This window comes from Scophthalmus maximus, chromosome 21, assembly GCF_022379125.1.
Source record: "Scophthalmus maximus strain ysfricsl-2021 chromosome 21, ASM2237912v1, whole genome shotgun sequence".
Classification (NCBI taxonomy): Eukaryota; Metazoa; Chordata; class Actinopteri; order Pleuronectiformes; family Scophthalmidae; genus Scophthalmus; species Scophthalmus maximus.
The window spans coordinates 1299468-1443646 of record NC_061535.1 but is presented as its reverse complement, the minus strand read 5'-3'; the positions used below and the strand labels follow the sequence as shown (position 1 = coordinate 1443646).

General features: G+C 42.9%; 4 protein-coding genes across 10 annotated transcripts in view; 2 read left to right on the top strand and 2 right to left on the bottom strand.

Annotated features, from left to right (window-relative positions):
* Nucleotides 1–29545: 29545 nt before the first annotated feature.
* On the bottom strand, nucleotides 29546–61712 carry dipk2ab (divergent protein kinase domain 2Ab). Of its 4 annotated transcripts, none has more exons than XM_035619327.2 (6): nucleotides 61223–61712; nucleotides 56565–56643; nucleotides 53554–54449; nucleotides 37155–37458; nucleotides 31662–32007; nucleotides 29546–31035 (listed from the first exon to the last, which is right to left on the bottom strand). In XM_035619327.2, exons 3-6 carry the CDS (start codon nucleotides 54205–54207, stop codon nucleotides 31005–31007), a joined length of 1335 nt encoding a protein of 444 aa, XP_035475220.2. In that variant the 5' UTR covers nucleotides 54208–54449; nucleotides 56565–56643; nucleotides 61223–61712; the 3' UTR covers nucleotides 29546–31004. The 4 variants fall into 4 exon arrangements, with proteins under 4 accessions (XP_035475220.2, XP_047185830.1, XP_047185829.1 ...); XM_047329874.1 differs by having other exon boundaries at nucleotides 61490–61712; XM_047329873.1 differs by lacking the exon at nucleotides 56565–56643.
* Nucleotides 61713–62634: 922 nt separating this feature from the next.
* LOC118291065 (sodium/hydrogen exchanger 9) lies at nucleotides 62635–125072 on the top strand. Of its 4 annotated transcripts, none has more exons than XM_035618958.2 (16): nucleotides 62637–62898; nucleotides 63672–63871; nucleotides 67875–67952; nucleotides 68138–68214; nucleotides 70878–70993; nucleotides 79497–79602; nucleotides 81991–82129; nucleotides 83084–83189; nucleotides 87750–87838; nucleotides 90041–90154; nucleotides 93364–93475; nucleotides 94819–94972; nucleotides 113632–113674; nucleotides 118501–118556; nucleotides 123701–123791; nucleotides 123878–125072. In XM_035618958.2, the coding sequence occupies exons 1-16, from the start codon at nucleotides 62748–62750 to the stop codon at nucleotides 124046–124048; spliced, it is 1803 nt and encodes a 600-aa protein (XP_035474851.2). In that variant the 5' UTR covers nucleotides 62637–62747; the 3' UTR covers nucleotides 124049–125072. The 4 variants fall into 4 exon arrangements, 3 of the variants coding, with proteins under 3 accessions (XP_035474850.2, XP_035474851.2, XP_035474852.2); XR_004786534.2 differs by having other exon boundaries at nucleotides 62638–62898; nucleotides 123711–123791; nucleotides 123878–123913; XM_035618957.2 differs by lacking the exons at nucleotides 123701–123791; nucleotides 123878–125072 and having other exon boundaries at nucleotides 62635–62898; nucleotides 118501–122371.
* Nucleotides 125073–126148: 1076 nt separating this feature from the next.
* On the bottom strand, nucleotides 126149–128673 carry chst2b (carbohydrate (N-acetylglucosamine-6-O) sulfotransferase 2b). The gene has a single exon (XM_035618961.2). It carries the CDS (start codon nucleotides 128024–128026, stop codon nucleotides 126629–126631), a length of 1398 nt encoding a protein of 465 aa, XP_035474854.1. The 5' UTR covers nucleotides 128027–128673; the 3' UTR covers nucleotides 126149–126628.
* A 4161-nt stretch (nucleotides 128674–132834) lies between these two features.
* trpc1 (transient receptor potential cation channel, subfamily C, member 1) overlaps nucleotides 132835–144179 on the top strand; it is a 14355-nt gene continuing 3010 nt past the window's right edge. The window contains exons 1-9 of the mRNA XM_035618607.2: nucleotides 132835–133442; nucleotides 134258–134412; nucleotides 134549–134650; nucleotides 134774–134976; nucleotides 135717–135848; nucleotides 136013–136208; nucleotides 137384–137720; nucleotides 139682–139821; nucleotides 140745–140894. Coding sequence (XP_035474500.1) covers nucleotides 133277–133442; nucleotides 134258–134412; nucleotides 134549–134650; nucleotides 134774–134976; nucleotides 135717–135848; nucleotides 136013–136208; nucleotides 137384–137720; nucleotides 139682–139821; nucleotides 140745–140894 — 1581 coding nt within the window. The 5' untranslated portion in view covers nucleotides 132835–133276. The remainder of the gene's footprint in view (nucleotides 133443–134257; nucleotides 134413–134548; nucleotides 134651–134773; nucleotides 134977–135716; nucleotides 135849–136012; nucleotides 136209–137383; nucleotides 137721–139681; nucleotides 139822–140744; nucleotides 140895–144179) is intronic.

The window sequence follows — 144179 nt, the reverse complement described above, 5'->3', positions numbered from 1 at the left end:
GTACAGCAACAAAAGGAATCAATGTCCACCCCCTTCCCCCTTTAGAAAGAGGCCCTTTAATACTCTACCGGACCAACACCCAGTATGACACAACCATTTTTCACATGGGGAACATGCAATCACTTAATCCTATGAGCACCATTCTGTAACCATGGTGACAGTCGAGATAAGGTACACATTTGATCAAGACGTCCTGCATTTGCAAGGGAAGTGCACAGATGTTTGCTCTCATAAAGCGCTGTGAGTAAAAAAAAAATTCCCCTCCAAGCTACAGCACATTATGTAAATTGTCGCTGTTTTGCATATTTGAGTGAATTTGTAATAAACATCATCAGAACCAGTTGTTGCCACTGAAGGTAGTGGTCAAACCGTCAAAAGGAAATGGAATTGTCTTAATCAATTGATCCATCTGTATTTATCTTTTAAGTGAAGAGCATTAGAGTTTTATCCACACAGACTTTCTCCTCTTCATCCTTCTGACTGCACATTAATCCCACTATCCAGACAGATATGACACACAACCGCTGTGTCCAGAGAAAATTAAGGTCTGAGACTGACAATCAAGCTTGTCAGAGTTTTGGGGCCTTTTTTTTTTTTTTTCTTAAATGGGAGAAAAGGATAAAAAAGGATTGTTTGGCAGCAATTCTCCAGGCAGGTGCAGCAGGCATCTCTTTTTAATTTTCTACATGCTCAGTATTCCGCTGCATGGATCAAAGGGACACTTCATTTTCCCCCCGTCTCCCCACGATGCGCAGTGAGGAATGAGGCAGACGCTCGCGGGAGCAGATTGGATTACGGTTTATCATTTCTGTCACTCTCCACGGTGACACACGGGGGCTGGTCCCGGGCCGCCAAAAACGCGACCATACTGATTAGTAAGAGGAGCCTTATTTTCTGCTCTAATTCCATGCATCACTTGCGCACTGAAGTCTTGTTCGATTGTAATTGTTAAGTGATTGTAAGGCCTATATCCCAGCAGCTACATTTTACAACATTGCTGCTTAAGCCGTGGAGGGGTGGGAAGAAAAATGCTTTAATAAACATTAGCCTGAAACTTAAAATAAATTAAAATCATAAAAATGTATAACCAGCTGTAAATCGCCCTTGCATGCTCGCTAACCACAGCATTCCGGCCAACTGCAAATGTCGTGTGCTGTTCAATGTAGGGGCAAACTGTGGGTCTAATTATCTCCAATCAAAGTTCGCCGCTGTCTGTGTTTCCTATCCTTCTCCCCCTCGTCCTCTCAAGTGCATCCTCAACTGTCACTTCACGCGCAGCCCCTACTCCCGCACAATTGTGACTCTTTCCTAACTACACACTACAACAGCCTTCATTTCATCCCTCAAGTGAAACTGGTAATTGTTTTATCCGATTTGCTTCCCTCTGCAACTTTTTTCTCCTTTTTTTTTCTTCCTGTGTGATATTTTCCCTGTGTCTACATTAGCATAAGTGCAGCAGTGATCTGCTTCAGGTTGACAGTTTTTAATGGGGCAGCATTTCCATTTCACAGAGGACACATGTGGCGGTGGGATGTCGGGGAGGGCCGGGGGGGCGGGGGGGGGGTAGCAGGTTAAGGGGAAGCAGTACAAAGAGAATGGTAGAGACGCTCCGCAACGAGTCCTGTCACCTTTAATAATGCAGCAAGGATGGGGAAGGCGCAGTCATCTTCATCCATAAACGGCACAGATGTCACAGAGCCCCAATTATAAGAAAAAAAGGGCTCCTCTCCTGTCCACAAATCTGAAACCAGAAGATGATCTACAAGGCTCCTTAGGTCCTCTCGTAGGCCTTCAGGAAGCACAGGTGAGAAAAACTGCAGGTATGTCACGGAGCCGCATAGGGCAGTGACATCCCTTGTGGCAGAGACTTGTCATTGATGTCAGAAAGACTTGACCCAGTTTTTGGATTGAGTGCTGGCAGCTGTCTCGTCAACGCTGCATCTGTCAGTAATGGGTTGCTAACTCACTAAGCGACCGAATGCACAGGAAAGAGTGTACATTCCAAAACCCTCACTTTAACCTCAACTGCTCATTCAATGTTTAAAGTGTCTGTGTGTGTGTGTGTGTGTGTGTTGATGTGTGTGTGTTGATGTGTGTGTGTGTGTGTGTACGCACTCACAAACTGGGAAGCAGTGAGTGACAATGAGCCAGAGAAATAAGTAGTGCTCAAAATGGACTTATAAATGCAGTCCGGCATCGCGTATCTCGCCAGTGAACTGTCCGTGTCAAAGCTCTGTTTCCAATTAATTGTGTCCAGCGGAGAAAACATTCTCCGTGTCACAGACGCGGCGCTCACACTTTTTACAATCGCAAGCTTTTCACACTTGTTTGTTCGAAAATAGTTCCGAAACAAATGGAGTTATGGCCACATTCCCACCGCCTCCGAGTGTAAAACAAAGGTCAGCTTGTCAAGAGGAGACACTTCACACGGCTGATATTGAATAGCAAAATCTGATAAACTAATCAGGTCGACTCTACGTAGGATTATGCAATTAATAAAAAAAGAAGGAAAGGTCAGATTATCATAGAAAGTGTACTTGAACTTTAAAATCCCCACAATTTATCTTATTTTAGCTGCAATTTTTTCCCCCCATTAATACCATAATCCCCAGGGTTTCCTTGAAGAATGGGACAATAATACTGCATTGTCACACTCTACTGTGGTGGATTGAATACAATTTTAGCGCATGATACACAAAATATATTTGATATGCTTTCCATGAAATTGATAGCACCTTTACAAGGACGAATTCTGCTGTAAGTCCTGCTGTAAGTATATGAATGAACTTCAAGTCAATTAATAGAATGAAGAATCTACATCTGCAGTTTCCCTCTAATATTTAGCCCTGATTTCTGCTATAGAGATTTATCAAATACACAGTAGAGAGACCTGCTGTTTTACGGCTTATATTGTCTTAAAGGTGCCCAAACAACACATATTCTAGTTTTTTTTTTTTAATACGACAGATACATGCTCTTTGTTCTTCTCCGAACTGAATGCTTGTCGCTGCAAAGCGCACGGCGAAAAAGCTGAATCTACTGATGTTTATGCGGCATTCTGCCCGCCTCCAGACGACGGTGAAAACTTTATGGATGTTTTGATGGATCACCGGGCCACCGACGTGATGAGAGAGAGAAAAGAGGGACACGGAGTACTTCACACACCTCTACCATGACGCCATGAAGCAAAACAGAGTGCCTTTTTATGTCATCAAGAAAAGTGTTAAAGCGTTTTTGGATCATTATGAAATCGTGTCAGTGTAGGGTAATTAATGGGAAACACTGCATTAATGAGAGAAACAAGCCCTTTGACTTCACTATCCTATAAATGAAAAAAAAAAAATGCAGGAACAGCTGACCCAAATGATGAGCTGTCATGCCAAAATAATCTGCATGGAAAAACTTTGATCATTATATGTTCACTGTAAAAAAAAAAAATACAGTCACTTTACCCAAACGTGTTGCTGCAAAGCTCTTGTTTGTTACGCTATAGCAAACACACAGTTTCTTAAAATATTTGAGCTGTGAAGAGTTGCTTTTTTTTTCAGCAGCCAGTAATTTAAAGTTTCCAACTTTGAAGTTTAGTATTTCATCATGAAACAGAAAATGTAAAAATCTAAGTATGACTGATTAAATAGCACTGGAGAGTAACTGGCTGAGTCAATACGGCATGGGGAACATCCGTGATGGCTTCAAAGTGCATCCCCATATATGATCAATATTTTTAGAATACACTTCTTGTTTGAAATGCATCCTCTATTTATTTTTGTTGTGGGCTCATGAATTTACAGTATGTGATGTGATATTTAGCTTACAGATGTTAGTTTTGTAAAACCGTAATGTAAGTTACTGAAGGCTGATTATTATTATTATTTTGCCGGTGCCTCCTTCGTGGATATTTCATAAACTACATTCTTTGACACAAAAGGCCATGGTTAATGTACCTACGGTACCTCCACCTAATGTCTTAATTAATGTACATGAATCCAAGGCCTGACTCTGATTCCACTTAGGACTATTCAGGGCTGCTCCCTCAGCCCTGAATAGTCCTAATGCTTTGTGCAGTTGTTTATTTGTACAATGCGTTCTTATTAAAAACAACCTTAACCTTGACTTTCCTTGAAATTCCCCATTAAGTGGCTTGAAAGTAAAAAAAAGGGTTATTTCACACTGTATGAGTTTGAATACATAGTATTTTTCCCACATCTTTACTGAAGCTACATGATGTTTACACTGAGTGACATTTTAACTCGAGATGCCTTTTGCACATCACTGTATGCCCATCTCTCTGTAATTCAGCCTGACATGTTTGGTGTCTTTGGAAATGTTTGTGTCATGACTAGAATTTAAAATAAAGTTCTGCGGGTTTGAACCGTGCCTGTCCTGCCACCATGCATTTTAATGCATTTTTTAAAGCCAAGGAAACACAAAGTGGACCCGCAACAAAATTCTCGTGCAAGCGTTAAAGCCCCATTCATTTGGACAAGGACACGTGTACTTCACATTTCAAAGGCTCCTGGGAAGGTGAGCTGAACATTTGCAAGCAAAGCGGGGAGAGGGACAACATTGAAGGGAGAGCTATCTATGCAAATGTAGGCAGTGAGAGAGCTGTTGTCTAATGAACTGCCAGGTGTCTTGTGGATTGACGTCTGCTCGTAAAACCTCCCGGTCCAACTTCCACCTGCTTCACCCATAGTCTAGGATTTCACCATGGGAAAAAAAAATCATCACAAAAGACTGAAAAATTCTCGCCGCCGTCAGTTTCCCCAAGTACAGGGGTAAATTAGGGCTGTCACCTTTTCCAGAAATCAAGTTCAAACGAATTTGACGTGTCACGTAAATCATTTGAATTTGTTCCTTTGCCCATTTTATTAACTTGAAGCAATCAAATGTTACCTCTTTTGAACAGCAGTATGAACATCTTGCAGTCACTTGTACCTTGCCCTCAAAGAAAATGACTTCTTTCTTTTTTGTACGACGCTTTAGTAGACAGTCAGACGAGGATGAAAAGGTAAAAAAAATAGCAATAATAATAATAATAATAAATTTCATTTATAGAGCACTTTTCATTGCTAAAAGCAATCTCAAAGTGCTAAAATAAAAATTGAAAATTAATAGTTAAAAATTAAAGTGAGGTCCACGCAGCAGGTGGGTACTATGAAGATTGACATTAATAAAATTTATTAGAATCATTTTAGAAAATAGTTTTATATATTCACCCCCAAAGTCTAAACAATACAGTCTAAATACATGACACAACAATGGGAAAGTGGGCAGATTACAGCGCAACAGTCAAAAGAGAGGTCACAAATATAAACCCATCGATGGCACGGCAGCCAATACTGTACGGTATATCAGAAGCATAATGCAAACAATAACTGCAGGCTGTCATGAGCTCGTGTTTTCATTTCCTGTTTTATTTTGAATTAGTTTTGCACTTCCTGTTTCCCTGTCTTGTCTGTTTTCTTTACTTTGCCTGTGTCTCCTGCCCCTGTGATTGTCTGCACCTGTTCCTAATGTCTCACCTGTGTTCTATTGGCCCCGCCCACCTCGTGTGTATTTAGTCTCTGTGCTTCCCTTTGTCTGTCGGGTCGTCTGTTGTGTTCCCCAGTCTGTCTTGAGACGTCTGTTCCTGTCGTTTTCCTGGTCGTCTTCCCTGGTCTGTTCCTGCATTTTTCCCCATTCTGTTTGTGTGCTTTTCCCCCTGGCTCCAGTATAGTAGTAGTAGTAAAAAAAAATGTAACACATGGCTGTCCTGTGACCCTGATCAACATTACCCGTCCAATGAGACAAATTCAAAAGCATTTGAACTCGCAGACATGTGCAGATGAAAAAAACAAGAACATGTACCAGGAAATCTCATTCATCCAACCACACAATGAACACACAATGCATCAGTGTGAGAGTGACCCCACTGGGTCCAGTAAGAGGGTTCTGCGGGTTACAGCTCAAGCAAGGTCACGGCATCAGCACTCCAACGGCACGGCGGCCAGTTCAACACAAACTGTGCAACATAACAGCAACGGCAACACAGCGCAAAACAATGACTTGCATTAAGTGTTTGAGGATTTTATTGAGAGAACCATGGAGAATGCACAAATCTTTCCTTGCAGAAATGTCCAGTATGTGATACGGCTGAATTACGAAAACGTTTTCATCTGTTTAAAAGCAAACTTTGGCACAACTCTACGGCCCCACTTTGGCCCCCATCGTGCTCAAAATAACCTTCTTTCCTGTCTTTCATTAAGAATCGACTACTTCCTTGAAAATGGGTGCTTCAGAGAAGCCATATTTTTCATCCCGCGTCGATGAGGTTGCTTTTCCACCACCAAATCTTGAAAATGACAAACCCACTGAAGGACAAGCAAACTCCACGGCCCTCTGCTGAGGAGAATTCACGCGGATGTCACGTCCCCGTTGACTCCACTGAAGTATAGGTTAATTCCACTAAAGCCAACGCAACCCGTGCCACATGTAAGACGGCAATGGAGTCAAACGAAACTAGAAAATATAACACAGCGCACCAGGCTTTCCTTTGCAATGTTCCAACTCACTTTTAAACCCAAGTGCATAAAGCAGGGTTTGATCCTGAAGTCACAAGCATTTGGTCCTACTGACCAAACTGCAAAACATAATCCAAATGTCAATCTAGAACTTGTGCTTTCTATCCAAGTCCAAGGCAACATGATCCAGCATCTCCACAGGCACAGGTGAGGTCACAGACGCTGCAGCCAACCCACCACACTCAGATATAGAAAACACTACTACTACTACAATCTGCCCCAGTGCAAGACAGGGTCTAGTTTACAGCTCTATAAATACATATATACATTAAAAGGCACGGCAGCCTACACAAAACAAACATCGTTGGCAAAAGTCAAACAATGATTTCCACTTACTATGTCCAGGTCTTTTCTTGAAGCTCCACATGAAGTCTTTACTGTGCCAGTTCTCCTTCACAATAAAGTCCTTGAGGTTTGAATGCTGTGTGTTCCTTGGTGGTGGTGCAGACCTTTCTCATCCTTTAAATATCTACTGTAGAAAAGTATAGGTTTGTCTTTGCTGCTTAGCATGGACTGAAGCAGCAGTCATTGGCATTATCTGCTTTTAAAGTTGTGTCTTGGCAACAATTCACATCGTCCTTTAAGTGACAAAAACATGACAAACAAAATGCCACCCAGCACAATGCTGGAGGAAAGGTATATGGCGCTGAATTACTTGTTCTCTTATAGACCGTGGAGCCGCTGTATTGCTCTGAGTGCTGCCCCCTGCTGACAGGAAATCTAATTCACAGGTGCTCATTGCTAAGGAAACTAAGAGACTATTGTTCCACTGTGAATTTTACGAAGCCAGATCAGAGCTTGTTTGGAAAAATAATAACCACGAGATCATTTCGTAAATAGAATTCAACATTTTTATAATTGAGTTATTGTTATTTCAGCATTTCAATTCATGGTTATAGTGTACATGAAAATGGTGCTAAATCATATAAAATGCATTCTCCAAAACTTAAATGTCAAAATTAAAATTTTACCCCATACATTGTAACCTGAGAGCTAAATAAGATTCAGCACCACATTATCAGTGAAGAGCAACTGTGGCTCATTGATCCTTTCACCGAAATGCTGGTCCTCTTCCTCTTTGTATTTTCACAATACATTATGCTTGATCCCTGCCCTGCCGCTACCTCACAATCAAATTCATTATTCATGAGAGAGAAACGGTTATTAAGCGCAAAGAGAGTCCTACTGTGTATTTACAATACATTTCCCATACTTTGATAAGGATGTTAACAATGCGGCTGGCAGCGTTTGTCCACGTCTTAATATATATAAGTATCCACAAGAAGGAACTCTCACTTATTTTCTGTCTGGAGCCGGAGGCTGTAATTCCCAAGGTAGAGTTGATATAAATCACTGTATTTCGCAGCAGCCTATAAATTCATATGACGATAACTCAGAACTAAGTAGGTAGTTGGCAAATTTTGCTCCATCTCAGCTGCCACTCGTAGCCCGGCAGTGTCGAGCAGATGGCGCTTTATGTATTTATAATTGTCCAAACATTGTAAGAACCTCTCGGTATTTGGATCCTGTGCACACTAATTAGCTTGATGGATTCAAATTAAATTGCTTGAAATGTAGCACATCGCAAGAACTGTGTGTCAGTGTGCATGCATGCATCAGTGTGCTCCGGACATGATGTATGGACTCTTGCTCGTCGACGGGTGTTTCTATCAGTGCGAGCGAAGCCCCCTCTCTATTGCCCACGGCCAACAACCGGTGTCCATTATCCAACCGTTCAACATGGTGTCACGAGGTGCTCTCTGCCGCAGAGCCAGACAGTCATCAAAATATTTACGATCCTTCCCGTCAGAGTTGTAAAACTATGCAAAACTAATACGCTTGATGAAATAAAACTGCTGAACATGTCGGCGCTATACGTTTGTTGCTCCTTTAAACAGTTAGAGAGAGGCACAAGTGCTACATTGTCTGAGATGAATTTGATTTACTATGTTTGTTTAAATGGCAGGTGCTATGAAGAAAGACCATTCAGAGCAACCTTATAGAGACGTGCATTTTTTACATGTATTTTGAGTCTGGGGCATGTTCATAGCAGACATGCCATCCTTTGTTTCACATCCAGCGCTTAACAATGTGCTGTGGCTGATTAGTTTTTTCAAGAGGCATAAAAATAGGAAAAAATATTTCATATATTTGCAGCTAATGACGCATGCCGGCATTTTTTGGATCCCTCCTTGTATACAGGTAATTATACAAAAATCTGTCATGTTTTTCTTCATTGCTTATACAGTGTCTGGTATTCAGAATGCTGGTGTGAGAGCGAGCGAGAGAGAGAGAGAGAGAGAGAGAGAGAGAGAGAGAGACCTATCAGGTCCCCCGTAAAGCCTGAGGATTGACATTGCCTGGTGAGACGCAACACTGAATGAATTAGTCTCTGTAAATGAGTTACATATAATACCAGCTGCCATGAGGTGAGAAACAAAAACAGCCTAATTCTCAATGAATGAAATATCTGCAGTGAACTCATTTCTACAGACAATTTCAAATCTGCAATAATTATTTCACCTTGGTGGGTATTACTTTAATAGGAATTGCCAGGCCGTGACTGACTGCTGGTGTGCCTACACAAAAAAACCTACAACACTAGTAAGTGTCTTCGAGGATGACTTAATCTCCCAAAAGCTCCAGCTGTGGTCTGACATTGACATTGTGCTGCTTTAGACTCTTACATTTGAATATGATACAGACTACAGACGTACAGATGGGACTTGCATAAATACAGTATGTTCTCCATCACATGCTGGATGCCATATTGTACTATCTATATTGGTTAACATTACATTAATTTTGCTGCTTTGTCCAAAGCGACTTACTAACATCGAGGCAGGTAGCATTAAGGGCCTTGCCTAAGGGCCCACACTGGGATGACCTGGAATCGAACCCCTGACCTTCCCTACCAAAGCTAGTGCTGTAACCCACTAGCTATTTTTCAGTCTTGAAGGGAAGTTTAAATCATCTGCTTCTAGCTCAATACTTTGCGCACTCACACGAGATTGGCATCAATTTACTCATCTAACTCTCGGCAAGAAAGCAAATATGCTTGTATGCCAAGATGTCAAACTATTCCTCCCCAAATTAAGGAACGAAACTTAGTTTTGGGGTTATGCTAGTTAACTCCAGGGAAAGGATTTGAATGTACAGGTTGAATATGAATAACTGCTTGTAGTTATACTTCCTACATTCTGCATGTTAATTTGGGCACTTTCTGCCACCTGGGGACAGGGGAAAGGTTGAGAAAAACAACACTGAAATATTATAACCTTTAAAGCTGATATGATCAATCTTTGAGCAAATTGTTGCCTATATCCATTTATCCATCAGGTTTAAAGAAACCAAAGCACTGATTTGTGTCTGTCAGGTGAATGTAAGTCCAATATTCACCCTCCTCTAACTCTGTTTTTGGTCTCCACCAATTCATGGGGGAGACAGTTGTCTCCTTAGCTGCTTAATGCCCCCGTCTGTGTTCACCAGCTAGTTGCTCACTGTGTCTGTCTCTTGTTGCCGAGAAGGGACCAGGGCCCGGTCTGGTTTTCAGAGCTGTTGAAAACGATGCTGATGAGGGCAGCGAGGGTGAACCCAAGCGGTAAAGTTAACAGTGCTGACATGCTCCTCGGAGCTGAGAGACACTGCAGAGTTGAGTCCAGTTCTCTGTGGTTGAATTGCTACAAGGACCACTTTCGCATAGACAAATAGTCACTTGATCCATTGATAATATATTTTTTTAAATGATTAAAACCCATTAATGGTTGTGTTCATTCCACAAAAGTCTTAATTGTAAGTGTATTAAGCGCATGGCGATAGCCTGGCCGTTGAAGAGACCCTTAAAGTACAACGTACTGTCAGATCAGACAGCAGACGATCCTAACTCATCAGCATCACCCACTTGTTTATGTAACACGGGGGCAAACCGTAATTATGCAAAGGCGCCATCGTAATTTATGGGAAACGTGTCCTATTTTAATGTAGGAGGATTAAGAAGCCTCTGAGGCTTTTTGACACCAATACACGCGGGAGAACGAAAGCAAAACATTCTCCGCATGTCACTGACAACCAGTTCTGCATCAACAACATTGTGCTGGGGAGAAGATTACACCGATGATGTGTGTGTTCATTGAGTGTAGTCATCCAAACAGTGTGTTACTTTGTTTTTCTTCTTGATGAAAAGCAGCGAGTTGTCTGGCCTCATTTCCTCGAAACGGTCCCCGTTCCATCTGTCTGATTTGTCGAACAAGATCATGAAAGTAAGTATTGTTAAAAAAAAAAAAGCATTCATCTTAAAGCCCCCCTCCACTCAAAAAAAAGTATTTTTCTTCTGTTTCTGTCCTCTAAAATGTCTGACATTGACTATAGGGACTTGTATCTGAGCACATTCTGTCACGATAGAGGTGTTTCACATCCTCTCCTGGAGGAGGAGCTTTCTGTGCACTTCGCAGCAATTTGAAATTCAAGTTGAGCGAGCTAGATTTGGTACATCACAAATACAGAAAACCAATCACTGATGGTTTGCAGCCCCATTTCAGAGGGGGGGGTTTAAACTCTTTTGGGGGAAAACAATGTTAAGCAAAATATAAGGCAGAGCATATTACTTTTATATACTTTAAAACATGACTGGAGGGGATCTTTAGTAATCTTTAGGTGAGACAGCCCATCGAAATAAATTTTCCCACAACAGTACCTGTTGTTTGAAGTCTAGCCTCGGACGGTGAAGTTGTCCTAGGATGTAATTTGTAATTGAAAGAGTAGAATGAGGTACAGTAGAATTCAAGACTGTGCTCAATAGCTTCACTATACCGTAATGAAACAGCTGTGTTTCAAAAGAAAGTCTTCATATCAAATAATTGCATAATTCATTGGAATGGCCAACATAAGAGTGACATTCAGTATTCGGCAATTTAATTTGATCAGTTCTTTTTTCTGATACAAAAATCCGCCACTTCAAATTAAATGTGAAATGATGCCGCAGGGTGGGCAAGATTTATCTGAAACAAACAGACACTGCTCTTTGGGCTATGAGACTCTACTGTCATCTTTTCACAGGGACTAAATAAATCCATCCGCTCCCATTTAAAACATCAGCAACTCCAAAATGTGGGCAGAGTAAATAAAATGGTTCGACAGAAGCTTTTCCAGCCTGACCTTCAACCTCACCGCACTTGTTTTCCTTCCCTGCAAACTCTTGCGTAGGTTTAGTTGGTGTGAGTGTGTGTCTGTGTGTGTGTGTTAATTAACATAGAACCAAAGCAAACAAATTCTTGTGATTTCCTGCCCAGCGGTGCACAGGGTCCCATTTGAGAGACACACACAAAAAAAACTGCTAATAGTTGCATTGACACAATAATTACATCAGGGCTGTGGTTCAATTCATTATAAGAAAGTTATTCTATCCACTGTTGCCAAATTAACTCCACTGTAAACACCAGAGTAGATGTTGAGGTTTGAAGATACAATTAATAAACTATACTATAAATATGTTCCACTTACATGCAGAATTAAAGGAAACTGATGAATTTTCTAGCCAAAGAATCGGACCGTGTAGGGCCGCTTCCTACTGCTGGATTTTTCCCTGTGGTTGTTCAGTGTTGTTTAAAAGACACATAGATCCAGTTCAGACCATCATTGCTTCATTCGTATGTGCATTTTCATTGCCGCTTGTTGGCCTGCCTTCCGAGGAGAAATCATATCAATAAAAAAGATTGATGTGAGGTTAAAGAAATAACAACAAAAACAGTGGAAACTATTTATCTTGCAAGCGTGACACAAAGCACGCTACCGAGAAGGAGAGAAATTGTTCGGTATTTTGGGAAAACATGCCATTTTGTTTTTTTGCCTGGACTAAGGAGGGAAGACGGGCTAATGTCTCACACTGTAAATTTTTTTTTACAGTTTTTGTCAATAGATTTTACGAATTTTTCCTTGTATTTCACATTGACAGAAAAAGTATTAAAATTACAAGAATAAACTGTTTATTGAAATGTGTTTTGTGATTCAACAAAGGAATTCTGTAAAGATGGAGTACATTAAATATCTGTTTTTTAACAGCTTCTAATCGTCGTTTCACCAAAACTAACTGTGAATATAAAGTATTATTTACTGACAAAAGTAGTTGCATTTACTGTAATTTTACAAAAAAATACTTTTTTATTGCGATATGCCACTGTCAAATAAATAAAAAATACTTTTAATAATACTTTTAAATTTTACAATTGAAAGTAAATGTATGACTAAAGAAAGAAATATTTTTGTCATTTTGCATTACTTAACCACTACTTTACATACATACATAAACTGAAAAAACACAGGTATTGACTCCTATGAGAAAGTTCAAAAACAACGTGTGAGTAAATTAATTATTACACTTCTTTTACACTTCGATACATTTATTTGACCCATCACTACATTCCCCAAACACAGAAAAAGATATTAGAGTCTATCTAATCTAATCTGGGTTTGAGATATAAAATGATGCTCCAACCCACCAGCTACAGCAGACCTTTGGGTATGCCATCTTAAATCTACGAACGAGCTCAGAGGTGTCATTCACTCGTCCCTATCCCAGGCAAACCTCATGACCATTCACTTATAATTTCAAATTAAAAAGACAAAGTAATTACTAATCAGTCATAGATTTGCGATGTAAATTGTATGCCAAAATAAGGGTCAAGGATTATTTAGGTGGATTTTGATCATTTTTGAAGCAAAATTTAAAAAACACTAGCTGTTGTTAGTTTAGCGTATACGCATTGTACACCACTGTCGTCTACAGTCGCATTCACAACCCAAGTAACATGACCCTGCTGACCTCTTTCAACATTTACTGTAACAGCTGTGATGTTTCTAGCCTTAACCATTCTTAAGATATGACTAAAAAGCCAAAGTACTCTAGAGCAGGCTTCATTTGAGGCCTACCTGTAGACCTGACGTTTTAGGTAGATTAAAAAAAAATTAGAGGATTGACGTAGACACACCAATATCGGACTTTGTCATCACCAACTTGTTTAATTCAAGCCTGTAAAATTTCAGAGCTGTAGGTGTTATATTTTTCGGGCGACAACAGCAAATGTCACCTGGGACCCTCTGCGACCCTCTGACCTGTGCAATTGCAATTTCATTCTGCTTTATTATTCTAAATATATTTTTATTATTTATCTATACACACATACATACATACATGAATGAACAGGTTCATTCTGCTTATATTTGGCCGAAAACAAAAGGTGTTTCCACCGTAAAAACATTTGAGTTTGTCAGCTTTTGAGTTTAATTGAAATGAGTTTAATTATTTTTTTATTTTAAAACCATTGCAAATGTGCCATTGCAGATTAATTCTGCATTGTTATTTAAACATATATATTTTTTTCTTTTATGTATATATATTTTCACAGCCATGTTTTTATATGTATGTATATGTGAATACTTTTAATATTTTTGTATACATAACTTTTGTTCCAACAGAAAAAATATGTCAATAATGTCAACTATCTTGTATTGCTGCTCAACATTTTTGTTTGCGTGCGGGTCTGTGTGAGTGTTGTTCACGAGTGAATGTTGTCCTGAAGAGATCTTCTTCTCCATAGGTCCTACTCTCATCTGGACAAGGAGAGCGGCGCTGTGAGAATCGCGTTTTTTGACTTCTCCAGGGCCTTCAACACAATCCGGCCGCCCCTACTGAGAGACAAGCTGACAGAGATGAGGGTGGACCCACTCCTGGTGACATGGATTACGGACTACCTCACGGAGAGACCACAGTACGTCAGACTAAAGGACTGCACGTCAGACACTGTGGTCGGCAGCACCGTGCTCTCTCCTGTCCTCTTCACCTTGTATACATCTGACTTCCAGTATAACTCAGGGCTCCGCCACATGCAGAAATACTCGGATGACACTGCGATAGTTGACTGTATCAAGGATGGACAGGAGGGGGAGTACAGGAGCCTGGTCGAGGACTTCATGAGGTGGTGCAGGTCCAACCATCTGCAGCTGAACACCTCCGAGACCAAGGAGATTGTGGTGGACTTCAGAAGGAAGAAACCACATGTCCAACCCGTGTCCATCGAGGGGGTCGATGTGGAGGTGGTCAGGGCTGCAGATGGACGACAAGCTGGACTGGACAGCAAATATGGACGCTCTACATAGGAAAGGGCAGAGCCATCTGTACTTCCTGAGAAGGCTGGGGTCCTTCAACATCTGCAAAGAATTGTTGCAGATGTTTTACCAGTCTGTGGTGGCCAGCGTCCTCTTTCATGCCGTGGTCTGCTGGGGAGGAAGCAGCAAGAAGAGAGACGCTGGTCGACTGGACAGACTGGTGAGGAGAGCTGGCTCAGTGGTGGGCACAGAGCTGGACTCTCTGGTGACAGTGGCAGAAAGAAGGACCCTGGACAAACTGCTGTCCATACTGGACAACACCTTCACCAGGCAGAGGAGTGTGTTCAGTGGCCGACTGCTGTCCCAGTCCAGCTCCACCAACAGACTGAAAAACTGTACAAAAGACTGTACAACAGCTCCTAGTAAAGGCAGGGAGGACGATAGAAAAGGACAATTTATTTCAACCTTCATTTGCACATCCATTTTCCCGTTTTGCACCGTCATAAGCTAGTCTTTATAGTTATAGTTTAATATTTAATTTAATTTTGTATTTTTATTTTATGTTGGATGGATGTATGTCTAATGTATGTATCTTTGTAAATGCTGCTGGATGCCTGAATTTCCCTCGGGATAAATAAAGTATCTACTAAACTAAACTAAACTATGTTGTGTTAATATTATGCTGAAGCATATTGAAGCCGTTGCAAATTAGTATGTTGTGGGGAAGTTTATATTTATAGAAAAATAGATGAATGTGTACGCAAGAAGTTTTTTGTGTTTGTGTGTGGGGGCCGCTGACAATGTAAAAGTACAGTTAACCGACGTTAAGACGAATTCAGTTAATATATTTTGACAGTTTATCCATGTATCTGAATTTTTTTTTAAAAAGTGTTTTTAATGGGTTTTATATATATACATTACCTTAGATTTACATTAACATTTTGTTATAAAACTAGAAGTTGTCTGTACTTAAACTTATCTTAATCATTTTTAAAGATAATCATTCAGTTTTTTAAAGGTGTATAACTCTATTCAAACAATTAATATATGTGAAAAGTAAAAGATTTCATGGAATTCTATTGAGATTTTGTGTAAAAATACAATGAAAACAGTAATACATCGCCTTAGATTTAGATTAACATTACGTAATAATACTAGAAGTTATCTTTACTTAAACTTATCTAATCCCTTTTTAAAGAAGTGTATGACTCTTCAAACAATTAATATATGTTAAAAGTAAAAGATTTCATGGAATTCTTGTGGGATTTTGTGTAGAAATAGAGTAATATATGCAAATGATGGTAAAGATAATAACTGGGTTTTTTTTTTACAATTTATCTATGTTTTTCGTTTTACACTACATTTCTGTATTTAGCAGTTATTTTCTGGCGCCCCTGCTGCCAGAAAATAACTGTTTGTTTACAGTTTTTTTTTTTTCAGTGCATGCTAAATATGAAACTAAAGCTAAGCTAAAATAAGATAACCAGCTGTTGGCTGCAGGATTTAACACTTCAGGCTTGAGAACAACATCAATCGTCTCGTATAATATTTGGCAAGAAAGTGATTTTATATATTTCCCAAAATGAGGAACTGTTCCTTTAAAGAAGCGCAACATAATTTACTGTCATTATGGTATCAAAGTCTATTGTTAACATTGTTTTTTTTTTTTTACCTTTATCCATTGCTATAAAGATACAATTTGAATATTGATTTGTTGTATATGAGGACTGCAAAGATATTTTTAAATCAAGGGACACCAAAGCAATATGTGGTGTAGACCCACAAATGGATTTGTGCTGTATTGGAGAAACATAACACCTCCTTTTAAGGTTCACAGCACAGAGGGAGACTCAATAAAAGTGTGTCACAAGCATAATCCCAGTGACTGTGTGTTCCGCCCAGGATGGTGCCATTGTTTCATGGATCTGGTGATGGCTTGTTTCCAGCGCAATCTCTTTTGTCACATCTCCAGCTCATCATCCCATCTCTCTCTTTCTTTCCTGGAAGCAGCCCTCTTATCTGGCTTTGCCTCTTCCCTTTCTTCCACTGCTTTATTTCATCTTGTCATATTGAGTGTCTCTGAGTCACAACTCTCTCATTTTTGGATTATAGAGCCCTCGAGGGTTTGTTGTTGTTTTTTTCCCCCAGCATCCCCGCCTCTGCTCTTTTTCCTCTTCAACTTCCTTTTCTTCATCCCCCGTGTTTTTCTTCTTCTCCTAATATAGCAGGCCCGTATTCCCAATAAGCCTCTTATCCCAAACCCTCACCTCCATCTTTTCTCTGTGTCCTTAGGATTAGAGCAAGACATTCACGATATCCAAGAGGAGTTCATACATTATGCTTAACCTGTCTCTGTCTTTATGCACCTTTGGATCATGCAGGAAAGGGTGGGCAGGGGTCTCCATCTGCTCGGGGATTCATGCAAAGTAATCAGTGGTCTCACTTGGCATACAGCTTTTAGCCGCGCCAAATGAAAGCAAATCTAAATCACAATCTCTCCTTCTCCGAAACCAACAGCTTCGCCAGTATGTGTGATGCCAGAGCAAAAAATATAATTTAAAAAAAGCAACAGCTCAGCAGGAGTGGCCTACTTAGGCCCGCAGTTTCATGTGCTTCCGTTTGACTGGTTTCACAACTGCAAGTTCCAGGAAGATTGGCTTTTAAACCCAGCTGAATGGTCTTGAGGGTCCAGACCTCACAAAAAGATCAACTTGATGCCTTTTTATCCTTAATGTCTTTGGTTTCACTGTAACAATGTTTTTAAAATATTCATGAAGGGACTGAGAGCTACAGAGGGCATTCAAATTTCTGCACCACTGGACCCGAGGAATTTCCTCTTCGTTTTTCATCTAGAATTATGGGATTTGTATCAGTGATGTAATTTGTTCAAACTATAATCACCATCGGCTTTATTTTTTTTCTTTCTCGTCTTCGTGGAAGATGTCAATTTCCTCGGCGAGTTCAGTCAACCGTCCTTGTATATCGGGACAAGTTTTCATCTCTGCGGGATGCTGAGTTGCTGGGATGAAGAAGGGAACCTGGTCTTGTCCCCCTGTTCTCCTCCTCTCACTTCGCTCAGAGCCCCACGGCGCAGCAAGCCTAAGCAGACGGCTGTCCAGGCTCCCCAGATCATTACGCAGGAGTCACACTGGGAGAGGTGTGCGGGAAGTGTCTGTGACTCAGTGGGCGCACTGATGTTTATTGACATTCATCTCCATATGTCACGACCTCAGCCAATCAGAAGCCATGGGCATGGATTCGGCTTTAATCTCGAGGGGGAATGAATGCATGGAAGTTGCATGTGGTAGCTGCGCGTTGTACGAATTTATTGTCTCACCATATATGACTGCAACACCATAGACATTCCCTATCAGATCGTTTTGTGTTTAATTTGAGTTGCCCACTTTGCTCTATGCACACTGATCTAGCACAAGCAGGGGCCGGGGCAAAACATACTGTTTAGACGATGCAGTTCACACTCAACTCAAACTCCAAATGAACACCCTCAAATCGCAAATGAAAACGACAGGCTCTTGTACCAACTCCAATTACATTTTGGCATATCAGTATGAGAATACATACTCCAGAGCAAATTAAACCCCCTTGCTCAACCAGCCTCCCCCCAGCAATTCGAATCTATGCAGCGCCAAAATCACTTCCCCGACTGCTCTGACAATCTCTCCGTGTGAGGGGGGAGAGATTTTCTCCAGTCTATTTCTGAAAGTCTAATAAGATGAACCCTCACACTCGCCATGCTTAGATAAGGAGTCACTTGAGAGAGTTGAAGTGTTTACCGTGGCTCAGACTTGCCTTCCATGCACACAATACCTCCTCCAAATGTCTTAACCCTTTGACTCCCTCACGAGTGATTCTCGGACACATTTTGTGCATAAACAGCTCACCGTGTGTATAATTCCCCTCTTAAAGGGTGACCTGAGGGGAGATTGGCCTTACGTGGCGAAATTAGGAGGTAGGAGATAAAGGGTCGTGTTCAATTGCTGTTCTCTGGGCTTCCATCCTGTTATTAACCTTGTTATCAGCCTCGAGGCATATAGTTCCTCTTTGTTTATGCATCCCTTCTTTTAAAGAGGGCCTCTAGGCCGCGCCGCCATTTCCTCACCGCCCTTTTAGATCGCCGAGTTGAAAGATAGCCCCTATCCTATCAGCCGGATCGCTGCAAATCGTTTCTTGTGTACGATGCAAAGCTGGAGAATGTCATCCTCCAGTGTGATCGCCGTGTCCTCGGAGAGGCCCGATCCACCTCCTGCTGGCGACGCGTCGACTGCCTCCCCCCTGCTCTACGACTCCCATGCATGCGGAGCAAAGAACTCCAGCGATCGCTCGCATTTCAGTTGTTTTGAGGAGGTCACGAGCAAAAAAGGACAAAAATAAAGGGAGCCTGATGGTTGTTCAGCGATGAAATGACTACAAACATGCCTCTACTTACGATTAAAAGGGACCCCTCTTCACAGAACGCAATAATACTACCTGTCTTCTACGCCGATTTTATGGGCGGCTGTGGCTCAGGAGGTAGAGTCGCTTGGCCACCTCCCATCTTCCTCCAGTCCACATGCCGTTGTGTCCTTGAGCAAGACACTTAACCCTAACTTGCCTCTGACGGCTCTTCCGACAGTGTTTGAATGTTTATGAATGTGGCAGAAAGTAAATAGCAGCGCTGTATGAATGTTTGTGAATGTGACTTTCCTGTAAAGTGCTTTGAGTGGTCAATTAGACTAGAAAAAGCTCTATATAATTACAGTCCATTTACCATTCTATGCATCATGAAGCCTCGCCCACTCTTTTGAACAGCTTTTCCTGGTGAAAAAAACTTCCCATCTTTTAAGACATCAGTCCCATTTTTTTTTTTTCCATGATGTTTGTGCTTATTTTTAGAAGTGTTCCAGCAATTACCAATGTCTATTTTTAAAGACCACTGATTGCAGGATCACTAGGGCACATCGTTGCAGAACTGCATTGGTTGATTGTTCTCTTTGAGCTATCCGGTCGCCTTTGATTGTGGCTGGTGATTGCCACGGAGTGGGCGCAGTCACGAACGCAGCTGCACGCAAGCGCGCGCTCACGTCCACGACTCCTTCAAAATGTGATCTCTGGTAATCAGTGCGACAGTTTTGTAATCACTGTGTGTTTTGATTTGAATCTGGATGAAGGACTGACTTTATGCACAGCACGGGAGAGTCAGACACAGTTTAATCTACTAGGCTCCTGGGTTATAATCCTTAGGCTTAGAACAAAAGAATAGACACACACCAGTCGCACTCAGATGCTACTATAGTCATCATCATCATCATCATCATCATCATCATCATCATCTCTACTCCTTCTGTCCCGGGTTCCTGCCCGCACCACATGCCACCGTGGATCTTTGTAATTGTCCCTGCACTGCAGATGGCAAAATTTGATTAAAATCCTCTCCAAAAAATTAAATGTAAGAATCACGCTTTGTGCCCAATTCAGCGGACGGCAGAATGCAATAAACTACCTGAGCATTCAAAGTTACAGAAGCTGCGAGGGGGCTCGCTGTGAAAGTGGTTCATCAAAGTAATTGGTGCCTTTTTTTTCTTCTTTTTTTTTAATAATTTTTACTTTTGCCCAGGGAAAGAAAAGGTAACAGATGTCTGTCTGGAGGAAATGTAGGTCACTGAGTTTCCCTGCGACTCCCACTGACCCCCCCCCCCCCCCCCCCGATCCTCTAATGGAAAATAAATTTTGTGTTTTAATTATGTGCTTCATCCCCGAATGTGACAGTATTTTATTTTGAAAATTTGTTTATATTTTTTTATGAATAAATCAGAAGTGATCAGGGTAATGAGGAGCATTATTGATGCGCGATGGCTTACAACTGCTTGTGAGTATGCTTATGACGATTTTCCAGACACGACCAGGGAATCCTTAACATGTATCCCTTTAGGCATCTCTCCTGATACTTAGGTCTGTTTCGTGTCACAGGGTTAACAAGGAGCTTAATGGCATAATCCACATCAGCTACTGGTCTTTCAGACTGTCCTCTTAGTGACTTATCCCCTGACTTATCCCAGGGTCAAAGTGCAAGGCCCAGGAATTGTACAACGATCCTCCGGACAACTTCATAAAAAACCTGAGTTGATCACAGTGTGTGGTCATTTCTTGAAAAGTAAGGGTGCTCGATTCTTTTTCCAGAGACAGATATTTCCCAGTAAAAGCCACAAAAATCTTGATCAACCCCAAATGTCAACCCCGCTGCTCGCCCTCTCCCACCTGTCCGCACTTGCCCGGCCCAAGGCATCTCCATCCATGTTGGATTACAGGAGGACCTCCGGGCAGGCTGACTGGCTGGTTTCACTATCAGTTGTGTGACCCACATCCCTCGCTCTGGCTAATCCTTTAGTTCCTATAATCCCTGAGTACCTAGCCACATCTAATCCTTTGTGCTGCTTTATTTCAGCATTAGATTTCATCTCTAGCGTCTTCCTGATGATACCCTTCACTCCCCTCATCAGTCGGTGCGGGATGTGCACTGAATCTCTATTCTCCCCTGGTTTAATAAAGGGAAAGTCATTTCTGGTAATTTGAAGAGTTGTGTTCTGCTTTCACCCTCTCTTATCAGCTCAATTGTAGATTGGATTAGTGGACGAGCAATTATTATACTACACATAGCACTAGACTAACACATAGTTTATATAGTGTTCATACCCTGAAACTGTCCACGAATTCAGATAGTTACAGTTTATCTTTATCATTATTGGTTTACACAACAGCTTGTTTATTTCCAAATGGTTCCTACAGTCTCCAGACAGTGTCAGAACAAATATACCACACCACAGGTCACCAGTATCAACTGATCATTCAGTTCAATACGAGAGTTAATAATACAGTGTCACACATCAGTGTTGACATTTTTTATTTCTCCTCATAAAAACGCAAGTTCTGGGGCGACATTTTTTTTGTTTGTCTTTGTTCTTGTCTGTTGTTTTTCTTGCTTTGGTGACAGTAACCTGAACTCATGAAATCGTGGTGGCTGTTTTTTAATGTTACTTTAAATGATACTACAAAGAGAGTAGGCCACAGTTATTCTCATCTTCGCCCATGCAGATACACACATTTATGTACGCACACACGCACACACACACACACACACAGACACACGAGAATTAAATTGGTCAGAGCCCCTTGAGCCATTTAATGACCCTCAAAATCTAACCCAGTATCTGCCTCAATACATAAATGAATGAATAAATAAATAAATAAAGCTCTCCTCATGTATTACACATGAATATATACCACATGGAGATATGGAGGCGGTAGAAGAGACTCAGTTGTACACTTCACGGAGATCGATCCGGCCATAAAACACTGATGCGACAGCAAGACCAGAAGGAAGTTCCATCAGACCATAGTAACGCTCTGTGCACTATCTTCACACATCCACATTATTCTTTATTTGAAATCTAAATACATGAGGCCAAAAATAATGTGTTTACTTCAGACTGCGGCACTTCGCCCGAGCCATTCCTTCATATCCCTGTGAAATGTTCAGCCTATGCAGTGTCTTTATTTGCTCTGTCATCTGTGAGTAGAAATATCCCCTCTCCTCTTCCTCAACTCCCTTTTCTCTCTTTTATGACCTTTCACAGCCAGTTGAAATGATGCTCCCTCCACAGGCTTTAACTCTATTGATTAAAGCTATATTAAACATACTGTATGGAGCAACTTTCTCACATGCCCCGTCACTTGTTGATGGTCTATTTCCCCAGACACACAATTCCTAACCTTATGAGGATTAGGTGATTCTTTTTTAGGTTTTTTTGCCTTGTTCTGGTGGGTTTGCTGTTTATACAATATAATAGACTGTACCTAATTCAATAATAGATCCTGCACAGCCAGGCAATGTCGTCAACACTGGAGTGCAACGAAAGACTAGATAATAGATCCTGGTTTGGTTGAATAAAAATATGTATTCAAACGCACATATACACATTTCCGGTTCACCATAATGCCAATATTAGTGAAACTTTTTACGGATTACAGAATGGGGCTTTGATTTGTGTCCTGCAATTTAAAGAAAACCACTGTCTGATAGATTTCATGCAAACTAATCAAGCTTATGTTATCTCTGTGAATTAGTTGAGAGCAGTGTCTCCGGCCGACTTCGGTGTGTTGGCGTGACATTTTATAACGAGAACCCTGTAAGCGTCTTGAGTATGTAGGTGCGCGCTACTAATGATATTGTTTTAACAGACTGAGGCAAAATTTGTCATGTCACGGGCAAAATGTCAGCATCCAGAACATAGGACAACTGAAAAGCATTGGCAATGCATACCATTGTGCACGCGTTGTATAAAGGCTACTATATACACTTTTCATTTGTCCCGCCACAGTTTCATAATTATCAAACTTATTTTTTCACACAGCCTAAAAGATCTCTAAGATAATGTTTTGTGGCATTGCTTCATTGAAGAGCTGTGTGCAGTGCTCTTTGCCACCGGCCGTGTTGTTGGTACGTTAAAACATCCACATGGTTTTTTACAGTCCTTGGCAGGAAGGTATGATTCAGGAGTCGGTCAAGCTCTGGGGGTAAAGTCGAATTGTCAAATTTGCTGAGGAAGTTTCCCAAATCCTGAAATCACCCAGAAGTAGTTAATTGGCTGATCGGATGACAAGAGACTTGTTCTGATTATTTAAATGTTCAGGTAAGGTACTTAAATGCTTCATTTCCTGTCTCCTTCAGCATAGGGTGCAGTGGACTTTACTACGTGAAAGGAAAGGAGAAGTAGACGCCCCACAATTCATTGCGGCATCAATATTTAATGTAAACGATTAAATGAGAAGTAAAAGAATACTATGAATATGACCCAGAAGGGACGCATGTCATCATGTAAGTTACTGTTAACTATGAGGCATTTACATCTGAAGTCACGCGGTGGTAATACACACTGAAAAATAATGGACGGAGCCCCTGCGTTTTTTGTTGTCCGTCTTCGGAAATTTGTAGTTTCACCACGGCAGACGCACGACGCAATAACATCCGCAGTCGCACAATGACGTAGAATAGTGTAAGTGGGGTTGGAGTCCTGTGAATCGTCCTACACCTTTCCTTGACCTCACGACATTTCCATTGAGGTCACGGAATAGTTGATAGGAAAAGACGAAAGGAAGGACAATCCGAATCCACCCCCAATTTATGCATTGTATCACTATCAAGGTCAGACGTGCACTTAGCTCTTCGAATCTCATTTACCCCTAAACTCTGATCGCCTCTGGTGTTTTGGACATCTTACCAAACACGTAGAACGAAACGCATCATGTTGATGGTGTGGAATATGCAGGTAAAACTATCAATTTACTGTGGAGATTAATGATACGGAATGTGATGCCCCTATAAAAGTACCAGCATCTATAATCAAATTGAAGAACTGTTTTTAGATTAAAAGAGTTCCTCGGCTTCACAGTGATGTTTTCGAAGCCAAAAGGGAGCCATAAAAATATTACTTGGGCTGTTGGCGGAGGAAGACAGAAGTCATCTTTTGCCTCCAACTTTGGATGCACTCATTCACACAAACCCTCTCCCTTTCGATCTCTCTCGCGCACCCTTACGCATAAGACATAACTTGGCAGTCAGACGCCGTAACTACTCAACAAATTGCCGTCCAGCTTGCTGCAGGCCCGCGTGCATCATGTCTCAGCATTTAGACGACAGCCTTGAATCGCTTATCGTGCAGTTTCTCCGGAGTGCTCTGCTTGCACATGCAAGCCGCAATCTCCGCGCAGCAGCAGCTGACTAGGGAAACTGTGGAAATAATTGTCTGTCGTTCCTCGTTGGCTGCTTTGACGTCTGGCGAATCCCCTTGTGGTGCACTAACAGAGTTGTTTGAGGTCCCCGGCAACGTGTTTGTGGGGGGGGGGCACGGTGCCGGCGTGCGCTACATGCTTGTTCACATCCGCGGCGCATTGGCTGGTGGGCAGCTGAGAGGGAGGGAGCACGCTGAGAATAATAGCTGCAGGTCTGACCCCGGCAGATGGACAGGACAGCCTCTGAATGGAGAAAATGTTTTTATTTTTAATTTTTATATCATCTTGCACTTTATTTCTCAGACAGGCCCGATGCCCACACTGTGGGGTCGATCCAGGCATTACAGCTTATAGAGTGAGAGCTGCTGCTTTATGCCGCGCACTGTAAGCATCATGAATCGCTCCATGTTCAGCAATTGTGCAAATGGCTCCAATTGTGTGTACATACTATAGTTATGTTTTTTATAATGCTTTGCTACTAGATGTTTACCATCTTGTTTTATCTGATTTTACTTAATGTCTCTCGTATAATAATAATATATCATATGATTAGATAAGATATTAAAGAGCAAGTGTTTTCCCATTGTATCACTCCTCTTTGCTCTTTTGGAAATAAAGACATTCGATCTACACTAACTTTGTCATGTTGCCTGCTGCGTGCTACCTGTGCGCCACTAATCCGTATCCACGCTCACATGGCAAAGTCGACAAAAGGGACTGAAACCCCGGGTGAAACTTTCCACCGCGCCGTCCGTTTTAGTCAAATGTCACTCGGTGAGGTGGATAGTCATCAGAGCAAATGTTCCATTTTGACCGCCCGAGTGTCACTAAGTGATAGATGCCTCCAGAGTGAGCCCCGCCGCTGTGGCTATGCAGCTGCCTGCGGGGGTAAATGTGAAAAGCACCATGGATTTTTAGCACTGCTTTCCACAGGCACAGAGGAGATGCCATGCGAGGTCACACAGAGGTAAATATAGCCCCACGAGAGTGTCGAGGGGACCTTGGTCGGGGTCCGGGGCTCCTGTCAGATGACTCGCCCTCGCCGGGCGTTGGAGGGCAGGGGGAACTGAGCATATTCATTAGGGTGCGCCTCCTGGGATAGGACAGGTGAAGGTCAAGCGACTGGGCCTAATGTTGTTGTGGGGTTATAGGAATTTTTTTTCCAATCGTTGCAATACAGGAATGTATGATTGGTCTTATCTAAGGTGCGGTGGCTGTGGCTGTGGCTGCGGCTGCGGCGTCCCTCTCTGCTGACGTTACAGCCTGCCTTTGTAGTGGAAACACAGTTAGCACAATCAGTTCAAATGTCACCTACTATCGTCTCCAACTTGCTAAATGCTTATTACATCTTGTCTAAGTCACGGCGCACCATATGGCGGGTGATAAGATGCTAGAGAGAGGGGGGGGGGGAAAGCAACTCTTATCTGAGTTTCACTGCAGAGGCCTTGAAAAAATACATTGAAATGAAGTCTTGATTTTGAACATCAGAATTTGATTCATCGAGCTGGGGGACGTGCGATTGGCATTGTCTGCTATCTGCATTGCTGCTCGCGCTGATCTGAGCGCGCGGCGGATAATATTTTGTCTTTAGCGGGGATGAATACAAGCCCGGATAAGTGAGTCTGCTGAATAAATGATGTTTATAATCATAGCCCTGGGTGTCAGCTAATGTGCCCGGGGAGACGCGGGGGAGGGGGAGTGTGGGGAACAGGGAGTTCCAATCATCTGTCCAAGCAAGTCCCTCCAAAGCAGATAATAATGTGGGTCTAAACTGCAGCATGGGTGGGCAATGGGATTGTGCGCACGCCCCGGTCTCCTGCTGGATAAGCTCCCCCTGATAGCGCCACTGACCTCTTCCCCCAGAAGCTGCGAGTGGGAAGGGGAGTCACAGCATGGCTCGTGTGTGTGTGTGTGTGTGTGTGTGTGTGTGTGTGTGTGTGTGTGTGTGTGTGTGTGTGTGTGTGTGTGTGTGTGTGTGTGTGTGTGTGTGTGTGTGTGTTCGGGTTGCAGTCATGGACGAGACGAAGGGGCAGGTGAAAAGATGAAAATGTAGAGTGGCGTACAAATTCCCAAAGGCAGAAAAGCAGAAAGAGGACAGTTCGGGAATGAAGGCTCGGGATCATATATGCTGTGATAAAACCTTGGGGGATGTTTCCAGGAGTTTTGTTCGGACACATACAGCACAGAGAAATTACGAAGCAGCGAGATCAGTGTTTTTAAAACACCGTTTTGACGGTGAGTCACGTAAGCTTGCATGATGCAAATCAGCAGTTGCCGTCCCTTCCCATCATACACCTGTGATCCTGCCGTCGGGAAGTTTCATCTTATGACCGCCGTTCCTCTTTCTGCATGCAGCTCGTCTCAGTTGGCCAATGACGTCCTGATTTTCCACACGGTTCTTTTTGACATATTGAGTCATTTTGCAATTTTGATTTATCTATTTCCCTTTTTTTCCTGGTCTGGGCACAGAGGCGCTTTTGTATGTTGCCCGTTGAAAACCTCGGACGAGACATCTTCAGTGGCTGATGTTTGCCGTTAATTAGCATTCAGTCGAATGTGATACCGTCACGAGTGATTAATTCAAAATTAAAGAAATTATTGTTGCACTTCAAAGGTCATAAAGTGAAGACTGCCAAAGCAGCACATGGTCTGCGTGCGACGGTTTTATTCATACCACCATCATCAATCTCTGCCCAAAGCTTTGATGACAACTGATGACTGGAAAATGCTTTTACATCCCTGTGACAAAGATGTTCCATAGCACTAAGGAGGGAAACTGTCGGCGTGGCCTGTCCTGAACCCCCCTCGGCCTTTGATGACAAGATAGTTTTTAAATGAATCCTCTCTTCTAAACTCCTGCCTGTGCATCAGAGACCTTCTGATGTCTGAAGGTGCAGAGAAAATGATGCGATGGGCCTAAGTGTGCAACAGCTTTTTTTTTAATTAAATATTTTTTAAACCTCTCACCAGCGCAGTATAAATTAGCCATAATAGATGTGAGTGACATAACCATGTTGAAAGGATGTAAGCAGCCTGACAGGAACATCGCTTGTAGCAACTCTTGTGCTGCATTAGTGATGATTTTCCAGGAGGCAGCTCACAAAGAGTCTTCACAGCTCGCTCGTGAGCCGCAGCCCAACCCGGAAAAGCCCCAAAACAAGAGGCCACGTGCACACATACGGAACCCTCCGGCCTTCACAAATTGTTATTCACAACCCACAACCCAATGGCCTAATCTATTTCCCCCCACTCCTTAAAAAAAACAAAAACTTATATATACATATATATATATATATATATATAAAGTTTTTTAAAGAAATAAATATATATATATATATATATATATATATATATATATATATATATGTCAATCCGGTTCTAAAAATGGCTGCCTCTCCCTGGGGCTTGCCAGAGCATGAAATAGACTTTACATCACGTTAGCCGAGCAACAGCAAACCAGGAAACTTAATTTTTTTTTGTCGTTGCTCATTTTTCATCCTACTTTTGTTGCCGTAATCTTAACATAAAGCATTTCTCTTAACCCCCCCTCTCTCCTCAGTTTATGACCTGAATAAGAAATCAGCAGTTTGCCAGGTTTGGAATATGACAGACAAAGCTAAAGTCATGTGTAGATTGAGATAATACGGTTGCGGAACACTTTACAATGCTTTCCACCTTTTCTGCCTTTCAGACTACCCCCACCACCCATTGCTGATAAGCAGGAATACGGATGGTGGATTGCTAAATGCCTTGGATTTGCAAAGTGCCTGCTGATACGGCAAAGGGAGTCACACGACAGACAGCACAATTACTTGCAACCTGTTTGTAATGCCACCTATCGCCTCGACCACTGGCAAATGAAGAACATCAATATCTACTCTCCCATGTGGGAAGTGGCTGCAAAGCACGATGTGCAATAATAAAAAAAAAAAAAAGCACTTCTCGCCTCCTTTGTGGATTCGACAACTTAAGTCTGAAATGTACGGAGGCAAAGTCACGCGCAGCAAATTGGATAATGCAGTGAGGAAATTTCTGGGGTTTTATTTGCTGCCATTTAGAATTCACACATTTCCAAGATGCTCTTTCTCCATGAATATAATGTCTCATTTAGTTTTTTTTTTCCTCCCCTCATCATGTCCACCCCCTCTCTCTCTGTGTCCAATGCAGAAAGTCCCTGGTGGCTGTGCCTCGAAATGGCCTCATGTTTATTTAAACTTAAAAGTGTGGCTGCAGAGCGCCCGGTGCCTCGTTCGTTTTTCTGTGGTGTTTTCTTATGGCCAAGCCCGGCAGCCCCAGAGCCATTCATCAGCCGGGCTAAGTGTAGCTACAGCGCAGAGGGCTGAACAGCACTCCACCACAATGAGTGTGACATCAGCTCTCCACACAAACCAGCGGGTGTGTCAAAGAGATGCACAATTACAGAGGAGAGACGGAGAAGGGAGGAGGTGGAGAAGTGACCGTGGAGAGAGACGGAGGCATTACAAAAAGAGAGAGTTGTGAGCGCGTCAGTCAGTGTAGCTTTTAATTTCGGTTTCGAGCACTTCTTTGTTACGGCGCAGGCTTTTATGCTTTACGAGCACGAGCTGGCTCGAGGCAGACGGAGCGAGCGACAGAAGGGCTGTTGAATTAGCAAAGACGACACTCGGCACACAAACATAATGAGCAGGAAAGAGGCAATGTAATCCGAGTGGCAATAAGTGTTTTAGCATATATGTGAGCATTCAAAAATTGTTTTTTTGTTTTCATAATTAACGCTCTGAACATTTGGCTTTTAAAATTATTTAAATAAATAAATAAATAAATAAATAAATAAAATAAATTTAAAGTGGATTTCAAGAACGGTCTCCCGAAATATGGATTAAAGAGAAGGACTCGCATCCGAGTTGAATGGGGAGCACAACAAAGGAAACCCGGACGAGGATCCAAATGAGAGGAAAGATAAGGATGTGAAAGATCAAAAGCAAGGAAGGAGAAGGTGAAAAAAAGAAATGGGTTAGCTGCGGTGAATCAAAACGTAAGAGGCAATATTTAACTTACATGGTGAATTATGAAAAGAGGACAGGAGAGACAGAACCAATAAGAGAGTCCACACAGGGTTCAATTGTATATATATCTATATATATATATATATATCTTCATTTATTTCAATATTTAAACCAACTAAAAGTTGTAAATACAACTTTTGAATGAAAGGCACAGGAAAAATCAGACAATGCTGATAGAATACGCAAAAGAAAAAAAAATACAGTACAAAAGTGAACAGTTAGTTATGCACGTACAAATCCCTCCAGGTTCCATCCAGACACGGGGGGGGGGGAAACAGAAAGATATCTCACAGAGCTCAAAACCAGAAATACATTAGCCAAACTTCTTTTTTATTGCTTTTTCCAAACTGACAGAGGGGTCACATCAGCTCTACTGCTCTCGCAGAAAAGGTTAAAAAAGGAACTGCTCTGCCTCCCTAGTTCCTAGACGATGGATCGGCTCATATTTACTTGATTATTGGCCCGCCTATTGACCGTGCTACACAACACTCCACTGGGAATTCAGAGCCGGAGTCACAACATCGAGACAGATGACGTACGAAACATATGGGGCCAGAGAGAGACGACGTTTGTTTTTTTCTCTTCTTTAAAGATCCCTCATAATCCATTACAAAAATGAGCCTGTATTTGTGATTATGCTTTAATTTGTTGGTCCGCTGAGTGCAAAATCAGCCCGACCTCCAAGTGGTGCCGAGTGTTTAAATGTTCAACATAAATTTGAATATTTCCTGTAAAATAAATTTTTAAAAAAGCAGGTCAGAAGTCAGTTCTGGAGCAAGGAAAATAAATCTGAATTTCTTTGTTCCCTTTTATACCACGTACTTAATGGAGCTTTGACAACAGGATTCATTCATCAATTTCAGACATTTAAAGAGAAGCTGGCACAGGAAGCCACTTCTCTGAGGTTTTATCGTGTCCTCTTTAAAAAACACTCCATTGGCCCTCCTTTACCTTTAGTCAAGCTTTTGCAAACCTCGTTGAAGAAAAACGTGTCAAGGCCCGACGGATCATCATTTATCAATCCTAAGGGAGATTAACAAAGCAAAGGGGCTTAGGTGGCATCAAGTATTGCCAATCTTCCGTCTTAGGTTCTTCCTGAAGAGAAAATCAGTATGCAGGCCTGCCCAGCTCAGACTAGATTGTGTACACATGAAGGTTCCTTTGGGCAGCTGTAATGGGGTAAAACTGGAGGGAAAGGTGCTGTCACTGTACTGCTCGGGGGTTTTTAATATTACATATAGCCTCTTTGGTATAGGCACATCTGCATCAAGGGACCACGGCTGTATAATTACCCCCCTTTCTTGTTCCTATGTCCCGCTGTCTCGCTCTCTCTGGTTCCTATTAAAGGGGGGGAAAACATACCCGGAAATAAAAGATGATTGCCGTACGGTTGCCGATTGCTGTGAAGGCTTTTTCCTTTTCTACCGCATGAAAGGCAAATTCCCCAACCCCCCTCTCTCCGCTCTACCTGCAGTAGCTCGGCCTTCCCTGCTGCTTGACAGCGGGAGATTCATGCTACCTCCACCTTCCCTGCAGCCATTCTACAGAGAAAAAAAAAAGACATAGCACAGCAAAAATGTAAATGTACCAATCTAATCAAATTTTTTTTCAAAGAATTTAAAAAATAGAAAATTTAATTTAAAAAAAATAGAGGGAGAGAGAGAAAAAGATCCTTGGGGCAAAAATGAAACAGGTGGTAAGATTTAGTGTTCTGGTGGATTGGGGAGGGAAAAGCAGAATGGATGTTGTCATGGCTGTGTGATGTTGCTTTACGTTAGCCTGGGTCCAGTGAAGGATGCGTTCACACCCCGGCCCTCTCTCACTCAACCCCCCACCACCCCTACACAACCCCGAACACTTGGCGGGCCCACCCCGGTAGAGGAGAAGTTGCCTCTATCCCCTCTCTATCCTGGTTCTGATCAGAATCTCCTGGCGCCTCCCTGCTCTTTCACACAGGGTAAAAGCTCGAAGCTTTAACAAAATCGGCTTTGATGTCGGATTCTTACACTTCCTGATGCAAGACCTCTAACACCTTCCTGCTCCGGAGCACAAAAGGGGAGCAAATGACATCATGTACAAGAACCAGGATCTCAAGAGTCTGGAGATTAAAGAGTACAGGAAATTCAGTCTCTCAGTGCTTCAGGCTAACGCCGACTCCGTTCATTACCTGGCTGTAGCGGAGGCGGAGGAGCTGGCAGCTAGCTGGGTGAGGTATTCGCGCAGTTCCTTGGCCGCCTGGAAGCGGCCGTAGCGCTTTTTGGGTCTGGTGCACTCATCCAAAAGAGCCTCGAGTTGTCCATCTTTGGCTATGTGGGCGGGCGGGTCGTGGAGGAGGCCCCCGGTGGTGCCCCGCCACGTAGCGTACCGAGACAGCAGGTTCTGGCAGACGGCGTAGTAGTTGTGGTCCACGGTGACCCGGGAGCACAGGGAGTCCTTCGAGAACGACAGGCAGGCCTCGCGGTCGCACTCCTCGAAGCGGCTCTCGTACCACACGTCGTAGCTCTCCGGCTTGTCTGGGGGAAGACAGGGAGAAGGTTAAATTAACGCGGGCCATAAAAGTATACTGATCATAAAATACACTCACTGATATTGATTGAGTTGTAGATGCATGATATTCATTTCATATATATAAAAAGCATTTATTGGGTCATCAACTGGTTTCTTACAGCCTTCATCAGCTGAATATGTAATAAGATCAGGATATGTATGGCTTGAAAATGTTGATGAAAATCATTTAACTGAAAACTCCTGAATTTATTAGAGGGCAACTTGCATTTATACTTTTTTTTTTAATTTTTTTTTTTTTTATAAGGCGTAGGAGTTCCCACCAGCATGCAGTACACATTTTTAATGTCTTCTCTTTTTGTGTAATTGGAGTTTTTTCCTTTAACACAATGACATTTTGAAACAAAACTGATTTGAGTGATTACAGATCAACTGTACGACTGCACCTCACCGTGAAGTATAATAGCTTTCCATTGTTTTGTGCAAATTGCCCCAAGAAATCAACCTGACCAGTTTGTCAGGACCACGGTGCTGTTTTTTGACATCCCACGGGCACCGACGGGAAATGATTTTCAAAGCACACGGCCAAACAACTCATCTGCCATTTCATTTGACAGAAATGAACCACTTTCCAGATTTATTGAGCAAATAAAAATTCTTTCTCCAGCTCATTTCAAGATGTTTTTTTAAAAAGAAAATTTCTTTGGAGGATTGTGCGGGTAAAGGAGGGAGCCAAGAAAATATCCTGGAATGGTGAGAGAGCTATTGGTTTGTCCATTAAAAAGCAGATCGATAACATTGTTGGGAGGGGAAGGGGGTAGTGGGGGCGGACCCGGAGGATGCAAACACATAATCAGTGTATCAGCGTTGTAATGCACTTCTCCTTCGGCTCATCAGAACAACTCAATCAAACATCCAACGCCGCCCTGTTAGCAAGGGCCCCTGTGGCCCCCTGAAGAGGAGGGGCATATCAACCTCAATCAGTGTAGGTGATGAAGATGGATCTGCATGAGCATGCATGCCACAAGCGTGCACACACACACACACGCCCCCCTCCACACACACACACACACACACACATATATATAGCTCCACATATGCGTGCATAGGCAGCACAAGGTGAAAGCAATTAATGTTTCAGAGCTGGCCATGCATCACACTTCAGCACTGATTGACAGATGGCATCAGGAAACTGTCCAACGTCCACACGCCCCTCACTCACACACCCACACTCACATACATCCACATGGTGAACAGAGCGCCTAAAAAGAACAGGGGTAGGAGAGGGTTCACAGTCAAGGACGAAGATGAACACAGCAAAAAAATAAAATAAAAGGCATTTTGAGATTCAAGTAAAAGCTGAAAGAAGACTGCTCAATTCTTACTGCAGGTCTGAGTGTAACTGAGCTGGAACATTTCTGAATCAAACAGAATCATCTACAATTCAAGGGAATTACACGTCAAATCAACAGACCCACCGTGTTCAATTTGCTTCATATTTTATGCAAATAATGTCATTGCACCCCAAAAAAACTAGTTTGCAAAAAATGTTCTAGCTTGTATCTTTTTAGTTTCTGAAAAATTAATGCTTTAAAAGAAAACTAAGGGGGCTCTGGTCCGAAAAAAAATGGCCCAGTCCCATATATTATTATGATGGAACTATTATTCCCACATTGGCATTAGAGCTGCATCAGTTAATTGATTAATTGATTAATACATTTATTGCCTATTTTTGAAAATAGTTTCACGTTTTTGTGGGGGAAAAAAGTCAAAATGCTCTGATTTCAGCTTCTTAAGTGTGAATACTTTATGGTTTCTTTGCTCCTCTGTGACAGTAAACTAAATATTTTTGTTGTGTGGACAAAACATACACAACAAAACATCATCTTGGGGTTTGGGGAAATCAACATTTTTCACCATTTTATGAACCAAAGAACTAATAGATTAATCGAGAAAATAATCGACAGAGTAATCGATAATGAAAATAATCGTTAATTGCAGTCCTAATTGGCATTTTAAAAATATTGTTTTAAACTATTACATATCCTTAACTTCCGAGATGGTTGGCCCTTCAATTGCATATTTGCCAAGTTAGGGCTTGCTGAAAATGTTATTCAAAAATAATTTGGTGCATTGGAGCCCACTATAACTTCACACAGAACCACTAGATCTTTTTAATTATTATATATAATACCCATGGTGTAGAGCTGTCTGAAAGAACTTTACATTTCTGATTTGTGAGGCATTAAAATGACAGACTAATTCTTGTTGCGTACAGTGACAACAACCCAACATGGTCAGTCAGGAGATGTGCGTTGATTGGACATGACATTTTTTGGGAGAATGATGGGCGAGGTAGGTCTCCTGTGTATCCAGAGTCTTCGCTATTACGGAGCCGAGAATGAACTTGTCTTCATTCCCCTCACTCCTCTGCCTTCCCGGCGCTGCACTTGAAAAGGGTCATTGGGCCTGAAATACTTGTTAGCGTGGCCTTACCAGTGGCATTCAAGAGTACGAACCGGCTTTCACTATTCATGCCTGTGTTCAGAGTGCATTATTGAATGTGAGAGAACGAGGGAGGCTGCGTGTGTGTGTAAATGTTTTAAGAGATGCCGCATGTATGTGTGTTTGTGTAAGCCAGTGAGCGATTGTGTCGTGAAGGGAATGAGAGTGAATGGAGAGTGTATGTGTGTGTGTGTGTGTGTTTGTATGTGTGTTAGTTACATTATACACCATGTGTTTTCAAAAACCACTAGGGTTGAAACCATTTTCAAATGCTATAAACTCAATGATGAGGAAAGTTTCCTTTCGCACCACTGGACTGTGCAGACACACAGCGCGTGACATAACCTCAACACGACATGAATTTCATCTCGCTGCGAACCTGCCGCATCAATATGGATGCCCCCTAATGAAAGGGTTGAACAGCGCATGGCTTTCATTTGCAAATCAATTGGCCTCAGTTTAGACTGATGAGATTTGCACCTGAACTCTCTCTCAAACTCGTGCTCTAATTGCAGGAGTTGGATTCAATGCCTGTGGAGCCGCGCGAGGTCGCCGCGCCTATTTCCTACCACCGTCTGACACGCGGCTGTGACCTCGCAATACCCATTACCGCCGTCATCCCACTTCTTCCTGCTGCACGGTGGTGCTTTGGCGTGCGTGCACGCACCATACACACACACACACAAGAAGCACATAAACATTCCTGAGGCTTAAACTCTGAATGGCCACGGTAAGCAGCTTGAGTTGTCAAGCTCTAAATGTGTCAGCCAGACAAAGAGTCTCTCAACCTGGATTGTGCTTCAGGACTTGCAAAAGGCCCGGTGTGACCAGGTGGGAAATTGCAGCAAACCAGAAAACACCTACAAAATCAGAGGCAAAAAAACTAAGGGGCATGTTTGTGTAGCAAGACATTCAACATGTTTGCAGAATCTGGTGTTCATGGCAACCCACAGTGACGTCACCCATTGGTTTGTGAACTGCTGTTTTGTAGCCTGGAGTTTATCATTTGGCCAGCGGCATCTTGGTTTTTTGAAACCAGTGTTAACGATAATTTGGAGGGAGAGCTCCAGGACACTGTACTCTCACCAACACCTGAGATGGTACTAGCTGTCAATCACACGGCTTCCATGCCCGATGCATACCTTGCTTTATTGTCTGTTTGACCCTAAATGGGACCATAATTTACAAAATTATGCTGTATTGAATAGAATTGAATTACAGATAAAATAAGAAGTAAGGTCATTTTCTCATAGACTTCTATTGAAACTGACATAATTTGCAACCGGTGGAGTCTCCCTCTGCTGGTCATTCAAGAGTAAACAGGTTTTAGGCACTCCCATAGTTGCTTTACATTCTAGACCCGGAGTCTACAGACATTTTTATGTACAATCTATAGTTAGAGCTCATAATTTGGGGATAGATTCATCGAATACCTCTCCTCCAACCGAAAAAAGTACACACAAACACAAAATGCAGACAATGGTTCATATCTGTCACAGGGCATAATGGTGGAACCTAATGCTGGGCAATATGAACAACAATATTATCATAGACATTGCTAATCATAACGATCAATGTGAATGCATTATTTCTTAAGACTTCAAGGACAAATTTTTGCTCCTGACTGTAAACTGACGAAATCAGAGAGTTGATTATGGTTTTAAACTCAAAAGTTTACAGAAGTCTGAGGTGTACCATTCAAAACAATGTGCGTTATACCTCTCACCCTGCTTGTGCAAAGCATCTTATAGATATATATTGAACTTTTGTTATATTGATATTGAATTTTTTGTGGAACCTCAACACCACTTAATTAGGATTTCCACAGGAATGGACTAATCTAAGAACCCGACTGGGCGGTTGCCCCTCTCTCTGAAGTAACCCCAGGATGGGGTACACGGGGGTGGGAAAAAGTATGTGATGTATAGCTCTCTATGTTCTTGTTATGAGGTTTATTCTGAGAGGCAAAAAAAAACTAGGGCAGTGGAGATGGCTCGTTATCCTAGCGATCTTTGCTTTGATGGGGACGAGTGTGGCGAAGGCAGACGGGGGGCTGGAGGAGGGTATTCTTAGAAGAGAGGAGGCTTCAAGGATGTGCAGATTTGCCCACAGACGTCTGTCCCCTGGGGCCTTTCCTCAAACCTCCGTCACTGCCTCATAAACTACAGTTGGCAAACATCTGACATGAAGTGTTTTCTGTAGAATTGTTGCTATTGGTCAATGGTTGAATCCCACTCAGGCTCTTGCAAAGACTGGAATACACATTTAGACGATGGAAAGGAGGAACAGACGCATCATGATGAGTCATAATATGCATAAAATTGATGGTTAATTATCACTTTTTACAGGTTTAGCGCAGCGCCATTCTAACACAACCATAAAAACACTAATGCAGCTCAAAAATTTGTGTGTGAAGTAGTTAATGTAAATACTGTACTGTAAAAGTGAGCAGCATTCCTTTTGTTATGTAGCTCCAGAGATGGTAATGTTTAAAGATGTGATACACATGCATGTTTGCGAACAAAGAAGAGTTGTGATGGTAACTTGGGGGAATATACTCTGTTAGGCATTACTCACAGACATATGGACATACACCCACACACCCACAGAGCACATATGTGTTCAGGCAATGATGGACGCTGCCACTCACTCTGCTTGATCAGCCTTTTGTCTGCCACGAGGACGTTCTCGGCGTCGACTACTATGACCTTTCCATCGCGTGGGCCGACCGCGAAGTTATCAAAGCTGACATCGAGCAGATAGAGGGCAAACTCAAAGTCGTTGTTGGTGAGCTGCTCGGCGATGTCCATCAGCTGCCGCGCCAAGTCTACCCTCTTCTCCCAGGGCGCGTTATAGAAGCTCCACAGCTCCTCGCCCACGTAGTTGACAGCTACCACGCGCCCACATGCTCCCAGGTACTTGGCGAATGGCCACCCTTCGTCTGAGGGAAAGCTCTGGGATGGAGAAACAAATGAGAACAGAAATTGGTGATTTAGAAACAGATGAAAGAAGTCAAGTTGTGTATTGCAGACTTGGCTGAGAGAAATACCCTACTGACTTTGAAAAGCAGAGGTAAAGTAACATGGATTGTAAGAACCTTGAGAGTGTCAAAAAGTATTTGTTTATCTTTCAACCAAACCAGTTTCTTAAGACAGAAGAAAGGCAAAAATCAACCAAACAAACAAACACAAAGTCACCTTGTTCAGCCGAGGGTAGGTTTAATACACAATTCTACACACAATAGACAATCTGCCAAAGGGCAGGGTATAACAGATTAAATCTGATAAAAGGAAAGGGACAGTTTGTGGTAAAGCCCTACAGCTATGAGCTGATGTACGCTGCCATACTCCGTGCTTCAAGAGAACTGAGAGGAGGTGATTTGTTGTAGCAGCAGTTAGCAGGAAAGCCTTATTCGCTGTGATGCTGCAGTGGGGTGATTTTAAACTGCAGCATGATGTAGGCTAACCCAGTTAATGCAGTTTGGGCATGCTGACAAGAAATCAGGAGAAACTGATTCATAATAACAAGGTAATGCCCACTCGCAGTGAGTGGTATCACCGCTGTGGCACAATCGCATTAATCTCTCAGATTTACTTTAAACAAAAAAAAACCAAAAAAAAAAACAGGCACTCATGCACCATCACCTGCAGTCACTCAAGGTCAAGCAGTAACATCTGCGCATGCACGCACGCACGCACGCAAACACACAGAGTTGCTAAAGCAGCCGCATTAAGCAAACTTGCTAGGCTGCTAAACTTCTGGATTCTGTTGGTCTCATCATGGCTTCTCAAACTTTCCACACATCTCTCTCTTTTCCACAGTTCTATTTCACTGCCACAATGGGTGGGAAAATTGATGGAAAATAATAGAAAGAAATTTCCCTTTTTTGGGGGCCACATGAGTTTTTGATACAAGTGATAAGCTCCCATCTTTTACAATAAAGCCCCCCTGCCATAGGCCTCTATCCTCTATCTTTTACAACACTCAGCCATATGCTAGCTTAATGATAGCCCACAATTCCTATGTAACAAATCTCTCTTAGGCTGCTGTTTCTGGCAGGCAGCCACCGTGCCGAAGACACAGAGAGGAGAATCATGAGCCCTCATGTTTCACTGCCACCTCAGGAGTCCTCCCTTTCTGAAACCCAATCGTGTCAGAGATATGGCACGGAACACACCATGTCACTGCAGGTAAGGTGTGAACTACTATGACTGTTGCGTCTCACTCTACGCTTGTGGTAATTCAATACTCCACTCGCTTTCAATTTCTGTCGAAGGGGGGGGGGGGGGCTGCCCTAAATCCCTTTAAACTTTAATGAAGATACAAATTATTTAGAAACATACATTTTAACCTCCCTTCCCCTCCGACAGCCATGCTTGCTGGACTCCAACCTCATGGAGACTGTGGCACAAAAGAAGTGCATGTGACAAAGACCCAATGGATAGGTGAACGGATGACCATGAAGCAATTTGCGGGTTCATTAGTACACCTTTTGACTAGTGACGAGACATTTTTATCATAGGCACTCCTCAAACTAAGCTGCTCTTGAGCTCCTTTATTACACCCCTTGACAAGGCTATAATTTGCTAAGTGTATTGAAGGCCAAAGCATATGGATTCCGCCTCTGCTACAGTAAATGAGGGAACAGGCTGATTGCATTTCTTAGTGAAGACTCAGAATGCCTGGCAATTGGTCCTTGACTGGACAAACATCCTTGGAATAATCTTGAGTATGAAAATGACTCACCCAACTTCCCCAACCTCTCTTGGGATAATAGCCTTCCCCTACATTTTATAATGTTACAACTTGACAGAAGGAATACTCTTAAGAAGTACACTAATAATGGTGGGCTGATTGCGCTCCCACATTATGAGCGCTGGCTGGAAAGGAGACAATCCCAGACTTCTGCGATATTGCTAGCTAACACGCATTTCTACATAGAGATTTTAGGATTAGAGACTTGATAGGCTAAATATCCAAAACAGCCCTCTAATTTTTGAAGTTGTTACAGAAAGATTAGGTTGAAGCTGGATCAGTTGGTGGTACATCCCTATTAGGCTCGCTTCCCTTTGACCCAGATTCAAACCCCAGATCGCTTTATGTTGCAGCAAATCCAAGCGGCTCTTGGTCATGTTGACAAAAGTTAGCTTGTCCAATGTTACCGCTAATCCTGCTTTGTAAAACACTATCTTCCAACTCTCACCCCTGCAGGGAGGATGGATAGATGCAGGGAAGGGGTGGTGTGCTGTGTGTGTGTGTGTGTGGGGGGGGGGGGGGGGGGGGGGGGAGAGATACGATGGAGATCCCAAACACAAGAGACAAACAGAGTGTCTTTCACTTCTCTGCTCCAGTGGGCAGGAGGAATAAACCAGCAAAGACCTGCCTGCTAAACACATCGTTCTCTTTGTTGTCAGGTTGCAGCCTGAATGGAAGCAAACGTAGAGCGGTGGCAGATGGGGGGGGGTGGCTGATGGGAGGGAGGAGAAGGATGAATGCCCCACGGCTAGGTTCAGACACTGTCAACGGCTTTAAAAAGAACGCCTTCATGTCTGTACGGCCCTCTGCCGCGGTTCTTAACATAGATGTCGCTCATTCGCGTCGCTGACAGGTCTGTTGCACTCTGTCAGTTACCGGGGTCCTGACGACTTATACCTTGTTTCCATTTACATATTGTATGCAATAAGCCTATAAAGGTGAGAACTACTGAACAGTGTAGGCTAGCACATTAAGTGGGCACCTGAGCATTTGATTCAAACTCGCCCATTACAGAGGTTGATAAATACTCCACATGTCCCACCAATCATTCTCCCTTAGAACTCTTTAAATGGTTACTCTGCAGAAGTCATTAACGTCCGCAATGAGGCGTTGAGGATTGGGGGCGAAATAAAATGGAAGGCCCAGCCTAATATTACATCCACAGCACTATCTCTACGCAGACTTAGGAGGTACTGTATGTGTGTGTGTGTGTCAGGACTGCACAGGTGGGGAGTTTTACCTGTCGTCTCCTTATGATGTAATGCTTTTGAAAAAATGCTGAAGGTGCAAAACTGCCAATGACACATCCCAGTGACTTTTACTGCGTTAAAGGTCTTATCACTTCTTGTCGCTGTCATTGGATAAAAGCCTTTTATCTCCACTTAGCAAACCCTTTCACTTACGAAACCATGTGTCAAATGCTTTGGCCAATTTTATTTTTTGGGAAAAATTATAGGTATGAAGAGTCTGGCTCCGGAGTGAGGGGGCTAAACAGACCGAAACTAATTCCGCTCATTAAAGATGATCTCAATTATGACTTTTTAGGCCCAACTCTGACAAATATAGTTTTCAGGCTTGTGCGCTACAGTAGCATTGACTGTGGGTGTTTGTGCTTTCCCCTTCCCTCCCTGTAATACAACAGATATACTGGCATCCTCTTGGGGTGATGGGGTGGGAGGTGGTGGGGGGGATTGGAGTGGGCTGAATGAAACAGGGCCACAGACAAATGGGCAGCCTCTGGAGAAGAGGATGAAACGAATGGAGCGAGAGGCACAGGAACATACACCTGCGTCCTGACATCTGCTGACAAAGGCATGCCCCTCTTACTGGGCCACTGGGGAGGGTGTGGGCGTGGGCGTGTGTGTGTGTGTGGGTGGGAGAGAGAGAGTTCGAAAGAGCTTCTTTGTGCGCGTCTCTACGTAAAACTGGATCTGAGTGTGTGTGTGAATGAAAACATGCAACGTGACCAGGGCTGATAACAACCTCCATTCAGGTGCAGAGTAAACATGAGCAGCTCCCAAGATATTGCCTTGGCTGGTATGCATACACAGACGCACGAACACACGCAAATATGGTGGACACGAAGACCAGTGTTTATAAATGAAAGATTTGAAGGAAACAGTTGCCTTCATCCTGCAACCACAACTGCTTAAGAGCTAAAAGGAAATAGGTAGTTTGCCACAAAAGTGTTTCATGTGTACAGCTTGTGAATGCCCACAGGGGGGTGTGGTGCAAATTCTCAACATGTTCTGTCCTCAACAAAACTCCACTACTTCATAGCAAACAAGCTGGGACAGGACTCGTCGAGAGTCTCAGAGTCAAACGGTAAAGTTGAGGAAGTTTGGAGGACAGGCATGTTTAGTCAGACAGCAACAGCAACAACAAAAAACCTTTTCAGCGGATGTTGCAAAATGAACATTATTCAGTATGTTTATCAAAAGTGGATTAGCGTTAAAGAGACAAATCTGCTCTGCAAGGCTGGGACTTGGAAAAGCATGTCTATGTTCTGTGCAGCTCTCTTGTTGACCTTGTGTGTCTGGAGGACGTGTGGCGAGCCCCGTCTGGCATTTTGCTGGCCATTTAAAGTTTAAAATCCAGTGGGTTAGTCCGCAGCAAGAGCCCAGGCCCCACGGGGGAGCCGGGGCTAACCCTTCATCCTGGCACACATGGTGCAACCCTTTTCTTCTCGTCATACTGCTACTTCTCCTGCCGCCCACCCCCCTCGCTTTGTTCCACCTCCAAACCCTGCAATTCAGGATAGTGATGCTGTCTGTTCCAGACATGGGAGCCAGGAAACTCCTAGTCAGAGAACCAAGCTGAGGAGAACGTGTTTCTGTGAGGGAGAGGGAAGCGTAGTCGGAGACAGAGACTGTAAAGTGTATGTATCTGAATTTAGAATAGGCCCTGCCTCTTTCTTTACCAGACATGCAGTTCAAAGAGTGCAAAGTCACAGTCTGGCAGCAGTCTTGGGAAAGAGGAAAATCATTGAATGAAGAAGACTGAAACTAGAAAACTATGACTGTTGGGCGTGTGTGCGTGCGCATGTGTGTGGAAACGTCAGAGCCAATAAGTAAGTAAGAGGTCAGATGAGAAATCAAAACCAAGAGGTCAGGTGGGGAGTCTGAGTACGACCACATGCAGTTGGCTTGTGCGGCACAGAGGGAAAGAGCACACACATGATTAGCCGAGCTCTGCCAAGCCGTGATAGAAATGGGTTAGATAGGTCTGTGAGATCTGCTGGCCTCTGCACTGTAGAGAGAGAATAAGAGCGGGACGAGGAATGAGAGCGCAGGACAGTGCAGCTCAGGGTTGCTAGTACACACTTTGCCACTAGCAGATAGCCGAAACGCGTTGCTGACCTGAACCCGAGCAACAGCGCACAGGGCCACCTCATAAATCCCCTCGACTGGAAGATGAGGAATGTATTAAGTCATAGGTAGTGGTGTTGACTGAGTTTAGGTGGTATTGCCGCCCACGCAGCTGGGGAGAAACCCAAGTGAAACTTGGCTTCAGACCTGAGGCCTGTGGGTTTGAGGCCAACATCAAGGGATGTGTATTTCAGGGCAGTTGCCAATTATCTCAGGGGCGGCCGGGTGGTGTAGAGAGCAGGGAGACTGCTGTTGCTGACCCACCACTCAAACCTCTCTGCAGCACAGGGCAAACAGAGAAACAGACTGTCCTTACAATGAGAAATCAAGTAATTCACATGCTATACAAGACTTTAAACATAAGAAGGCGCCAGCCTATGACCAGGTCCAATGGTGACAAAGACAGACACACACGTAAACATGAACTGATGAATGAAAAAAAGGAAGACAAGAATGTCGATGGCAAAGCTACACGAAGTGGTTGTGCTAACTGGGGCTAGCCGTGGGGCTAGCTAGCGTCCAACTTCCTCGTTCACTTTCTGCCAACACCTCGCCTTCTTCACCCGGTCACGATGCAAATAGCAATCCGGTCAGGTTGCACACACACACACACACACAGCGACAATAGTGATCCTCCATTCCTAATACAATGACAGGCCGTCTTACAACAGTGAAGGCGGGAGGATCTCAACACTAATTGGCTATCGTGTTACTGATGCAAATTTCGCATCGACCCACTCAATGATGCGAAATTAACTGTGCACAGGAAGCAGATTATGTACTCTCCAGTCACTTACTGCAGAACTTATTTACAGAAAATGCTACAAACAAGACAAAAACGATAATGAGAACGAAAGTAAGACGAGGGTAAGTGTTTACAGCGTTTTGCCTTTGCCGCAGGTAGTCAGGCCGTGACTGATCAGAACCAAATCAGGAAGGGAATGCGGGTGACTGCGTCATCGTATCCAAACATCTCAGTTTGACGGGGCGAGCAGCTCAGAAACTCTAGAGTAGTGTGGACGCCAGGCGTAAACGTAGCAGCAGTGATGCATTTTAAAACAAATGTGGATGTAGCCCAAAATCTACTTCTACCACTTGGAAATTTGATTATAGAAAGGGAAACTAATTGCAGTGGAACAAATGCTTAAGACTGGAAGATGCTTCAGTATTTCCCTGACCTCTCATATTTTCCGACAAGAACTTGCATGATGCTTTAATGCAGTGGACAATTTTATTACTACAGGGAAGCTGGTGTGGTAAAAAGCATATTTTGGTCTAACATTAGGCCATAGGCTCTCCGGAGGACGCAGCACAGCAAAGAGCTACTCGTTACCCATCTATAGTGGCGATCTTAAGGGGCCCAGGGAGAGTTGTGAATGTGTGTCAAGACTCTCCCGCGTTGCAGAGCTGTATCTTCAGGAGCTAGGCATAAAGAAGGGTGGGGTGCAGGCTGTAACAGTAGGACGCTGGGGGGTGGGAGGGGAAAGAAATCTAAAAAAGGAGCTGGTGGGTGGGAGAGGGATGGGGGGAGGGTGGCCACAGGCATTTACCTAACCAAACACAGCTGTCATACATGCGGGTCCGTGCGTGCGTGTGTATTTGGAGAGGAGAAAGAGAGAAAGGATTATTGTAACACAAGCAGTATGGCTCATTCAAATGGAGGGAAAACACCACAAGACTCTGGCTTGTACAACACACACTCACAACCCCTCAGCTCCTCTCCTCCCTCTCTTCTCCCGTTTCCACCAGGGCCTCCATCCAGCAAGGGCAGCCAAAAGAGGGGAGTGGGCCCAGATAACTCCCTGTCTTATCCTAACAGGATTCAGTCTGTACACAAAGGCCTGTAAGAATAATGAAAGGGGGTTTGGGAGCACTTGAAGCCGGGTTAAGCGGCATACACATCCTCCACTCTTGTGCGCTAAAGGCGTCACAATCCCCCCAGACCCTAAAACAAAAGGTACTAATCACAGACTAGCAACTTAAACACTATTTACCAGTGGACCTCAGCCACTGAGCCGTCCTTAAAGACAGACGGCTCTCGCTTAAGCCAGGATGGCATGCAGTGTCCGTGATTAAATGAAAAGAAAGAAATGAAACTAAAAACAAAAGAGGCTTTGATCCTCTTTTATAAAGAGGCATGACCCAGAAAGCCAGACCCTAAGATTGCAGTGTCCCCCCGGCACAGATCAAAAAAAGGCACAAATTCTGTGCATTCCTTGTCAGAGCATGACCATGTGGAAAAAAAGATTTTTAATGTATTTAAATGATTGTAGAAATTGAGTGGACACTGAATCCATCTTAGTGTGCAAAAATACACCGTCCTACTTGTATCTCTAACTGTTTTACCACTATAGAATGAACACATTATTTTGTTTATAAGGATGATGCAACCCAACACCACAACATACAACCTGTATAGCCTCTGAGACAGTCTGACAAAAGAACGTGTAAATTAACAATTAATCTTCATAAAGGGCTGTTTTAATGGATCGCAATGAATAGTTTTTCTTCATTTTTAAATTTATATTTCATGCACCATACTGTAAAGTAATTGCTTCTGTCTTGCAGATAAGGTGATTTGTAAAAAGAACTTGTACGTAAAAATTATTGTTTGTCCAGCCTCTTTATTGTTTAGCTTAAAATGTGCTCCGATGCCAAATCATCATTCATTTTTATTTCAGCTGTACAGCTTCACTATTACCTACCCTCACAGCTGGTGTGGGCAGGTTGCACATCCACTTTTGCCCTAATGTTTTTAAGTGTTGTTTTTTTCCCTACTAAAAATACATCGAGGTTCAGTAGGTCACGGTTGAGTTACCACCTTTGTCTCACTTTGCGCCAGGAAAAGTCTTGAATTTATCTTGTTTATTTTGGCTTAGCTTCCCAAAGTGAATGAGCGTCGTAATAGATTATGCGGAGCCTCATTAAATCAAGAGCATACCAAAGAGGCACCCCCCCCCCACACATACACAAATTTAAAGGAAAATTCAAATGAACTGCTGGTGTGTTTTCTGGAGAAAGCTGGGAATGTTTACTTTAGAATTTGTGATAAAATGCTGCTGTCAAAAATGTGCGGAGGAATAGGAGATGAGGTCATCCGTTTAATCTCCGTCTTCTGTCTCTTCTCCGATTTTGTATCGGCGTCAGACCTCTGTGTTCTGGGGCAAAAACAGACAGCGCCGCGCGAGAGGCTCATGCTTTCCAACGAGTATGTCACCGTGTCCGATGAAGCCAGGGTGTTGAACGAGGAGGTGGATCTGTGCAAGGTGGCAAGAGACGGTAATAGAAAGAGGGAGAGGGGCGTCTGGGAGAGCACAGATTTGAGTCTGGAGGGAACGAGAGCACTGCTGACTGAGTTAACCCCACAGGCCTGTCACATCCTATTCTCAGCTTCACTGAGCAAGACAGGGCTGAGGACCAAAGAGGGTGCAAGTGCAGTCACATGCTCTTGGCTAACTCACCAGGCTTAATCATTTGGAAGCGAGGCCTGGGCTAAATCGAACTAATTTAAGGTTGGGCCAGATGTACTCCATCAAACACAACCATCACCTGATGAATCAATGTGTCATCTAGCCGCAGGAGAGAAGCCAAGGATCACCCCCCTAAAAAAAAGTCTAGCCAGTGAAATGAGATGAAAAAATTACTCACTTTTCATCTAAATCAAGGTAGGTTATATAGGAGGTAAAAGGCATCATGCAATTTCTCCAGGTGGCATAGAGACAAACCCCTTGACATGAGTATATAATCACAGTAGTATCTGTGCAGCCTTAAGACAAACAGTATTGGTTCAGTGGAGAAAAAAAAAAAGAAGAAGCGAAAGATGAAGTTGCATAAACTCCCTCCCGTTGCAAAAGGATTTTCTTGTTTGGCTGTCGTCATTTTGTCTTCCAAAAATATTTATTCCCCAAAGCCAGATTGTCTTCCACGTGACAAGAGGAGTGGGAGTTTGTGTGTGTGTGTGTGTGCGTGCGTGCGTGCGTGCGTGCGTGCGTGCGTGCGTGCTTGTGTTCCGCAGAGCACACAGAAAACACATTGTTGGCCGGTCCCGAAACAACACAGCAGATTGTTTCCCACTGACAAAGAAGGTTTGGTTTCTCATAGTGAAGCGGGGACGATTTACTGCCTGTGGCTTCAAAAGACTGGAAACAGAAGCCATTCAGAGAGAGAAGTGCAGCTTACTGAGCACAGCAGATATGTTATTCACATTATTTGACTGAATTTAGAAAAAAGCGGAGAGAAAAAGGACGAAAGTGTAATACTGGCAACCAATGACAGGAGCAAATTATTTACACTAAATATGGCAAATGTAAATTATACAGGGGGTGTTTTAACTACAGCCGAGTGATATCAAGCATTTCTTTGGGCCTGACTAGAAGGCCAGGTGACAAATAGTTGGAATAACAATAATAATAATAATAATTAAAAAAATAATAGTAATAAATTTCATTTATAGAGCACTTTTCATTGCTAAAAGCAATCTCAAATACATTAGGATCTTATTCGAGAATAAGGATCAGGTTTCATTAAATGACTGGACAGAATCCAGCCAGGATCCCCCTCATCAGAAAAGACTGATGAAGGCCACTGGGACATGTGATGGTGATCTGAACTCTTGCGGTAATGTGTTGTGTCACTTCCGGTTGTTGTCGCTTCTGTGAACTGTGTTTATCCACCACTCCTCATCGTCTCTCTTTAACACTGGGACAAACTATTGGGACAACTATCCGCTCCTCTCTCCCTTGTTTAGTCTAAACACTCACAGCTCTCTTCCTCTTTTAGCGACTCGCTCGCTAACTCACAGCGGTTGACACGCTCTTATCTGCGCTCCGCTCGTAGCTTAGCTAGTTAGCTTTATCAGCTAACAATGGCTTCTTCCTCTCCTGCTGTCTCTTGCTCTGTGTGCTCCATGTTTAGTTACTCCTCTGCCTCCTTTAGCGATAGAGATACTTGTAGTAAGTGTAGTTTGTTTGCCAGGATGGAGGCGAGGCTCAGTCTGTTAGAAGCGCGGCTCTGCACCGTGGAGAGTAAGTCGTTAGCTGATTCAGTGTGTACTTATGCAAAAGCAATGTCGGACTCTGTAGATTTCTCTGGACCCCTGCCCAACTTGAACAGTGATAACATGTGTAGCCGTACATCATCACTAAACCACTGGTTGTCGAGGTGGTGTCCAGATAACAATGTGGGCTTCATAGATAACTGGAGCACCTTTTGGAGAATTCCTGGTCTTATGCGGAGAGACGGCATTCATCCAACCTTTGATGGTGCAGCTCATTAGTAGGAACTTGACTTGGTTACCTAGACGGTCAAACCCGTGACATTTCAGAGTTGGGACCAGGAAGCAGAGTTGCAGTCTTACACGCTTCTCTGCGCTTCTATTACAGCAGCCCCCCTTACAATACCCCATAGAAAATGTTTCTGCCCCACGACCACTTCAACTATCTAAACCACTATCTAAAGGTAAATAAAAGAGGTGTCATCCACACGAATCTTATAAAGATCAACACAAAACCTATAAATTAACCTAAAAAGTAGGACAATAAAATGTGGATTATTAAATATTAGGTCACTCCCATCTAAATCTTTGTTAGTGAATGATCTGATAACCGCATTGATTTATTCTGTATGACTGAAACTTGGCCAAATTTACTGAATTTGGAGAAAAGTTCTATTACAGCAGGTGTCTATCAGAAAACTCTGTTAGTAAATTCAAAGGAAAAGTTCCTTCTTTATTTACTCCACTGCCGTGTGTCGATACAGTGCAGGACAGTTATCAAAACTTTACTCCCACACAAATTGATGGTGTTGTTGATAGTGCAGCAGCCTCACTACGTTCCACACTTGACACTATCGCCCCTCTGAAAAAGAAGACAGTCAAACAGAGGAGGATAGCTCCATGGTTTAATACACAGACACGCGCTTTAAAACAGACGTCACATAGGTTAGAAAGGAAGTGGCGTTCCAATAGTCTAGATGATTCTCACCTAGACTGGAAAAATAGTTTAATTACATATAAGAAAGCCCTCCGAAATGCCAGAACCAATTATTATTCTTCACTAATAGAGGAATATAAAAACAACCCCAGGTTCCTCTTCAGCACTGTAGCCAGGCTGATGGAGTAAAAGCTCTACTGAACAGCCTATTCCTCCAACTCTAAGTAGCAATGATTTCATGAGCTTCTTTACTAATAAAACTATTACCATCAGAGAAAAAAATTACCAGTTTCTTCCCACTAATAGCACAGACACACTGTACAGTACAGTAGCCTCTGAACCAACAGTATCGCCTAATTTATATTTAGAATGCTTCTCCCCTATAGATCTGGCTAAGCGGACTTCACTTGTCACTTCATCCAACCATCAACCTGTCTTTTAGATCCTATTCCATCAAGGCTATTTAAGGATGTATTACCTTTAATTAATAGTTCCATATTAGGTCAGATCAATTTATCTATATTAACAGGCTATGTACCAAAGGCCTTTAAGGTGGCAGTAGTTAAACCTCTCCTCAAAAAACCGACTCTAGACCCAGATATCCTAGCTAACTATAGACCCATATCAAACCTCCCCTTTATCTCTAAAATCCTTGAAAAAACTGTTGCTAACCAGTTATGTGACTATTTACACAGGAATAGTCTGCTTGAAGACTTTCAGTCCAGGTTGAGAAAACATCATAGTACAGAATCAGCACTACTGAAGGTTACCAACGACCTTCTCATGGCCTCAGACAGTGGACATGTTTCTATTCTCGTCCTATTAGATCTTAGTGCTGCATTTGATACCATAGATCACAAAATTCTGTTACAGAGACTAGAACACATTGGGATTAAAGGAACAGCACTAGAATGGTTTAAGTCCTACTTATCTGATAGATTTCAGTTTGTTAACGTTAACAACAAATCTTCCATTCATTCAAAAGTGAGACATGGAGTACCACAAGGTTCTGTACTGGGACCGATAGTTTTCACTTTATATATGCTTCCTTTAGGCAATATTATAAGAAAACACCACATCAATTTACATTGCTACGCTGATGATACCCAGCTGTATTTATCTATTAAGCCAGATGAAACTAATCAGGTAGACAAACTTCAGGACTGTCTTAAAGACAAAGGCCTGGATGACTTCTAATTTTTTAATTCTAAATTCAGAAAAAACTGAGGTAATTTTACTCGGCCCTAAACACATCAGAGAAACATTATCTGATCATATAGTTACCCTTGGATGGTATAACCTTGGCCTCCAGCTCTACTGCTAGGATGCCCCAATAAGTCTGTGAAAAGCCTCCAGTTAATCCAAAATGCCGCAGCACGAGTTCTGACAGGAACTAGAAAAAGAGATCATATTTCTCCAGTGTTAGAATCTCTGCATTGGCTTCCTGTAAAATTCAGAATAGAATTCAAAATCCTGCTCCTAACCTACAAAGCCCTCAATAATCAATCTCCATCATATCTTACAGAGCTCATAGTTTCATATTATCCCAATAGATCACTTTGCTCTGTAAACGCAGGACTACTTGTGGTTCCCAGAGTCTGTAAAAGTAGAATGGGAGGCAGAGCCTTCAGCCACCAGGCTCCTCTCCTCTGGAACCAGCTCCCAGTTTGTGTCAGGGAGGCAGACACCCTCTCTACATTTAAAATTAAACTTAAAACCTTCCTCTTTGATAAAGCTTATAGTTAGAGCTGCTCAGGTGTTTAATAATCATTTATTTTTTAAGCTGCTATAGGCCTAGACTGCTGGGGGAACTTATACCATGAGCATCTCTCTCCCTCTCCAACTCTCTCCTTCTCCCTCCTTCTACCTCTCTCTCTCTCCTCCCTCTTTTTTCCTCTCTCTCTCTCTCCCCATGTATTTACATTACATGTCACTAACTCTGTTTTCTCACTCTCCTAGTAGATCTCTGACCCCAGAGCTGCAGGATCCAAACCCATCATTATTACTATTATTATTATTAATAACATAATTGCATTTATAAGTGTCAGTTTTCCCTAATTATAAGTATCAGTCTGGTGGAGATTAAAGCAACTGTTATACAATTCCCCCCCGATATGTTTACATTACATGTCACTAACCCTGTTTGTGTTTTCTATCTCTCCTAGTGTATCTTTGAGCCCAGAGCTGCAGGACCCAAACCTGTCATTATTATTATTATTATTATTATCATCATCACTAATAATAACAACACCTTCATTTTATTTTTTAATTATAAGTGTCAGTCTTGTAAAGACTAAAGCGGCGGTTGTACAACTGTCCTCTCTCTCTCTCTTCTACTGTCTCTCACCCTCTTTCTCCCCACCTCTCCTCTCTTTCCCATTTCTCTCCTCACCCCAACCGGTCGAGACAGATGACCGCCCACAGCTGAGTCCGGTTCTGTCAGAGATTTCTTTCTCTCCTCCGTCGCCAAGTGCTTTGCTCATTGTGGGATCTGTTGGGTTTTCCCTGTAATATTGTTATATTGACCTCACTATGTAAAGTGCCCTGAGACAATGTATGTTGTGATATGGCACTATACAAATAAAATTGACTTGAATTGAATTTTCCAGTGCCCATGTAGAAGCACTAACCTCTGGCAAAAAAGGAGACCAAGGTGTTTTAGTACAGCACGTCTACTGTTCACTCTCTATAGACGCCATTAATTCTTTATGGTCAACTGCTGCCCAACCTTGTGCATAGGGCCTCTCTGAAATTTTTTTTCCCCTCATCTTTTTTTTTTGTTTGTTGGCTTTTTGTTTTTGAGTTCAGTGGTGCTGACGAAACAGTCAAGGCCCTCAGGATCTGTGATGTCCAAGATGTCGGGCCCATTTCTTTGTACATTATCCATCCCCCCACACAATCCGTGTTCACAAACTGCTACCGCAGGGTGGGTGCACTCACAGACCCTACAGTACCTTACAATGCCCACCTGTCACAATTTCAGTGTAAGATCAACAATTCATGAGTGCCTGTGAACATGCAAAGGACTGGAGTGAAGAGGGCTGTGGACAATGTGTGCGCATGATGTGTTTGTGTGTGTCATGTACACAAGATAAGGACAGGGGTGGGTGACTCACCAAGCTTCTCAACTGGGGCATAATGGCATAAAAAACACTGACGGAATTATCCGGCCTGAGTTTGTGGAGCGTACACAGAAAAATGGGGAGGGATGACACAGACAGAGGAGAGATGTAATGAGAAAGAAAAGAGGAGAAAAGGGGACGAAGGGGGAGGGCAAGCGGCCACACAAGGCTAATCAGATTTTATAGATCGACCAAACTAAAAGGCTGATCTTGCCTTTTGTCCTCCGAAATGCCTGGAGGTGTCCGGGCCTATGCACGCATGTGTGTGTGTGTGTGTGTGCGTGTGTGTGGGGGGGAGGGTTAGAGGTCAGAGTAAGTTATTGAATCACTACACGGGCCCATGACCATTGTTGTTCTGTCCCCTCACACGGTCAATGGCAGATTGAAATTGAAATTGATTGGCTGCTTGTAAATCAGTGAGGGAAAAGAAGGTTGATGGTGCTTATATGATCTACAGTGTGGTTGCTTTGACATGCAGGCTGGCAGAATTGTGACGAGTTGTGATATCAGCGTTCAATCAGTCACAATCTCCTCAAAACACTAAACCCTTAAAAAAAACGTGGTCGATTTTTTTTTTTCGCCACTTATAGAGCCCTGTGAAGAGATTCATCCGCACACTGTCGCCCTGAAAATTACGTGACACCAGTGGACGTAGACCTATATTAAAATTGAAAACAACTTGGATCATTTACAGATGCATCCCTAAATAATTAAGAACTGCCCTACATATAGAGTTAAATATGCAGTATTGCTGGAAGCCAAAAATCTATCATCTTTTGGGAGGCCACAGCTCTTAAACCCTTGTCTATTCTGAGGAATATTCGTGCTCCAGAGAGCAGGAGCATGGCCTGGAGGTTAGGGGGGGTGTAATGGCTCATCTCAGATCTTTGAAAGAGGAAGGAAAGGGAGGACTCCCGCCCTGTAATTTACTGGGGGCCAACACCCTGGCTCGCTTTGTACTGATGCTCCTCTCTTCTTTGCGGCAAGGTTAATCCAGGCACCGTGACTTATCAACTACTCTGACAAACACTAAGCTTGCACGGAGTAAAATCTATGGCGCCGAGAACACTGTCAATATCGCAATGATGATATGTGCGCATGTAGAGTTCCTATGCCGTCCTCATCCGCCACGCTAGACAACCTCACAGTCACCACCAAATTGACACCAATTATTCCGTGGGCAGCTGACAGCTATCTGGGGCTTCATCTGATGGACCACATGGTGTAAGTGCACGGCCCGTGCACCCAGGGCTCCATCGCAAGTCAACTTAAGTCAAATGCTTTCATGCAGGAGTGTGTGAATGCAGGGTTTTCCCTACATTTCTGGAGGGCTTACGTTGAGGTAGTGAGGCAGTGGGGGTTCTCTCACCAGGGCATAGCCATATAATGTTCCATTTTTATGATCAGTACAACACACCTGATTGCAGTTCCTTATTTTTTTCTTTTTTTTTAAATGAATATAAATTTGAAAAAAGGTTAAAATAAATAAACTCAGTTTCTATAGCAATGACAAAAATATCTCTCTGGAGACAAATGTCAGTAAAGTAAATGATATCGTGTGACATGAAAACACTTGAAGCTCAATGAAACACAAACATTACTATCAGTCATTTCCTCCGTCCTCCTCTCCCTCTGCTGCTGGTGTGGATTTATCACCGGCAGGTAACGCTGCTCTGATAAATCTGAAGATATGTGGCAAACGAAGCTAGCCGTCAACTCACAGGAAGCTTTTGTTTCAGCTCGTTCATAACAATGCACTTTCGCTTAAGCGTGCAGGGACTGTCTAAAAAAATACTGTGGTGGATTGGAGCAGTTGAAATGGTAAAATCACATACGCTTTAAACGGCTCTGAGGAAAGTTTTAACAGACAGTACCTGTAGCACGAGTGGTTCCGGGTTGAACGCCAAAGTCATGAGCAGCTGCATTCTCTCCGTGTCCTTCAGGTTCTTGAGCAGGAAGCTGCCTGAGTCTTTGGTCTCAGCATACCTGCGGACCACGCGGTCCAGCAGCCTCTGGGAGGGGCAGTGCACCAAGTCTGACCAGCCCTCCACCACCTCTGGCGTGAGCAGACGAACATCGCCGTTGATCCGGGCAAATTCAGTCTTGTACATTGCCTGGATGAGGTCGCAGCGCGGCCTGCCTGTGGCCCTCTTGCAGATTTTCTGATCTATCTCGGCCAGCTCCTGGTTAGAGCCGAGACGTTTGAGCACCACGCGACGGGTGCCCTCTCTTGGCTCACCGTACTGTGCAAAGTAAACATTCTTGACGTTGAATACGTCGAGGAATCGCAGGCGACCCCAGGTCTCAAAGGAGACCTGGCCGTTCATGAACTTGCGGCACCAGCTGGTGCCAAAGCAGGCTGGACACTTGTTGAGGTTAATAAAGCGTCTGTCCGTGAGCTCGTTCTTCTGGAAGGAGGCGAACAGGTTGTGGGTGTTCATCAGCAAGATGACAAACAAGCCCACAACCAGCAGGAGCTTCAGACAGCGGTACAGGCGGCCAAGTTTGAGAGGAAGGAAGCGCAGCATGATGGGGACAGGGCAGGGGCAGGGGAGGGGGGGGGGTCTTGAGGGATAGGGAGGAGGAGAGGTATTGAGACGATCGTCAGGGAGCAAACCTCAATGCCTCTCCGTCATGGCTAACCTGGGTAGCTTCTAAAGCGGCGGGCAGGGGCGAGGTTGGCACAGCTGTCCCGTGCCAGTCTCTGGCAGAGGCCAGTGAGTCATGTTCTCCCTTCTCGATGTTTGTGTACAACCTCGAGCCAGAAGGTCTGAAATCAAGCAAAGAAAGATATATGAGAACTCATCAAAGCAAAGTAAAAAAAAAAACATTTCAGAAACACAAAAATTGGTAAAAAAGTTTAAAAAAAGGTTTAATTTTTCTTCTGCTGGGTGTGCAACCCTACATCCCAACATGTGATACAGCCTATAAAACACAAAAGCACTTTCTCTGGCATATGAAATTGTCTCACAAATATGAAATGCTTGGGTCATTTGAGAGATTTCATTACTTTTTGAGCTGAAATGAGATGGCCCACGGCCAATGCAATAAACCTGCCTGTGCCTGTTCGAACTCTCTCTTTCTCTCTCTCTGGGAAATTATTTTTTTGTACTCGGAAAAAACATAGGAAGATAGATAAAAGGATGTAAAAGATGGACAAAAAGTGCCAGTGATCAAATTAAGAGGACATTTACAACATCCTCTTCTGGTATCAATAAAATGTGATGTATCCCGCAGATGATTCCTCAGTCTCCTGCAGCTACAGGAGTATCCATCAATTTTCCTCCCATGCTGAGCAAATCACATGCTGTCTGCGTAACAGCTCAGAAATCTTGATTTCATTTTATTTAATTTTTTTAACGTCCTCACCTCAAATGGAGGAATCTTACATTTCATTGTGAAGGGAGTCACGCTGTGTAGTTTAACCTTTGATCAGAGCTGCCCTGCTTCGTTTTAATCGGGCTTTGAAGTTGTTTCTTTGAAAAAGGCTGGTGTCACTAAAACGGCGTTTGTGGTGGAGGGAGAGAATCTGTGAATCCTCCATTAGACATATTGACATTAGCAGAGAAGGGAATGGTTAAAAACTGAGCAGGGGGAAGAAAGACAACCATCAAGGGGCTCACAGTATAAGAACAATGATCATGGAGCCACAAGCTGCCCCCCCCCCCTAGTCTGTCCGTGATGAAGCCATGTTAGATCACCCAATCGGCTTTTTGGAAATGAATCTTATAAGTCGCTTTAAGAAAGACTGACTCAGGCCATGCAAATTAGCCATCCTCAATTAGAGCTCATTAGGACATGCCTATTAGGACAGCTGACTTGAGAGGGCATGGTTAACGAGTAGGCACACTAGTGTGAATAGTGTGCGTGTCGATGGGTTCCCTGCATTTCGCCTTCAGTTCGAAGTGACGGGAGATTTGGACGGGGTGGAGGCGGCCACGGGAGCAGCAGTTGTGAGAGACGTGCGGCGTCAAGATGAGCGCTCTTACCTCACGCCTCTTAGCACATAAGGCCAAGGGTCGTGGAATATAAAAGATAAACCATATCCAAATAGGGGAACTTCAAACAGCTGCACCAATTTATTTTTTTTTAAATTACGTTTGCGAAAAATATGATTCATGGATTTTTAAACTCTCACAGTGAGCATATGATTTTCTCTCACCATAAAAAGATGGGGATAATGTGAGTGGCAGGGTTTCTCTTTTCGCAGCTTTTTAAATGGAAACAATCTTTAAATCATCCAAAACTGTACAGCTAATGTAAATCGTACTGATAATGTCACCAATTCCCAAGACGTGGCTCAACATGATATATTTTAGTGATAAAATGAAGCACAGTGAAATTAATTTCAAGATGTACAAATTAATAATTTAGGAGAGGTTTTCAATTTGTTACTTTGTGTTCACCTTAACCGGAGATGTCTCAGACTCATAAAAAAAATCATAAGTCATGCATTTTGTTGAGCAAACCAAATAAATAAAAGTGTTAGTCCACATCAGGCTGACTTTGACAAAAATGACTCCAATGTGATAAATTAACCTCAGTCCATTCTGAATAAACTAAATAGGCCAACACAATTTTCAACAGCGTCTAGAAAAAAAAAGCCACGTTCAAATTCTAAAAGATGTTCTTATTAAATTGGAAAAGGATGATATATTGGGAGATGGGAAAATAAGAAAATCAAGACTGTGTGACGAACTACCCCCCCAAAACAACAACTTGAGTGGGAGTAAAAACGATGTGTGCCTCCTAGATGGAGCTGACTGCTTGGGGAAAAAAAATCCTGTTGCCTTACAATTTGGATTCAAGTGCCATTTAGCATCTGATACTGGCAGTCGTGTCACAGACCTTGCTGCGAGATCTTGGGAGCACATAAGAGATTTACCTAGGATCAGCAAAGGGCTCAAAGAGGATGAAATATAACCTCAGTCAGGTGCCCGAGGAGATGGTTCACCTCTTCATTCCTGAGAAAAGGCAAGAGAGAGCACAGCAGAAAATTAAAGCCCTCGAACAAGACCTGGACAGCGCGGGATAATGAGATGCATGAGTTGGCGGCTAACACCGGGAGCATACAGAGCTCCTCCCTCCTCTTCGCGAGTGTTAGGCCTCAATTACCTGTGGGGCATTACCTGCATTATGTCACTGACTTTGCCAATTGCTGGAGTGAAACGACAAGCTTGCATCTGGCACTTTCCTTTTTGTTAATGAGCGACAACCAAGGTATAAAAATGCTTGAAATGTGTGAGCGAAACGTACAAATCCGCGAACGATGGCTTACCCTTGATCCTGTACATTTGTTTGGCAGGAGGACGCAGGGTATAAGAATTGAAATGCTACAAGGTTAGCTTTTATAGCCTGCTGCTGCTGCTATTACACGCACAGTAACGGTGTGAATGAGACCAAAACATTCAGCTTTATTGGAATGATGGCATGGTTCATTTAAGAGGGGGATATTTTCCCCCTGGTAATTACCCCCTCTACACTGCTTCTTGTGAATTTTACACCTGCAAAACCATTTATTCGTCTGCCTCACTTTATTGCGGCATGCCACCCCCATGGCTGAGGGTTATTTAACATGACATGCAGAGAGGAGGGCAGAATGTATAGGGCTCTGTGGCAAGGTTGCCTACTCAGGTTTTTGACAAGGGTAAAGTTCATTTTGAGTTCTAAATTATAGCCAGACGTTTCGTATTCCGACAGATGTTACCCAGCGGAATATACGGGCAGTGAAATTGAAGGCAGTGTTTTCTTTTGAACAAACCTCATTGTGCCCATGGAAAAAAAAAGTGTTTTAAATTAGCTCCCCTCCTCCGTTCCTCCCCACGGGGCCTCTGCTCCCTCCGTGCGCTGCACAATACCAGGAGGAGAACCCCGTTTAGAATAAGCACCAAATTACCTCTCATTGGGGATGTCCCGATCCGATCTCAACGATCGGTATCAGGGCCGATCAAGGCATTTTTTTTTAATTATCAGCTTTGTTGAGTACAAACCTAGGCCCGAAACACGTGACTGCCACGTTAATCACAACACAGTTGAGTTGGTCTCAACGTCGTATTAATTCAACAGTTAGCATTTGCAATTAGCCATGGTACACATGTCTCCCGACTCTCTCGTTGTATACTCTACTGTCGCACACCTGACGCCATACCTGCAACCCACCTTGAGAGGTGCGTTCAAGTAAATCCGTACATCTCACGACAGCGACAATGGTGTCTATTTCTTTTCAAAACTCGCACATACAAACTACACGCACGCGTAAAACATATTTGGCTGACAGGAAAATAGAAACAAAATCGTTTTTTTTTTTTTACAGTCACACATTAAGGAACAGCTTGGATACATTTTTTTTCTTCTAAATGCATATGAGAGCAATATAATTTTTCAATCATATACATGGGATTGATTTTAAAAACTGTACTTCAAGTGTTCACTGTGCAACTGTATAATCTGGGAAAATACAAGAATCAGATCAGTATCGGCAGACACTCGATATTAAATGACTCGATCGGGATAGGGGACAAAAAAAATCGAACACAGCAGCTGCCAAAAGTGGGCTGAGAAAGTTTTCTGCGTTCTTGGTCTCCAAAGTATATGGTGGTGAGCACATCGAAAGAGAGGCAGAGAAAGGAGGGCAAATCAAAGGATGCCTGACTCCTCATGCATGGGGGATGAGTCTTGCATTCAAAATGTTCCAAGTTTGGCAGATGTTAAGAGCCGCAAAATGGCTCATTACTGGGACTGAAAATGCGACAGATGAAGCAATAGGCCCCATGTCGTCTTAAAACAGAATGACAAAAGGTCGAGAGAGCTGACGATGACATCGTAATATTACAACCTTTATTAAACTTTTTGACCGGATAATACAGACTCCTTTTTCTTTCCTTTTTTTAAAGAAGGAGGTTGAAAAAGAAATTTCCGCCCTGAATAATCTTTCTTACAGCTCATTGTGCAAAGCTGGTATTGGATAATGGTGCACGAGGACAAGGCTACTCTCGGGCTAACCCATTTACTTCACTGCACCTGAGGCTAAACTTCATTATGATATAATGAAGTCGAGCCACACATGAACATGCTTTATTAATTCCACTGGAAATGCAAAAGAGAGTGCAAAGAGGAAGTGGTGAAACGGACTGGAATATGGTGACGGAGGAAGCGAGAGAGCAAAAAGAGATATAACCAATGTATAGCTAATGGACTGCAAGGTGAGAGAAACTCAGAGTTATTGCTCCTGCGATGGAAATGAATGGAAAGATATCACTTGAATACAGAGCAGCAGTTCTCCATCTCTGAATGAGACACATAAACACACACACACACGCACAAATACACACACAAATGCGTCTACCCCCGGAGACCGGAGCCGGCATTACCGTGAAAGCCCTACTCAAAGCTCGGAAAAAGCCTCCTCTGACCCCCGCAGCCCCCTCTCTTCCATTGCAATGAGTGGCTCTAGCTGGAGAGAGGAACTACTGTTGTCAAGGTTATCGACTGAGCGAGTCAATAATGTTTGATCACAAAAACATTCAGCCACAGTGGGATTGCCCGAGTACAGCAAAGAGATGGAGACAGTGATGGATAGACACAGACGACGGTAACATTTCGCACGCCTCATGGAACATTGAATCCTCAGAATATAAACAACAATTAGCGGCGTCCCCACGTGAACATTAGTGAATTCGTCTCTGGCCCAGACCAAACGCTGGGGATTTTAATGAGAATATCAATGGTATCCGTTTTGCGCCAAACTGCCGCAGCTGTTTGGAAGGACACACTTGAACTGGGAAGACTCGCTCCGGATTCTTCAGCTGAGAACACGTTTGCATTGTTTAATTGTAACAGCTGCCCTCTTTCGTGAGCCAGCATCCCTCTGCAAAAGTTTGAGGAGTTGTGCTACATTCAGATCTCGTGTTGATGCTCTGGCGAAGCACAATGTGTCATCGGAGTGAAGCGACACTTGAGGTGATTAAAACGAGTTGCCAGAACAAACTTCAGTTTGAACAAATGTGAAATATGTTTGGAGTGTGCGGAGGGTGTGTGTGTGTGTCGGGGGGGGGGGAGGGATTCATTATCTGACAGACATTAATTATTTCATTTAAGGTAACTCCTCTAACATTGCTCTACTTGTTGTAGAGGTTGCATTTTTTTCCCCCGATTGGATTTGGTGAGTTTGGAGGTTAAAAAACAAAAGGGGTTTTGGGCTACAGCTGTAAAACATTCCCCTGCTGAGTGCTGACAAATATTCAAATCAACCTCCTGCAGATCGCTTAAGTGGACTGGTTTATTTTCATAGTTCCCCTGTCGACTAACCTTGCAAAAAAAGGGCAAGGTTAGTCGACAGGGGAGCTCCACAATTAGACGTCGTCTTGTGGAAAAAATTCATACCAGAGCGGCCAATTCTATTCATTAGATTGTAAGTACAAATTCCTGAGGACTTATTAGAATCTTTATCTGGACCAAACAGTAGGACTGTTGTGGTAATGCATTTACTTTTCCCCTTGTAAAGAAATGAAGGGCAGGAGTTTGCAAGCGAGCATACAGTCGTTATTATGCGTCGCAAACCTCATGGTAAGGTCGATTCAGCCATTTACCGAGTATAACGCTTTCATTTTCAGCCCCAAGTCCTTCGATCCGACAGGCAAATCACTCAACCTCCTGTTTGCTCACGGCGACGAGGAAGGCAAATACATGGCAAATCAATCCAAATCAAGTCGGCTCGGTCAGAAACCTGTTGAGGTACAGTGTTTTTGAATGTGTGTGTGTGTGTGTGTGTGTGTGTGTGTTGGGGGGGGGAGGCAGGATAAACTTCAGTGCCAAATAATGGTGAAGCAATGCAAACACCTGTTCAGTCTGCAGCAATGCCTTTCAATTGAGAAAATCTCAAAAGGCAATGTCCCCCGAAGCCAATGAACACAGTTGTTGCCGAGATAACTTGTGTTACAAGGGCAAAAAAAAAAAAAAAGAGGCTGAAGTTCTATATCTTCAGAGGGCTTTATCTTTCTATCAAAAGATCTCCACCCGCCCCGGGGCTCGCGCAGCAGATTGTGCACGATGCTGCTCTATCATGCACCGTGGTGCATTGTATCGTCTCATGGTCGAACACGAGCTTGTGTTGTGTGTGTACCTGTCGTGGCTGTGCAATGCAAAGGAGGCAGCTACGGAGAAGACGAGAAGACTCAACTGCGGACGGGGAGCAACATAACCCAAAAGTGTCATCAAATGTTGCAACAATACACCTGACACCGGCAGCATCAGCAGCTGAAAGCGTCGGTGATAACAAACAATGACAATGAAACGCTTCCTGTCCTGGATGGGGGCATCTGATCAGGAATGTTGCTGTCGGAAACAACTCTCTCTACCGTCAATAAGAGATTGTTTGACACTGAAACCCTGAGAGGATTGTTGGTTTTCTTTTCCCTTCAACTAGTTTACTCCAAGCGACTCCTGATAATTTCGCACTCCGCCGGGTCACGTTCGAAAAAAGTGGGAAACTTCCGAGGCGACGCGGGCAGACAAAAAAAAAAAAAAAAAAAGGGGGAAACAAACCTTGTCCCGACTTCTGTACCGGCGGAAGGCTCCGGCGCTCACTTCGTGTTGTTCTTCGAAGTTGCGGCTCCGGCAGCGACGGGGTGCAACTTCAAAAACCGCCCGCCGCCGGCGGCTCGACCGAAAATAGCTCTCGACGTAGGTCCGCTCCGCCGGGGCGCACTCACACGGGCTCCCCGTGTCCGGCCGCCGTGGGTTGTGTAGCCTGCTAGCCTGCTAGCTGCGCGGATAAACAGTTGGGACGCCGAGTCTTAACTCTTCACGTACCGGACCTTTCTCCGAGCAGACGGCGCGCGCCCTCCTCACAAAGCACGACGGCCGCCTGTGTCGCGCGGCGACGTCCACGTCAGTGCGCGCGGCATCGGGGTCCGTCCTGCGCTCGACGGTCGCTTTCTTTTCTCCTCCTCTTCTCCGCGGGCAGCGGCTCACTCCTCGTCCACGCCACAATGGGTTCCGTTTCGACTCTTTTCAACAGCAGCCTCTCTTCGCTTTACGACACCCGCCGTCTTGTTTGCGGCCGCGGGTTGCTAAGGCGACCGTGCTGCGATTGATCCGGTCTGGAACGCCAGCGCCGGCGCTTCAGCCCCAAAGCTGAATTTTTCATTTTTCAATATGGTCAGGAAAAAGAAACAGAATATCCAAACTGGAAATGATAATTAAAATTAAAATAAATGTATGGAATAAATGAACACAACTGTACATATAAAGAGATAATGATATAGAGACACTGTATCACACTGGGCTGGAGGTGGCCTATGTGGCCAAAGCTGAGCGTAAAAAGACCCTTGTTTTCTCTGTTGGACAACATATGTTAACATGAGTTACGTCTTACATTCAATTTTCAGCCTTTGTCTAATTTTTGAAGATTTTGAAATTTTAATTGAGTTTTTTATTTCATAATTTGTACGGCAAATCCGAGTTAATGGAAGATTAAAAAATACGTCACCACTATAAAAACCTTAACCTACTATTTCATTAATTAACTCCTAATCAAGGCCCATGACTGATTTACTTTGAGCGACGAAACAGGGATCTAAGAGACGGTGGAGTCAGTGCCCCGGTCTCTCTCATAGTGGGCTCGTCAGAACACCCCGGGCATTTGTTTGTATTTGACGCCTCCTGCTGGAAAACGAGAGGATGACACCGGATGTCTGGTGCGTTAAAAGACTTTCGGATATACCGTAACTGTTTGAGCATGAAAGACTCGACGACGTTAGCATGTCTCTCGATAAATGTGAACTCTTATTTTCTCCTGACCAACAGTGTAGAATTTAAACCATACATGTCCATACAAATATTTAAGCAGGCCATATATATATTACATTTTTAAAAATGGGGGGGGGGGGGGGGGGGGGGGGGCCTATGGGTTAAAAGAACCCATCAGTTAAAAGGAGGATCTTTCCCAGCAGCCCTGAAGGCGGCACAGCTCGGGCTGGCTGCTGCTGATGCGGATGTTCCTGCTGCTGAATTGAATCAGAAGTGCAGCTCTTGTTTCCGAAAAGTTTGACCTTTAGATGCTTTGAAGATGTCGGACAGTGTGAGCCTCAGCCACGACAGTGGAGCGCTGCTGGCCCTCGCAGCAGTCAGCTTGGGCCTGATAACCATTCTCAGTGTGTGGAAGTTAAAACAGTTCAAATATGGGATAGTAACTGAAACTGGAGGTGCACTGTTCTATGGTAAGTAGCCAACTTAAACTATAAAGTGCGGAAGCAGTTATTCTACAGCACTTCCTGAACTACTCATTCACATGTCACAATTTCCATAGTTTGGGGGGATTTAGGAGGGATGGAGTGGAGGACCACATTTTACGTCCATCCACCATTTTTTATTTGCAGAACCTCGTTTACACTCATTTTTGTGGAACATCCACAATTTACAAAACATCCTCAACCAATCTACCAATCTGATGTAAGTAAGCTCGTATAATTGATGTCCACAGCCTTAAGGAAAAGTTAAGAATGATGATATTACAAAGGTGTGATATATATATATATATATATACCTTACACATATATTACCTTTATATACGTTTGGGGGTTGTTTTTATGGTGATGAATCAAATCTGACTCATCCTACCATTACACCAAAAAGCCTACATTAATTATTAGTTATTTCCAGATACCACAAGGGCTCAAAGAGTTGTATACTTTATTCATGCAATATTTAAAAGTGTATTTTCATCACTATTACAATATAGAAAGTTTTCTTTTACATGGTACATTTGTTTTAATTGTTGTGGGTCATTTGTTGTATGACCCTCTACCTCGACTGTTATAATCATTATTGTCACACAATTTTGAACTGTAGTATTTGCATGATGATGATAAATGATATACTCATGGAATATTATTGTAGCCTGTTGTCGTTCTTGTATCAAAGGTGTTAGAGGATTACCATTGTTTTCATAACAGCTGATTATTTTTATTTTTATATTTGTAATCCTCTGCAGGGATGCTTCTGGGGTTAACAGTGAGATGCTTGCCGTTTGCCCGGGTAGTGCACATGGAAACTGTGGAGAGCGTGTGCAGTTGTGATGCTCTTAACAGCCCTCCTCAAATTTTGATGGTCAACGTCACGTCACACGGGCACTGTTACAGGCACGTTGGAAAACTAGACCAAAGATGCCCACCGACCTCCGCCCTTCGTACGGTAACTATGGCAGTCAGATTTGACTTGGCCGCACATGCATACAACCACAAAGAAAAAAGCATTTGGATTAGTTTTGCACATTGTGACACAACAAAGGCACTAGTGGATAGCAAAACAACCTGCCCTGATAAAACATTTACTTTAAAAAGCTGCATAATTGATATTATAGCGGGGACATTTTTTCCCCCTTCATTATCTTCCCTTTTATCACATTTATATTTTGTCCCATGTCTTTGTTGGGTATTTACTTCCACAGTCTCCTGTAATGGTTGTTAGTGATTGGTTTTCCTCTAAATTACCTCCATGGTCTTTTTGTTATTAAGGAAACAAGTGAGTGCTGGAACATAGAGAGGAAGAAGGGGGGGGGGCAAGAGAGCAATTTAACCTATATTAGGGTTTTTGTTGAGGAACAGATAGGAGAGATTACATTTTCAGGTGTGCTTTGTCAACAAAGGGGAAATTAGAAGACAACTAAACACAGAAACCATTAAACAGACTAGATACTGTAACTCTAGCAGAGCAGAATGGAGCAACACAAAGGGTCAGATCAATGAACAAAGAGGCTTTATAACAACATTTTTTTTTGAAAGTATATTCCTACCAACAACTGAGCGAATACAATTAATACCTCAACTTATTTTTTCATGTAAACTGTGCTCCTCCTCTCAATACATTTTCCAAGTTGTGTGTTTACATGCACAATTCAGACAATGAAATTATTTTGCAAGTGACATTATGCCGGACTGCTTTGCGCTGCAGGAAATATGTGAGGTAACCCTAACCCACTCCGGGCCATCTTAACGTGCGAAACAGAACACCCTAATGCTTCTGAATATCTATCTGTATGTGCATGAGGGGACTGTTGATTGTAAACAATATTACAAAGCACAAAATGCTGTGTACACATCAGTTGTAGGTTCTAAATTAGTACGATTCCATTGTTTTTATGAAAATTGTTGTCACAAAGTTTCTCTGTTAATATTTTATGCAATTATTTTTTTACGCATTTGTCATCATTATGTTTCAAAGAACTGAAACCTTTGTTTTATTTTGTTTCCATTATAACTAATGTAGTACACTATCAACCGTACATATGGTTATGTTAATGTACAGAAATCTGCACTGATCATTTTTCATTTTTCTATATATTTGTATATTCTTTATGAATAATAAGCATTAGTTTTTCCCTTTTATTAGGGAGGAAGAATTATACATTTTAATAGAGCCTGACCAATTTATCGGTTGGCCGATTTAATCGGTCGATATCGGCCTACCATAGAAATATCTGTATCACCGACAGGGCCGGACCTAGTCATAAGCGAACTTGGGTGCCACCTGGTGGCCACAGGGGCACTAAGCAGCACCCAAGAGCACTTGAAATCTCCCAACGAAAGCTTAATTTAAAAAATATATATTTTATTACAAACATGTTATATTATGTCAATTGCAATTGTACAAGAATGCAATCTTATGTTTCCGGGATGGCGAGACAGTACTGGTTTAATTAAATTCCCGCTGCTACTTTATACTTATATTGTACTTTTGACTCCACCGCATTTATTTTACAGCTACAGTTACTCGTTACTTTTCAGATCAACATTTTATATGTCAAATATATGGTCAGTTTGTTATATAGACATTGTAATATTTAGATTTATCATGTGTTGAAATGAGCTTTCCCCCTATATATAAAGAGTATCAAACTTTTTTACTCTGTAATATCGGCATCGGCCCCAAAAAATACAATATCGGTCGGGCTCTAATTTTGAATGCTGCATGTTTGATTTGAGCTCTGCATGAAGATCGTTAAACACGTAATCAAGTGACATATAATGTATTTGCTTAATAACTACAACTGTTATAGCTTAAACCAGAGTGCAGCAAACTTCTCACAGCAATTATTAGTTAAAAAGGAAATAGTTAGTGGCTCTAATGTCACTGTCAAATAGAAGAGCCTAAGCCTTGATATGGGCCTCTGGTTGTCATTGGTATTATTACTGTTTCTGGCTTGCTTTCATATTTTATCAGTGGTATCAGAGTGGTTTGTCACATTGAAGAAACTTAGCATTGAGCCATGGGATTAAGCGATATAGTGACCAACAAGCATGACAGGACGTGGATTGTATTTGAAAATGCATTTCTTAATCTGAGAGGGATATTTCAAACCGAGAGAATGGGAATAAATGAACCGTGAACCTTACAAATCATCCAGGCCAAGTGTAACTCTTCACTAATGGCTTGGACTCTTTGGTCCCTTTGAATGGTGGGATCTCATTAGCACCCCAGCAGAGGGGACCACAAAGGCCATTACATCGGTCATACCATTCTGCGTAGCCTCCATGCCATTAAGCCTGATACATATGGGGACCGAACAGGGAGAGATAAGGATTTCATTGCATTACCGAGTCCATTATGTGCCACTTGGGAGTAGGGCATTAAAGTTTGTGGTCTGATTAAATTTAGTGTTGCTCAACTGAAGAGGCAATTAGTGTATATAGCACACTTCCATCCTTGACTCTGTGGTGCAGGTGGTCCTTAGAATAAAACCACCAGCATATGCATAATTTATTGATTATAGCATCTGTATTAGTCTCTTTCATGCAGGTTTGCATTTGTCATGCACAGGCTGCACAGTTGAAAAAAAATATAAGTATTGTGCTTTTTGGGTAATTGCATCTGCGAAAAAGTAATTTATATTGAGGCAAGGTGATAGCAGCAGAAAGATAGGAGCAATTTGTGGCTCCAGCAACCATTTCAAGTGTGAATTACTGAGAAAGCGTGGTGGCTCTCCAAACTCTATATCAGGCTTTCCGGCATTAGAACTGAAAATTAAAATAGAAATGCAATTATCCACATCCCCACATGCACATGTCAGTGCTCTCCAAAACTCAAATGTGCATTTACAGAGACAGGCTAATTTTCAAATATCCAAATATTCATGGTATTCAGGCTGCTTCAACCTTTTGATTCTTTTTTTATTATCTAGGCCATTCTCAAAGTTCTGTGACCACAACCCAATTTCAGCAAGCGGCATCATCACATCTTGCCTTTTAGACTGAAATGTAATTGAATTGGAATAACATTTTTTTGTGTGTGCAATCTTGTGCAGATCTTGTGGGATGTGGGAATCAGGGAAAAAGTAGCTGTATTTTATCGTCACTGCGGTTTGATCCTCAGAGTGTACCCACAATAGACATAAAAATGATACAAGGATGAGGGACATGAAAGCCTACCTTTCTGAGTGGCGTGCATTGCATCATATTGCAAGGATGAGAAACAGACAGAGAACGTTCTCAGAATGCACCAAAACTGTTCACTCTGGTTAACATGTATGTTCTAATGTATCTTTCTGTGATTAGAAAGTTTGATTATTCCATCTTGCCTGAAAACGTGCGGCTACACTAATGGTGCTCGCTTATTCTTGTTCCAATGAATGCTGGGAGCCTCTGTGGTGAAGAATGACCCATCCAGCTAGACTCCTCACTCTGTATTGTGATTTGCTGTAATCGGCTGTGGAAATCTGTGGCGTCAGGGCGCTGGACATAATTCTAATGCAGTACAAAGTAATGATATTATAGGTGACCGAAGTGTCTAAGATGAAGTGCTGCACCATCTAGTGGCAATACTGAAGTGTGTTGTTGAGAAGATATTCGATTTTTGTTTAGGTACATGGAATCCTATTTTTTTTGTAGCTAACACAGCCTGAACATTGGTCCATATGCCTGAATTGTCCCATTTTCCCATTTTCCTATTAACAGCATGTGTCTTTTTTTTCTTTTTTTTTCGAAAGAGAGGGCAGATAAGGTTGTCATGGTACCTGGAGACTATTGTGACACTGGATTTCAAAGAGACAAGGAAGAAGCACCAGCCTGCAAAACTAAATCTGTGTGTGCGCGCGTGTGTGTGTGCGGGTGTGTGTCAGTCACGTTCAGTAAACGGAGTCCTCTCGCTCCCCACGGAGCCCTGTCAGTCACCAACATAACAGCTCTGTCTTTTTTCACAGGAGACCTTTGATCCCGAAGTCCTTTTCAATCTTTTCCTGCCACCCATCATCTTCCACGGAGCTTACACCCTTAATCAGGTGAGACTGCTGCCCTGACATGTCTCCAAGAATAGTGGGAAAAAGACATTATCAAAGGACTTTTCCTTTCAGGTTGTACTGCCACCGATTTACTGTAGTGTTACATGAAAGCGAATGTTCTGTTCTTTTATCGACTTGTTTGTTTGGTATTTACTAATTGCTGTTCCGTTTGATTACTATTCCAGAAACGATTAATTGACAATATGGGACCTGTTCTGACCTTTGCCTTTTTGGGTACCATTATCAGCTGCATGGCTATCGGGTAAGTCGTCTTTGTTCATTCACAAAAATGAACACCAGAAAAACATAATAAAACACACAGATCACTGGATGTTAGATAAAGCACTAAACCGGGGACTTTTCAAGTAGCTACAGAGGGTAAAACCTAAGACAAATTGACATTTTCCTGGGTACACCCGTGACAAAACTCTGAATGAAGTAGTGAATATGCAGTAACGGTAAACCAGAAACAGACCAGCAGCATTATTTTGAAACTGAAGTACGTCACGAAGCCAAGTGCATGTAGTGTATTGTCACAGTATGCTGTTTCTGCAATTATTAGTATAAAGTCAAGTCAACTTTATTTCTAAGCACCAAATCATACCGGGAGTTATCTCAAGGCACTTTTTATATGGAACAGATCGAACGAGGCTCAGGTTTAGTTGTGCAAAGGTTCCAAATCCAAGTTCAACAAAGAGATATTAAGTAAAGGAAATAACAACAAAAATAAAAATAACAGTAACATTATTGACACCAATTAGTCTAATAGTAATAGTTGTTGCAGCAGGTGATGGGGCAGGAACACGGGGGCAGAAAGAAGGCTTGCAAAGAGCCAGACTCTGCAGAATCCTTTGCGAAAATCCCTGCAGAGAATAATTGGAAGAGAGGGAGATGAGAAAGCACAAAACTACGGGAGAGTTAAAGAGAGAAGAGAGGGAGGGAGGAGGAGAGGCACACAGCCTTGATGCTCATGTGCTCAGAGGAGCAAACAAACAACAGAGTTACAGTGACGCAGTGGTTCATGAAATCAATGTTCTTTACTGTTTTGAGCCAACAAGAAATGATGTGCAATATGTGTGCTTCACAGCCATAAAAATCATATAGATGTACAGTTTTGCAGCTGTGACTAGCTGCTCTGTTTGCTTGGTGCAGTGCGTCAGCAAAGCGGGAAAAGCACAGATTGTGGCTAATAGCATTATTTACCGCTCTGTTCAATGAAAGGACCCCAGTCAGCCGTTCCAGTGAGTGTGCCGGCCTGCAAGGCACTAAGACCCTGGAACAGTCGGACATGAGATGGAGCCATTATTAATGTTATTAATTACACCTGGACTTTTTATTATGAAAAGTCAAAATGTCTAAAACCTCTATAGTGTGCATAAACAGCACACTCAAAAAGAGAGAAAAAATCAAGCAGATTTAACTTAACATTGGTTTACATTTTTTACTTAGCATAATATGGAATATGAACACTGTTCACAGAAACTTAGCAGGCTGTTTTGGCCTCACAAAGCTAGATGGCGCTCTCAGACTTTGGAGGAAGCAGATCTTTGCAAACCAGTGCTTAGTGAAGCACTTTATTTGTTGCACAAAAGGACTGTGGAAAATTCACAACTCACCGTTTGGTTGTTTGCCTGTAAACAAGGGTCCTTGATGATCAGGAAAAACAGTTCAAGCTTTTAATGGGCAATACACACCCCACCACTGCCACCACCTCTCAATATAACATGTAAAGTTAACAAATGTTTGATATTCTGACACTTTGAAAGGTGTTGATGTTATTGTATTTGTTGTTTATTCATGCCATTATCTCCACTCTCTAATCATTTGTCGAGGATTTTATCCATTGCTAAAGTTCATGAACTGTAGAATTAAGGATTTTGTCTGTCCTGGCTTCCCGTCCTTCTTTCTTCCATCCATTATTCCTGCCCCAGGATTGTCTCCCCAATGCTCCTGGGAGGCACGGCAGGGTTTGACATGTTGGGTCACGTGCGCATTCTTCAACGCTAGCTACCGCGACCTGACCAATCCTGTTTCTTGTCAGGGAGTGTGCCATGCCCATAGGGGAAAGACAATGTCATGGGGGTTGAGGGACCCTTACTGACCCTACTGACAAAGTACATTCACTTCCTCTGCCAGTCCCTTGGGTCAGTGCTTTATATCCGTGCCTTGGGGACAGGTCGTGTGCCGTCACCATGGCAACAGAGTCATGCAAATGGACAGAAAGGATCCCTGGAGGACAAGCTGGCATACTGACTATTATGGGATGCTCCACAGTAGCACGTAACCAGTCAGAAAGCACAGCTGCACTGTTAAATTCTGAAAAGACATTTAGTGTGCAATATTTTTATAAGGGGAAGTGGTGCATTCAGGGACAGTTATAAACTTCTTTTTATTTCTGTCACAATGCCCTTCTCAAACTCTCCTCTTGGTTTTCGTCTTTTGTGTGTGATTCTCTATTGACACACACACACACACACACACACACACACACACACACACACACACACACACACACACAGCCATCATTCTTTTGTCATTTTATTGTGTCAGAGAGCTCATAATACTGAGGTAAAATGAAGCCAGGTGAAAAGATGTAGAGATAGAGGAAAAAAAAAGGTTTTCATGTGTGTGGGTGTGTGTATGCAGGTAGGTGAGGTTGTTGTCGGTACAAACACGCATGCACACACACACAAGCGAGCACACACGTTAAAAGTAGTTACATTTTATGCTACCCAGGAGAGTCACAGCTTTATGCGTCCACCTGCGCTAAGCAGCCGCTGCCCGGACACGGGTCAATTCACCCGCTGGTAGCGTCTGGCCCCATTATCCAGACTACTCATGGGAAGCCCTGCTGTGGCTACAGTGATGACTGAGAGAGGAATGATCTCACTGTGTGTCCTCCCGTCTGTCTGTCCTCAATCCCAGGGCCTGTGTCTACGGCTTCACCAGACTGATGGTAATATTGGGCCGCGCAGCAGAGGGAGACTTCTTCTTCACGGATTGCCTCCTGTTTGGTGCCATTATGTCAGCCACTGACCCAGGTAGTTGGCCTTACAAATGAAATCGTACAGTAACTCGCATCACTTCTGGCCGCAGCATTGATCTTTTTAAACACATGTGGGTTTAAAACAAGCATTCGCTCATTTCTCTGTTCCTATTGCACATATGTAAATATAAAACATCCGGGTCTAGCCTTATACTGTGTATATCCATTATTTTCTTGTCTTAGCGCGCTGGTGGATAACAGAGATTAACGAAGTCCCAATGCCCCAACTAGTTTGAATTCATTGCACTTTTTCCCCCGATTGGAGCAACAATATAATCTTCGCTCTTCAAGAGCAGTCAAGTGGGATGTGGGGAGGCATTCTGAGACTCTGCGACAGGGGCAATGTTAATGTCCCCATTTAATACTGAATTATTGATATCAATAAGTGGTTGATCCGGGTGAGTGTCAAAGAGGAGCTGCAGATTATAGTGCAGCTGTCACTCTGACTGAAGTTAAATTTACCATGCCACGCTGAGCTCATCTCTCTGTCGGCCCCAGCGCCCTCGTCACTTTGATTAGAATCACACTGCAGTGCATAGATGGCCCAAACTCCAAGAACCCTAGGCCGCCTCCATCTCGTGCTGTCCAAATAGGGCGCCGGCTCTCTGATTCTCTATAAGGGAGCCATTCAAATATCTGTTTCTCTCCCTTGTGCATTTGCATTCACACACACACACACACACACACACACACACACACACACACACACACACACACACAGACACAGTGACTCTCTAAACGTTGTAGTTTTGAGTAATAATGCTCTTTTATATCCATGTCATAAAGCCCTGAAGATTGAAGATTTTAATGACCCAATGAGGAGTTTAAAATCTTGGATTACAGAGAAATTACACAATGAGGTCTTTTAAGGATGCATCTGATAGTCTACATCTTTACATATGACTGTTAAAGCAAATCAATTAAGTAAAATTAAAACAGGCATTGTGGATGATTCTCTTAAATAGCATTTAGACTAAAACTTGCTGAATATTTGAATAAACAGCAAGTGAATGATCATTTAGGGTTAGGGTTAGACCATATCAATTTATTTTGAGCCTTTTTGTAATTTGTTTTCAAGGTGTTGCAATAATCTGATTTACCATGAGATGGCGGCATAATCAAAATGACTTAGAGCTTCAGCTCGAGCTAATGTATGAAGAATTGAGCTGTCCATATAGGATGCTTTTCTTGCCAGAAACTTAATTCTTTGGTTTATCTTGGTGAGAGACTTTAAAGCCTTAATTTCACCTGATAAATACCTGTCTAAGATGCAGGCAATATATTTTATCTTGTCTTTAGAAGTTTTAAGGGACTCTCCTACCATAAGCTATAAAATCTTAATTTTATTTTAGGAACGTAATAAAATGGCTTTGTACGATCTATTTTCTGATAACCATCTACTAACACTTCAACCACAGTGTTGTCTTCATGTGCTTTAATTAAAACAAATCCTCATGATATAAAGTATATTGAACCAGTCAGCTGCTTTAAAGTCATTAGTATGCCATATAAAAAATAAGGGCCCACTATACTGCCCTGTGGCACCCCACCAGCCATTATTCTTGACTCTGAAAGGGTCCCATATACGTCAACTTTGATAGGTATAAATGGACCCAATAAATGGCCAACCCACTGAAACCAATGCCTCCTATTTTCATTAATAAAATGCTGTAATCTATTGTATTGAATGCTTTGTGCAAATCCAGCATGTCATACAGTAAGGGCAGCTGTGGCTCAGGATGTGGAGCGCTTTGAGTAGTCTATATGACTAGAAAAGCGCTATATAAATACAGTCCATTTACCACAAAACTTCCCTTCATCCACTTCTCTAAACGTCTGTTAAATACAGTAAATGTGTTTTAGTAGAATGGGGTTTTCTAAAATCTGATAGCTGCTCATATAAAAGGTGAGTCTTTGAAACATATTTATTATCAGTTATTAGTTATTATACTCTTATCTCTACATCTCTTAGAAAGGGATACTGCTCTGTAGTTGCTTGGGTCACATTTGAATTCCTCTTGCCATTTGATGCTCACCTGGAACGTTACCTGACTGAACGGACATATTAATTATATGAGCAACAGTAGGAGCGATCACCTCTGAAGCAAGTAAAAGATCTTGCCGGTAATTGATCTAAACCGCTGCCTTTAGTAGGTTTCAGTTCACTAAGCAATCTTATGACAACAGCATCCATAACGTTGGAGAAAAAAAAATTAATTAGGCTTGATTCCCCTTTGTGTGAAAATGTTCTATTTTGTGTTTTTCACCATAGTGTATACCGGAAGGCTGTGTGAAGTTTCTCCGGCAGTTTTAAGCAGTTGTAGCATAATGTCTGTTTGTGTGTTCAGCCACTTCCTCTTTTATCTGTTATCTGAGTTATTCCCATCTGTATCCACACTGACATAGCTTGCTTTAGATTTTAAACATTTACTGTACCCTAGTTCCTTGAGGAATTTCCAATGCTTCCTTGGCTTTTTTTCTACAATCTAAGCTTTTCTTTCTTAGATGTAGTAACCATTACCTAATTTCTCAGTTGGTCTTTGCTCTGCTTTAACTCTGAAAAACATATTCTATTTCATATTCTAACGGCCTTGAAAATGTCCTTGTTTGTTCGTGTTTCCGGTCTCTGTAACTCTGTTTTTATTTGATCTGCCCTGTTAAAAATATATTTCTAAAAAGACTCACTATAAAGTCAATATAGTGAAATTCTTGTACTTTAGAAAGATGTGATATTTTTTAGACTCTCAACAAAAGAATCTTTGCACATTACACGTGTTGGCTGATTTAGACTGAGTTAGTCCAGATCCTATAAAAAAGTGTTCACTTTTGTTTTTGTCACCTAAAATAATAGCTTTGAGTTTGTGATATTGTTTGCTCCAACGTCACTAAGCAGTTCAGAAAATTGATTTTGGTCCAAGGCCCTGTAACAAACTCCTACCAGTTTTGGTTCGCTCCGAGGAAACAATTATATCCAAAACTACTGAGTAATTCTCTGACGTAAATATCCGCTTGAAAATTAAAATCAATGTCCGTCCTCATGAGCACAAAAACCCCTCCACCATTTCAAATCCTTTCCTTTTTTATAACTGTGTAGTTTTCAAATTTTCTCCCTCTCATATTTAAAAGACGTGATTCTGGTCTGGTGGTTTTTGATGAATTTATGTCAGTATGAGTCTGTTCCCCCATTACGGGGCAGAGGAAAGAATGCAGCTTCTGTCGAAAACTCAAGAATTAAGGAGGTAGAGAAAATGTCTGAAAAATTCTCTAGTAGCAGGACAAGCACATATAGTTTTAGTAAAAGATGTAATCAGCATCTATATGTAAATGTTTGTCTTCAGGATTTTTATCAACCAGTCTTTTGACAGCAATTGACTAAGAGTCTTCCGATAGTCATTCAAAATATGCTTTTTTTTATTGATGCACAGATGACCCGTATCTGTTTGTTCCAGTGGTGCAACTATTGATTTATAAAATGTTAGTTGCATGCGCAGTCCCCAAAGCTCTGTCGCCATGCAACTTGTTCTTCTTAGAACAAGACACACAGTTCAGGTCACAGAGTGGGACGCCTGCTGTGCTGCATCGCCAGCCTCAGGGATGGTTAGGTTGGTGAAACCCCTCACTTAACTTCTCAAAGGAAAGACATTTGTTTTAGTGCTGCACATATATATTTCACTTAGTTTGTAAGATATGAGCTGCAAATGTAAGTGAGTTGGAAATGACTACATGTTTACATGTACAGTCCTGGACCAGATTTCAGCATTAGCTTCCAGACTTATAGTGAATATTGAATGGAAAATACTCATTGCAACATTGAACATAGAACCATTGATTAATATTTTTTTGCAGTGCAGGGACAGAACAGCAATTTAGTAGGAGATAATTAAAATCCGGAAAGGCGACAAGTACTATTTACTAAGCGCACACACCTTCATTAGCAAGATACAATACGCTTAAAGGTCGGCATGTTGTGACCTGACTGTGTATTTTAGCTATTTGCACAGTGCAACTGTTTATGACTAGGTCTTCATTCTTCATATTCAAATAGTGTTTCAATACTAAAAAACTAGTTGCCAGAAGTGTATATTCCTGTTGGTTGAGTTCAAACACCACAGCTGTCAATATTTGATCAACGCTTGAGGCATTTTTCCATAATTATTAACTTAGTGAAACTAAGTAAAACAGTATGTCTGTGTAATATCACTAACTAGAGAAAGATACAGGTTTTTTTTATTCATATCTTCCATTTCTTTAAAGCTTTAATCTAAACAAATTGGATTCAATTTTTCTTTTTTCCAAATCACTTTTTTAAAGGTAATGAGACATAATCTAGATTTTGAAGAGAATTTTTCCTGACATACCAACTGTGCGGTTCAGGGAAAACAAAAGCAAAGTGGGAATCTAATAATTATAACCTGCTGGTTTACTTTAACTTTTCCTGCTGCTGTCTTGTGACTCCTGTTTGGTCACTTGTTATTGCCTAAAAGAAATTAGCCCTTTTTATGCAGAGCTGGGGGAGATCATCGTAATTCCCCGTGGACCGTCATCCCTTTCCCTAATGCGTCACTCTCGGCATTACGTCTGCCTAATTTGGTCAAATCAGTGAGCAAATCCCATGTTCTCTGACTGAGATGGCCAGGCCGTGAGCTTTGCCTCTGCTAAACCTCTGCAGCAGGGTAATTTGACCTAATAAGGCATAAATTCAACCCTCTCAACTGTATTATGTCTGAAATAATTGTCTACTCTCTCCACTTCATGGTGTTGCTGTGGAAACTGATGAACACTTGACAGCTGTAGGACGGGGTTGCCATGGCAACCCAGCCAACCCTTGTGTGTACGTATGTGTGGGGCGGGTGCTTTCTCCCCCCCCCCCCCCCGTCTTGTAGTATGAGTGGTGCACAATATGCTGTCGTCAGCCAGGCATTATGGGAGCAGGGAGATGGAACGATCCTAACTCCAGGGCGCCCATTTCCCCCAATCAGGAAGAGATCTTAAACCTGTCATAGACCAAAGAGACAGATCTGTCAAATCATGTCCAGAGGCTGCTCTTATAATCAGTCTGGTTGGTATCCTGGCCGTGACGCCTTCACTTGCCTGGTATTCAGTACAGGGATAAATGGCGCAATCAGAGTTGACTCATTGTTCACATCACTTAAAACTAATTTATAGGGTTCCGTTTGCATCCGTGTGGAACATTAATCTGATGGGAGCTGTCATTGTTTTGATTATGATCGTGATGTTTGTCTGGCCCCCTGAATGGCACTGCTCAGAGGATCTGTTTTAGTACAGGAAAACCGTTTGTGTGTTAATGAGTTGTCTTCCTCAGTATCTGACATTTTGTTATATGATAATTTAGTATTTTGCTTGTTTGAAACCCAACCAGGTCTCTCTTGCAGCAGTCTTAATAATAGTCATAATATCTATCTATCTATCTGTTTTTCTGTCTGATATACTGAAATCTAGTCTGGTGTAATTTAATCTATAGACAGTGCTACAACCTGTATCTTGCAGAGGGAAATGCTTGAGGTGACATGAAGTGCCCAGCCGACGGGCACGTCACCTCCTCGTCAGTGTCAGTATTCTCCCTGTCGCTCGGTGTCAACACGTAGCCGTCCTGCAGTGTGCACACGCCTTCATTCATATGAATGAAGCATTCACAGTGTGTTGAGAGACTCAGCTGTATGAATACATAAGCGAGTAATAAATGGTTTGTATTTTTCCAACACAGATATATACAAATTTCATAAAGACATGCGCTGAGAAGTAACTCTTCTGCATTTAAAGTGAAATTTAAGTTAATGCTAGAATTTATCTTCATTGGGACCCCCCACACCCACCCCCATGTAGATAATATTATTTGTACTGCATATATAGTAATCACAGATCTGATGGCTAATTAAAAGCAGCACTCAAATTCCATTGGCCTCAAGCAATACAAGCAAATCCAGATAACTGTACTGACTTCATTTATGGTCTCAAATCACGCGAGCGGGGTTGAATTTACCCAGAATTTCAATGTGTACAGCCATGTAACTTTTTTTTTTTTTAAACTGTTAAGAATTTAGGACATTTTCCTTTTGCCTTCTTGACTCATTCATTTGTTGTTCTTCCGATCAGATGATTAGTGATTAACCATTGCTCTAAATCCTTACAATATTTTGCCAGACATCTAAGAGGCCTCACCAGCTCTTCAGACTGGTTGATGGTTTTTAACCTCAGCAGATGATCCACGCCTTGACATCACAGAGGATACAGTAAGCGCTGGGGTTCATGACTACAAACAAGGTCTTATTTCATTTGACTTATTACTGGACATTCTGTCTTCCCAGCTCTTAAAAGCCAGTAGTTTCCTCAGCTGGAAGGACGCTGCGACAAGTAACTTGTCCTTAGGTTTTTATACTTGCCCTATGAAAATGGCAGGGTAGCTGCTTTAAATGGAGGATTCAGATTTGATTATTAATTTTTGACACTTTGTACATAATTATCTGTGGTTAGAATAAGTTTACACTCACAAAGATGAATTGCACTCCGGATCTCTTAATACTTTCAGTCATGACACATGACCTCGTGGCGCAACGGTAGCGCGTCTGACTCCAGATTAGAAGTTTGCGTGTTCAAATCACGTAGGGGTCGAAGTATTAATAATATAACCTTTGGCTTAGCTGTATGAAATACTTGTCAGTGCAGCTGGTATAGCTTAGTGGGTTACCCTGCTGACTTTGGTACAGGGTTCCATTCCAGATCATCCCAGTGTGGGCCATTAGGCAAGGCCCTTAATGCTACCTGCCTCAATGATTCTAAGTTGCTTTGGACAAAAGCGTCAATGAAATAAAAATCAGCTGATTTTTTTAATCAGTCGTAGCATATAAACTCTAATGTCCTTCTTCTCTCACCATCGTCTTTCCTAGTCCTTATGTCTCTCTGTAGTGAGACCTGTAGGAGTGGCCCTGCTAATAAACACACTCGCACATATATTCATGCTCACCAAACATGGAACACGATAGTGTATGAAACGGAAACACCTGCAGCACTAACTAACCAACTATTGTGACAGCTGGAAACTATAAATCCAAATGTATTTCAATCATGTCAACTAATTGAGTCAATTACTCTACAAAGATGGTTTCGGGTGTCTGCCCTTGTTGTTGCCTGCTATTTTTGCACCCTGACATACATTCATCTATAATGATACAGCATACAATTCCTACTCAATGGTACCATATCTCTCCATTTATGTCAGACACTTTATCTCTTCTCATAAATGTTTTGAATATTGTTATTTTGATGACATGCTCTGCTGCACGTGACATCTATTGCACTTCTGTCTTTCCTGGGAGAGGGATCCCTCACTTGTGTCGCTCCCTGAGTTTTTATTTCTTTTCGTTTTTTTCCTGTAAAATGGTGTTTTTTTGATAGTAGTCTAGGGTAAATGAGAGAGGATGTCACACCTTGTACAGATTGTAAAGCCCTTTGACGTAAGTTGTGATTTGTGAAAATGGGCCATAAAAATAAAATGTCATTGATAGATTGAGATACTACCATGGAGTATTAGGGCCAAATTGAGGAAAAAAAATTCAAGTGAGACTTCGAGAATAAAGTTATAATATTATGAGAATAAAGTTGACTTTATTCTCATAATATTTCAACTTTCTTGTTCAAAACTTACGACTTTATTCTCATAATATTATGACATTATTCTCAGAGTCTAAATTTGTCTCTCTCTCAATGTGGCCCTTATATAATATAAATATTAAATATTTAATACTATTAAAACATTTCTATTAAAAATTACGACTTTATCTCATAACATTACAACTTTTTCACCTAAATGTATGACTTTATTCTTATAATATTACAACTTTATTCTCAAAAGTCCCACTCCCCCCCCTCAATATGGGCCTAAAACTCTGTCATAAGATACAGCACAGGTTAACGTATTATTTATTCATTATTTTGGGGGTTTTGTGTTTGCTTGCATGACAATAGCATCACAGACCATGTATGATTGAAAGACATTTCAAATACCCGATTTTTTCAGTTTCACATCCAGTTTTAAGAGTAATGATCAATGCTTCATAGTATGGCCTAGATGTTATGATTTGTAAATGGGCTTTGATAATTGTTTCAAATAGGTAAATGAATCTTGATAGAAAAAACACTTTCTATTCAGCTTAACATTCTGTTCCTTTTTTTCCCATTAAAAAAAAAAAAAAAAGGCCTTTCCTTATAAGCCTTGTCTATTTTCCTTACCTTTAGCTGTCTTTTAAGTCTCTGCTTTCTTTAGCTACTCTGGCTGTTCCAAGTGTCAGAAACCCCCTCTCCAGTGCTGTCACAGTGCTGACATATTCTGTCAGCTTTCATTGTTACACTGTAACATTAATTCCCCCCTGCTGTTCGTAGCAGCCGGGGTGGTACGCCACACCGATTTCAGAGGAGGTCTTATGCATTCTGCTGTCTCCAATAGCATTAACTCGATTTGATATCTTCTTTTTTTTTTCTAGTTTCAGTCCTTCGCCTGTTGTCAGACCTGCGTGTGGACCTGGATCTGCACACCCTGCTGTTTGGCGAGAGCGTGTTGAACGACGCCGTGGCCATCGCCCTGACACAGTGAGTACCTCGCTTCGGGATTTGTCTCCGCAGGTTTTAATTGTGTCGGAGCTCAGGAATGGCGAAGCAGCACGAGAGCCTCGGATGCTATGCAGTGGCCTGCGTAAGAGAGTTGCCCCTGGCATTGTCAGCATCTCATTAAGGTACTCAGTGGAGAGACTCGCCGCCAGAGCACAGACACACTCCCGGCTAACGAACTCTGCTCACAATTTGAGCAAAGTGGCCATGATGCAGCCATGTCTAGTCCATGCATGTCATTTGCTTCATTCTTTTCCCTCCACTTTTTTTTCTTCCAATTCTCCAGGGTTGCACTCAGATATGCATGTTTCTCCTGCTCACGCACACTGCAGTCATTGTCTGCTCTGTGTGCTCACAGACGGCAAGATAAGGGAGCGGGGAGATGGAGACGGAGAGAGAACTCACTCAGGTCCACATTCGGGGTGAGGAAGGCAGATAAACAAATGACGGCGGAAGGGAGATGACACGGAAAAGAATTGGGTCCATATTTGCATCCTGTATTCACACAGACTGACATATTACATGTACAGTACCTGCACAATCTGACACCTCCACTTGCACAAATGGGCCCAGACAGGTAGGCAGATGGAGAGAGAAGGAGGCGGGCGGGGAGAGATTGTTGCGAGCACGCCATGGCTGCTATCTCTGTGCACATGGGAGCCGGAAGATAGAGCCCACACGTCTCCCCACACAGACAAGTCAGATAGTGCAGTGTTTGTTCCTGGAGTGGCGTGACCAGCCTTCATGCCATCTCATGTCACTTGACTGGCCCACTGGCCTGCTGGTCGCCCTGGCCCCACACACAAAGCCGGCCCTTATTAGCGAGCCACGCGGGGTCCTGGCACTGGAATTTTAACAAGCTCCCGGAGCAGCTCAACCTTACGCTGATGTGCCCTCTCGCAGCCACTAAACTTGCTGCTCCAGCAGCCCTGACCCAGTCACCATTCAAGGTCCTGTGTTGAACTTAAGATTTTTTCTGACTGGGATTTAGTCGGCTGAAGATAGATTTTCCTGAAGGCCGCGCCGGCCAAAGGACTTGTGGCGAAATTCAATGTGCTCAAACTCCTGGAGTCTTTATTTCAGTGGAGTGGATAATAGATTTTACCTTTTCAGCTTTGCTGAGCTCATTAGAGACGGCATGACTGATTCTTCCCCGTTTCCTGTGCATGTTGTGGTGGATGCCGGCTCATTTTTAACCAGACAGCATGAAAAGTGGAGATGCATTGTTATTAGGATTTCACATTGACCATGTGAAGCATGTTCCAAGTTTGGACGTGTTAGGTTCACATGCGTCATTGTTGGAATGCCTGTGCTTCAAGGTAGAAGATTTAAGTGAGCGGGTCAAGGTCAAAGGACAAATATATCGCTATGCTAGGAGAAACTAATACCTCCTGGGTGATGTACAGTATGTCTGTCTGGGGAAACTAGTCAAACCTTGTATGGTATAATCTAAATTTGTGTCAGTTCATGGTGTGATATATAAACTCGAACCTCCTCGCAGCATCGAACCAGGCCTGCAATGAACAGTGTCTGAACTATGAACCATCCGATCCACGTGTGTGGTCGCTCACTGTCTCTGTAAGACGAAACTCGTCTTTCGTCTCAAGAATCGACTCTGACCATCATGCATTGTGGGTCCATTTGTCGAGAGACGTTTTGACACTGTCAACAAACATCCGACAAAACAGCGACTTTCTGTGTTGTCCTGGCCATCAGAATCTGTGTCCGTTAAAATGAAGGAAGCATCAACAGCAAACACCCCAGCAGCACCACTAACATTCCTTTAAAACAGTCAAAGTCCGAATGGAGTGAACTGGTGGATGAGAAATACTGTCGTTCCGCAAAGGCAACTCCATCAGCCTCCCGCGTGGGTGCCTGTCTCAGCTTGCTTTACCTCGGGCCCTCTCTCTGTCTCGCTCCTCCCTGAGAGGCCTCTTTTGCACTCTATGACTTCCATGAGGGAGTTTCCCCCCCCACCACCACCACCACCACCACCCCCCAAAGTAAATATTTATAGAATAGCACAATGCTGCTGTCTATTTGGGAGCAATAGTACTTCCCTGGTTTCCCTCTAACCACTAGGAGACCTCAGTGGGCCAAATAGTTTTGAATCGATTGTTTTTCAGGAAAGGTTTTAAATTCTATAGGATGACATGTTTTCTAAGGGAGGTCTCCAAAAAATTGCAATTGAAGACTTTGATCAGCATAAAAAGTATCCAGACTTCTTTACACCAAGGTGATGATCTGGCCCACAAACAATGTTTTAATGTTTCAGCATCTGTAACATCTCATATTTACTTCTGTTGTAATTCATATTTTTGTCCTGTAGAGATGTGTCTCTCTTTCACGTGTGGAGCCTTTCTCTTGTAGCGCCATCACAACCTACGGCCGGACGGGTGCAGGACACACCTTTAAACCCCCTGCCCTGTTCTACTCTGTTGGGTATTTTCTCGGCGTGCTTGTCGGCTCCGTCCTCTTGGGTTTCATATTCGCTGTCATAACAGCCCTCATATCCTTTCATCCCTTCCCTCCTCTGCCTCCGCACCCCAAAGTCAAATATCACCTCAGCATCGGCTGCAATCTATCCACTTCCTCAGCTTGGTAATTTCTTCTCTAACAAACCGTCTTCATCAACAAAAGCAACTCGGCTAAAGTCTTAAAGGCCCCTGCGACATTAATGGTTGCAGAGAGGTCGTCAATCAAGCCAATAGCTTTTGATGACGCTTCGACTGCGCCGTTGTCCAGCATCCCGCTCTGATCTTCTGGTAATTAGACTTTAGGATGAAAAATGAAGATGTGTCACGAGGGGTCTGGGGCAGAGCTCAGCTCTTATTTACAGTGACTAATCTTTTGTTGAAGGCAAGGCACAAAGTGAGCATTTATTAGATTTCGCCGATGCCAACCACAGCGAGAGCCTGCTCTCCGCACTGTCCTTCAGACGGTAGTTTCTTAAAGAGATTTAATTTGCACTTACATCTTATAATTGCTCACAGTACCCATTACAGTTGATTACAAAAAGAAACAATCAGACCAAGGATGTTTTCATTATTGTAAGCCAGTGGGGTATTTAAGAGGGTTTGGGAATGCAGAGCAGCAAACTGTCCTTACTTATCTTTACTTTGTGCGTGATGACCACAAATACAGCAATTCTACTCTGTGTTGTTCTGCCTGGAAAACTGTGTAAAGATTGATATAGAAGCTTGGCCAGAGGTGATGTTTTGGAGGGTCTCATTAAGAACAAGTGGGTTGCTGTACGTGTCACATCCCCTGATTCAGTGAGCGCCGTCTGCAGTTGCCTTTAGTTTACAGCACTGCAGTGTTTCTCCGCCTCTGTGAATGTAGTCTGCCGCAATAGTCGTACATTTGTATCGCAGTTTCAATATCAACCATGTATTAGCCTGATACCAAGTGCTTTTAATACTGTACCATTACCTCCCTTGTGTGTCTTTAACTCTCTTTGCACCTCACCAAATTCACTCGCCTGCACGAGAGCCCGCTGCTGGAAACATCAGTCTTCGTCCTGCTGTCCTGGAGCAGCTTCCTCTCGGCTGAAGTCGCTGGACTATCAGGTGAGAGCTGTATAACTGACAGTATGTCAGTGTCTGTGTCTGTGCGTGTGTGTCAGCTTAGTTGCTGGTATGGCTTGGTGGGTTGCTTCGTTTACTTTGGTACAGAAGGTCGGGGTTCGATTCCAGGTCATCCCAGTGTGGACCCTGAGGCAAGGCCCTTAATGCTACCTGCCTCAATGACAAATTAGGCCAAAATGAATGTAGTGTGTGTGTGAGGCCATATCAGTTCCCTAGGTGGGTGGGAGGTCAGACAGAATACAAATCCTTTTTGCGAACCCCTGCCCCCCTCAGGCATTCCTTCACAACGATATTGGACTGCCTCACTTACTGGCCAACAATATCAGTGGCACAGGCAGCTGTCTGATTTGGAAGTTGTTCCCCATGCAAACCTGGGAATGATGTGAGTGTGACTCCATTGGTCAGACATGACTATCTTCATGAAAAATAAAAACTGAGGAAATATTCTTTTTGGTCAACTCACACCTCCTGTATATTCGGAGAAAGACACACACACACACACACACACACAAACACACACACACACACACACACACACACTCATACCTTACCCTTTGACAATCCTTGGCATTATAGCGAGTCAATAATGTATAGAAGAGAAAGCATCAAGGGAACTGCAGGTACAAGAAAACTGCAGACAATACACACAATCATGGGGGGGTCAGTCCTCAGGTGAAAAAAAATATGATTAATCTATTCTTTGAGATTATATACAGGCAACCATACCCATGTGTATCGTCTCTAGGTCTTCATGCCTACGGGGCTGAAACTGACAACTGATTTTGAAATGGTGTCACGTCCACCTCTGTCTGAACATGTTTGTACCTGTGAACCACAGATAGCAGCACGGTATCATAACATTCTTGCCCATCTTTCCTGGGAAGTCGAAGAGTGTTCAGGTCACAGACAAATGGATCCAGCATGACCTGCTTCAACATTCTTGCCACTGATCTCTTTATCCATCTCCAAGGGCGGGTTTTATTTCTTATATATACTTGTTATATTGTTTTTTCCCCCCCATGTAACTCAGTTACAGTTTCTGTACTGGGGGGGCGGGGCATGGCACAGGCATGGCTCAGCTATTGGAGGTCAGCTGGAATTGTCTTCAATCCATTTCTTTGTCGATCGATCATAATGTAACTCTGACATTTGAATGTAGTGTTCATATGCAGACTGTAATGTTGCTGTCAGAGGGATTCCACTCACTCAGCTGATGTTGTGGAGCTCACTCGCTCTTGGCAGCATTCCCTGTGGCCTGTGGAGGAGCAGAAGACGGTTTTAATGAAATAGCTTGACCTTCGTCTACTGGGCCCGGATGGCCAGTCTCATAAAGTACACCGCTCTGAATACTGCCCAGTGTGGGAGGCAAACAGCAGCAAAGCCCGGGGCAGTGAATTTCTATTATCTATACTATCTGATGCAAAAGCCTAGTTTTTAGTAAATGCATAACTTTCCTGTGCTGGATTATCCGAGCTAATAGTAATATATTTATCATTTTTTTATATCATTTTGTATTTAAACCTGCAGTGTTATAATACCAATTTTGAGGCTGATGTTAAATACAATAAGCAATTAGAATAGATCTCAGTAGCGCACAAATCTGCGCTAAGGTCCAACAGTCCAATTAAATTGAATCAAGTCTTATAGCCGAGACAACAGAACAATGCTGATTTAATGAAATCATAATCTTGACTGCGGAAGAATGGACAAACCAGGAAAGATCCGTGCTTTACTCCCGGAGAAAATGTCAAAAAACACAATATTATTAAAGGTGCTAAAAAATGTCCTGTATTGAAATTCTTTAAAGGGGCAGTAAGCGATTCTAAAGCAATACACCTGTTGTAAAAATCAGCAAATATTTCCTCACGGCCCGTTAGCTGGTGATTTTGTGTGCGCCGGAACACTTTATGGTGGCGCAGCGCTAATTCCATTCCACAGAGCTGGAAATTCAACGCACATGCGCGTATTCTGGACTGTTTTCTGCAGCCCTATTTAATTGATGCGCTCCATTATACCTCGGTACTCGGACCCCGGAAGTCGGGGTGGTGATTTTTTTCCGACCTCCCAAGTCGCAGTGGAACGCAGCACAACACGACGTAGCAAAGAGGGAGAAATAAGCCTTTTGTGTGCATAGAAAAAGTCTTAGATCTTTATGTTGTTGCGTTTATAATTTTGTTCAGTATATGAACACATAATTATGTACAATATATTCAATTTCTGTGAATACGTTCTCTTAAATATTACACACTGTAGCTTTGAGTTACTGGTGGCGTAACTCCGCGGTTTGGGCCTAGTTGTTTGCGCATCGTTCTTCCATACCCAGGTCCCGGGTTCACGGCCCGGCCAGAGCAGTAAAATCACAACAACAATCAGAGACAATCTTTCTTCAGAATCGCTAACTGCCCCTAGTTCTCGCGTAATCCTGCTGACATACCAACCAACCAACCAAAAAAACTGACGAACGCACAGGGGCGACAACGTAAGCTGCTTAGCGGGGGTGGAAATTAGTCCTATTGCAAACCTTGATATTCTCAGTAAAAAACTGGACTTGAAAAGACGAATCTGCAGAATCCCACTCTCTTTAAAGGCTTTTAGTGGTTGACCCGAGGTGAAGCGGCGCCTCACACAGAGGGCCCCGGCCCTCCCTGGTGTCCGCTGCTTATCAAAGTTCTTTCTGTCTCTGCTAATCGCAGGAGTTAATTGAGGGTGTGCCTAACGACCCTCAGCCTCACAGGGAGCCCTGGCTGGTATCATTAATCCTGTGCCCCCTCACAACTGCTCATTATGGACTGCATCGCTTCTGTTGCCAAGTGCCCCCCGTGTGGAAGAGTCTCTGTGTGGATGGTGGATGACGGGTGTTATGTGAACCAATGAGGACGACGTTGCCCGAAACCAAATAGAACCAAAATGAGATCTGTCACTGTACAGCTGGCGCGCTCCATTAGAACAGCGCTGGAAAGGACACTGTGACCAGGGATTACCGGAGCTGGCATAATGCACGTGCAGGTTGGCGTCTTGGTGTGGAGGCCGGTGGTGCAAACAGAGTAATGGACAGGCTTCACTTCGCAGCCAGAACCACAGGTGCTATCTTTTCCCAGCTGCCGTGTTTATCACAGCCAGCTCTGCCTTCGAACTGTTGCTGGCCACCACGGTGTTTTCACATTCTCCCATCGTCTGTGATTGTCTGTCCGAGGGAGCAAAAATGTGAAATTGAATTTCTGCAACGGAGCAAGCATGTCCTGTGAGGCAGCAAAGCCACCGTTCATGCTATGCGCTCTCAGATTTCCAGCTCCCTGGTCCGGCCAGCCTCCTGAGTGCAAGCTGGGCCACTAATCACTCCCTCCTCCAGGTTTTCTCTCCTGTACTTTGCTCGTCATTCTTTTTCCTTTTGTTAAATTTCTGCCCCTCTGCATCTGGCAGGATCTATTGTGAGGATGTCCATAAATGCTCAGGACATTTATTATTCCCAGAGCTTTATGTCTCTGGAGTAGAAATAGAAGTAAAGCTTTGGGTCTGAAACATGAGGATTCTTGAGTTGGGTTGGACAGCACACTTTGATTAATGCGCTTATACAGCTGCAATTCACTGGAACCAAGTCAATGGGTGGATACAGGGTCAGTCTGATCCGGTGTCACATACTTTATAGTCAAATGCAGATGTAGCTGCACCCAGGATTCCATTGAACTCTCGGGCCTCTAGGGCCATGCACACATGCATTGTTCTGCTGAGATATTTAAAAGTCATGATGGCTGGAAGTATTTTGTTCCTGGCATGTGAAATTAAGTCGCTTTGATTTTTAAATTATTCTGGGTTGAATCGCAGCCTGAAAACAGATTGTTTCCCTTTGATTGGAGAGCCTCCTACTACACCACATTCTCGTCATAAGAAGGCCCAAGGCTGTGCAGCACACAGTCTCGGGGCCCCTTGGCAAACAAGCACACAAACATACGCACTCTCACAGCCTGATTGCATCATTTGTGCATGTATATGCACATACGTGCATGAACATGTGCAAGCGATTTTTCATATTTTCCACTAATCAGATACAGCACATTGTTTTAACTCCCTGCTGTATTAATCCTTGAGTTTTGTCCACAAAATATATTCATGAATCATGCTCACATTTTCAACTAGAAGAGCACAGACAGTACCCATTAGCCTCACCATTTTGCGCTCAGTTCTCTAAATATGATTATTTTTTTCATCCAATGTATTATTCCCTTGGGAATGGGTGAAAATGTAAAAAAAAAACACCCTATTTAGTTATGTTATAAAAAAATCAATGATGATAATGGGATCTGCCCCTTTGTCCAGATCTGCATAAACTTTTATTATAAATTCTGCGGAAATCCATTCGGTAGTTTTTGTGTAATCCTGCCAACAAACAAACAAACCAGCCAACAAACAAATGGAAAGGGCGAAAACATAACCTCCCCGGCGGAGGAAACTAACACCTGATGGATGTCCGACACTATTATTTGGCTAATCTCCCTGCGGAATTTTTGTTAATTTATCCTGGGCATGTCTCCTTGTCTTTTACAGGTGTTGTGGCAGTGCTGTGTTGTGGCTTGAGCCAGGCAAGGTACACGAGTCTTAATTTATCCTCTGAGGGCAGAACCAGGACCAAGCAGGTGAGTTCACTGAGGATCCCTGTTGTTTTGTTTTCCCTCTTTCAAAAAGTATTTTTTTTTATGGTCTCCTCACTTTGTTCATTTTGCCTTTTTGATGCCAACGCTTGTGTCTTGTGCGTATGTGCCAGCAATTATTAATTGCCATTGGTAGTGTGGTTGTCCAGTGGGTGTGTGTGTGGGACGCTACAGTCTGCAGCTGTCTGTTTGAAAGTCTGAGCACAGGTGGAAGCCAGCACGCTGCCATATTGTACCGGCAAGCTTCACAGAGGAGGAAAATAAATCAGCAGTACGCACATATACTCTTCTGTGCATTTATTATTCATTATCGGTGCGGTGCCACAGTGCAAGCTCACTGTTTATCACAGAAAGGCGCTTTAGAAGGCGATGCAGCACAATTGAAGCATTTGTCCATAAAGTGGATTTGCTGTGCAGTTGTCAGCGTGTGTGCATGGTGCAGTATGTTTACTCGGCAGAAAACCTTCATCTACATTTTTATGATTTATATTGGACATGCAGCGGCGGCTCAAAGGGAAGGAGAGTGATTTAGCACAAGCAGACATTAGTTGAAAAGCTATTAAGGAAAAATTATTTTTCCTTGTGGCATCTCTTGTCCTTGTGGTATGTGGCTAAAGCAATATGATGTAAGAATTGCTCTAAGGCACACATACAGATGGGTGGCGTAAGTCATCGAGCCTCCATTTGAACAGCGGTGCACACGCTCCTTTGTTGACAAGCTGAAAGGAGCGGGCAACCTCAGAAGCCAGTAGAGTAGTGATACTGGATATACACAGATAAATGGCTGCATTGGTCGTGACATGAAAACTAACAGAAGGAAAAGAATGACAGTTTAAGTTGTATTCTACGATGGCGTATGAGGGCCATTGTAGGAAAAAAAAGAATTACGAAGCAGGGGGAGGGGGGTAGTATTTCGAGAAGAAAACACAATATTTCTGACATCAGAGTCGTAGATTTATGAGAGAAAAAAACTTATATATATTGTCCGAGATCAAAAAAAAATCTGTATTGGTCGATCCCTAGTCTCTACCAAAGGTAAATCAACATGGCTCATTATTATGCAATGACGTCATCGATCCTTGGATACGTTCTTCGTCCTTTCTAAACTTCACTCAGTATTTTGATATCAGGAATATGATTTATTTGATTGACTGGCTCAGGGAAATGTCCAGCCCCCCGGCACTGAGCTTTCTGAAAACGTGTCCCCCTGAACAATATAATTGAATAGCCCTGTTGTTAGCCTTGTGCAGTCCCATTTAATCCTGTCATAGATCCTGTGTTTTTTTCTCGGACTATTACCCCCCCCCTGTAATATCCGTTTAGGTTTTTTTAATACAATGGCCCTAATACACCATAGTATTCTTCTTATTTATAATTTGCTAAGCGTTTGAATGTTTAAGTATGTGTGTAATGGAATACAATGTTGTTGGCGTAATGACGTAGGCACATATTGTAAATAATATGCATTGACTAGATTAGACTTGGCATCCGGATCAAAATACAAAATGTCCTTGAGACAGAGATGACACCGACAAGGATAAGTTTGACTCTTTCATAAATGATAGTGTCAGGGATTTTTGCTTAGTCTTATGTCACAAGTCCAAAAGCAAAGAGGCCAGGTCGGCGTCTGTCCCGTATCCTTTGAGCGCTCGCCAACGAGTAAAAGCCGCCTTGGTATTCAGTTTCACAAAAACTGCTCTAATCCAAACACAACATTTGTATCTTAGATAATATTTGATTTCTTAGATCATTACAGGAACTGAGGTGATGAGTTACAAAGTTGTATCATGAGAAAGGAACAATCCTTTCAAGGCCAGGACATCTCTTACTTTATTCTTAACACATGCTTCCATAGCACACCAATAGCATTCAAGCATTCATATGGATATATACGTATATATATTTTTTTTTTTTTAAGAAAAGCTGAATATAAACATGTCTGGTACTTAATGCAACCACACTATGTCCCTGAGCTGTAGATGCAGCTGATACCTGAAAGGATCGGGGAATAACATCAACACTGGATCTGTCGTGTTTGTACAAATCAAAGCCTGTTTATCCGTTACAGACAGAGTCCTTCACTTTCACCCTGCTACACGCACACGCACACACACAACCCTGAACCCCTCGTCATCTTGGATGACCCCCTCTCTCACGATCCTCGCAATCCCTTTTTATAATTTGCAGCTCTTTGAAGTCTTCAACTTCCTGGGGGAGATTTTCATCTTCGGCTACATGGGATATATATTGTTGATGTTCCCTCACCATGTCTTCAAAGCCCTCTTCATTTCTGGGGCATTTGTATCCTTTTTTCCTCTACATGATGGGAGCGTGTTCACCCCCTGCTGTGCAGCCTGTGGAACCCAACTCCGACCCCACAAAATGGTGTTCTGTTCTGTTTTTGCTCTGTCCTCTCTACCCCCTGCACAATCATCCGCCGCTTATTTGGCCAGAGGGGTTTTCCATATTTCTGTCTCGCCTCTGTGCTGCTGTAGTGCAGTGATTTCTTCAGTCCTCGGGACTTGAAATGATACAGGTGTGAGCTCTGCAAGTGGAACTCAGCCAGTCTCCCATGATCACTATGTCTGCAGGTGAAGATGCTGCAGTGCAGCGCTCGCTCTCAGGAACGCCTGTGAAACTGAAATTTAAATGGGCTCTTTAATTATTGTTACTGCCACTTGTTTTCTGTTGAGCAGCCAAGGCTCTGTGCAGCAGTGATGTTTGCCTGCTTGAAATAAGCTTACGGTGCTTTAATTTGTACTGGATTGAGCACTGTATCCCTGTTGAGGTTGGAGATTAAATCTTATTAGTCCTCCAAACCTCAGTGTAAGAGGACTGTGCTGTTAGTTATGGTATTGCCAACCGGTTAAAGGAATAGTATGCTCTAAAAAGTCTTTTAAAACTGTCATGTGACAATTGCCCGTGAATATTTACAAATTTTTGCTCAGTAATGGAATAAATAGTTTTGCTGTGTTCACCGCCCCCCCCCCCCCCCCCCCCCCCGTGACAGATCAGACAGTAGTCATTAAATGATGAGATGCCAAATCAATCTGTGAGATTCTGAAAAAAAAAATGTCCGCAAATTCCTGAATGACTATGTAATTGATTCATGAAAAAAGAAAGACTAATAATCATCAATAATGGAATAATCATAGTTGCAGCCCAGGTAGACAACTTGACATCACATCCAGATACCATTTAGTTTGACAAAAATGCACAGTATCAATAAAGCATCAAAAGCAAATGTCAGGTTTTAAGAGGGGAGCAAAAGCTTTTTTTGCACTAAGACTCTCTAAGAAAATCACTGTATCATACAAAATGCATTCATTTCTCTTTGGGCAGCCACAATGCTCTGATCTCAAAGAGCCACATCAACTCCCTCATTACCACTCGTCGCATGTTAAAGTCGCGCTATCACAACAGCAGCTGTTGTTGCATTCGTCTGCTTTGATTCCTGAGTGGAACAGAGGGGTATTAATCAACTCCTGGCTACACACTGTATTGTCGTCCTTGCCCGAGAGCTGGCAGGACCAGAACGTATGCCCGAGGAGAGGCTCCAGTAGCTGCACTCCGAGGAGATGTTCTTTCACAGCCCACTGCCCAGATGTCCGGCAATTATTATCACAATCCATCTTCCACAGTGGGGATCAAGAGAACCAGGGGGAGAGTCGGCTGGGCAGATATCCTTTCTCCGATGCTCTTATGTTCAGTTTGAAGGGCTGCCCACCAAAACTCCGACACTGAGCCGGTTCAGCTCTTGTGTGTCCATGACAAAAGAAACACTGAGCGAAAAGAAACCAGGGTTTACTACATCTTCCGTAAGCTATGGGGTGGCTGTGGCTCAGGAGTCCTTCGTTCACTAACCCGAAGGTTGTCGGTTCGATCCCAGCTTCCTTTGGTCTGCATGAATGTGACAGAAAAAGCACAGCAGCGCTGTAGGAATATGTGTGGATGGGTGATTGTGACTTGTCCTGCAAAGCACTTTGAGTGGTCAATAAGACTAGAGGCCCTATATAAATATATATTCCATTTTTACCAATTTGGATGTACAAATGGGGATAAACGGAGGTGAAAGTCCTCTTGTACAGAGCTAAAAGTGTCATTAAAAATGAAACAACCTCAGTGATTCAGCCCTGTTAATTGCTCTTTGGTTATGGCAGTAGATTTTTATCACTGTGGCTTGAAGCCTTTGCCATTGACAATGGCGTTGGGCTTTATTGGAAATTGGGATGAGTTGAAAGTACTTAATTACCTCCATTCAAATAGCTCAGAGGCCTTTGATAGAGAGAAATTACTGCATTTGGGAGCAGGATATTGCTTTTTAAAATCCATAGGGTGCGGGAGATCTAATGTTGACTGCAGGGTGTGTTTAGTAATAGCCCTGTCAGACTACGGTTCCCTGCCTAAGATATTGGTCCCTTTATCATTCCAGGCATCATATTTGGTCTTGGTTAAAATCCCTTCTCTGCCCCCCCCCCGGAGAATAGCCCCCATTAAGGTACCGCTAAGAAGAAGGTCCGGGGGGTATCTGAGGCTGCTCCCAGGCTCATGTGAGGCGCAAGGAGTTCATATGCAGCTACAGCAGCAGCATCTCTGACAAGAGGTTTTTGAGTGTATCCAGAAGGTCAGCTGTGTCCCTGATGATGATACGGGATACGCGCCCCCTCGCCGCTGCCCGGGACACTTAGCATTCGGTCCCATCCTGTGTGGAAACATCAAAGTGTGGATGGAGGGCAGAGACAGCTGGCGCAGCCTGATTGGCTCTTTGCCTCAGCATGGTGCCACACTGCTGTGTTTGCATCCTAATCAGAAAACTGTGTGTGTGTGTGTGTGTGTGTGTGTGTGTGTGTGTGTGTGTGTGTGTGTGTGTGTGTGTGTGTGTGTGTGTGTGTGTGTGTGTGTGTGTGTGTGTGTGTGGTAATATTCATGGCCTTATCCAAGTGTTTATTATTGGATATTGGTATTTCGCCAGATACAAATGGAAAGGATCCCAAACAGCCCAAACAGAGAACTAAACATTTAAAGGAGCAGTAAGCCATTCTAAATAAATAAACATTTTGTAAAAATCAGCGAATATGTCCTCACCTTCTGTTAGCTGTCGCTTTTGTGTGTTGCCGATTTACAGAGCCTGGCCTGCGCCGAAAAAAACAGGATTTTTCCGGCACTGCCCGGGCTCTGTAGATCGGCAGCAATCCAAGTGCAGTTTGTAAACATCACTCGTGGACACTTTAAGAGACGTGGTAGCGGGTGGCGCTGCAACTCCGCGGTTTTGGCCTTGTGGTTAGTGCATCGGACTGGCCAGAGCAGTAAAATCACAACAACAACAAAGAGAGAAACAAGCTTTCTCCAGAATCGCTTTTTGTCCCTTCAACCGGAGCGTTTCTGTCTCACGGACACTGAGCTAATATCCTGCAAAAGTTTTTTGGGGTTTAGCTGACTGATGAGTGCTACAAATACCTGAGTGTCTCTCGGAGTCATGAGTATTCTCCTTAATCCATTTCCAAAACCAGCTCTCCATCTTTATTTCAAGAGCATGCAACATATACCCTTTGTCTTTCCTGCTAAACCTGGGCCGTGCAAACAAGATACCCCGCACCTTCCAGCACTTCATGACGTTTGCAGGTACTGTTCTCCAAAGATCATGCTACATTTTCACATTATTTATTGTGAGTTATTTAAATTTGTAACACCATTATACATGCCTGCACCACATCTCTGGTCGATGCTGTGATAAATGCTAGATTGGTCATGTTATTTCTGCAAGAAACTCAAAAAATGTAATCTTTTACCCTGATATATCCCATGGAAGCTCATTAATTATTCAGTACTCTTCACTGCCTGCAGCTAATGGCATTAGTGAGGATGCTGAGTGTGTGTCCCCCTGTGGAAGAAGTGTGAGTTGTGCATGGAGTGAGTTAGGCGGACGCAAAGACCAGTGACTTCCTGAGGCCTTATGATAATTTACCACCATCATAACCCCTCACAGGCACAAATCTGTATCATTAAAATGTTAGATTAAAAAAAAAATAATCCACTCTCAACCGTTTCTATTTTTGTAGCGGTATTTTGGGAGGGAGATGACGTAAGACTTGAGCTGTGAATGGTTTGAGGATGCAGGAGAAAGGAATGTTTGATGTGGAGTAATGTGGGGTAGTGCAGTAGAGCATATTTCGCTGCTTGCCTGACCCACTTTACCTCTTACATAAGGTTTCTTTGTAAAAAAAAAATAAAAAACATTTTTAAAAAGCCCTTGTCTTGCTATTTTTCAAAATTCCCCATCCGTTTCCCACGACAGCAAAAGGATTTGCTCTGGGAATTGTTTTGGCTTCAAGCATTATGTCACCACTGTATGGTAATCTACACATTTGTGCTGGTCAGTAACTGCTCAGTGACAATGATAGTCAGGGGTGTAATCTGTTACCCATGGACAGAGTTATTAAAGGTGACATATTATGCTCATATTCATGTTCATACTTTTAATTTGGGCGACCACTTGAAAAGGTTTACATGCTGTAATGTTCAAAAAAAACACCTGGATTTCTTTCAGCCCCTCCTCCTGATAAACCAGGGTCTGCTGTGATTGGTCAACCGATTTTCAAAATGTGTAGGAAGTGTCACGCCCCCTCACCAGAAAAGTGGAGATTCTCAAATTGCAGGCGGGGTTACCCCCAAACGAGTCCAACTGAGAGGGAGAGAAATCTGAACCAGTTGTTCAGAGCCAGGTTGTAGGGTTTAACCAGCTCACAAAATAACAAAAGGATGTTTTTTTATTCACAGTTTTTGGGCTGGCAGGCTCCACAGATACACACATTTATGTGCACAAACACTGAAAAAGTGATTTTTGCATAATATGTCAACTTCAAATGGATTACTCTCTCATAATTTGTCAGTAGATGATTGTCTTGTGGTTTTGATGGATGGCGGCAATCCAGATGTTTACTCAGAGGTGTGTTCTCTGCCCCTAGGTTTCAGGGGGGCTGTGGCGTTGAGCCTGGCTATAAGAGACACATCCACAGAAGTAAGGCGCACCATCCTCACCACTACTCTGCTGCTGGTCTCCTTCACCGTCTGGGTCCTGGGTACGGCCGCCGATCCCGTGCTCCGCTGTCTGGACATCAGGTTTGTTCGAATACTGCCGTCGCCGCTGAGCCCCACACTGGCACTTAGCTCGGTGTGTCTGCTCCAGCTCTGCCCCCCATTAGTGACTCGCACAGCTGGTGAACAGAGCAGTGCGGGTTCCACAATAAATGCAGCCTTCCACAGTGTACACATGAACGCGTGTATACAGGAAAAAAGCGACCAGTGGGTGATAATGATTAAGGAGTGCAGAAGAGGGGTGAAGAAAGCAAGGCGGTAATTAGATACGTATATTATTAAAGTGCAATCTATGGCCCAGATCAAAGTGGTATAATTGACTCCCACAGTCTTTCAAGGCAATGCTTCTGAATCTCCAGTGGCCTTCAGTGTGTGCGCGCATGTGTGTGTGCGCGTGTGTGTGTGTGTGTGTGTGTGTGTGTGTTTGCAGAAATCAGCTAAAAGGGAATGTCTCCTATACTGAATATTTTTAAGCGACATAATAATAAAGTAAACAATAACATTAGTGGAAAACAATGTATTAAAAGCAGAACTGAGAAAATATGCATAAAACAAACAGCCTCTTCCAAAGCAACAAAACCGAGACGATGAAGCAATTTGTGATGTGAGACACAACCTGGCCGCTGCTCTGTCGCTAATGAATTTCAGATTGACTTTGGTAATTAGATCTACCAAGTTGTTTGTTTGAGCTTTTTTACAGCCAAATGAGCGTTGTTTCATTATAATGCTAATGTTTATGAACCAGACAAAGGACCAATATCTCTGAAACATCCCCCCGGGCACTGGGTCTGCGTCCACAAACTCTGGTCTCTTGTTCTGTGTCAACTGAGCAGTTTTTTTTTGCTGTGTTGTGTTTCTTGATCTTATCTTCACCAGGACTGAACTGAGTCTGAATTGAGGATCAGATATCACAACCAGCAACTTCCACATGCTAGTGAAATACATTTTTTGACAGATGACTCCCTGAGGCCGACCCAACATTAGTAGAGTAACCATTTTTAACTTATTTACCGTTAAGTTCCCGCTTGCTTCTGTTCCTGTTTATATACATGTGTACCAGTGGAAGTGTGTCCTGAATGACGCACCTGCTTATTTCTGTGCCCATGACACCGCTGTCGCTGCGAGCAGTTTTTTTCCATCTCTGGAGCTGGAGCACACCAGAGGAGAGTGCGTCCAGCCCTTGGGGCTGTCATGTTTCAGACAATAGCTGTTTTCCTCGCCATGCCAACCCAATCCCTCGACTCCCCTCCGCCTCCCCCGCCCGCTCCCGTCCCTCATCCAGTCGCATGAAGTGAAGGGACAAGTAACAACATTGAAAAGACTGCATTTTGCTGAATAATACATTGCATCTCTCCACCTGGGGCAAATTGAACTTCCGTTCAATCTCTGAAATGGTTTTGTGGAAGAGTCTTTGAAAGTTGTACGCTTTGTGAAATGTTATTTTTTCATTTTTTTGTCATAGCTACCACAAAAGACCCTGCAACTGTAGGTATAAGAAATAGAAAGTCAAATACAGGTTATTTGGTGCCTCTTGTTTTCTCCGCTGCATTATCATGCTCATTGACCAAGCACCAACCACCAGAGAGGTTTGCTTTCCGGGTCACAAACCCACACACTCAGTCAGTTAATGGTAGGATTACTCTGTAGGAGGTCGGGGAAAAAAATAGGAACAGATTATGCAAAATCCATGAGAGATATGTGTGCAATGGAGAAAAAGAAATCACAGAAATACAATTTTTTTCAAAAGAAACTGACATAAAGGGGATAATGATCCCCTTCATGATCCCCTTCGCAGTGCAGCACTCTCTGGAAGAGAGCAGGGTCAAAATAAATATTGTTGACTCATATGATCAATATTTTATCAGTATGGGAGGTTTGAGGGGATTTCAGCAATAGCCAACCAGTTTTAAAACTTCAATTGGGCCCTGAAATGTTGGAAATTATAAATTCTTGTGGCACTATACTATAAGTCAGTTGGACTGAGAGGGGGAAAAGTTGCTGTGTGCTAGATGAAACTGCAGCAGCTGGTTTAGCTAAGTGGGTTTCACCGCTGGCTTTGGTACAAAAGGTCGGGGTTTGATTCCACGTCAGGGCATGGCATAAAATCCAGTGTGTACCTTAAGGCAAAGCCCTTATCTGCGTAGTCCAAAATCAATGATGGTAAGTTGCTTTGGACAAAAGCGTCAGCAAAATGAATAGAATGTAATGTAACGTTAGTACCTCCATCATGGAAAATAGTCTGTGTTTCCAACACCTCCCTGTTTGAGTGGTCAAAATTGACATTTGTGGGTTGATATTATGTTTGGATCTTTTCCTACGGTGGCCCTGAAGTGCAAACCACTACAGCAAATCACACAACACGACAGCGATTCACCACAACGCGACAGCATCTCACACAACATGACAGCAATTCGCCACACCACAACAGCAAATCGCCACAACAGCAAATCGCCACAACAGCATTGTTGAGACGGAAATGGAAAGGGTAGGTACGTATTGGAAACTGATCCTGATTGGTCGCACTGTCTGTCTGTACAATGCTTAAGTTAACGTTCGCAGGGAAAGGTACTGTGTAAAGAGAAACATATAAAGATAGGAGCTACAATATGTATTGCCCTCACTGCGTTATCACTCCGTTATGTTCATGATAGTCATGTTCTGCTTCTATCTAACCAAAACGACCCAAAATATGAGCTGGTAAACCCATAGATCTCCAGACATAAAGTTACAGTGTGGATGCAATATTCGGCAGAGGCTACTATTGTCCCTGCGGTGAAGTTAGTTTTATATCCAACTTGAAACTCACTTCACCAAGCATCCACTGTGTAACTTTATTTCTGACGAGTCATTACTTTATTGCTGTCGTATTGTGTGAACTGCTGTTGTGGTTTTCACTTCAGGGCCACCATATTTTCCTCTTTAGTCTTACAGAACTTGCAGTATTCAAATGTAATATACAGTAGGCTACTGACACATCATTTTCTGAGGCACTAGACTATTAACATTAAAACATTAATCTGAAAAATGATACTGTACCAAACAGTCATATTTCTAAAATTTAGACTTTGTAATCTATATTATATTATATCACATTATTCCGAATTTTCAAACAACGGTATAAGACAAATATTCTTCCTGTCTTATACCATGTCACAGTGTCTAAAATCCATTCTGCTGTGTTCTGTTTGTTTACACTACTCCAGAGATTTTCGAGGCCCCTTATTTTTTTTTCGAAATGCTGCTGGCTCCACTTAATTTGAAAACTCTGGGGTTGAGTTTTAGTCTGGATGGGCAGAAACAAAAACTTTTCCGTGTTTTTAGGCTGTGTTAGTATGGATGGATATCATTACTGTAACAGAGTTAAAACGCTCGTCTGGATGGAGATTGTTTTTATTTTTTAAAAATACTGTTTTAAAATGAAAACGTAATAGTGGGAACGTAGCCTCACACACACACACACAACGCCGTCCTGTCCTTTTCTCAGATTCGGCCTGTCTGTTTGGTTCTGATGAGGGCTGGAGGTGTCAGGGCACCCTCCGGGTAGATATGAGACTCAGTCACAGTGAGCAGTCATGTCTTCTTCAAGCACTTTCAGTTTGAATCTTATTATCAGTCTTCTTCTCAGTCCAGCTCAGAGCGTAACTATTATTTTGCTTTGCGCATTTTTGTCCATAATGTTCATGGACTTTGAACAACATACATGTTTCTGTCATGAAAAGGGCAGGTATGATTTAGCAGAGTGGCTCATGGGATGGCAAGGTCGTCCATCCTGCACTTTGTTCCAGACTAAAATTTGCAATGGACATGACATTTTTTCACAGACAGGCTTGTTGATAAGCATACACTAAGCGAGGGTAATGGGCAGAGTAGGAAATGCGACTATAACTCAGATGAAAAAAATATGTCATGGTGGTTACTTAGGGCAACCAGTGTAGGGGCAGGCAGGAGGCCCTTCTCTCTGCTGCCGTATGTGGTTCCATCATAGCAGTATTCACGACTTGAAGACTATAACAGCTGGAGCCTGGCTAATGACGGGCCTGTTTGTTCTGAATGAACAGATGGACAGTTGGAAAACCATGTCTCTGATGTCTCTCACTCTCCTTCATGGCCCACTGACCTCTTGAAACCCTCCCTGTCTTTTTACCGTGCTCTCAGTGTCTCTGACATCCATAGAGAGTTGCCCATACGGTATTTGATAACATTTTGCAATTGTGTAAGCAATATAAAAAAGGCCACACACACACACACACACACACACACACACACACACACACACACACATCTACACACCTCATCCCTCCTAATGCATGAAGGACTGAATGAGAGAGGAAAGTAACCTACATCTCCGCATGTGCATAGGATACACACTGTCCGTGATAAAAAGATGTCAACCTGACAGGATGGAAGATACTTCAAAGGACTCCAAAGATGAATGGCCCCTGCATAGGTTTGCCCCTTCTGATAACGGAAGGAGACAATAAGACTGCATTGGTATATTCTTTGTTCTGTTTGGTCAAAGCAATTGCTTTGCAATAAAGGCCAATGAGAAAGAGAAGAGTGACTTAGAGAACCGATCTACAGCAAGGTATGACCTTGCAACTAAGACAGGGAGGAAGGTCTTTTGTGTCTTGCCTTAAAAAAAATGGTACATAGTGTAATGTAATGGGATTCCCAAAGCAATTTCTGTTCTACTGTAGCTTTCTGAATGGGGAAACTAATTTACAACTTATTATACTTCTGGTCCCTTCAGGAGTTGGATCAAAATGCTTGGTGCGATTTGTACACTGAACTTTTTTCTGTCTACCGAGCGCATTTCTTTTTAATGTAGCCTGCTGATCCGATGATGGATTTGAATTTTGTAAGACTGTTTCCAGAACACTTTGTCGCTGTTATTTTTAAAACAACCTGCGGTTCGTTTTGTCTCTATATCTTTATTTCCTCTGACTTTGTCCCCCCCCCCAAGTTTTCTTCTCCCCCCTTGTTCCTCCTCGGGTGATTTTCCCTCCCTCGCTGCACTGAAAGTTAAGTCTCATTTCTCATTACATTGAGCTCGGCTCCAGTTGGCAACAGGGTTCAGATGTGCGACACTAAGTCACAGTGGAGCCCTGCAAGTTCAGCCAGCCGCGCCGACCATTGATTATGTCTCCAAGCTTCTTTTTAACATTTCAGACTGCTCTCTTCTCAGTCTGGGATGAGGATGTGCCATCAAAATATGAATACAGACATCGAACACTGACAACATCCGAATACGGACACAGAAAAAATTATATATACTATATGGATACATACAACGAATATCGCAATCACAGCGTAAATAGAACAATAATTGAGGATGTTAATGTTGGGAACTAATGAGGGCGATGGAGGCTGCGAAAGGCCAGAGGATTATTACTCTTATGCTGATCCGAAATGAAACGTTATCTCTTCACATTGGCCTGCCTGGGTTACTCTCTGTGGCACCAGATACTATGTGTGTTGATAGTCGAGCTGTGTTTGTGTGTGTGTGCGCGTGCACCCGTGTTCACACAATAAAAACAGGTGAGAGCGAGGGTGTGCATGTGCCACTGTTGATGACTCCCTCTCCCCTCTCACACGCACTTCAATGGGCTCCCGCTCAAGCGGTCGGGGCGGTGTGCAGAGAGAGACCAAACGGATTGTTGTGGTAACCGCGTCTGTCAGATTTATCAGGTGGAGATTGACTCTGGATGAGGGGTCTCATACATCGTAGTCCTCCGCTCCAGTCTCCATTAGAAGGGCCCAGAGGCACGGCCTAATGGATGTGACGTCAGTGCGGAGAGGGAGGAGGAGGGCCATTGTGAAGAGCGTTGGGGTATTGAAAGTGCCCTCTGGTGTGTGTAGGGGCTGTTTGAAAGCAAATAAATGCACTAAATGCAGAGCCAGAGAATTTTTTGCACAAATACTATATGCAAATGGACACAAAGTGGTGTGTTGAGCAGTAATTTGTGAAAAGCAAGTCTCAGTTAAGCGTCAGAGGTGCAGAGCGGTGTGAGAGAAAACACGGCAAGAACATCAGTATGTGCCGTGTGTTTCTCAGCCGGGTGTTTGTGGGCTGAAAGACGATCCACACATGAGTATAAATTATAAAACAGATACGGGGTGCTCTCTGTCTCTCTCTCACACACACACACACACACACACACACACACACACACGCATGCATAAATGCAAACGCACACAAAGGCCCACTTCTCCACACTGCAGGTGGATGAACAGTGCTTTAAGACTGGAGTCCTCAGAGGCGGCAGCGGGAAAGTGGTAATGAGGGCTGATGGATGGTATTGATGCGACTAAATTTGCAACACTGCAAAAAGCTGAGGAGGTAGAGCTAAACAGTGTGTTCGAAAGCACTCTTGATCGCAATGTGTGTTAGTGTGTGACACACTAGAGAAACCACGGCCTTGTGTTTATGTCGTACAGTTCTCGGGGGCTACTCTTTGGAAGCACAAATAGAGAGCACAAATGAAACCCACTTACCTATCGTCCCCAGCTGCCTAGCGACCTTGCCTCTCAATCACTCTCGATGGACACCTCTTATTTATAGAGACGTTATTTTTTGCCCTCTATAATTTCAGCCCTGGGCTTCTTGAAGAATTAACGGAGGGAACATTGAAGGGAGAGATGGAGACAGAAAATTGGAGGGAGCGAGTGCCTGAGTTGAATCAAGTTAATTGTTTCTATTTAGAGGAGAAAGTTTTACAACATGGCTTTTTTATAGATTTTTTTTTTCAGCAAGTGGTACCACCCTGCTCCCATAACACCAATCAACACACAGATACACACACACAGACACATGAACACCCCCCAAAGGACTTTGGTCCAGGAACGCCTTAACCATAACTATGACATATCTAATTCTAGAGCTATATTTTATCTGGTTATGCTTCTCTTTTAATCACTTGAGAGTAAAGTGAACAAACACGATGATGAATATTTACTGTTTGACTCTCACCACCATAGACTATAAATAAAGATGGACGACATGACAGCCCCTTAAAGTGAAGCCAAATCATCTTGATCGCCCCCTGGTGTCTGGCTGCAGTATTTTTCATACTGACAGGGACATGGACCAAACTGGACCGTCAAAGTATATGTAAAAAAGAAAAATTCCCTCAAAGATGGTTGCTGTCATTTTTGGTATTCATTGTTACACTGATGTATATATGATGTTAGTCGGGTTTTAATTAGTTATTTGGTGCCTTAAAAATGGGGTGAAACATCATGATTGACAGTTGAGACTGACTTGTGATTGGTCGAGAACAAATATCAAGGGACCACACTACGAAGATCACTATTTTGCAGACTCTGGCTCCAAATTGCGTCAGAACCCCAAGATGGCAGATAGGATATCTTAGCTTCATCTTTGGGCAATGGGAGGAGGTGGCGACGGGTCGTCTATTTGTATATGCAGTCACCGTCACCACACAAGCTGGGGATTATCAGAATCTGAACTGGGCTCAGATTTGTCCACAATCACTGTGGCAATAGAAAAGGACAACAAACACCTCGAGGAAGCTCAGAAATCTTGTGGCTTGCCATACTGGGTTTTGGGTGAAACAGCAAAAAGATCTGGTTTAACAAATAAAAAGAAGAAGAAAAGCAACAACGTCATCTTTCCACACATGGCTGCATCTGTATCCTGTTGTTTTTTTAAAAACCAGTGACACAGAGTGACAGACTCTTCTCCACATTAAAGACCACACTCACGATTGTAAGAAGTGCATGACCCAACGCATTAGGGGCCAAGTCCTGAGGTCAACTCTTGGCAGTCTGCCCACATCTGAAAAATAGAAGATGCTCCTTTGAGGACAGAAATGTGTATATCCGTCGACAGTCTACCAGTGTTCTCAGCCAGACTGACCAACATCCATTCGCACCTTGACTCACATGATCACAGCCAAGTGGACTAACAACCCCCATGTGACCTCAGCTACTCTTCGACAGAGGGTTAAATGCTTGCTACTCCCCAAATGTCCGAAGCACTTGGTTGCCATTCACTTTTGCCCCCTTTAAACTACACAATTTCATGCTTGATTTTTCCATTAGCCAACAGTTTGGGAGACTCAAAAAGCCCAGCGGCAGCCGCGCCCGACTCTGTGCGGGGCCCGACAGGGGGCGCCGCCAGTACCCGCCTGCCGAAGCAGAGAGGGGAAAGGCGGGGAAGAGAAGGAGGGTACGGGGGGAGAAGAGCCGACGAGCAGAGAGAGCGCGAGGACTTGGAGGATGCGTGAAACAGCAACCACGAGCCTCGCGCCCGTCGGTCGGCGGCGCCCCCCCCCACCCCCCCCCGAGATTAAAAAGTCCAGGAGGCAAAGTGTTCGGAGAAGACGGAGAAAAACACAAACCCACCGGGCGCTCTGTCCACCGCGACCCACGACTAAGCCGGCTGGAGCCAGCGAGAAGTCGTCGGAGAAGCGGCGGCGGCGGCAGAGCGGGGTGGGAGACATTGAATCCCCCTCCCGCTCTCCGGAGGAGAACGGAGAGTTGGGTAGGGCAGAGGCACCGCGACGGCGCTGGGTAAATGGTTCGGGAGAGAGCGGGGCCGGGCCCAATAGGCGACTGGATCTGCCCTCCCAAAAACAACTATCGGCGAACGTAGCAGCCGTGCATCGGCCGATGCCGATACACGTAAAAAACGCAAACATCGGCCGATACTATCGGTCGAACACTACAAAAAACACCATGCACTGTAAGTTTCGGTTTCTTTGCCCACATTTGCATATTCAACAGTGACTGGTTTTCTGTATTTGTGACGTACCACTCGTGCCCAAGGTTCGTTTGAATTTCAAACTGCAGAGAAGTGCACAGAAATCTCCTCCTCCAGGAGAGGAATGTGAAAACACCTCTAGTGACAAAATTTGCTCAGATAAAATTCCCTATAGTCAAAGTCAGACATTTTAGAGCACAGAAACAGAAGAAAAACACTTTCTGGAGTGGAGGGGGGCTTTAAGGTGAGAAATCCAGTTGGAGTTATTCAATTATTCGTGAGGAGGGCAGTGACACTTTATGAGAGCTGGTATCGCAAGCAGTTGAGACCCCCCACCCCCCTTAGCAACTAGAGGGCTTTTATTCTAAGCAACCAGTATTTATATATTACAAAGTACATATACTTAAGGTGTGAAATCCTGTTTTTCCCCCCCCCTCAGTTGTATTCTAGGTGCAGAAAACGAAATGTTTCAAGTATTCTGAACTTTGCGCCCTTGTCATGCTACAAGCATGCAAACCCATCGATCATAAGTGTTTTTTAATTTTACTTTTTTGCCTTAGATTGCCAACGTTAGATTGCAGTTGAGTGCAGAAATATGAAAAAGTATAAACACATTGTACAACATTGCTCATTTGTGACAGTGACATAGCGAGCTTAATCACAGTTATCTTGCATTAACGTTTCACTTGCCCTACTTCTCAAAGTCCTCAATCTTCTATCTTCTTCAAACTTTCTTCAGACTTTCGACGGTCCGTCGGCAATAAAAGTCCAACCCGGACCAATAATATAGTCGGACCGCTGCTCACTTCCCCTGTGGCCTTTGCATTCGTGTTGACCCATGAGCGAGATGGGTTAGTTAAAGGCAGTGAAATTGTATGTGATCTGGTTTCGTCAGCAGTTGGATCAAGTTGAGCATACTGGTTTGTAACTGGTTGGTGGTACTAAACAGTATCAACCGTGAGCACACACACAGTTGTAAAGACATTTTACCCCCAAAGTTAATTGCCGTGAATTTGGAATAGACCACATGTCTGAGGGAGGAAAAATGACAAGTCAGACATGTTGTAAAAAAACAACAAAAAAACAAACGTTGGTGCCAAAAGGTCATTGCATTAGATAATGTTGTTGAAAAATTAATAAGACAACAATTCTACAGCCCCGCGAGCGGCGCCGTGAGGCTGCACTAAGACACGATGGGGCTTTGAGCTGAATGCTAACATGCTCACAATGAAACTGCTGAAATGCTAAGTGTGTACTGTGTCACATTTAAACGCGGCAAAGATTCTGATCATTTAATAACTGTTAGACTTTGTTCCAGCAATAAGAAGTAAAACCAGTTTGTGGAGAGAAAAAAAAGAAGCTTTAAGGTCCACAGCTTGAAAGGATGCTCCTTTTATTTCTTCTCGAGAATCTGACCTATGGTTTTCTGTGCGGTGACTTCCTCTAATCCGTGCTATTGTTGCGGAGAGAAATGGATGCAGAGTAACTCCCTTTGAGACATTCAAGTGAAACAAGAGAGGAAATTGAATCTTCATCGAAAGGCATCTGTGTGAAGCTGTTACATAACTGGTGCATAGCTAAGCGTCAGACTTTGTCCACAGAAATGTTGGTTCATGTTTATGTGTGCTCTCTGTCTGTGTGTAAGGCCTTGTGTCTTTTTTCTAACCCTTCTGAGTTGGAACTGTAGTCCCCCGCCTCCAGACAGAACCAGAGGAAAAAGAAGAATAGACTTGGCAGGCCTTGAGTTGGCCATCTGTTGCTGTGGGAAGGGGTCAGTCTGCGTTATGCCCTTCTGTCTTGTCCCTCACCCACACATAGACACACAATCCCACCCTCTTTCTGCTGGCCGTCTCGTGCACTGTACGTCATCGCGACGAGCCTGTCACGCGCTCAAAGGGCATCTGGCTGTCCAGTCTGCTGTGTCCCGTGGCCATGTGTCTGGACTTCTGTTCAGAGGGTCTGTGGTTTCAGGGAGAAGCAGAGCAAACCAAAAGGGGGGGGGGGGCCCGACGATTCATATCAATTCATATCCGCTAGCAATGTGCCAAGAAGCTGCTTTCATAATCCTCCCTTCTAAATAATTCACCGCTCGCCCTCAAAATTTCATCAGCACCTACATATAAAGGACAATCTCCCCCTGATCAGCAGCAACAGCAGCAGCGTTATTAAGGTGTGCATTCGAGAAAAGAAGGGGGGGGGGGGATTGAGACAGCGGATGAGTGTGCAAGGCGGAATATAGTGGGGGGTGATGATACCCTTGTCCAAAACCCCAAATCAACGAATGTAGACCACTTATGCAGCTGCAACACGTGAATGTGCATTTTTCCAGATATGACAGTAGCTACTCCATGCCTGGGGGGGGTGTGAAACTGTAGTTTGACACTGACCTCCGATTTGTCAGACAGATTCTGCTAATGGCCATCCAGGCTGCTGGCTGACATTGCAGCAGATACAGACCACAACCCTTGCCTTATATTCTCACCACTCGTGTCATCTCATGGCACCTTCTTCCTGTCAGTTTGAGTAGGTGTTTCATAGCGGTCACAGTGTCTTTGGCTATCGCAGATCAGTAGCCTGGCTTGCATTCCTGAGAAGAAAAAAAAAAGACAAGAATATCCCTCCAAAAGCAATTAGCCCAGTTCTGTGTGGTTTTGTCATCTTAACCCACACTCTCTGCATCCGTTCCAATAAGTTCTGTCTCTGAGATTGGCCTGATATATTTAGCTGGTGCCAGCAGACATCGGCCATGATCGCCCACAAAAAAAGAAAATGGCGCTATCCAAATATGACAACCAAACAAGGCATCAAGACATCCCCCAGAGGCAACCGTGAAAGAGCTTCACCTGCGCCATCAAAAGGAGGATTTAGATCTCATTTATGCGGAGGCAGTTTTTGGCGAAGAGTGGGTGCAAGGAAGGAGGAAGGAAGGAGAAATGACGCCGTGTAATGGGATTTGTACTGTCGCACAATTGTGATTGATCTGGCAGCTCACAGCCACGTGCCATCAGACGTGTCCACTCACGTAAAGCCTCATCAACAACCTTTGCTTTTTGAAATTGGTTGGTTTTCAGTGAGCGCAACACATCATGAATTTCCAGTCCGTCAACACACAAGCGAGCAGTAATGCAACAGGCCGTTGTTGTTTATGAAGTCAAACACTTTGCTCTTTAAATGGTCTGAGGTTTTAGAGCAATTCAGAAAGGACCCGGCTGGGTCAGGGAGAGAAATTGATGTCTATCTATGTGGCATACATGTCCATATTTGTGTGGGGCTTACACCTACACAAAATCTTTACCAGTTATTGCTGATGGCCAAATCTAGACATTCAAAGATAGGATGGATTTACCAGAATTTCCCTCAAGTAGATCTTGTGCAATTACTACCTAACTAGAAGAGATTTTGAAATTATTTAAATAGTTATTATACATTTGCGTTGGATGGCTTTATTTCCTAGCCAGTAGTGAAAGGTTGACTGGGACCAAGCTTGTGAGCTAGTGGTGATATATCTGTCTGGTATATTTGCCAAGAGTAATGTTATTATTCAGTGAGGGCAGTCAATCTGCACTGACAAAACTGATGGTTGTGGGTCTTTCCGTCAAAACTAATAACTCAACTCTCCTTCCTGTGAATACTCAAAGAAACATAGTGGCACTTCGAGGGGAAGCATATTTGTCATCTTAAAAAAAGCGAGCCTGGAATGAAAAGGAGCAAAGTAATTTGGGATTTCTTTTCCGATAGATTCCGTTACTGATGCACATACATTCAATGCTCAAAATTCAACGCTCATTCTTTCCAATGAAGGAAAGACGGTGAATGCAATGTGCATTTCAAGATAATGTAATGCAAGTTTGATGTTTTTGTCCGGATATTAAATTTGACCTTCTTGGGCAGTTATGCAGCCGATGTTCATCTCACCATGTGTCCTGTTCCCTCCACAAGACTAACTTTAGGCTGTTTCCCCGTGTCATGCTGAGACATCCGGGTGAAGGTGTGAAATGAATTCTGTGTGACAATAACATATTTGGCTCCCAACTGTCCGTGGCCTATCCACAGGGGGATCCAGTCGTCTCAAATGCTAATAGACTTCCTCCTCCTCAACTGACACTGATGGAAACGCTGATGACTGTCAGCTTCCATGCTGGAGGGATAAACTGAGACAGAGGTGTAGTTCTAATGTACAGTATATGTATCACAGAGGATCCTGACACAGCAATGAAAAACTAGTTAGCAGTAAAGCATACCTGCTACCTCGTTGATTTCTTTATAGTGGCAAATTGCTGAAAGTAAATAGGAAGCCACAGCCAGAGGCTTAACTTGAGACAGCCTTTGTTTGGTTTTTGCACATTTTAAACAAAGAATTAAACTGTTAATTATCTTGAGAGCTGCAGTTCGACAACATTTTAACACTTTATCCAAATATTATGTGTATGTAAACCTTAAAGGTACACTTAGGGAAATTAGACAGCGCCAGCTTTAGCTTTATATATATGCATTGCAGATGAGAGATGCTCTCATTTAATTCTCAGCAAGGGTGTCTAACCCAAAATTGTTGCACAACTTTTTCTTATAAGATATTTTGTTCATATTAACACATAAACTACTGGTAACCATGTGTTAATTGAAATAATGAAAAATTAACAAAAATGTAGGTTCTTTCTTTCAGTTTGCCAGTTTTCTTTTATTTCAGCTTTTTTAGGTCAAATTTGGAATTCACAGTCATTATTTTTTTTATTTAAATAATCCATCTGCTGCTGTATTATCATGTTTCTGTAACTGAAGGGATTTAATACATTTGATATAAGTTGCAGTATCACACATGTCGCTGGCTTGACACTTGAATATCCAAGTTCGCATTACATATTGTCGAAATGTTAATTCTGGCCACTATTATCCCGTGACTAAGTCAAAACAACAAAAACATAATATGATATTTGGTTATCCGTTGAGTGGGTGATTTTTCATCAGTTTTGAAGTGTGACAGAAATGTTTTTAAAAGTTTCTCTGGCTAGATATCTATGATAAGAACTGTATCACTCTATAATTAGCTGCTCTGCACAGCCAAGCATCTGATGATACACACACACACACTACTCTGCCAATTTTATTTTTACACCAGGTTAACAGTGAAATTTGGGTTAAAGCTGCAGAGAGTGGGATCCCACTCTAGGTTTCAGTAGATTGACCCAAATACTGCAATCAGACACTTGGCCAAATATAGATTGTCCTTTTATAAGACTACAGTATTAGGAATGGAAGCTCATGTTGCATTGTTATTGTTTTTAATCACCTCATCCACTGCAGATTCGTAACACGGAGAAATGAGATTATGCATGCAGGTCAACTCGTGCAGTTTTTAGAGGCTGGTGTTGTAACCCACAATTCTATCCAGTGTAACAGTACATGATTTCCTCCTAATTGTAATTTCAAATAATTTTAAGAGATTGTGATTTAAATGTAACATAAAACTCTGGGATTGCAATTATTATTTGCCCGGAGTTAATGTTATGATCAATATGTTTCATTCATACCGATGTTGTGTGCGCTCTGCCCTCTCGTGACTTTACGGGGGCAACTTTTGTTTGGAGTAAAATATTTGCAGTTTGTTACTTCACATGAAAACTTGAAGATTATCTTTGGGTTGGAACCTGCAGCAACTCACAAGTTGACAAAAAACTCTTTCATAGACTGAGTGTACAAGTTATTTGCATCAGTTATATTTACAAAGCAGTAAAACAGGCATAATTATAATATATAATATAAATATATATAAATATAATGTCAGTTATGATCAAAATGCTCATTTCCATCATCAAGCCTGTTCAATTTTATACTCAAAATGTGCTTGTGATTTATAGGGAAATTGCAGGTTGTTCCCTCTAAGTCATCTTTCTCAGCATTTTGGATGAGAACTATGTCTTTACTCCAAAGCCCAGTTCTCGCTTTGGGTTTTTCTTATCACTACAATCTTTCTGTCAGTACAGTGTCTGCGTTGTGTCCCCCTGTTAGGGTTAGAACCCCACTGTTACAGCTACTTGTGCCAGAGCACATTCTCACACATTCTTTATACTCACAGACATTTTTATTTTGGAAATGATAAAAGATACTGCGAGTGTTGCTGACTTTGGAAATAACGGTTGCCATGAGAAATGCTATCGACGCACAACTTAAAGAACAAACAAACAAACAACCAAGCAGCTTTTATTTTGACAATTCATAATTTGCCACTAAACACATCCTCACTATTACATTTTGAACTTTTAAGTTGTTCCGTTTGATTGACATGACAAGCATAGTAAAGTACAGCCAGATTCATATCATAGCACCTGTCCACCAATATGTGCCAGTCATGCCGGTTATACTACTCATGCCTCGTCCCTTATTTCTATATACAGTATATGCGTGTCCTATGTTTGGTGTTTATATCAGTGATGTTTGTGAACACTGTTGAGTATGGAATCATGTGTCCCTGGTGAGAAGTACAACCAAGTGGGATTTCCAAAACAGCAAACTGAAAGCACCGTCCCAGTTTGTCTCTTCCCTCTCTGTGCTCCCCCTTCCATCGTATCCCAAACTCTCTTTATCTCTGTGTCAGAACAGCAAAAGATGGGAGTAGCACGTTTGAGCACAGCACAGGGGGCGGAGTGTTGTAACTTAATTTGCCGTGCCTGTTGAGTGTATGCTAATTGAGTACTTGAAGTCAAGACAAAACGCATCCCGGTGTTTATTAACTAGTGCTACTTATCATATCCACTGGATATTTTACTCCTCCCAGGGGAAATTATGGCAAGGGGAAATGTCTTGCCTGAATGTAAACATAATTAAGTACCACTGCCTCCGAGGTAAGAAGATCTTATAACGGAGCCGTATGCGCGAGGTGGTTGACGCCCTGTGATGTTTTGTGATGTCTTCTCTTGGGGGTCTCGTGTTCGACGTGCCTGCAGCAGAGCAAACATGGTTTTATCAGCCCGCTGCTGTCAGCCCCACTGATGACACAACTACAGGCACACGCACACACTGCATCACTGCTCAAGGGCTGTGCGCTTCCTTTTTTCTATGAGGTATGTGAGTGGGTGTTTTTTTTTATAGTTACAATGTGTTGGACAAGATATAGAATAAGAATCAGCTACTTTGTCCTACATAAAATACACAATAAACTAATGTATTCATATTAATAGCGACGGTTCCCAAAAGCCCGGATGAGTCGTCAAGCAGAGGGCCTGCGCGAAGCGCTGTGTCATCTTGGAATGTGTCCAGAGATATTTTAGTCACAGTGGAGCTCAACGCAAGTGAGTTGAGAGCGTAACAGCACATGAAGATCCAACTAACAGAGAAGCAGGCATACTGTAGACTGTGGTTTCAGAATCTTACAATCTTGCCAGATTGCCGGGGATTGGGTTACTCTATTGTGTGTTTTTATTTTTGACTGGGATTTTATTGCACGGGATGTGACTCACTGACAGAAATGGGTGCTCCACCGTAATTTGTGGCGGTATCTGGGCCACGTGAGGATCACATACTCCAACAGAGACTCATTACAGAAGCATCTTTGACTCAGCCCCCATGTGCCGCAGTGGGTCTAAATGTATGAAAAGATTAACGACCTTCTCTACTCTGTTGCACTTTCTTTCCTCTCGCAGTTTGTGCCTCTAGCTGTCCACTCTCGCTCGTGTGCGGATTCAATTCAATGTGAACTCACAGCGTGTTGAGACTCGCTTGCCCGCAATTTGTTTCCGTCGAACGTCAGTGGGTTGACCTTAACCGCTCACATCAATTTTAGAATGCAAGAGTCTGAGAACATGGCCGGCTGACAGGTAAGTATTGTCCCAGAGACACAGAGCAGGCCGCCGTCCTACTCACACACACCCCTATGCCTCGTTATCTCTTTACTCCCCTCATCGCATCTGCTCTGAGAGACTGCCACTCTCTTCTATTCCCTTTTATGTGTTCATCCCTGTCTCTCTCCGACTGTCGTGTCCTTTCTCTTAGTCAGTCTCTCACTCATTCACCCACAAACTCACCGTGTCTCCCTCTCACACTCACACATTCACCTGCAGCACCGAGTCTTTCTGTCACTCTCGTGTCACCACAGACTATATACTTCCATCACGCTCAGGTAACTGGAATACACTCTTCTATTGATATATTTTATTCTATTTTTTATATTTTGTCCCCCTTTGCCCTCTGCTTTCTGCTCTACCCTCAGCTATTATTCCCTTTTCTTGCTCTTTCTTTCATACCTTATCTTCCCTTTCCTCTTTCCATCCGCTTAGCTCAGTGACAGAGCGTGTCACCATGGAATGTATCCCACCGGCTGTGTGGCGATGTCAGGTGGTTTGTGCATGTCACGGCCTGCCCCATCCAAGGGTTTTTTCCGTAAAACTTTGTGCTACAGCAAGCAAAAGAAGTTTCTCCTGTGTAGACCCAGAAAAGCCTTGCATAATAGAGACAGACCCCCAGCACTTTCTCTTCCTGTAAAAATGTCAGCACATATTCAACCTCAATGCCTCGTTCTATTGTTCTGACGAGAAGACTAGATCCATCTGGTGGGCAGAAAATAAAGAGAGAAGCTGGGAGATGGTGGTAGGAGGCGACGGAGAAACAGAATAGAGCAGGTAGGAGGTGATAAAGACAGAAAGATCTGAGCGAGTATAAATTATGTGAGGACAGATAGACAGAGAGGCAGAGAAAGATGGCTGTAAAAAGTGTTATGACAAATTTGACTTTGAACAACAGGAACAGGAAGAATATTGGGTGAAAAAGTGAGAAAGAAAGAGACAAAGATGGATGGGGTTAAGATGAAGTTTGGGGTAGTGGGAAGCTTGAAGGAACCAAACCGAAGCCAGGTGGAGTAGGACGGAGACGGGGACAGAGTGAAAAACAAGGATCGGATCGGACTCAAATGGACTAAAAAGCGCAATTGGGTTGAAGATGTTCTCTTCGAGACGATATCACGAGAGAGCCTCTCTTTAAAACCAAAAACAAAGCCCCTAAACTGAAATGTGATAAGCAGCAAGCAGAGGCAATGAGCGGAGTGGGAAGAATTGAAACACTGTAAAGATAAACACCGGGAGAGCGATAGATCATGGAGGGTAGGAGGCTAAGACAAAACTCTTAAGTAGTCGCAGCGCTGTAATGCTTTGATGGGAATCTCCTCACTGTTGTTGCCACAAAGGCTTTGGTGTCATACAAAAAGGCCCACGAGCACAAAGGCACACACATGGTGCACAGCGATAGTGGTATAGGCCATCTCAAAATGAGATCCTGAGCATTGCGGTGGTAATGCGAGGCTATTAGAGTTTACTGCCGACCTGCAGGCGCTAGCATTAACAGCCGTCTCGCACTTAGCTTCACTTAGAACCCTGTGAGAAATGTCATACCCACCGTACACGACAGTAAAAGGAGGGTTCGCGGCTACTGCATCGCTGTGAATTATAGGCATTTGTGTGGTGTTCCCGGATAATATATCAGAAAATTATGACAATGTGACTTTGGAACGTCGGGGCGCGAGCGTAGATGCAGGGAAAGCATGCACATTCCGAGACAAGGTCCTTGCGTCCCGATGAAGCAGCCCACTAGGCTGCCACTGGCCAGCGCCGAGTCCCCTCATTTCTATTCAGTGCCGCTGCCCTCGGCCCTGTTGTCGAAGGACACCCGCGGCAAAGTGGGGTCCGCACCTCAACAGGGGTGATAATTGCGGGCGCGCATAATTTTTGACAGGCGCTGCCTGTCATTTATCAAAGATGTTTGCACAGCTGACATTCTCTTGGTGCGGTGTGAAAGACGAGGGCGATTTTGATGATACTGTTGGACAGGTCGTGTTCGAACCCAGTCGCATGCAGCACTAGACTGACTTTTTGAATAAATATACTACTACTATAATACTACTACAAGTATCCCATGTAGTGGAGATTTAAAACCTTGCGATTTGTCTCTTTTTCATTTTTTTCATTCTCTACAGAGTGGGGGTGGATCCAGATCCTGACGAGGACCTTTCTTTTGAGGTAAAACACTTTTAATGCGACTTCTCAGTAATCCATGTTTTATCCGTTCTATTTACTCCTGCAGTCTTTTTCCTTTTCTGACATTGGAAATATATTTTAATCTGAACTGAATTTTGCTGCAAGTGGCCCTTTACGACAGTGAAAATTTTTATCTTATATCACTGACTCATTTTTACAAAGTAGTTAACATTTTGAACAGGACATTCTTGACTGCTGCCTCCATGTAATTGCATAGCATTGCAGAGTAGCTGTACAGGTATTTCTCATCAATTCCATTTCGAATCTGGAGCATTTGGTGCTACTGTACTGATGTAAAGATATATTGGAGACAGTCAGTATTGGTTTTGTGTTAGAATACTATTAACGTCATTACAATGAGTAGTCCTAATGATGTCCTACATAGAGTCTTACACGATTAGGTTTACATTTCAAGGGGATCAATTTTTTCTTTGACCTTATCAGCAAATATTTCCGATGTCGGCTGCCGCTTTTGTGTGTGCGCCGAAACAAAATCCCAACAGTGCGAGTGCAGTGCAACATCACTCGTCGACACCTTAAGACCATAGACTGTATATAAACATGGACGTAGCGTCCGTGACGTCGCCCATTGGTTTCTGCAGGCCGGTTTTGAAGCCCAAAGTGGGCGGTTCCGCAGCAGCTCAGCCTTCGCCATGTTGCCGGGGATCGATTCCTCCTTTACCCGGCTAATCCAAATATGGACATAGAGGTGGGCCGAATGCAGACCGGTTGCTGAAACGTGCCCACCTACGTCGAAACTTCCCAGCTAGCTGACGCTAAGGAGCTAAGCTAATAAGCTAGGCTAAGTGCGAGCCGGCTAGTGCCGCGGCCCCGAGGCTGCACCGGGTCGGTAATGACTGCGGTAACGTGAGCTCCAGTACCAGTCGTCCCAGCCAACGTTACATGTGGTAAGTAACACTGGAACAACGTTTGAAATAAATATTTATAAGTCTTAAAAATTACTTTTTTTATTATTTGTATTATTGGTAGTTTGCACCACTATATTTTGATTCTAATAAATTAAAACAATTAAACGTTAACTAAACAGAAGTTACATGTGATGGTAAGTGTTCTTGGCATACAGTAAATGTTTTATTGACACTGGCTTGTAGTCTTAGTTATTATTGTCGTTTACTTATTTATTTTGGCCTTAAGGGACATACACATACACCAAACAAGAAAACAGAAAATCTATAATTCCCCACACCACAGTTGTAAACAGTTCAAGGATCAAGTTTTCACACTGACAGAAGTCCGTGGTACTCTACCTTACCTGTACTGCTATAGACATTACTGTACCAGATAATCACTTTGAATACCACTGTAAGAAAGGCACTTTTATATTTATTACAGATGTTTATTACTTCCAGCACATTGGTTGTTGTTCAGTTCACCTGTGATGCTTCCACTAGCTGCACAAAACAAACCAGTACCAGTTGTGGCTGCTTGACTTTACAGTTATTTAGTCTGTCAAAAAATAAAGTATTAGAGACTGTCATCTATATTCTGAGATGTAGCTCTTTAGTTCCATTTTATCTTACAGATGTGACATAACAGTGTTGTCAACATAAAAATGTGAGCTACACTCTTTAGTTGACTTCACATTTTTCATTATCTGAAGCATTTATCACACTAATTTTCATCCTACAGTCACAATGTGGACGTGGTGATGAGTTTGTCCGTCGAGGTGTCCAGAGAGCTGCAGACCTTGGCGTGCTGTGTTTGGCTGGTGGACTGGGGTGGAAAAGCCTTCTTCCACTCTGTTTCCACTCCGTGAGGAAGAGCAGCTGCTGACGTCCTCATCATCCGCTGTGGTGACGACAACCTGAGGGAGATCAGTAGCATCAGGCTGGTCCACATGAAGACGACCTGCAGCAGACTCACCTCCAGCACTTTGGGAAGGGGACCTATAACTGCTACATGGTTGATAAAAAAATACCAACTATAGCTACATCACTTAATACCTCTGCTCTTCCCCTCCCCTACAGTCCCACACTGTATCCCCTTCTCCTCCCGCCACAGGGACTCTGCAGCTCTGGGCTCATTCTGCCCAGTCTGTATATTAATATGTTCTATAATTTTATTATTGTCCACCTTTTTGTGTTTTGTACCTTCACTAAAAATAAATCTGAGAGTTAAGCTATAACTTCTGGTTCTGGCTCATATATTTTGACTCTTTTTGTCTTTAATACTGACTGAATATGTGTGATTTTACATTCAAATCTGACTATTAATTGACAAATAGCTCCTACACTACAGATAAAACCTTAAGCAATAACAGGTTTGTGTGATTTAAATATATTTTAAAAGAAGAAGCGACTGATTCATTTTTCTTCTTTGCTGTTGGAGACAGAACATGGTCAGCACAGTGGAGTCCTTCAGGCAGGTCCTTCCCTTACAACAATGACAAGACACAAATAAAAAATAGTAAGACAAGTTTGTAAATAAAGAGGTTTGTGTTCTTGTGTTCTGTAGATATTCAACTGTATTTGAATGTAGTTTTAGATTTAACAGTGTTCTACCAACACAGTGAATGTACAGTACAGTATGTATAGAATATTTAATTGTTATCAAAGCGTACGGGCCCCATAGGATCATGTTCTGTTCTCATGTTTCACTTGGGGAAATTGTGACCATTAAGTTATTCACAAACCATATGTGGACCTTGGGTCAGTGCTGAAGTAATGAGTCAGTTCAGTTCTGCCTCATGTCATCATCTGGAGGAAAAAATACACAGACAAACCACGTGAAATGCGATCCCAACAAGTCTGTTTCTGCATCCTAATTATCTATTGTGTCGGTTTTAGTAAAAAATATGAATCAAACTTCTTGTGTTCCTCTTTTTCATTTTAAGTTATCATACATGCGCAATAAAAAAACTCCATCACAACCAAAAACACTCCGCATCCTCTAGGTTAACGGTATCTTCTGAAACAATGCTGATATGTTACATCAACACTTGACTTACAAACACCTTAATGTAACTTGACAGTTAGCACTAATGTTCCGTTAACATTGCATTGCTCGTATGGCACATTTAACGTGGTGGAGCATATTTTCCAACCATACGCGGACGATGGTTAACCGGCTCATGTCGTGTCGTGTTGTGTTGGTCCCGCTCGCCTCGTCAGCAGAGCCGGAGTCCCGCTCGAGGCTAACCCCAGGCTAGCTGGCTGATGAGCGCTTTAGCGAGCTAAGCTAACGAGCCAGCTACCAAGCGCAGACACCGACACCTGCTAATGACTGAAAACAGCGGCGTCACCTGTCACTCAAGTTTCCACGCCCCTAATTATGCAGAATTTCAAACCTTAATTGATATAAATGGGCGAGTTATAAAAAAATTCGAAGGGGGGGATTAGCCATTGGGACCAAAACCGTTTTTTGAACCAGGCTGTAAACATGTTTAATTCTGCTGTAAAGTTGGACATTTTAACATGGGGCTCTATGGGGATTTGCTCCTTTCTGCAGCCAGCCTCAAGCGGGCATCTAGTGAACTGTAGTTTATAGCACTTCCGCATAAGCTTCATTTCTCAGCCTCAGAGTTGGCCGCTTGCTTAAGACACGTGCTAGCGGGTGGCACCGCAACTACGTGGTTTTGGCCTAGTGGTTAGAGCGTCGGGTCTCACATACCCAGAATCGTGGGTTCGCGGCACGGCCAGTGCACTAAAATCACAACAACAACAAACAGAGAAACATGCTTTCTCCAAAATCGCTTACTGCCCCTTTAAGGCTTCCCCCAGCAGAGGGATCTGCAGAAAGATGATACAGACCGAGAAAAAAAAAAATCTCAATTTGACAACAAAACTCTAGTTAAAAGATATTTTTAATCACCTCAAATGTTGCTGCAGTCTACATGTGCTTTACTACAGTCATAAGAGAATCTTGTTTTCAGTTTGAATTAAACCTTTATTGCTCCTGACGGAATTTGCTTCACACAGAGAGCATAGTAATGAAAGCAACCATACATGACACGACAGCACACCATGTCACATAAACACAATATACATTATAAAAAGCATTATTTGTTAATGGTTTTCGGGTGCAGGTGTTTTTTGCACATACTGTACAATTCAGAGATTTACAGTGCATCACGCCATCCTTTCCCACTGACTTACAATATGCTTCCGCAGTTCTTTCATCTCGCCTCTGTTGTTTAATTTAACATTGTGTGACATCAAAGTGCAGAAGAGGTTCAAGAGGAGGAAATGCACCTCTTGCTTCCTGCTAGATGACAGACAGTGGCTCATCCTTGCTGACTGTGGCTTTTTGTTGTGCAGGCACATCCACCTACACACACACACACACCCTTCCCACCCCACCATCGCTGCTTCCCAGTGGCTCGCAGTCCCCTCTCTTTCATCCTCTTACATGGCCTGACTCTTATCTGCACTCTGTGAATGGGACATGGTCTGGCCAGCTCCCTGGCATTATGAGGCCAGAGGGGGCATGGAGCATGGACAGTGTGACCGGCGAAGGCTGGAGGAGGATCACAGTGGAGAGTTGAGGCTGATCTCCAATGTTCTTTCTTATGGAAATGGAAAACTGTAACCTTGCCCAGCGTGTGAGTCCGCATAGGGACAGGTACAGGGGCGTGTTATTACCGTGGTGGAAGGGATCTCAGGGGACTCTTTTTCGTGTATGAGCACAGAGTCCGATTATTACACTTGTCAGAGCAGAGGTCATCGGATACGGCCCCGCTGACCATCCAGGGGTGCAGGTTTTCCGCATTTCCATCAGGCAACGTACACAGACACCCCAGGGAGCCTTTTTGTGTCAACGAGTAACACTGGTTCTCTCATGGTCCACAGGTTGCTACAGGGGGGCCAGACACAACACCAGGCTGGTGGCACCGCCTGGACTACAAGTATCCTTTCATTCCTTTCTCCTCCAAAGCGCTCTCACATGTGCTTTCGCCCACAATGTACCCGTCTGTGAAGTGGTGTTATACAGCGACTACGGGGAAAAAACGTCCAGTGCTTCAGTTCGGGACACATGATGCCAGACCTTTAACTATTGTCATGACAGAACAAACAGGAAGTTCATTAACTTCTTTCGATGGGTGGTCCTCTAACACATATTCATTATATGCTGTACATGTGTTTGTCTGTATGTTTGCAGTTGTATCAAAACAACATGTATACATGTTCGCATGGTAGTTTTTCAGAATAATAAATATACATTCAATGGCCTCTATGTTTGCACATTAATCAGACAGTTTGACATTTAGCAAATATGCACTCATTCGCTTTTTTGCTAAGAGTTATAGATGAGAACACAGATGCACTGCTCTTGTCTGTACGATAAATACACCAGTAAGGGTAATTCCCATTATTTCTAACTATTGCTCATGTATTTGCTGTTAACTACAGGGTGAACTGGATTCCTGTAAGCAGAGAGTGTAGTTAAATCATTTGGCAGTAAGAAACAGTTGTGTCCTCTGCGCTGGAATTTCATGAGAGCTGCATTAGTTTTAGGCTAATCCAATTTACTTTATGGATCCGATCTCCGTGGTAAAACAATCAGATGCAGGTCTGATATTGCCGTCGTTAAGAGTATTCATTTAATGCATGAGTGTGTTAATGTTAACAAATATTTATTTATTTATTTTTCAAGAAGTGCATTTAAAGTATTGGGGGGGAAATGTATGATTGGTCAGTGTTGGTTAAGTATTAACGACTCACTGCTTAAAAGTTGTCTCCTGCAGCAACAAGCAAGTCTCGAGTCAAATCGTTTTCCAACAATTCAAAACCTCCTAGTAACCTCCTCATAGTTGTCGGTGTTTAGAACAGACTCACGAGTATTATGAGAAACTTACTTTGGCCTGTTGAATCATGTTATGACCGTCAGACTAACAGTATCACACTAATTAAATGGACTAATGAAGATGTACAGTATCAACGGTGTCGTGAGTAAAACATTATGCAACCATGTTTTTGCACTTGTGACTATACAGTGAATCGAGTGAAAAAGAAATATGTAGGCCGTGAACAAAAAATATAATAAAAATTAAATCCGTAACTGCATTAAAGAATGAAAACTAAGCAGGTAATTGCTTTCTTGGGACAACCTTGGCAGAAATTAAGGCCTCAGGTTTTTCTGGATTTGTATGTATATACTCGGGCCCTCAAGATTTGGGGATTGTCTTTCACTTTGTTCTTGCATGCTATCTTAAATTTAATGAAGTTTAATAGGGAACATCTGGCTAGATAAGAAGAAATAATCTGGACAGCCATGGAGTTAATAATAATAATACATTTTATTCAATGGTGCCTTTCATGGCACTCAAGAGCACCTTACATCAAATACAGTAATACAAATAGAATAAAATCATGCATTAACAAATCATGAGCACAGTCAACATTTGTTAAAATCGACAATTGTAAAACACAAGGCCGTTAAAAAGTGTCGGTTCATTTAAAAAGAGTGTTTTAAGAGCAGTTTGGAGTTGTGTGTTGGACTCCAGTAAGCGGATGTGAGGAGGGAGAAAGTTCCAGAGTTTTGGTGCTGCATGGGAGAAAGCTCTGGCACCAACTGTGCCGAGTTTAATGGCTGGTAGTGCCAGAAGACCTGCTGGACCGCAGGGAGTGAGAGGGGGTTTAGGTCTGAAGGATCTCTGTGAGATGAGGAGGGGATAAATTGTGATGAGCCTGAGGGTACTGGAGGGGAGAGTAGAGGTGGGCTTGGTGGACATATAAAGCTGTGTATTTTCAGCATAACAGTTGAAATGGATACCATAGTGTCGGAAGGTGTTGTCAATGGGAAGGAGGTAAATGATAAACAGGAGTGGCCCCTTTACTTTACACTGTGGAACTCCATGGTAGACTGTGGAGTGGTTCTGATTCTTTACCAAATGAGTCCTGTCTGCAAGGTAGGAGGAAAACCAATGATACACAGTTTCCCCAATTCCAATCCTGGCCAGAGGGTCCATGAGGAGCTGTTTAGAGTATACATTTCATGCATGAGTGTGCTAATGTTATGTGTGTGTATATATATATATATATATATATATATATACACACACACACACATTAGAGAAGTGCATTTAAAGTAAATTACAGTGAGGGGGGGAAATGTATGATTGGTCAGTGTTGGTTAAGTATTAACGACTCACTGTGGATTGTAAAAGCTTTAAAACTGCAGTAAGATTGGGAAATTGAACTTGCCCAAACTGAAAAAAAGTTGTCTCCTGCAACGACAAGTAAGTCTTGAGTCAAACAGTTGCCCAACAATCAAAACCTCCTAGTTTACCTCATCATAGTCGTAGTAGGTGTTTACAACAGACTCACTAGTATTATGAGAAACAGCCCTCATACTTTGGCCTGTTGAATCATGTTATGGCCTTCACACTCATTCAATTTGTGTTACCATAGTAACTACAAGGGTATACCCATACCCAGTGGCTATAGTTAAAAGTCTACGTAGTGGGTTACTTTTAACAGAGAGAGAGAGAGACTGTGCGTGTGTGTGTGTTTGTGTGTGTGCGTGCGTGCGTGCGTGTTTGTGTGTGTGAGTGAGAGAGAGGGAGAGAGTGGATGAGAGGAGCCGTGAGTAGGATGAAAGGCAGGGTCCTGGTCTGTGTTTCCTTTTGAAGGATGAAACTCTAAAAAATATATATATTATTATGCAGATGCTTTGATGTGGACCAGGTGAGAGGAGTCCCAGTCTGGATAATGGAGCTTCAACTTGGCTCGCTGGCGTCTCATGCTAAAAGGCTTACTGCTGCTTCATTAGCCGTTTCCCTGTCAGCCTGGCTTTAAGGCTCATTAGGACAAACATTTGACTATTAAGCGCTTACTTTGACGGACAGCTAAGCCTATATTTCTCGCTGAAGTGATTTGCAAACTCTGGTTTCAGGGCTGGCCAGCAAGGTTTTTGTTCTGACTCTGGCATCCCAGAGGCCACCCATGTTCAAGAGACCCAAGGTGGCAGCATTTTGTGGTCGGCATGGGTTTACGGATGAGTCCATGGAGTGACTTGTGTGTTAAGTCTCAGATTGCTACCGATATCAATGGTATTATATAATATACCACAATAGCAATAAGCATAAACAATACTACACAAAAAGTAGCAGTTAGAGGGAGGTTTGGATTATGCATAAAGGAAATGTACAAGTATTCATTAGGCACAGTCACAAAATATATACTTATATTTTTGTGTTTTAACAATGTTTCAATGAGACACATTCAGTATATCAATCTATTTATCTTTCCTACCTTAAATTGGATTTTTCGGATTGCAGTCTAAGGTTCATTTTTGCTCATTTTTTGATGTCTTCTTTATTTCTTACTTCTACTCATTGTTTTTCTCTCTCTTAGATGAACATATACCTCAAAACTCTACTGTTTTACTCTACTGAGTAAATGTACTCTTCCTCCACTGATGAGAGGTCAGGAAAAGGTGACGTGCTGGACATGTAGGGAGGAAATTATACTTACTGTGTGATAGCTGAAGCAGCAGTTGTGCTTCTATCCCCCACACTGCTACTCAGCACCTTTTCTAACACACACACACACACACACACACACCACACACTGTGCACCACAGAACAGCACTAGCAGTTATAATTACCATCACTGTCTAGTATAATGCCAGCACGGAACAGCAGGACACTTCCAACAAGAACAGAACTCACTCCTGTAGGTCCCAAATGAGTCATTATCCCCTCCCTTTTCTACCCCCCCCCCCCCCCCCCCCCCCCCCCGTCTTCTCTCCCTCTGGCCCTCATTTGAAACATTTATGAATAAAATGTAAGATAGCAGAATGGTGCCCATAATTTCCAACTCTTGCTGACACCAACACAAGAATGTAAGAAACGCTGCCAAATTACACATTGGATCATTCTCCTCTTCTTTTTGTCCTCATGCTTGGCGATCGTGTACTTGTGTGCCACCGCTAGGTCCCACATTAGTCATGAAATGCACTGGGGCAGAAAGATTGCCCAGGTGAATTATTGTTTTTTGTTCTTTTTCCAAGGCAAATCAGAGCAAAGTATGAATCTTCAGAAAGGCAATTATTAATCAGGTTTGTTAACAGCCAAAAGCGAGCTAGTGTACTGTCATTTTTCAGGGTCTGTAATGGGGATAATAGAAAATCAAGTCTATTACTAAATTGGCTGTTACCGAGTTATTTTATGTTAAAATCTGTCCCAAAAAGTAATATATTATTATCAAGTGACTACATACCATCACACGTGTTTATTGATTTGAGCCCATAAGCACCTCCAAAGGATTTTACCCATAAGGCCTTGCATCCCAAAACAACCCCTCTACCTCCTGCTCTCTGACCTTGCCTCTGGTTTCAATAAAGTGCATAACTGACCCAGCTTGCCTGTAACACGAAAAACACCCCATTTGATACCTTTTTTTTCTGAGTAAATTATTTTTAATCTCTATCTGCCAGTCTGTTCTCTTACAGCGCTCCCTCCTGTGGGAAGTCGTTCTTTGTAGCATGGGAGCTTTTACGACTTAAGACAACTACCCAGCAGACAAGAACTGGTAGAAGCATATTAAATATGCTAACAGCTTGAAAATGTGTAACAAAAACAGCACAAGAACCTGACGCTTGAATGAGTAATATCCAGCTCTCTGCAGTATGCCGTGTTGAAAATTGAAAGCCATTGGCTTTTAACGACAATAAGCTGACTATGGGGAGGCAAATAGTTGGTGATGTGGCATATTTCTGTTTCCCATTTCTAATATTTCATTACTTAATAAAAATATTCTGTATTTCAAACTTTCCATGCCGACTTGAGGAACACAGGTAGGATGTTGATCTTTGATCTTCAGAGTCTTCACAAACCCTCTGGAATACATCAATGAATCACTATTACTGCTTATTTTCGTATAATCGTATAATGTGCCCCCTGTGAGATGTGCTTTGAAGCTGCTAAGTGAAATTTTTGTTTTAGCCTGAGGCCACATTTGTAAAAAGCCACACAAAAAAAATGCATGCTTGTTTAATGTCAGTGATACTTGATACCTGCACACCTTTGCCTTAACAAGGTCCTATATATCTAAAGCCGGTGCTAACACATTGTGGCCCTCCGCCCCAGTGGTGTGGAATACTTGCCAGACTCTTTAGCAGCCCACATGTCGAAGAGGTAATACTTCCCTTGTGTTACTACATACTGTTAAATATCTTACGAGGATGGAAAGAAAGGAAAGGTATTTATCATTTGCCATTCAGGATGAAGAGCAGCTGCATGGAACTGAACCAGATGACTCCAACTTCAATCTGGAGAAAACTGAGAACCAGCTTGTATCTATAGGAGGAGACACTGGATGTGAACACCAGGAGGACTTGGTGGAGGGAGACCTGGGCCTCGGCACTGCTCCGGCTCCCACCAGGGAGGCCTAAAGGCTTCCGGAGTCACGTCTAACCTGAGCTTATCGGCCCCAGCTGCCCTGAGGCTAAGGCCCACAGTGAAAGGGGTCACTGGGCAGGGGCATCTTGAAAGGAGACATCCTGGAATCTAAGTTATGGTCCCCAAAAGGTCCTGCGCTCCCCTTGTACTGACATGCATGCAAAAGCACACAAACACACAGAGAGTGAAACCAATTACAAGCCCATTGCTCTTTCTCTTACTATGCTGATGATTTTCTTGGCTTGTTTTGCTCTAGTTTGAAGGAATTTAAGAGCTAAAACGCAAATGTTACTTGTATAATTTACTGTAAGTGGCTAATGTCTGACACTGTGCAGACCCTTGTGCGAACAGTGTACTTTGCACTCAGCACGCAAAATTGTAATGCAAAAGTTCTGGTGATTATGCAACATATTAGGTCACATTAATTTAGAGCAGAGCAGCTTCATGCCGCTTGGTTGCATAACATCTAAGTTTCAAGCTTCAGGGAAAACTGCTCATGAACATCCACTATCATTGGATGTACAATATTTCCCTTTAACTATGATTTATGACGAATAAATAATTAAGGTTATCAAACCGTGTCCCTTTTTTAGGCAATCGTGTGTAGGATTGTCTGATCGGGGCAGAGATATTTTCTGCGTAGTTTTTCTGAGGTGAGATCAAATCTGCAAATCCCAGCAAACAATCTGAATTGATACAGTGCGATGGTTTTCATAAAATGTCTCTGACTTTCATACTTTTAACTTTGTAATGAGTTTATTTAATAAGATCAGTTTATTTCCTTTTTCGAGACATTTCTCTGGGATATTCCTAAACGTCATGTGACCAAAAAAGATGGAGTTCTCAATAATTGCGAGTACTTGAAGCTGTGTCTGCCTATTTGATAAATGTTTATGTACTTTCTTGATTCCTGCACTTTTTGTAATATCTTCATGGTTGAATGCACTTATTGTAAGTCGCTTTGTACAAAAGCGTCTGCTTAATGAATAAATGTAACTACTTCTACTAACCTGTGAATACAGTGTTTGTGATCATTAGGAATAACAACATGTACTTAAAGGTGCCCTGTGGAGTTTCTGACCACTAACCACATTTGTTCCCATGCAATGAGGATGCATATTTCTGCAGATGATGGGATACATATTTCTGCAGAGGGTTTCAAAGTTTTCTACCAGTCAACAGGTTGTGATAAAGGGCCAAAAAATAACACCAATGCGCCTGCAAAGACACAAAGACTGATAAATCATAATCATGGATGTAAAGAACATAGGTTTCAGTAAAGCGTCTTAGCCGATGTAAATGTTTTGAATGTTTTGTGTGGACTGCAGGAAGAGTAACTAATGGGGATCCCTAATAAAATCATCATATCATAAATCTAGTGTTTAAGAAAAAATGGCTTTGCAGTTTTATGAAACACATTTAGCACATTTGAGCAACTAACACTGCATCTAAACAGAAACCGTTTGCAAGAAAATGCCACAAGGCACCTTTAAGTTATATAGCAAATAGCAAACTTATTTAATAATTCCAGCGTAATGGTTCTCAATGGGGAGGGAAGGCACGGTGGTGCATACTGCACTGACCTAATATACCGAATGCTCTGAAATATCTCAGAACAAAGTTATTACAAAGTCTTTGTGTAGCTAAAATACATGTTATTAGCATAAATATTTTGGCTATTGCAATATTGACTGAGCCCATTGGCACACCATGTTGGATTTTATTCTAATTTTTAAGGAGGCCTTGTGCACCTGATTTTGTGAACCGTTGGTCTGTAATGTTTATGTCAATGATTTTAAAATGTACCGCATTCATTTTTTTAAACACAGATAAATTTCTTGTTAACTGTGAACTTTACTTGATGCAATATTCCCAGATCAGGGTTGTTTTTTTTGAAAGAGCAAGCAATTGTAAACATTTGAAATGGTAGAACAGACTGCTTACACTGACACTGAGAGAGAGACAGCTCCACAGCCATATAGCATTGTCCACAGTGCATGATATCATCCTACAAAACATCCTTTTTTGTATTATTTTATCTAAAAAATAGCACTAATGCTGCTTTGATGTAGCCTATTCATCACACCTCTACCTATGGCACATCAACAAACCAATTTATTGATTGTCTCGGACTTGACCCAGATCTTACAAATAAACATTAGCGATGAGATTTTTTTGTTTCATCACTTGTTCTTTGTTTTGTTTGTCTTTCATTCACTATTTTCACTTTTACAGACAGTATGGAGACTGCGGAACAAAAACAACTTATTTTTGTAAGATTTTGAACATTCAAAAATAACCCCAAAACATCCACTTTGAAGTGTAATCATAACAAGATACATGAACACTATTCACTATTGGGCCTTGCACATCCAGTATTCCAGTATAAAAGACGTGGTCCCTTCAAATACCACTACAATTCAGCTGAGAGAAACATGATACATTCCATATGTGGCCAGTGTAGCTCCTCCAACACTGCTTCAAAGTAAAGCTTTAATTCCAAAATAAGAGGAAACGGCACTCGATGCAAAATTGACGTTAAATTAAAAGGTCTTTGGTGGTGCAGATGTTTTTCACAGTTTGGAGTGTGTCAGTAGTGATTTACTCAAGTCCTTAGCCTCCCCGGCTGTTCGGACTCTTTCATACCCTAGAACAGACATAGAGTGGTGACAGTAGTCCTCTACTTGTTTGATCTGTTGAATGCTGAGCACTGTTCTCCATGCACTAGCAGCTTGTGTGGCATTCCGGGATGAGACTATGAATGGTTTGGAGGAGGAGCTGGAGCCACTGGTCATGTTCAGCGCAAACGACTCGATTTCGTGGTTGGTGGTCAGGTTGGCAAAGCGGTAAATGTTCCGCAAGGTCTTCACCGGGTTCTCGACGAGGTCTTCGTAGCGCACAGCCATGTACTTCCCCTTCAGCCAGCTGGGTGGGTTTAAGGCAGTCCGCAAAGTCCTGGAGGTGCGGTCACAGATCACCTCCATGGCCCCTATGGAGTGGTAGTCTGAGCCATCCTTCTTGTTGGCTTTGTGACCAGGATCCACAAAAGGTATCCGGCGAAGTTTGGGGTCCCTGCTGCGGACCACCTGTAAATTCTCCCTTATCAGTCCGTGTCTGGATTTGATCCTGGAGTTGGCCACTGCCCGCGGGTCTCTTACTAGGTGTATCACCTTCAAATCCAAGGACGGATCCTCCATGAGCGGGGCCAACACGTTAACATCCAAAATGCGCACCCCTTTAATGACTATTGTGCTATATTTGAGGCACTCCTCCTCCAACAGTCTAAGGCTTTGAGGGGGGCACTTTTTACACACCTTGTCATCCACCATGCCCACCACCTCCTTCCTGTAGGCTGAGCAGAGGGGATAGGAGCACACCACTTTATTGAGGGTGGCCCCAAACAGTCCCAGGGAGGTAAAATTCTTGCCCCCGGGGCTGTTGTAAAGTTGGAAAACAGACAGATCGCAGCGGTACAAGGAGCTGAGCATGTCCCTGGCTGCCCCTTGCAAAGACACTGCGTCTCCCGGGTACAGTTTCTGCCAGATGTGCCACATCGGCTCATACAAGAAGAACACTTCATGGTTCTGGTTAAAAAGCTCGCCGAAAAACGACGAGCCCGACCTCCAGGTGGTCAGAACGTAGATGAGCTGTCTCTTTTTTGCCAAAGAGGGCCTGTATAGGAAGCGAATGTCAGACCTGCTCTGATACGTGGTGCTCCTCATCTGGTGATTACACTGCTGTGGCTCTTTAGTCCATTTGTAATTCGCCAAGTTCAGCATAGTGAGGACCAGCAGCAAGAAATAGGCCATGAACAGGACAATCCTCTTCCTGCGCAGGACTTTCATCACGATCCCGGGCTGTGCTATTATCTTGGTATGGTTCCTGTAGGTTTTAAGCTTCCTCCCAAAGCCAGCATCCTTCTCCCAGGGCGCCGTCAACTTCAGTGGCTGATGATACTGTTTGCCTCTCATCTGTGCCCTCGGAGAGCGGCTCTCGCCACCGGACGAAGTTCTTCACACTGGCGGTGCACCGGCACGCTCCGCGGGACGCAGGTATCATGAACTGGTAACCGATGGCGGTTTGAATACCAACTGATCTGAATATGTATTCAGCAGCGCTCCAGCGTCCACCGCGCGCTGTCCCGCTCTCCACCGCACTGCGCAATGATCCTCACCGGAGCGACGGACGGGCAGGGCGCGTTCAAGTTGTCCGCGGCGTTGCAGTGATTCCGTGGGTGGCCCGTGTTGGTCAAAAGAAGAAGGGGGACGCTCTCGTCATTGTCACAGACGGCCTGTTTGCCCATGCTCAGCGGAGGCATCTCTGCGCAGTTACCGTCTGATGCATCCTTATTGTGGTGGGGGGGGGGGGCAGACGGGTGAGATTCAAGGCGTCGCACACGACGAAAACCGCGCTGCGATTCGGCGGCGACGGGCTTGGAGCTCAGTTCATTCCGCATCTGCCATAACGGAGCAGCGGGGCGGCACAGTCACAGCGTCTGCTTACAGGATCGCCCCCCTTCCTCCTCCTCCTCCTCCTCCTTCTTCTCTTCTTCTTCCTCCTCCTCTTCTTCTTCTCGCTCCTCTTCTTCCTGCCCCTCCGCTCGGCCAAGTAACGCAAGCGGGATGCAATCGGAAGACGGGGAGAAAGGACCCGCCTCCGCGGGGACGCCATTGGCCCGCGTCGCGGCGTCGCGTCCCAGCGAGCCGCGCCATTGGACACGCCGCCCGTCCGCCTCGGTCCCAGCCTCGACTCGGGCTCTCACGGATCGCAGCCATGGTAGACGACGGGGGAATGATGCTGCTGCTGTTGTTGTTGTTGTTGTTGTTGTCGTGTTTTCACAGAGAGATCTTCCTCACCATCTGCAGCCTCGTTGTAATAACCACATGCTCCACCCTTCCCTCCGAGACATTCGGATACACAAAATACCGAGTGCATTACAGGATTGTAATGGTTTATTCTTTACCCAACCCAATTGTCTTCAACGCTGCTCTTTGTTTAAAAAAACAATTGTTTTAAAGTTGTTATTCAATTAAGAGACCTGTCTTTAATTTCCCTAATGCATATCCCCTTCACATAGTGAATGACTGCAGCAAGAATCAATATTTCAAATTAAATGTGTTTTGTTCCTCCCCACTTCCGCCTCGAGAGGGGAGCCCAGGTCTATCAGCAAAAAAAACCACAGGTCCCTACCCTGAAGAGAAAAAAACTCATTAATAATTTAAAAGATACAATTCCTGTTGGAAAACCCCTGGGACATTTCTGTGAAGAAGAAAAAAAGAGTTAAAGCTGTTAAGCCACGGGATATTTTAAAATTCAAATGATTAATTGAAAACAAAGTATTTCATTAGGTCTACAGGAATAATGTAGTGTTGTAGTTGTTGTTGTTGTTGGATGTATTGGCAACAGCCCGCAACAATGACTGACACATCTCTCAAGTGGAATCCGTCGAAATATGACATTTGACAGCTGTTCCCCAGGAACCGTCAAGTGCTGGGAAGCTGTCAGGCCATGTGTTTGACCAGAGGGAAGCACATGCTTCGCAGATTGACAATCATCTTTTACTAAGAAGCTTGCCAGTGTGGGATTACAGCCCTGCACAACTGAACCGCACAGGGGATTCAGTGAAAGGGCCTCTGCCTCCTTGACCCCTGATGTAAAAAATCTCTGGGCTTGTAATGTCCAGATTTGGGATTTCAGGCTTTTTATGATGATATTAGTGATTTATTGTACTTTTTTTTATGTATTTTCCCCCAAAAAAACATCACAGCCTTGTTTTTCTAAGAAGACATCTACTGCCGGTCGAGCGAAGCTGTTTGTCGTGAAAGTGCTTTTGAGCGGAGATTACATTGTATGTGTTGGATTATTGAATCTATGGTAAATAATTGCTCCTCTTGCTCTGATGCTGTGTGGTGGTTTGCTGATCTCTTTATTCCATAGATGCCCATTTTGTAATACTCATCCAATGTTCGTGATACAAAACCTTTGTGCATACTGCCCCCTTCTGGGGCTAGTGTTTCCTATCAGGACAAAGAAACAGACTCGTTTTTTTTAAGGGCCCAAAACAAATATATATATATTAACAAAGTATTTATATTTATATATGTAACTTACTTTGTTATTATAGTTTAAATGACATTTAGACTGACAGAAAAACAAGAAAGTTCACAACTAATGAGTCAGATTCTATGAATTTGGTTGTCACAGTTTTGGATTGTTTCCAATTTCTTGTGTTTGGGATCATTCACTGAAAATCCATCACTGTGCACCCAAGTTATTCCCGTATCTAGCACCGATGACCAGCCTGTATACAACCCATACACTTTGTACTTAGTGTTCTTTTTGTTTTCTCATAAATTGGTTCAGGCTGATTCATTGAGGGCCGCTCCAGGATGCTGTATTGTTGGAAAATAAAGTGCAAAAATAGGCAACTTTTCTCCACTTACAAGTGCAATTGTGCAGAATTAGAATGAGTGAATGGGGAGAAGCCTACTGTATTTCAAAAAAACAGCTCCTATATGAATGTTAATTTATAGGGGCCATCACACAAACATGTTACTCGCCATACTGATATCTATGTGTGCATTTTGTTGGGGCTTGATTGAATTTCAATATTCCTATACATTCAACACTGATATACGGTAAGAAAATTTGCTATATGGTTAAAAATACATCATGACATCAAAGTTCTACAGCAGTCAAAATTTATATATGGTAAAAAAAAAAACTAAATAAAAACAACAGCACTTGAACAAGGGAGATGTTTTTGCATTGAAGTAATATTTAAACATTATTGTCTCATTGACCCAGCTGCCAACATTCCGCCTAAATATTTTCAATCAAATGAGAATTTCAGGGGGTCCCATGGAGAAAGGATTATTTTCCTGTGATATACATTTGACTAACTGTATCTGGATTTAGATGACAGATCGAGAAAACTAAATCATTTTCATGTAAAGAGGAAAACATCTGAAGGTCACTCTGGATGGAAAACTGCAAAAAGGAGGGATAGTCGGGGCTTCTCCGACAAAAAATATATATTCGACTCTTTGAAAATGTTCTCATCGACTCTCACCAGCCTGCTGAGAGTCAAAAGTCAGAGTCAAGTGAAGTGAAGTCACTGGAAGCCGGCTAGCTGCCTCTCCCACACAGGATAAGGATATTAGCATCACCTTCATGGAGGAAAAGGCGTGTTACTCCCGGCTGACTTCACTTCCCCTTTTTGATTTTTAATATATTGCTTCATTGCCTCCCAGTACTGTATGTGCAGTATGGCTTTACTCCCAGTGTTGTATTTACATTTTATTTTACCCCATATCCAACATTATTATTCACATTTTATAACACCCCTGTTGACAACTCTGCAATTGCAAATTGCTTTTCTTTCTTTCTTTCTTTTTTTAAAAACGAGTTTCCTCTATTTCTCTGTCAAAAGATGCTTACTGACCTGTGAGAAGTGTTACAGACTGATATAGGGGTCGACCGATTATCGGCCCGGCCGATTGTCAGAGCCGATATTGAACATATTTATGATTATCGGCTTCGGCCATTTTTAAAGACGATTCGCCAAAGAGATAATTTCATTTTAAAATGTTGTTAATTTGCCTCTGATGCAGCCGCAGTCACTTCTGTCTGGACTTCAGCAATGTCCCGTCCATGTTTGTTTGTTGAACTTCATAATAATGCTGCTGATTGCTCCCTGCACTTTAAGTGTTGAGGTCGTGTTGAAAGGTTCTGTGAATTAAACATATACTTTTAATCATTTCAACAAAGTTTTGTGTTGAGTTTGTATTATTCTAAATTTTTGACTGCTTTTGACACTTTTTTACTGCAGACAAATATCATTTATGGGTCTTTTAGATTTGTAATAATCGGTATCGGCCCGGAAAAAGCCATATCATTCGACCCCTAGACTGATATGCACTGATTTATGTATCATCCCTTTTCAGTATCCATATGCAATGGATTTCACCCATCCATGCATGTCAAAACACACGAGCTACAATGGACATGTTCACATTAAGGACAGGAGTTATCCTGCCTATCAATATGAATGGATGTTAAATGATGTGTGGACCAGAAGCCACATGTGATTTTGGTCTTTCTTTCCTTTGTCTCAGTGGTATGATTCAAGACTTGTGTGTACCAGTCCATCCTAAATTAAAATGTGGAAATGAATCTCAGATCAAAAGTATTGTCGATGGATCGCTAAATGTCACATGATGTTAAATGTAAGGATCTTTTGTCATCTTGATTGTTGAATTTTACGTTGGAAATGGAGCTGTTACAGACAAATTTAATTCAATTTGATTCAATTCAAGTTTATTGTGATATGCACAGTGAGGAAACATGTACAATTTCATTGTACAGGGAAGTACAATTAAATTCTTCCTTTGCTGTCCACAGAATGCCAGGCAATCTAAAATCTACAATATATATATTACAAATATCCAAAATAAAACTACAAATATCCAAATTATATTTTTATATTAAAACTACAATAGACTACAAATATACAAAATATATTTGTAGTTTTATTTTGTATATTTGTAGTATATATTGTATATCACATACATTTAAGATGTGTATTGTAGATAAGAATTACCAATCAATCAATACATGCAGACTACCTTGAGCCAAACTATATATACACATCCGACATATCTACTGCTTCACAGTTATGCAATGAAACATACGCATACATTTCATTCTGTATTTATATGCACGTATCGACTTGTGGCTCGGCGACAGGATCTGAACTGAACTGTCACTGAGACACTGAACGGCCCTGTGACATAATCACGAATCCCCCGCGACGCGAGCGAGCAGCTGGAGGAGGGAACATGCGCACTGGGCGCCTCGTTGGCAGCATCAGGACCAGAAACATCCCCGAGGATCCTGCGACGCGCGAGAAGATGGCGCGTGTGAACGCGAGGGACACGCGTGTTTTGCCGTTTCGCTCGGCCCGAAAGTCGCAACCGCATTTTTCTGCTTGAATCCCGAACTCGTGGAGGCCGATCGCTGCGTCGGGGACACGGACGAGGGTGGTTTTTTTTGACGGAGGCAGAAGCGCGCGGACGGGAGCGCGCCAGAGATGCGACGGCAATAACAACACCTTGATGAGCTTCTGCTGCGCTGCGACAGACAGACGAGAAAAAGGATTCCTCCCATGTCACCCCCCTCTGACGGGCTTTCTTGTGTGATGGTCGCCGGTTCCTAGTGGGATGCGCATCAGTGTTTGGCCGTACTCGCTCTCCGTCGCAATGGCAGCTCTGTACCAGGGCACCGACGCCTCCTCCCCGGATAAATTCCTGGCCTTGAAAGACGTGCGGGAGGTGAAGGAGGAAACGACGCTGGACGAGAAGCTGTTCTTGCTGGCGTGCGAGAAAGGTTTGTGAATTTATCTCTTTCCCCCCTCCCCTCCCCCAGTGTCAACCCACATGCAGTAGTGTCCATGCTCCGTCAAGTGATGTTGTTAAGGTCAGAGAAATGTTCACATCAGCTGGCCTGCATATTTTATAGGTCAAATACCCCATGGCTAACAGCTTTACAACGAGCAATTGTTATACCACTTTTTTCTTTTTCTTTCAGTGAACGCCTCTCACAGCTGCCTAGGTGTTGGCCACTGTGTAACATTTTCATCATGGGCGTCAAGATATATATTTTTCCTTGCACATCTGTCCCATTGAAAGTTTATTCTCCGTGGTCTATCGGCTTTTAACTTCTCCCAACGAGGAAAGTTGACGGAGGCGAAACAGGCACGGGACAGGCAGCACCAGTGCGATGTAGCAAAGAGGCATGGGCATTCTCAACTAGTCAGACGGGAGCAGAACGTTTCATTGATAAGTTAAGAACATTGTGCAGGCAGATGTTGTTGTTGTAGGTGTGCAGGCCAGTAACTGCCAGTCTAACCATATAAAGTCTCTCTAAATATGGCCCGGCAACAGAAATCCTTGTCCTTTGAGGGAGATGTTATTGTTATACCCGACTGAGGCTTAAGAGGACTGCTGGAGCTCGGCCTGCTCTGTGACAGAGTGCGCCTCGCGACTGAGGATGTGTGTGTGTGTGTGTGTGTGTCTTTGTCTGTTTGGCGCCATCCACAGACGATTTTTCACGGCTTTTATAGACCTGACTTTGCAAGAATCTAGTAAAGGTCGATTCCATTTGTGATGTGCCACCTTTTGTCTTTGCCGTGCTCCCTTCAGGTGACTACTACATGGTGAAGAAACTCCTCGAGGAGAACCGACGCGGCGAGCTCAACATCAACTGCGTCGACGTGCTGGGCCGAGACGCCGTGACCATCACCATCGAGAATGAGAATCTGGACATCCTGCAGCTTCTTCTGGAGCACGGCTGTCAGGTAGTGGGCGAACACAGTGCACAAGATGTCGCTTTTTCAGTGTTGTTACGATCCACGGTTACCGCTGCTGTGTGCCTTGCTTTTGCATGAAATATGCCACCTGATACCTTGTAAAATGATGCCTTTGTCTCTGTAGGCGACAGATGCCTTATTGGTGGCCATAGACTCAGAGGTGGTGGGAGCTGTGGACATCCTCCTCAACCACAGGCCCAGGCGGTCATCCAAACCCTCCATCGCTGTTAGTCTCCTCTCATTACTGCTCATAAATCCTCTTCCAAGAAAAAACCCTAAAGACATAAAGAGAAGACTAATATAATATATTTTTTCCCTATAACTTTTTGTTATCCATTTATATTTTTAGAAACTGATGCAGCGGATTCAGAACCCAGAGTATTCCACCACCATGGACGTGGCTCCGGTCATCCTGGCGGCCCACAGGAACAACTACGAGATCCTGACCATGCTGCTGAAACAAGACATCTCGCTGCCCCGACCCCATGCTGTGGGCTGCGAGTGCACGCTCTGCAATGCTAAAAACAAGAAGGACAGTTTACGACACTCCAGGTACAGGCCAACCCCCAGTCATCTAGAATTCAGAAAGTGCTATAGTGAAAATGCCATTGACTTTGTCCCAGATGGCGGCATTAAGTTCCCATTGATCTAAACCAGAAGACTGGCGTCGCACTGATTTATTGTCACCTGAAATGACTTCACTTTCTTCTTGAGGATTATGCCGGTTTATGTGATGGTTGTTTTGCTCCTCACTCTTGCAGCTATGAATCATTTGGTCTGTCAAGTGAAGTGCATCAGTCACAAATTCTGTTATCCAGTTTTTTGTGTATTGAAGTACTGCTTGTCCTAAGGACCTAATGTTCTCCATCAGCCAGTTGTATATTAATGTTACCACATAAGACATATATGCTGAAATATCACAACAAATCTATATAAGGAAAAAACAGCAGAGTTTCTTTGGTGAAGTAGTGATGCTTCATTTCTGATACCAATCTTGAACCTGCAGATGAGACTTTGCTGACCTCCTCTGCTGGGGCATTTTTATTCTCACTGCAGGGGAGTGTAACTTCCCACACACAGTGCACTAAATGTATCAGTCTGCCGTTTGGCTGGCAAACAACATAGAGGTCAATGCGGGGACAACTGAAACAGCTACAGCTCTGAATGCTTCTCCATTTTTCCCCTTTCTTGTTTCTACACCTCCACGTTCCATCCTCCATCTGACATGTCATCCCTTCTTTCTTCTCTCCCTCACTTCTGCATCCTCATCTCCTCTGTTCTGCACGGACCAGGTTCCGCCTGGACATCTACAGGTGCCTGGCCAGCCCCTCGCTGATCATGTTGACCGAAGAAGATCCTATACTCAGGGCCTTTGAGCTGAGTGCAGACCTCAAGGAGCTCAGTCTGGTTGAGGTGGAATTCAGGTATGATTGCTATATACTGCTGCAAGTCTGTCAGTCATGTCAGAGTCAAGTTTATCTAATTTCTAATTTCTATTTGCTGTTGTAAACCTTCCCTTTGTAGTCTGGAACAGATAAGAATAATGATAGATCATTTGGTCTGTTTACATCTAATTCCTTTACTCCAGAAATGATTATGAGGAGCTGGCGAAGCAGTGTAAGATGTTTGCCAAGGACCTGCTGGCTCAGGCTCGAAACTCTCGAGAGCTGGAAGTGATTCTTAATCACACGTCCAGCGAAGATCAGGTCGACAAGAGAGGCTTAATGGAGGAGCGCATGAACCTCAGCCGACTTAAACTTGCCATAAAGTACAACCAAAAAGAGGTAAGACGAGCTGAGTCTGCAATTGTCACATGAACGTTGAAAATGTGGAATTGAGAAAATTATGTCAGCTATATCACCTGATCATTTAATTTGATGAATATTCACAGATTTGAGGAGAGATGAGAATCTCAGTATCCATTATTACTGTTCTCTTATTTAGTGTACTTCAAGCATCTGCTCCAGTACACCAGCGGTTGTCTTTGGGAAATATGAGTTTGGCATGATAAAGTACTTCCTCCAGGCAACGGCAGTCAAAGACACACTAAAGATTGGAGTTGACGCTGTGGGGGAATTTATAGCTGGGATGGCTTGGAGTGAAAACTTTGACTCATATATCACTGTGCAGTTGATAGCATACAGTAGTTTCCTGTCGGGGTGATAAGGAAATAGTTCTTCTTCAGACTGCACCACAGAGAACTACACACTTGTTATTTATTTCTTGGCCTATAGCATTCTTATTGTGGAGAGAACGTTGATGTTGTGCTGGTGTAGATACTTTTAGCACATCAATGTTCTCGTGAACTCTGGGTAGTGTCCGTAAGAATGAGATCACGAATACAAGCAGGCAAAATGAGCTGCCTTCGAAGAGTGGCCGGACTCAGCCTTAGAGATAAGGTGAGGAGGTCGGACACCCGGAGGAGCTCGAGGTTCACCGTGTACATCCAACTGGGAGGAGACCCAGAGCTAGACCCAGAACTCGCTGGAGGGACTACATATCCCATCTGGCCTGGGAACGCTTCGGGATCCCCCAGGGTGAGCCGGGGAGAGGGATGTCTGGAACACCCTGCTAAATCAGCTGCCCCCGCCACCCGATCCAAGATAAGGGGAAGAAGATGGATGGATGTTCTCCCCACAATAATTTGTCTATATTTGCAGTTATTATTAACACAAGATCATATTTTGTGGATGCAGTCAAAACCTTAAACCAAAAGATTATTCAATAATTTGACATTTTGGGAAATATGCTTATTTACTTGTCACTGAGAGGTATATGAAAAAATTGATGCCAATCTAATGTCTCTGTGATGAACACGAAGCTGCAGCTTGGATCAGTTTATCCCACAGACATGAGAATGCTATCAATCTACCAATCAACCTATATCCTGATTTATTTCATGACCACGTTCTCTTATTGATATGTTCCTTTCATTCCATTTTTGTTGTCCCTTCTACAGTTTGTGGCTCAGTCCAACTGCCAACAGTTCCTCAACACCGTCTGGTTCGGAGAGACGGCCAGCTACCGGCGCAAACACACCTGTCTAAAGATGGCCACGGTGCTGAGCGTGGCGATGCTTTGGCCGCTGCTCTCTGTCTGCTACCTTCTGGTGCCGCGCTCGCGCGTGGGCCAGATCATCCACACGCCCTTTGTGAAGTTCATCATACACAGCGCCTCCTACTTCACATTCCTGCTGCTGCTCAACCTCTACTCTCTAGTCTACAATGAAGGCACGAAAAACACCATGGGCCCTGCGCTGGAGATGATCGATTACCTGCTCATCCTTTGGATCATAGGTCAGCTTTTTACGCAGTGCACCACATAATCATAGTATGTGTGTGAGGGAGGACATGTTCTGTAAGAAAATATCATGTTTCGGGTTACTGAATAATATTTTTTTCTCCTAATAGGCCTAAAAGAGCTGAACATAGAATAAAAATGCAGTCATGGCTATAATTTAATATAGTGTGAGCATAGCGGAATGAAGATGGGCGATTCTCATTATGGTCTATTCCAGTATCCTGTATCCATAATCCTATCAGGTAGAACATGACAAACAGCTGTTTCTTTAGTCAACGACAGAGAGTCTGGCTTGATCAGGTTAAATCTGTCAGTTCTGCTTCTAATTGAGCACTAAAGAAAGAAACTGCAGCTTCCTCTTTCTCCCCTGTGCTGGCATCACCTCACTCAGCATACACAAAAAGAAAACGTACATGCGAACATATATTCTCACGTGGACAAATGGAAAAAAAATGCTCACAAGCCATCTGTTTGGATAAGATGAGATAGAAAGTCAGAAAGTGACACCTTCTTTCTCTGGGGAAAAAGCCTCTCCACCTTCCTCTTCCGCCAAGAAACCATTAGCATCGTTTCAGTTGCTTTAATGGCTCTGCCCTCTCAGCAGGGCTTGTTTGTCTCATGGCCGCATCATCCTGCCTCTCTCCACCAGACACAAAGCATGGCAACCGCAGCACAATGGTGTAGGATTCATCACTATCACAATCATCCAAATAACTGCACCTGACAGGCTATAAAAGGATTTAGAAGCAATCGTCTTCTATTATTCAATGATATGGAATTGGTTGTGGCGCAAATTGCAATTTATTCTGTATAGTGCAGGAGTAAGATCAGTAGTGGAGTCATTAGACAGAAGTGTAATGGGTTTTGGTTCCAGGGGATAAGATAACTCACCAAAGGGGGGAAATATTCTTAAGCACCGCAAAAGAGCAACATCAAAGATCAATTTTAACAAGTTCAGCATTTTTTTTTTTCACCAAGGTTGCCTCACTGCAAGGTGTGATGCCGCGGTGAAGATTTTACACTCGTCGGTCCCCGCAGCGTGGACACACTGTCCAAAATGTGTAGAATAACAAGAATGAGATGTAAAATAATTGCCCTGCTCAGACAACCACGCTGTCTTATCAGGATGTGAACTGGAGCTATTAAAGCCCTGACATGTGCTGGATGTCGACAGACAGCACTCACAAGTCAAACCAGCAGCTTCTCACACGCTCTGCTTTGGGTGTTCTCCCACTATATTCTCCCCCCCCCCCCTCCCCCCCCACTCCTATTTCTCCTTTTCCCTCCCTGCTGCTTTCCCCCTGAGACACATGCCTTGCGCTAATGTGGAAATCAGATGCTGCGAGAGACTGTGCGTGTGTCTGTGTGCTGGTACGTGGATGTGTATGTGTCATAATGTGTCTCCGTGCATCTCTCGCCGTCTGAGTGTGTCATTAGAACTCAAATGCAGTCTTTCGGTTGTACTGTAAAGCTCAAGATCCTACTAAGCACAAAAAAAAATCTATGGAAATTATCCAGAGACAGCAATTCATGTGTGAAAAGGGATTTCTGTGCCAAAGCTTGTCACTCCTCTGCTTCCTTTACCGTTGGAAACCATGGAAATCAATGACAGGTCAGGTTCAATCTGTTGCGATCATTTCTGACTCAAGGCATAGAGAATATGTCACTCCCTATTATACTTACTGTACATGTAGAATTCATTATGTTCAATTTCCAGAAAAAAGACACAGACAGCCATCTTTATTAAATTCCACACACTTCTCTAAATCCTGCAGATGACACATTTTCCGCACATTAATCTCCGATTTCTGTCTCATACATTCCTGCCCCCCCCCCCCGGGGGTACCACTGTGAGATGACTTATGGCTGAATCTGGAAGCAGTTTTAAAATGTAGACGGCTAGTGGTTGTGTGTGTGTGTGTGGTAACGGTTATGGTGAATTCCTGCTCTCCTGTAGGGATGGTGTGGTCGGACGTAAAGCGCCTGTGGTACGAGGGGCTGGAAGACTTTCTGGAGGAGTCGAGGAACCAGCTGAGCTTTGTGATGAATTCCCTTTACCTCGCGACATTTGCCCTTAAGATTGTTGCTAACAGCAAGGTACACACACAATACACACACACATGCAGATTTAGGAGATGAATAACTGCATGTTTTATTTCATTTGCTTTGTTGAGCCTGAGAAGTTGCAAAATTGCAAGAAACTGGATTTTTGTTTCTGGGAAAAAAAATAGTAGTCATTGCTGACATAAACCTGAGTTATTTAATAGTATTAAAATCGTGTTTTATTGATATCATAGTCTAAGGAATAGTTGAAAAAAATATGCTTATTTGCTCAATAATATATAGACTGATGTCAATATCTGTCCATTATATATGAAAGCTACAGTCTGCAAAATAATCAGATTTCCATCACCTCTAAAGCTCCTAGTCATTAATACATCATATCTAATTTGTTTAATCTGCACAAAAGTATAAAAACGAGTCAGGTTCTACTGTTTCTTGTCTATATGCTATGTCAGAGTGGTCATGATCCGTTCCTCTAATGATCAGCAAGAAACCAAAAGAAAGCAAAATGTATTGCTTTATGTGCAGAAATATTTTTTTACATTACAATGTTAAGAATTTTCTTATTGTGTATTGTGTAAACTATTGGGTTAGTCGTGAGGCCTGTTTAGCTAAATCAAGTAAGCTAAAAGTAAAAGACTGCTTTCAGCAGCGGAAATTATTGTAATGCGCTGCCTCCTGCATGCTCTACCCAGAAGCCACAGAATGTTACATTAATATGCCTATCGGTGTGAACCCCTCTGACTCGGAAAAACTCTGCTTTCGTCATGCGTGAAAGGCAAACTCCGGAAAATGCCTGGACCCACATTTCCCGGACATTTTCCAGAGTTCGTGTCTGAGAGCAGCTTTAGGACACAAGAAGAAGGGAAGAGAATTTATCTGTGAAGAGTAGCAGCTCTGGGCTGTTTGCTGTCATTTCCCCGTGTGTCTGAACAAGTTTGCTTGTTTTTTCGCAGTTCAAGAATGTGGAGGACACCGAGCGGAAGAACTGGGATGCCTTCCATCCCATCCTGGTGGCTGAGGGCCTGTTTGCCTTTGCCAACGTTCTCAGCTACCTGCGACTCTTCTTCATGTACACCACCAGCTCCATCCTGGGGCCGCTACAGGTATAGGAGAGAAGTCGGGACACACGGGCTACATCCACACTACTGCGTTTTAGTTTTCACACAAAACTGACAAAACATATCACCTTGGAAATGCTGCTGGTCCCCTTTGGAGCCACCCCGTATTCACTTCCTCATTGGGTATAATCAGTCATGACTTGACTGTACGAGCGGTGAATGCAAAGCGTTGCTAAAACTGCACCTCGTCACCGGCCCTAAAAGCTAAATCCATAGCTGTTTGTTGTTCACAGTATGCTCTGCAACTCAGCAACCAACTGCAAACACACAATCTGCTTCGTGTTTACACTGGCATGCATTTGCCCAGTGTACGTAAATGGTCATGTGATATGTGTTGGCAGGTGTGTTGGACTGGACTGAGGTAACCCTCTGATATGTGTGGATGGTGATCAATGCTGTAGAGTTGCAACAGTTAATCGTTTAGTAATCCATTGCTAAATTAATCGTCAACTATTTTAATTGTAGATTGATCGGTCCAAGTAGTTTTTTTGAAAAAAAAAGTAAATGTTCTATGATTTCAGCTTCTTAAATGTGAATATTTTTTGGTTTCTTTGCTCCTCTAATCTATCTATAATCTATAATCTGTCAAAAAAAATTGACAGATTATGAAAATAATCGTTAGCTGCAGCCCTAAAATGCTGTTCTAAAATGAAAAAAGTCTGATTGATTGGGTGGCTTATTGTTAAAAGCACATCACTGACATTTTCACAGTGAGAGGTTTGATTCCATGTAAAGACGCATGCAGTAAAGAAAAGTAACTGTGATCACGTGTTTGTTTAGCACTTTAAATTAGAAAAATAACCAAATTCTTATGTAATGAGAACAAAACCGCTCCCCTTTCTATCTCTTCACTGGAACCCCCACCACCCACTCTCTGCCTCTCTCAGTGAAGTGTGAACACTCGAGTACACAACAAACATCGCACCAGCTGTGCTCAGCCGTATCAAACCATCCTCATGATATAAGCACGGTGAACTGAGGCAACAGATTAATATGTTCTGCTGTAGTGATCTGCTCATAAGAAACTGAACACATCATAAACTGAGTTACCATTAACATCACCGGACTATAATTGTTTCTATAATCACCATGAATGAGAGCCCTTAGTTTACAAAAAGTGATCACTCATACTAACTTCAGGTGGAGCTGAGTCAGTTCGCCCACTGCACATTTTCACTGGAACCAAGATTGATTTTTTTGTTGTCTGATCCATTGCCAACTTCACAGCAAATTCAGCTGCATGGGAATAAAGGAAGGGAATAAAATGCTTATTAAGAGGTCCTGCGCAGGCTGAGGAGACAGGCAAAATCATTTTTATGCAAGTAGATTGATTTCGAAATGTGGCGACCAGGCGCTGCTAACTTGGCTTTTCCTCTTGACATTTTGAACAACAAACATCTAAATTTTATCAGTATGACTGTAGTACATTAAGAGTGTCTGTTGTCTAATGAAAATACAGGATGCAAGTGAAAAATGTTAAGTAAACCCGTTTTGGATTGGCTTGATGAGCCTTGGTTTAGCCATCTCTTAAAAAACTTTTTTGCAAAAGGTTGTGGAATTCTTTTGCATTACACTTGTTAGACATCACAAAATGAATTGAATTTTTCAAAGGCAAACATTAACCTTGCAACAGAGGGCATTACGATGGTTTTGTGTTTGTATTTGAACATGCATGTCATACAACGATATATACATTTCTTATCCATAAACCAACATTTATCTATTGCCTGCTTTCTTGCACAACTGCAAGACTGTGCCATTTCTTTCACCCAGATGTTATCAATTTATACATGTTTTGTTTTCTTTGTCGGAAGGAAGAGTAATATTCACCACCCCCCCGGTGTAAATGGTGAATTTCTTTCAAACTGTGCGAGTAAAAACCATTTCAGGTGGACAGTCAAATTTGTAGAAAGTTATTGTATTTTACAACGTGGTCAAAAAGCAATTCACTATAGCAAACTTTGTGTTTTTAGCTCTTGTTATGTCACTATTTTTTCCGACTTCCCAGAAAAGCCAAAAATCTGGTTTGCAAATTTTCTCCTCAGGCTCCTCAACGATTCCAGTGCCGTAGGTGTCCCTTTTTATCACGTCATGATATTGTGTATCATCCTGCCAGCTGGCAGAGAGAGTTTGTAAAGTCTGCCAACGTCTGACTTTGTGCTGGCACTCTTTAGGATGACATTTTTCCCCCATATGTGAGTTAATTACATATAGAAATCTTCAGGTATGCGGTGAGGTCAGTCTATTAGTAGAGATACCATCCTGTCATTAAGTCGACGAGCTGTTTGTGGTTGACTTGTAGAACACCAAAGGTCCAGTGTAGATTGTTAATGTGGACTTTTCAGCTGCAATCTCCTCCATCTCTCTGCCCCCTCCCTTGCTTTTTTCCTCCCTCCCCCTCTGTTTTTTCTTCTCTAACCCCTCTCTTTCACTCACCCACTCTGTGACATCACTGTCTAGCTTCGTAGAATTAAAAAAATGTGTTAGCTATGGAAGTAGATGTGGCTATGCGTTCGTGGCCACTCACATAGCAGACCCACCTCCCTACTAATGCACGTGCGCACACACACACACACACACACACACACACACACAGACGGTGAGTCAGTACTATGTGGGTTGCAGTAATGTTAGTGGCTCGGATTCATCCTTCCTGTAGTGCCCCCTACTGAGGTTGGAAAGAGTAATTGAAAGTGTGGGTGTCTGTCTGTATGTGTACTATCACCAGTGTGCACACAGTGAGCTCACTCATGGCCAGACCTAACCCCAACCAATGGCACACCAGGTCTTAAAAAGTCTTTGGACAAACAACATGCCTTTGCTTTGCTGAATTTAATTGTAAATCAAGACAATGTAATGTGCAACTCCAGAGAAATCCATTTAGATAATGATAATGAAAATAAATAAGAATGCTGGAAGTACAGCGTTCTGTCGTGCCCAGTACTGTTTATACTTTGTATTTCTGGCCAGATAAAATGCTTAAGTACATATTTCCTTATGTGTGAACTGCCAGTAAAGTAAGGAAACAGTACACCATGCTGACAAATTAATGTTCAGAGAATGCTGTATCAGGTTCTTTAAGTGTTTCTGATCCTTAGATGTATTTGAGGTACCTTGACTGCATCAGACCCCGCTTCCAGTCAAGGTCAAGAGCTGCTGACCTGCCACATTCCTGTTCTGTTTGTACAGTTACTAAGTTAGGCTGCCCTGTCAGGCTGGGCAAGCAGGGAACACCCTTAGCTCCTAAATCAGATGTGTACAAAGTAGCAG

Excerpts from the sequence above, each read along its gene's own strand:
- chst2b (XM_035618961.2), bottom strand. The coding sequence starts at position 128,026 with ATGAGAGGCAAACAGTATCATCAGCCACTGAAGTTGACGGCGCCCTGG.
- dipk2ab (XM_035619327.2), bottom strand. The coding sequence starts at position 54,207 with ATGCTGCGCTTCCTTCCTCTCAAACTTGGCCGCCTGTACCGCTGTCTG. Across the intron at positions 37,459-53,553 it reads CGGAACCACTCGTGCTACAG|AGCTTTCCCTCAGACGAAGG; the intron begins GTACTGTCTGTT and ends TCTCCATCCCAG. Across the intron at positions 32,008-37,154 it reads CAAAAGGCTGATCAAGCAGA|ACAAGCCGGAGAGCTACGAC; the intron begins GTGAGTGGCAGC and ends GTCTTCCCCCAG.
- LOC118291065 (XM_035618957.2), top strand. The coding sequence starts at position 62,748 with ATGTCGGACAGTGTGAGCCTCAGCCACGACAGTGGAGCGCTGCTGGCC. Across the intron at positions 62,899-63,671 it reads TGGAGGTGCACTGTTCTATG|GGATGCTTCTGGGGTTAACA; the intron begins GTAAGTAGCCAA and ends AATCCTCTGCAG. Across the intron at positions 67,953-68,137 it reads GAGCTTACACCCTTAATCAG|AAACGATTAATTGACAATAT; the intron begins GTGAGACTGCTG and ends TTACTATTCCAG.